Genomic DNA, 144,179 nt, shown 5'->3' on the forward strand with positions numbered 1-144,179 from the left:
GCAAAGCTAAACCCACTAGCTCAGTGAGAACTGAAAAGACAGAGCCTACAGGGGAGAAAATTATATGACTTGTGTCCAGCATGTTTACCAAAGACAAAAATGATGTAATTCTTCATAGACACGCGTCAGTTTATTCAGAAAAGTTTGTTGAAATGACAGGTGGGTTTTAATTCCTTGGATTTCCAGAGTCTTTACTGTTAACATCAATTAATAAAACTGCAGTAATATAAATGTGATAACATTTTTAGGTTGCCCTGAATTCTTGTTCGCCACTCATATACACAAAAAACATGTTTCATTGAACTCATTTATTACAGAAAGAAGAGTCAGAACATAACAATACAGCTGTTCAGACCTCCCACATGAATGCTGAGCACAAACAGTAAAAATTGCCACCAACACTATATGGAAGGATGTGGACCCTTTATATGCAGCTGGAAGCCTGATAAGGTGTTTTACACGATTTTTCTGAATACATAAGATGGCAAAGAGTATCAAGAGTATAGAAATATTACCTACTATACCCACCCACAGGGCATTATCCTTCATGAATGACAAAGTTCTCCAAAGTGTGTCCATATGCAAAAGTCAGTGTATCATTGCTACAGATGATCACATACGCCTTATGTCTGAGTGGCATAACAGAATTCCCAATACATTTAGATCCTGGTGTGCTGTAAATACTGTTATTAATAGTAATGATTTTAAGGGCCCAATGTCCATGTATTGGTAAAGAAAATAAAGTGTCCTCCATTTTTCTTTTACTGATTTTGATACATACATGGACAGCAAGATAACCAATACAAATTCTCCAATAAACACCCAGAAATGTGCAGACATGGAGCAAATCAATCAGAAACAAAGTCAAGAGGAACCTCCAAGTCATATCCAAAAGATGTGGTGATCCCAGAATTGCAAGAAATATGTGACAGTATCTCTTAGGCAGTACTATGAACCCACAGAAATCCTCGTCCTGGGTGTGTAATACTGACGTATCTCATCACAATCCCAGCGATTTCTGCACAGTCTGCCGGGCTATCTTGTTAAATTGCTCTCTGTCTTCTCGCCACATCTTTGAGGCATCCACATTAGCACCACTTTCATCATTGGGTTCTGCAAAATAAAGATAAATAATATTTTCTATAACTTCAACATGGTCAAACTAGCATGTAACAGCCATATTATCCAACCGTATCTATGGCCTCTGTACCCCTAGTGTAACGAGTCCCATGTCCACCATTGTGTGAAAGAAAGCACATACATGCTACACCAGACCCACATGACAATTATCTAATGAGTGATCTGGGTACATTTTTGGAGAAGCTGAGGAAGAAGACAATCCTCTATCAGGGGAAAATTAACTTTATTCCTCCTGCTGGCTTTCTGTCATACAGGTGCGCACTAAGCGGAAACATTCAATTAAAATGTGAATGTATTTTGATATCTTTCACAATAACAATGATCTGACTGAAAAAAAAAAATCACAGCTGCCATCAAGCCCTGGGATTAGTAATGGGGAGATGTCAGGCAGACACCCCCATTACTATCCATGTAGCTAAAAGAAACACACACACATCTTGTAAAAAAAAAAAAAAAAAAAAGCACTCCCCGACAAATTTCCTCTTACTTATTACAAAAATAAATCCACAGTTGTCAGCCATAAATCCATAATATAGATGTCCCACGACAATCCCCAACTCTGTTACATCCGGAGGCTGTGCTGAACGGTGACATCAGTAATGTAACCAGTCACCGCAGCCGCCGGAACACACAGAGTAGCGCGAGAACCCAGCTGCTGTGATGAGCGGTGACATCATTAAGGTTACTGCAGATCACAGATAGCGGTTCTCACAGTTACCTCTAAGTGAGCCACCAGCTGTGAACTGCCATGAACTCTGTAAGGTTAACGTAGTTCATACATGGCCGGGAGTTAGTAATGGGGGTGTTTGACAGACACCTCTCCCTTACTAACCCCTGGGCTTGATGTCAGCTGACATCAACCCCAAAAACATTACCTTCATTGCCAAAGCACAAGAGCAATCGAGAAGAGCTGAGGCTAGGCGCCAGAATTGGTGCATCTAATGGATGCACCATTTGTGGGGCGGCTGAGGGCTGATGTAATTAGTTTGGAAAGGGGCTAAATTCCATGACCCTTCCCTGCCTATTAATATCAGTGCACAGCTGTCTGCTTTCCTTAGCTTGTTACTAAAAATAGGAGGGATCCCACGTCATTTTTTATTTAGTGTCCAAACCATTTTTAATGACCAACAAAGGCAAATCAGACAGCTGTGAGTTGATATTAATAGGCTGGAAAGTGCCATAGATATTGTTCCCTTCTCACACTGACACCAGCTCCCAGCTGTCTGCTTTCCTTTAGCTGTTTATTAGACTAGGGGGACCCTACGCCATTTTGTTCTATATTGATTCCTAGAAAGCTGTAGGATAAGCTTCACAGAGCTTATAAAATATTTTGATGGCTCTCATTATCTATTGACATCTCATCTATCTATTGACATCAACAAACTGCAGCAAGTTCAGAGAAGAGCGACCAGAATGGTGATCGGTCTGCACACCATGTCCTATGAGGATTTGGGAATGTTTAACTTGCAAAAAAGAAGACTGAGAGGAGACTTAATAGCTGTCAACAAATATCTCAAGGGCTGTCACATTGTAGAAGGATCAACTTTATTCTCATTTGCACAAGGAAAGCCTAGAATCAATGGAATGAAACTGAATGGGAGGAGACACAGATTAGGCCGGGGTCACACTGCGTTATGGCAGTTCGTTAAACGGACTGTGTTACACCGCGATATAACGCGTTTTAACGCAGTCCGTTAACGCCACCATAGACCTCCATTATGTGGCGCATCGCGACGTATGCCGTAAAGCGGCATGCGTTCGCGACGTGCCGTTATTCACTGACAGTGCCTCGAACGCGGGCTGCAGCATCTGAGGCTCCGTCACCGCTAGCGCTGATGCTTCATAACGCATATCGCGTTGAGCGGGCTGTGTTAACGCTATGTGAACCTGGCCTTAGATATTAAAAAAAAACTTTTTGACAGTGAGGGTGATCAATGAGTGGAACAGGCTGCCACAACAGGTGGCGAGTTCTTCCATGGAAGTCTTCAAACAGAGGCTGGACAGACATCTGTCTGGGATGATTTAGTGAATCCTTCTTTGAGCAGGGGGTTGGACCAGATGACCCAAGAGGTCCCTTACAACTCTTCCATTCTATGATTCTATCTATATTTCTATCTATTTTTCCATCATCTATGTTCCTCTCCGCTATCTATCTTTATCTTAGAACATCTTTAATACATAACACTCTTTAATTTCTATGTTGTATTTCATTCCATACACGTTACACGACAGCACACGGACAGCACATATGTACACACAGATGAGACACAGACCACGGATCTCACTATTACGTCTTTTTTTACCAGATCAGGAAACACCAGGACGTGTAAAGGGAACTTTAGGCTGTTTTTTTAATTGGATCTAAGGTCTATAGAGTTAAATCTACAGAAATAACTTTTAATGGAAGCTGAAACAAAATTGCCGTACCTGCCAACATGCTTACAACTGAAAGTAGGATTTTCTCAACACTTTGCACAGGACTCCACCTCTCAGCACTGCTCTCATAGCCCATGGGGTCATCTCCTGGAGCATGTAGAATTGAGATGCACACCCTGCCATCTGGGTATACTGCAAGGAAAAAGCAGAGTTCATAAGTATCAGCATGGAAAATAACTATTTTGACCAATGAAAGCGTCTTTATATTGTAATTATATTTTTTACCGCAGTCAACCAAAATGGATGACATATTTAGTGGTAACTAGTGTTAGTGCAATGAGCTGAGGATAATGAAGTGATTTTCTGAGTATGTATAAATAAAACTTAAATGAACCTTTGTCAGTTCTCCCAAAAAATATGACATAGTTGTCATGGGAGATTTCAACTATCCAGATATTTGTTGGGAATCTCTCTCAGGCAAAACTAATAGGTCAAGGAAATTCTTATCCTCTCTTGCTGACAACTTTATCTTCCAAAAGGTAAGGGAGAAAACAAGGGGAACTGCTACCTTGGATCTAATCCTTATAAACAGGGAGGAAATGGTTGAGGAGGTAAAAGTGGCTGGGACCCTAGGAGGTAGCGACCATGCTATTTTAGAATTTTGGATAACTAGAGGCGGAAGACCTGTGAAGACTCAGACGTCAAGGTTAGATTTCAGAAAGGCAGATTTTAAGGGATTCAGAAAGAGAATTGGAGGGATCCAATGGCTGGATATCCTTAAAGACAAAAATGTCCAGGAAGGATGGGAAATCTTGAAAAATGAAATTCTCAAAGCACAGTTGTTAACAATTCCGAAAAGAGGGAAGAATAGGAAGCAGTTAAGGAAACCAGGATGGATGAACACAGAACTTAAGCACATGCTAAAAAGGAAGAAAAAAATGTTTATAAAATGGAAACAGGGAGGCATATCTAAAGAAGAATATAATGCTGTCAGCAGAACCTGCAGGGCACAAATCAGATTATCTAAAGCTGAAAATGAATTGAGACTTGCAAGAGATGTCAAAAGCAATAATAAAGGATTTTGGGGATATGTCAAAAGTAAAAGAAAAGTCAAAGATGCTATAGGCTTTTTACAGGATGAAAATGATGAAATGGTAAGACAGGATGTTGAGAAGGCTGAACTTTTAAATTCCTATTTTGCATCTGTTTTCTCTCAGAAAGGAAATGTAACATCAACTGTTATTCACTGTGCTATTAAGGGAATAGAAGAATCCAGGATATCTATAAACAGAAAGATAGTGAGGAAACACTTAGCTAACCTAAATGAATTCAAGTCTCCAGGTCCAGATGAATTACACCCCAGAGTACTGAAAGAGATAGCAGAAGAAATTTTTGAACCCCTCTCCATAATCTTTGAAAATTCTTGGAGAACAGAAGAAGTGCCAGAAGACTGGAGAAGAGCAAATGTTGTTCCTATCTTCAAAAAGGGGAAGAAGGTGGACCCAGGCAACTATAGGCCGGTGAGTCTGACTTCTATACCAGGAAAGATCTTTGAACAAATTATTAAACAACATGTATGTCAATACCTGGATAAGAATGAAGTGATTAAACAGAGTCAGCATGGGTTTGTAACTAATAAGTCATGTAAGACTAACTTAATTTCCTTCTATGACGGTATCACTGATTGGGTGGATCAAGGAAATGCTGTAGATATAGTATATCTTGACTTCAGCAAAGCATTTGACAAAGTCTCTCATACAATCCTTATTGAAAAAATGACTAAGTATGGAATGGACAAGGCAACTGTTAGGTGGATTCATAACTGGCTTAGTGATCGGACCCAAAGAGTGGTCGTAAATGGCTGCACATCCAGTTGGAAGAATGTCTCAAGTGGGGTACCACAGGGTTCTGTCCTGGGCCCTGTATTGTTCAACATCTTTATCAACGATTTAGATGAAGGAATTGAGGGTAAACTGATTAAATTTGCTGATGACACAAAGCTAGGAGGGATAGCTAATACTAGAGAAGAGAGAGAGAGGATTCAAAAAGATTTAAATAAACTGGAGAAGTGGGCAGCAACTAACAGAATGGTTTTTAACAGGGAGAAATGCAAAGTACTACATCTGGGCAATAAAAATGAAAAAAGCATATATAGAATGGGAGGAATAGGGCTAAGTGACAGCACATGTGAAAAAGACTTGGGTATACTAATAGATCACAGACTGAATATGAGTCAACAGTGTAATGCAGCAGCAAAAAAGGCAAATGCAATTCTAGGATGTATTAACAGAAGCATACAGTCTAGATCACGTGAAGTCATTATTTCCCTCTACTCCTCTTTGGTCAGACCTCATCTGGAATATTGTGTCCAGTTTTGGGCACCACATTTTAAAAAAGACATCAACAAACTGGAGCAAGTTCAGAAAAGAGCGACCAGAATGGTGACCGGTCTGCAAACCCTGTCTTATGAGGAAAGGTTGCAGGATTTGGGAATGTTTAGTTTGCAAAAGAGAAGACTGAGAGGAGACTTAATAGCTGTCTACAAATATCTAAAGAGCTGTCACATTGTAGAAGGATCAACTTTATTCTCATTTGCACAAGGAAAGACTAGAAGCAATGGGATGAAACTGAATGGGAGGAGACACAGATTAGATATTAGAAAAAACTTTTTGACAGTTAGAGTGATCAATGAGTGGAACAGGCTGCCACGAGAAGTGGTGAGTTCTCCTTCAATGGAAGTCTTCAAACAGAGGCTGGACAGACATCTGACTGGGATGATTTAGCGAATCCTGCTTTGAGCAGGGGGTTGGACCAGATGGCCCAGGAGGTCCCTTCCAACTCTACGATTCTATGATTCTATGATTCATTTCCACCAATCACATCCATAACGTGGATTATCAAGTGACTTACTAACGCTGCAGTGTCTGAAGAATCAACTTTTTATTTGCAGGATGAAGCAGGACCTGTCTGGGGGCACCTGTTACCCCACACTAGTCAGGCCATGGATCTTATAATCTCATCTCCATGGATGTGATTGACATAGGAGTGTCTTCAGGCTGTCAATCACACCTAAGGAGGAAAATCATGATTAGGAGATACCCTGGACTAGTCCTGGCTTGTAAGAGACCACTCTCGTTGGACTAGTCATGCTACCTTAGCATATGTAATGCTTCGGAATAAAAGTTGATTCTTCAAACACTGCAGTGTTAGTGACATAAAAGAAATGATCAGATTGAAGATGTCTGCTATTGTAGCAGCTGGGGAGCAGTTAGGGGACCTGCAAATTTCAGTTTAAAGGGGGTATTCCCCCTGAGATGCAGTCTGCCCAGTCTGCATTATGCCTCTAGTTTCATACTTTGCTATTGCGATTGAGATCCTCCCAGTAACATATATTGAATGTGAAGTCTCTGTGTCCGGGATGCTGCTATCTTCATAAGAGATCATGTATCAGCACAGCTTCATTCCTATACTGTTTTCTCCTTCTACAGCTCAAGTATCATCTATTCTTCCTTGTGCTGACACACACAATACTGGAGGAGTGTGTGATCCCTGCGGAGTCTGCCATGGATTTTGTCTTCTACACATGCACAATGTGTGTGATTCATGCTTCCCCTCCAAACTTGCCTTCTGTATGCTTTTCTTCCAATCTACACCATACCGTACAGATTAGGTGTTCTGCCTCCCTAAAAAATTTAAATAATGCCCCCTTCTCTCCAGTCTCTGACCTTCTGTAGACAACTATAACCCCCCCTCTGCTTCTACCTTTGACACTGTGATAAAGGATAGTTGAGCAGAGAGACCCGACACATCCAGAAGCAGAGTTCTGTTGCACCCATGTGAGAGGTATCCAGGTTGCAAAGCATGATGATTGCATGTCCACAACACCAGGAAATGTTTTACAGAAATCTATTTAGAAATTTGCAATTATGAAGCAAAGTAACAAAAATAAAAACTAGTGCGAAGGAAACTATATCCTTAAAGGGACCCTGTCACAAGGATAGTCCCATATGAGGTAAGGCCAGTATCTGTAAACCTATGCTGTATATATCCTAATATGTTGTATATCTGCCCCCAATATGGCCTGCAAGACAAGAAAAAGAGCTTTTATTATATTTAACTACAGAGCGGTCAGATGGGCGTCGCTGGTCTTGATCCAGTGCCTCCTCTCTTCTTGCGATCACTGTTCTCCTCCTCTGCTTTGCGTGGATGACGCGTCCTTCATCATCCACACAGTGTCCAGCATCGCGCTCCTGCTTCTCTGTGCCTTGTCAAGGGCAGAGTAAAGTACTTCAGTGTGCATGCGTTGGTGCTCTGTGGATATTTCCTGTGCATGCGCACTCTAGTGCTTTGTTCTGCCCTCGATAGGGCAGAAATACGCCTGCGCAGGACTGCAATGCTGGACACTATAGGCCCCTTTACATTTAGCGATGCACCAGTGATCCCGACCACGATATGACCCGGTCAGGATCGCTGGTGCATCGCTAAATGGTCGCTAGTGAGCTGCCAAACAGGCAGATCTCACCAGCGATGCAGCAGCGGTCGTTACTTACCTTTCAGACGCGGCGAAGAAGACGTCCTCTGCCCACGTCCACGCGTCGAAATGGACCTGGACAATCTCGCACGATCAGCGATAGCCAGCGGGGGAGCCGGTCAGAGGTAAGTATCACACATAGCGATATCGCTAGCAATATCGCTGCTGCGTCACAAAATCGGTGACGCTTTAGCGATATTGCTAGCGATATCGCTATGTGTAAAGCCCCCTAATGGATGACACAGGATGCGTCATCAACGCGAAGCAGAGAAGGAGGACAGAAATCGCAAGGAGAGGAGGCGCCGAATGAAGACCAGCGACTCCCATAGAACTGGACCGCCTCATAGGGGAGTATAATAAAAGCTCTTTTTCTCGTCTTGGAGGTCAGTTTGGGGGCAGATATACAGCATATTAGAATGCTCCATATGAGGGCTTTCAGGTACTGGCCCTACCACATAAGGGATAAACCTGGTGACAGGTTCCCTTTGAAGCTGGTATTGCCATTACTTTATGGCTGGTGGAGGTCTGGTCTCTACTACTCCCACAGTGCAACAGTTCCCTGTACAGTTAAATAGGCCAACGTGTCTGACTTTGCAAGGAAACGCTAATGCATCATTCTTTATATAGTAAGATGTAAAAGATAGAAGGTTTGTAATGTACTTACTGTTTGGATGAAACATCTCACAGGTAAACCTCATTTTAGGAGGACTCAGAGGATAATCTAGAGGGAAGCTGAGAATTGCTGGAAATACTCCACACTCAAAACATGTGTCTTCTGGGCCCCTGTGCAGAGATGATAAATATCATACTTAATATCTATGCAGAAAACCTTCACAGTTAGGGAATCGCTGCAGATCCGCAAGTGTTTGACAATACAATGTTAAGCAATGGAAAAAAAATGCTGTATACATGCTGCAGAAAATTCCGCACGGAATCCGCAGTGGTTTATTTTCCGCAGCATGTCAATTCTTTGTGTGGATTCCGCTGCATTTCTACACCCATTTCATTATAGGAATCCACAGCCCAAAAACCGCATGACAATCCGCACAAAATCCGCATTTAAAAACGCAAGAAAAACGGGCGGATTTAGACCTGTGGACTCTGCCAAGAGATGCAGAATTTGCTCAGGAAATTCCTGAGCCCACTCCGCAACGTGTGCACATACCCTTATTGTATAATTAAAGGCAAGTAAAAAAGTACAGCTAAAAGGATTCAAAATCCAATACAAAGCTAAAAGACAATGTGAAATTATAAAACTTCCACATTACTTTTCGATTTATCATCAAAGTATAATGTAGGTTGGATCAGCTGTAGATGCAAATATCCACAAACTACTGTAGAAGAAATTTTCTGTTCGATGGTGAATCATAAGAAACTCAGTATTTTATTTTTTTTAGATATCCAGATTCTAAGAAATTCTATTGTAAAACGTACTTAAAGGGAATCTGTCAGCGTGTTTTTTCTACCTCATCTGAGAGCAGTGTAATGTAGGCAAAGAGAAGCTGAATCCAATGATGGATCACTTAGTTTACTAGGTGCAGTGGTTCTGACAGAATCAGAGCTTTTAGATTTAACCCCTTTACCCCCACGGGTGGTTTGCACGTTCATGACCGGGCCATTTTTTACAATTCTGACCACTGTCCATTTATGAGGTAATAACTCTGAAAAGCTTCCATGGATCCCAGTGATTCTGACATTGTTTTCTCGTGACATATTGTACTTCATGTTAGTGGTAACATTTCATTCAAATAACTTGCGTTTATTTGTGAAAAAAAACGGAAATTTGGCGAAAATTTCGCAATTTTCCAACTTTGAATATTTATGCCCTTAAATCACAGAGATATAGCACACAAAAAACTTAATAAATAACATTTTCCACATGTTTACATTACATCACAATTTTGTAACCAAAATTTTTTAGTTAGGAAGTTATAAGGGTTAAAAGTTGACCAGCGATTTCTCATTTTTGCAACACCATTTTATTTTTACGGACCACATCACATTTAAAGTCACTTTGAGGGGTCTATATGATAGAAAATACCCAAAAGTGACACCATTCTAAAAACTGCACCCCTCAAGGTGTTCAAAACCACATTCAAGAAGGTTATTAACCCTTCAGGTGCTTCACAGGAATTTTCTGAATGTTTAAAAAAAAAAATGAACATTTAAACTTTTTTTCACAAAAAAATTAATTCAGGTCCAATTTTTTTTATTTTACCAAAGGTAAAAGGAGAAATTGGACTGCAAAAGTTATTGTGCAATTTCTCCTGAGTACACTGATACCTGATATGTGGGGGGGAACCACTGTTTCGGTGCATGGCAGAGCTCAGAAAAGAAGGAGCGTCGTTTGACTTTTTCAATGCAAAATTGGCTGGAATTCAGATTTGACGCCATGTCACGTTTGGAGAGCCCCTGATGTGCCTAAACTGTGGAAACCCCCCACAAGTGACCCCATTTTGGAAACTAGACCCCCCAAGGAACTTATCTAGATATGTGGTGAGAACTTTGAACCCACAAGGGCTTCACAGAAGTTTATAACGTACAGCCATACAATTAAAAAATAATATTTTTTCCACAAAAATGATCTTTTCACCCCCAATTTTTATTTTCCCAAGGGTAACAGGACCCTAAAAGTTATTGTGCAATTTGTCCTGAGTACGCTGATACCCCATATGTGGGTGTAAACGACTATTTGGACGCATGGCAGAGCTCGGAAGGGAAGCAGCGCCATTTCACTTTTTTGGCTGGAATTGCGATCGGACACCATGTCGCATTTGGATAGCCCCTGATGTGCCAAAACAGTGGAAACCCCCCACAAATGACAACATTTTGGAAACTAGACCCTCCAAGGAACTTAACTAGATGTGTGGTGTATACACTCCGTATATACAGTATTTCAGGAGTCACCCTCAGACGCTCACTCAGTCAGTATGGATTTAACCGTAATCCAAAATGTTGAAAAAAGGTACTGTATCAGCAGATACCAGGTGTATCCAGTCTAGGGGTAATTGTAAATCTCCGTCTATATTTCCGTAGTCAGACAAAGACACTCACAGGCTCAGTATGGATTAGACAAGAATATAAAATGTCGAAAAAGGGTAATGTATTACAAGCGTACAGCTGCATACAGTGTTGGGGTCATTTTAAATCTTATATTTTACCAGAGTCAGACACAAACTCTCACAGGCTCAGTATGGATTACACCAGAATATAAAAAGTAGAAAAAGGGAAATGTATTTGAAGCATACACCAGTATACAGTGTTGGGGTACTTTTAAATCTTCGTGTATATTTCAGTCTCAGTATGCCAGTCCAGACTCTCCGCTACAGGAAACTAGATGGATACAAGTACAGACGGAAAGTTGAGTGATTGCAGAAATTTGGGAATTACTAATCATGGGAAAACCTCCAGGGAGAATTTGCAGAGGCGATGCTGACCCTCAATTAATTTGTCTGTGGAGACAGCAAAAACGGTTCTTTGTGAAGAAAGTTTTGCTGTATCGCAGTAGCGTGGATCCCATCACCGTTACTCGTCTCAATCAAATTCTGATCACAGGGAGAGATGTAGACATGGTCCTCACTGCCTATCATGATCTGTCTGGTCACTTTGGAGTGCAAAAGACAGAAGCCACAGGCCATAGGCGATTCTATTGGATTGGCATGAGAGGAGACATTGAAAAATGGTGGCAGGAATGTCACGTCTGTGACTAGGAAAACTGTGAAAGCTGATCATAAAGCACCACTGCATCCGATTGTGAGTCGACGTCCATTACAAATGGTAGCCATTGATAATCTGAAGGTAGAGCCCAGCAGGACAGGCCATAACTACGTCTTAATCATCATCGATCAGTTCACTAAATTTGTAGTGGCTGTCCCTGTGAAGGATTTAACTGCCCAGACTACACAGCGGTGGAGCAGGGAGAGGTAAGAATTGCAAGTGCTGGGGCCCTGAGCAAGCAGGGGGGCCCACTCATGGGCGCCGATACTGGCACAGGGCCTCTCATAGTACGCTGGTGTGTTTGACGGCGAGTGGGCCCCCTCCACCGTCAGAGACACTTTATTGTACTATGAGGGGCCTTGTGCCAGTGCCGTCGCCCAAGAGTGGGCCCACCCACCTGTTCAGGGCAACGGCACTTGCCCGGCTGCACCAAGTCGTGACCCCGGCCCTGGGGGGGGGAGGGCAGCCCAGTTAGGGAGGTTGAAAAAATAGCATATGTTGATGTGTAGGATGGACATTCAGCAGCTGCAAATGGAGGAATTGGAGAAGTTGGAGGAAGAGGAGGACAAAAGCGAGCCATTTTTCTGGCAACCTATGTGTCATTAGGGGAAGGTGGGACAAAATCCTTTGAAACCAATGCATGGTTCATTTTAATGAAGGTTAGATCATCAACATTTTGGGTCGACAGACGGGTCCGTTTTTCTGTCAGGATTGATCCAGCAGCACTGAAGACTCTTTCAGATAGCACACTACCAGCAGGGCAAGCGAGATCCTGTAAGGCATATTGTTCCAATTCAGGCCATGTGTCCAGTTTTGAGGCCCAATAATCAAAGGGGAATGACCTGTGAGGGAGAACATCGATATGGGAGGAGAAGTAGTTTGTAACCATAGTTGACAACTGCTGTCTCCTGTCACTTGCAATCGATTCAGTATTACCAGTTGTGTGAGCGGTACTTGAGAAATCAGTCCACAACATGGTCATGAAACCCCTGTCTCCAACGCCACTTCGGCTGTGTACCACGAACACCTCTTCCATTTTGCCCACTACGGCTCGTGGGAGAACGCGCACCGCTGCTGTGTGCTGGGAATGCCTCAAGCAAACGGTTTATCCGAGTTGCTTATTTGTTAGCCAATATTAGCTCTAGGTTCTCCTGTGGCATGATGTTCTGTAATTTGCCTTTATAGCGTGGATCGAGGATGCTGGCCAACCAGTAGTCGTCATCCTTCATCATTTTGGCAATGCGGGGGTCCCTTTTTAGGATCCGCAGGGCATAATCACACATGTGGGCCAATGTTTCAGGTGTCAATGATGCACTGCCAGTGGTGGGTGGAGGAGCACTTTCTGGCAAATCCACATCCCTCCAGTCACGCACAAACCCTGTACCTGACCTTGGCACGCCAACATTTTTTCTTGCCCCCTGAGAAGCATCCTCCTCCCCATTGTGTTTCCCTGACTGCTTTGGCCTTGCGATGACACCTCAATATTTCTTGCTGGTGGTGTGCTTACCGGTGGGCTTACAGTGGGGGGAAGCGATAGAGCATTGCTGGCTACCTTCAGTCGGAGCAGGTGTACATGTGCTACCTGAGGTTTTGTAGTCTTTCCACGCTTGCAAGTGCATGGTGGTTAAATGTCTAAGCATGCAACTGGTATTCAAATTTTGGAGATTTTTCCCTCGGCTAAAGGTCCTTCCGCACTTCTTACAGATAACCTTTGCCTCATCAATAGAATTTTGGACAAAAAAGTGCCACACTGCACTCTTCCTACTATGGTATAAATTTTCAGGGCTTGCACGCTGTACTAATTTGACCGTCTGGCCAAGCTGTCCTGCAACTCTTGTTTTTTTTGCCAGGTTTTTGGACAGCTATGGGCCTGCCAGATAACCGCTGCTGCGATGTCGAAGCCTACTGCGGATCCTTCTCCTCTTCTGAGCTATTGCCAACGGCACCCTCTTCCTCCAATGGATGCCAATCCGGGTCAACAACTGGGTCATCCATCACCTCCTCTTCAATTTCATCTGCACCTTCCTCTGTGTCACCATGGAAGGTGGTATAGTATGCGGGAAGAGGCACCTGAGTTTCATCAGGGTCTGATTCTGACTCAGTAGACTGCGAGGGAAATGTAGTGCTCTGGGTCAATGTACCAGCAGAATCATCTAGCAGTGGCTGTGCATCAGTGCACTCCATGTCAGATTCATCTTGGACTGGGGAACTCAGGATTTGACTTGATAACACAGGCATGGTATGTGAAAAGAGCTCCATGGAGTAATCTGAAGTGTTGCCTGCCGCATCCTTCACATTTGGTGTGGGTGAAGGACACAAGGAAAGGTGTTGTTCCTGACCAGAAGCCTGCACTGACGACTCAGTGCTTGCAGTTTTTGAAACTTTAGAAGAGGAGGCAATAGAGCTGGAGGCTGTATCGGCAATGTAAGCCAAAACCTGTTCCTGATGCTCCGGCTTTAAAAGCGGTTTACCTACTCCCAGAAAAGGGAACCTTACAGCCCTTCTGGTGCCAGACGATGCCGCAGGCTCAACACCTCCTGCCTTAGCTGCTATTGTGCTTTAGGCATAATCAGCAGATGCACCACCACCATCAGTACCAGCTGTCCCGCCCACATCCGCGGCCTCATCCACCATACTTCCTCATGTTTGGGAAAATGTACCAATAATACCAGCAGATATATGGTACTGTATGATGAACGTACAGCTATATAAGGTGTAGGGAAAAATTTAAATCTCCGTATATATTTCCTTAGTCACAGACGCCCTCCCAGTATGTATTTGACCGTAATCCAACAAGCAAATATACGGTACTGTATGAGAAGTGTACATCTGTATACGTTTTTGCGGAAAATGTCAATCTCTGTATATTTTTGTCCGTAGTCACACACAGACGCTGTTTCAGTATGGGTTTTACCATAATCTAAACAGCAGATATACGGTACTGTATCAGAAGCGGACAGCTCTATACGGTGTATGTATGGAAAAATGAAAATCTCTGTCTATTTTTTTACGGAGTCACTCACTAATAGCATGTATTTGTCCGTGATACCAGCCGGTACACGGTAGTGTGTGAGGAGCGTACAGCTCTATACGGTGTATGTATGGCAAAATGAAAATCTACGTATATTTTTTTCTGTAGTCACACACAGACGCTGTCTCAGTATGGATTTTACCGTAATCTAAACAGCAGATATACGGTACTGTATCAGAAACGGACAGCTCTATACGGTGTATGTATGGAAAAATGGAAATGTACGTATGTGTATTTACGGACTCACACACACACACATGCTGTCTCTGTATAGATTTGACCGTAATCCGAACAGCAGGTATACGATACTGTTTGAGAAGTGGACAGCTCTATACGGTATATGGAAAAATGGAAATGTCCAGATATATATTTTCGTAGACTCACAGTTGTCTCTGTATAGATTTGACCGTAATTCAAACGGCAGATATACAATACTATTTTAGAAGCGAACAGCTCTATATGGTGTATGTATGGAAAATTTTAAATCTCCATCTATTTTTTTCTGGAGTCAACAGCAGATATACGATACTGTTTGAGAAGCGGGCAGCTCTATACGGTGTATGGAAAATGGAAAATGTCCATATATGTATTTACGGACTCACACACACACACACATTCTCTCTGTATAGATTTCACCGTAATCCAAACAGCAGCTATACGGTACTGTATCAGAAGCGGACAGCTCTATACGGTGTATGTATGGAAAAATGTAAATCTCCATCTGTTTTTTTCCGGAGTCACACACACAAAGCATGTATTTGTCAGTGATACCAGTCGGTACACGGTAGTGTGTGAGGAACGTACACCTCTATACGGTGTGTGACAAAAATGAACGCTCGGTAACTGTGCAGAAAAAAAAGAATAAAAGTAGGAGTGCTTTGAAAAAAGCAGTCTGCACAGCAGTGTGCACACAGCAATGCAGCTATCAGGTATCCTAATAAGGCAGCCTAATCACCATCAGCGCTGCTGCACACAAAAAAATCCTCCCGTCACTGCACACTGAGGCTATGTGCACACGTAGCGATTTTTAAGCGTTTTTGCCGTGATTTTCAGCGCGAAAACGCTTTTAAAAATCGTGTACAGAACGCACCCCATACATTCCTATGGTATTCCGCACATACTGTGCTAATGCTGCGCTTTTTTCCACGGCGGAATCGCATCGCGGAAAAAATCGCAGCATGGTCATTCTTTTGTGCGGAATCGCAAAGAATTGCCGCGATTCCGCACCCATAGGAATGCATGAGAATCGCTTACTTCCCGCATGTGGCTATGCCCACCATGCGGGAAGTTAAGCGTCTCATGTGCGGTTGGTACCCACGGTGTGGAGGAGAGGAGACTGTCCTCCAGGCCCTGGGTACCATACCCCTGTAAAAAAAAGAATAAAAAATCAGGGTATATTTACCTTCCGATGTCCCGCGATGCATTCCCGGCCTAGCGTTCCCAGTAATGCCTTGCGGCAAGGCCCTGTAATGACGTAGTCTCGCGTGACTCTAGCGGTCTCGCGAGATCGCCATAGCAACGCGAGACTACGTCATCACAGGTCTCGCAAGGCATTACTGGGAACGCTGAGGCCCGGGAATGCATCGCGGGACGCCGGAAGGTAAATATACCCCGATTTTTATTTTTTTTTAGCATTTTTAACATTCTATCTTTCACTATTGATGCCGCATAGGCGGCCTCAATAGTAAAAAGCTGCTCACACTTGTCAAACACTATGTTTGACGAGTGTGACCAACCTGTCAATCACTTTCCAAGCGATGCTTCAAATCGCTTGGAAAGTGCTTGAATATCGCACGCGAAAATCGTGGCAAAATCGCGATCATAATCGCGGTAAAATCGTGGTGAAATCGCGTGGAAAAAAACGCGAGATTTCTGGGAAGGAGTCCGGTTTTTAGTGAGCGTTTTAAAACGCTACGTGTGCCCACAGCCTAACTGTACAGTGAAAATCGCTATCAGCAGAAGCACAGATTTTTTTTTTCTTTTCTGCCTAACACTCTCCTTATTGAGAACGAGCGGCAGCAACCTCTCCCTATGCTAACATCGGCAGAAGTAAAATGGCGGTCAGCGGTCAGGGCTATTATAGCCACTGTGATGCCACACAAAGCAAGCCAATCACATTAATGCCCTTCTCTAAGATGATGTGGCCGCTGCCCATGTCATTGCATTGCCCACAGTGTGCGTCCTTGCTCATTGGCTGAGAAAAGGCGCTGGAAGCATTATGGGAAACGCGACTTTGGCGCTCGGGTCGGCGACCCAATGGCTGACCTCACGCTATGGTCGGGTTTCGATCGACAAAACCCGACTTTAGCGAAAGTCGGCGACTTTTGAATTTGACCGACCTGTTTCGCTCAACTCTATTTAGTGCAAATCTACAGAATCGGGTCTTGGCACAAAAAAAAAAAGCAGCAGAACCTGATACCTGCGTTTTTGCCTCAGATTTTGACATTTAATGACACGTATGTTTTTAACTTTTTACAAGCTATGGATTAAATAAAAAGTCAAAATTAGATTTTTTTTTTTTTTTATGGAAATCACCTGATGCAGTTTTTTTTCCTCTTTGCCTAAAAAAACCACGCTGTGTGCATGACATTTCTGAAATCTCATAGACATAGCTGGCACTGTAAAATGCTGCTGAAAATTTGCATAAAAAAAACGCTGAAATGAAGCCTAGTCTGAACTTAACCTTAAGGCCTCTTTCACACTTCAGTTTTTTGTGTCAGTTAAAATCCGCCAAAAAGGCTGAAAGCGGATCCGTTCCTGACTGATGTGAACGGATGCCACCGGATCCGTTTTTTTGACGGATCCGCAGAATGAAGAATTTTAAAGGAACCGCTGTCCGAGAGAATTTTTTTTTCTCTGTCCGCCAGAAATGATTTCAGGGTTAAATTTCCTCCTGACTTCATTCCTCCGGGCATGCGCTCTATAAAAATGTGGATCCTGCAGTAGAAAAAACGTTAAAAACATGGTCCGTCCAGGTATTTCGGCGGACGCCAAAAAATTGACGGATCCGCAGAAAACGGATCCAACGGATGGCCATCCGTCAAGATCCGCCGGTAATGCAAGTCAATGGGGAAAAAAAACGGATCCGCAAAAAAATGGTGGATCCGTTTTTTTGCAAAAACGGCAGATTTTGACTGATGGCCAAAAACGGAAGTGTGAAAGAGGCCTAAGAAGGATCTGGTAGGATGAGACAAACACTTGAAGAATGTATGATGAATGTTCATTTATACAGCAGCAATATACCTGAATATTAGCCGCTCACCATTAAGTCAGTAAATACACACAATATAGAGCGATGTATTCCGTCTGACCCTCCTTGTACATCAATCATCAACCGTGGCTCCTGAAATGAGAGGCTCAGATGGAAGTTGTGCAGCATTTACTTGTCTATCAGACTCTCTGTGCACAGTCAGACATGTATATAAGGTTGGAGGTCAGGTAACAGGGCTGTCCCCTGCAGCTTCTGTCTGACATGACTAATTCCTTACTGTTTATAGGTTATATTTTCACTTTTTGGGTGGATGGTTGCACTGTCTATTATGCAAGTTACAGGTTATGTAATGATCACGTGTGACCGCTACCTTACAGATGAATACCAAGGCTGACAATCACTTCCTCATTTTACCTTAAATGGGTTTTCCAAGTATTTGGGGCTTAAAAAATCATTTTTGCAGTTGGTTTTCATTAAAGGTTCTGCACTGCTTTGCTATTTCAGTTAATTTGTTTCCCTGCACATTCAACTTTGATGTAGTCCTAAATCAGCAGAGAGGAGAAAGACAGATAATAGTTAAAAACTCCTGGTCAGCCATTCACAGTTGACTGAGAAGCTCCCAGTTAACTCATTTGCTGCCAGCAAAAGATATTGTAACGTATGGCTTTACAGTTCAAATGATGCCAAATTTTTAATGAAACCCAATTGTAAAATTTATTTTTAGCCCCAATTACTTGCATTTAAGTGAAGAAAAAATAAATCCACAAAGATGGACAACCTGAAAAAAGGTTGTGAAAAAAATACCATATTTCTTGCATTTGATATAAGAGTAAAAAAAACAGAAAACATTAAATACAAAGAATTTTGGAAAAGTTTCTGTATTTATATGTATATCATAATGTTTAATCCTACATTCATTTTTAATATCAAAGGGGTTATCTGGGACTAGTTTATTTTTTTTTACTGTGAGCATAAGAACTAACAGGCAGGTAGGTGTTAACTAATTGCATGTAACAACTAGTAGTAAAAAAGTTCCCTTAAAGGGAATCTGTCACCCTATTTTTCGCCTATCAGCTGCCGGCACCGACATCAGGGGCTTATCTACAGCAATCTGTAATGCTGTACAGTAGATAAGCCCCCCATGTAACCTGAAAGAGAAAAAAAGCTAGTTAGATTATACTCACCCTGGCGTTCGGTCCGGTGCCTCCCATCTTCTAACAGTGACTTCCTCTTTGCTGCCTGTCGTGGCTCCTGCGCAGGCGCACTGCTCTGCCCTTTTGAGGTCAGAGCAGAAACTGCAGTGCGCAGGTGCCGGACCTCTCCTGGCGTCTGCGCACTGCGGAATTCTTCTGTGCCCTCAACTGGGCAGAGCAGTGCACCTGCGCAGGAGCCACAACAGGCAGCAAAGAAGAAGACATCACCGTTAGAAGAAGGGAGGCGCCAGACCGCAATACCCATCCGACCAAGAACCGACCGCCCCCCCGGTGAGTATAATCTAACATGTTTTTCTTATCTTTCAGGTTACATCAGGGGCTTATCTACAGCATTACAGAATGCTGTAGATAAGCCCCTGATGTTGGTGCCGGCAGCTGACAGGCGAAAAATAGGGTGACAGATTCCCTTTGACTGGAACTAAGTGACACATCCCTGGAATCAGGGTCTCTGCCACTACAGTATTCTGCTCTCAGACAATGTCGCAAAAATCTGGTAACAGATTCCCTTTAATAAATGTAAATATATTATACTGCTTTTTTGTCTGAAGGTTCGTATGTTGTCGCATTATCCTGGTACCTACAGTTGTGGCCAAAAGTATTGACACCCCTGCAATTTTGTCATATAATACTCAGTTTCTTCCTGAAAATGATTGCAAACACAAATTCTTTGGTATTATTATCTTCATTTAATTTGTCTTAAATGAAAAAACACAAAAAGAATTGTCCTAAAGCCAAATTGGATATAATTCCACACCAAACATTAAAAAGAGGGTGGACAAAAGTATTGGCACTGTTCGAAAAATCATGTGATGCTTCTCTAATTTGTGTAATTAACAGCACCTGTAACTTACCTGTGGCACCTAACAGGTGTTGGCAATAACTAAATCACACTTGCAGCCAGTTGACATGGATTAAAGTTGACTCAACCTCTGTCCTGTGTCCTTGTGTGTACCACATTGAGCATGGAGAAAAGAAAGAAGACCAAAGAACTGTCTGAGGACAACTCTCGGGGGAGAGAGAGAGAGAGAGAGAGAGATTTTTGTCCAGCACCCAGAAAGAATTTGGGGTTAAAACAGTGTATGGCGGATCCGCCAGAAAAAAAAACGTTGCAAGCTCCGTTTTGAAATCTTTGAGGATGGTAACGGACAGCAACTTTTGGCGGATCCGCCCAAAAAAACGATGCAACGGACGGCAATCCGTCACAATCCGCCCATAATGCAAGTCAATGGGGAAAAAAACGGATCCTCAAAAAAAAATTGCAGATCCGTTTTTTTAAAAACCTGGCGGATTGTGACTGATTGTAAAAAACTGAAGTGTGAAAGAGGCCTTAGTTGGACTTCCGATTTTTCCCTATGGTCGGCCGATTTCGTTCGACTCGACTTTTGAGAAAGTCGGGTTTCATAAAACCCGACTGGACCCTAAAAAAGGCAAAGGCGCTCATCTCTAGCACTAAACTTTATCAGCATGCACAAGAGACAAATCTTGCATGCCAAAAGCACATAAAAAACATAGAAAAAAAAAAACAAAAGAAAAACCAAGCAAAACATGCTTTTTTATGCAGCTTCTTTCCTGCCAAGAGATCAGGTTTTGCTGAAGAAAAAAAGGTGAAAAAACGCCTAGTGTGAACTTAACAGAAAAATGCATACTGTGTGAAAATGTCAAAACGTAAAAAACTTTTTAATAACTGCTGGTTTGTAAATGTTTGCAGTTAGGCTTCGTTCACACTAGTACAGTGCTCTGCACTTAATACTCCAACGGGGGTGGGGGTCACATCATTGTCCCCGAAACGTAGTCAAGATGGGCCCCCTCATGTTTGCATTGACCGTAATGAGACAAGGTCCATTTGTTGGACACAAAAGCGTAAAGAAGTGGCTCCTCTGTCCCTATGACAACACTTCCTGCTTACCTAGCAGCAAGTCCAATGTTAGCTGCAGCTTGGCTCTCATAGAGTCCCCTTATGAGTGGTTACATGCAGCCATTGACAGATTTTGGCTAATTCAATTATTATTGACATCAACATACTAACTTTTGATAAGGAACAGAGGAGCTAAATGCGTCATACGTAGATAAGCACAATGGGACTTGTATACAGCACACAGGGGAGTTCTCGCCACGTGTGACTTAACCCCAAGAGAAAAGACGTAGGAACAAATGTCAGGCATTCGTAGTGTCGCCACCTATGGACGCTGCGTCACCTTACAGGCATGTTATGTTTGCAGTGTGTCCTAGCGGGCAGCCAATCCTGGATCTGGAGACCGCTGATTCATACACTACCAGCAGCGAGACGTCTTCCATGTCAGTGATAGTCTTAGTACACGTGCTGGGGCCCTGCGGATGGTTTCTGTACCACTGGGGTTATTACTCTCTTAAAATCAGTATAAAAATGGAGATATATTCTGATGTAATAAATACAGTGAACTGATTTATAGTTTATACTTGTTTACATATATGGCAAGTTGTCATGTTTGCACGTCTGTTTCTTCTCTATATTATAGGTGGTACCTCTGCCCCCTCAGGGGTTATCATTTTTTTATTTAATCAATAAATGTCAATTTTGTCTCATAAAATTGTCACGCATCTGCATCAGTGCCATGCGACAGACTAAGAGCTCATTCAGACAAGCGTATTATGCGGACATGTGTTGTCAAAGTGATCGGCCGGCACTCTGACCAATATAATTCTATAGGGCTGCTCAGAGGTTTTTTTTTCCATACAGACACTTAGTGTGTTTGATGATTAAAAAAAAAACTAATAAAGCAGCAGGTACTATTTTGTTCTGTATTGCCCATTCAAAAGAAATAAAAACTGGATCTTATACGGATCATCTGTATTGCATTCAACTTTTACAGATACACTGCCATTATTAATCTAGGAAACGCCATCATTTTAAAATGGTGATCTATAAATACGGACATAAATTACACACACACGGATGACAATATGGATGAAAATCAGACGATTTCTCATAGACTCGTATGACTCAAGCCTTGGGTCAAGTTCACATTTGCACATCCGTCTGCATGCAAAGCTTTCTCTGCTCTAAAAGTGACCCACAACAGAAACCAGACAGGCCCACGTAATAAATCAGTGAGACTCGCCTGCTCCCGTTCGTATTACTTGTGCAACAGATCCGTTTTATACATGAACTTAGTTTATTCCTAAAATAAACATAAAAACAAATGTTAAAAAGGTGCACTTAGCCTTACCATTCAGAACCCAAGAAAAGCTGGGTGATCAACCATGTTGAAACCATAATGGGCATCCAACCACCACTACCCAGACAGAGCTACAACAAACGCATGGTTGGTAGAGATGGTTACCATGCTGTTACTATTCTCCTAGTAATCCTCCCATCCTCCAGATGCGGATCCACTGTGCATTACAGGATGTCATTGAAAACACGAGCCAAATGAAAGGGAGAAAAATAAAACAGTTTCTGTTAAAAACCCTCACACTTCAAAGTGCTTTCTTGTTAGTTTGTGCCTTAACGGAGGGATAAAAAAAACCCTCACACATACAAAACAACGCATCATAGGAAATCAAAGCATGCTCTAATGGCAAGGTCACGGCGCTCCTCTTAATAGGCAGGGTGTGTGAGGCTATAATTGTACGATCTGCCCGCCAGGCATGTCTTCAAGGATACGCGGCATGTTACACAGAGGCAGCTACTTGGAAAAGCTGGCACACTCCTTTCAAGTGGACAGATGTGCCACATCAGAAACCGCCAAAGATTAACACCTCTCACAACGATACTGGTCTACAGAGGGATAAGGGAATGGAAGGAGACTGATTCTCCAAAGAATATATAAAATTATGGCAAAATATGAGAAAATGAGGCCTAAAAGAAGGAAAAGGCCTCATTTCAACCGACATGTTATCCATGTGTTACACTGAAAGGGAAATGTGAAGAGCACCATAGACTATCTTTTTGCTGATTATGATATACTAGATTAAGGCCCGATGCTATCGCATCGAGAGGATAGTGACACACCTCTTGCCATGTTAACCCTCAATACACACACACCTCCTCAACACACACTCCTCTCACCTTTCACCATCTCCACTCACATCCACTCACTCTTTCACTCCACATACGACCCTTTCTCTCACTCCGTCTCTCATACTCACACTGTCATCGTCGCTGCTCCATGATCCCCGACATCTTCCGCCGGCGCCATCCTGGATCCCGACGTTGTCCACGCCGGCGACATGTTCTTGCGGCCATGCCATCTTGAGTATTCTGAAATCCTGCGAGTGGACATTAGTGGAGATAGTGAAAGGTGAGAGGAGTGTATGTTGAGGAGTGGTGTGTTGAGGGTTAACATGGCAAGAGGTGTGCTGTGACGTCACCAGTTACAACTGGACGGAAGTTGTTACAACCCGGAAGCTGCTTAGCGCATTTATTATAGTAGATTAAGGCCCGATGCTATCGCATCGAGAGGATAGTGACACACCTCTTGCCATGTTAACCCTCAATACACACACCTCCTCAACACACCACACCGCCTCAACTCACACTCCTCTCACCTTTCACCATCTCCACTCACGTCCATTCACTCTTTCACTCCACATACGAACCTTTCTCTCACTCCGTCTCTCATACTCACACCGTCATCGTCGCTGCTCCACGATCCCCGACATCTTCTTCCGCCGGCGCCATCCTGGATCCCGACATTGTCCACGCCGGCGACATGTTCTTGCGGCCATGCCATCTTGAGTATTCTGAAATCCTGCGAGTGGACATTAGTGGCTCACCATTGTCATTTTGAAACACGACTGCTACTTCACTGACAGTGGGATTATTGTAGCGTCGAGGGTCTTGAGTACGATCTTGTTTAATAGCCATAGTGATGTTTGGCATGACAGTTCCGTTTTGTAGAGATTTAATTTTTTCTTGTTCTTCCACATCACGTAACATTTGATAAGCTTCCACAAAAGGATTAATAGTTTGGATTTGAAGGGCAATAATGTTCATCAATGTAGGATGACATTTTTGATTTTCTTTACATCGTAAGCGTTGTTCGTTTGCGGTAGTGGTATCGAGAATGTAAAGTTGGGCAAATGCGCGTTGCTGGTCATCTGAGGGATGTAGTGTTCCAGTTCTATGATAGATCTGGCCATGTATGCGGAAACAGTATGGGCCATATCCAGGAGGTGGTGAAATATTTGCACCCATGGAGGCAAAAGCAAAGGAACTGTTAATACTTCGAATATTATCCATGAAATTTTTGCTAAATTCACTTTGCCCTTTCAGCAAACGTGTAAAGACATCAGGATATTGTAGTATGGGTACATGGACTTTACCCTTCTGACAGCAGAGCGTAAAGTTGTTATCAGAAGGTATCTCTGCTACAAAATGCAAAGCTTAGCAATGCTCACATACATGGGTCATGTCACCACAGCTGTGTTCGGTAATACTATTTTCATCATTAGTGAAAATGTGAGGTTGTAGTAGAAGTGCATGTCCAACCGATGGGGTGCGCCTAGTTTTGAGACCAACGTATATTTGTCTTGGTTGCACTTTCTGCGGGCTAACTGCAGCTTGTATGTGAAGAAACTGTGCGTTGGTATTGACTAATGGTGGTATTGATAGGGAAGAAACAGATTGCTGATTAGTTATGTCAGTGAACGGCATATAGGATGAAGTGTGGTAGTAACTTGTTCCACATGCTGATGTGGAAGCATCCTGTTGTGAGTCTACTAATAATGGTGAGGAAGAAGCCGTCTGTTGTTGGCGGTGATGGCGTGTAGAGGCTTCTTTAGCCAATGTAATAGATTTAGAGTTAGGGGATTCGTGTGTGAGACGACGGCGTTTATAAGCCTTAATCTTGTCAAGTCGACGCTGTTTTTCCTCAGGAGTCTCATTAGCACGGCGTTGTTTTTGTCGTAGTGCTAAAGCTGCTTTCCTTTCACTGGCATTGGCATACTGTGCATCGGTATTGAATGGTGGTATTGATAGGGCAGAAACAGATTGCTGATTAGTTATGTCAGTGAACGGCATATGGGATGAAGTGTAGCAGTAAATTGTTCCACATGCTGATGTGGAAGCATCCTGTTGTGAGTCTAATAATAATGATGAGGAAGAGGCCATCTGTTGTCGGCGGTGACGGCGTGCAGAGGCTTCTTCAGCCAATCTTATGGATTTAGAGTTAGGGGATTCGTGTGTGAGGCGACGGCGTTTATAAGCCTTAATCTTCTCAAGGCGATGGTGTTTTTCCTCAGGAGTCTCATTAGCACGGCGTTGTTTTTGTCGTAGTGCTAAAGCTGCTTTCCTTTCACTGGCATTGGCATACTTTTTGTTATGACTCATGTTGGCACAGGTAAAGGAGTCTATTTGGCAGTTATCTGGCAGTGAAGAAGGCGTCCTGGAGTATTGTAGAGTAAACAGATACTAATTGACCCTGTAATTGCCCAGCAGTAGTTATGAAGTGGTAGTGGCAAATTGGCCCTGTAGTTAGACACCGGCAGAGGAGCAAGGCAGCAGTAGTTATGGCGGTAGAGGCAAATTGGCCCTGTAATTAGACACAGGCAGTGAACAGTCAGAGGAGCAAGGCAGCAGTACTTATGGCGGTAGAGGCAAATTGGCCCTGTAATTAGACACCGGCAGAGGAACAAGGCAGCAGTAGTTATGGCGGTAGAGGCAAATTGGCCCAGTAATTAGACACCGGCAGAGGAGCAAGGCAGCAGTAGTTATGGCGGTAGAGGCAAATTGGCCCTGTAATTAGACACCGGCAGAGGAGCAAGGCAGCAGTAGTTATGGCGGTAGAGGCAAATTGGCCCTGTAATTAGACACCGGCAGAGGAGCAATGCAGCAGTAGTTATGGCGGTAGAGGCAAATTGGCCCTGTAATTAGACACAGGCAGTGAACAGTCAGAGGAGCAAGGCAGCAGTACTTATGGCGGTAGAGGCAAATTGGCCCTGTAATTAGACACCGGCAGAGGAGCAAGGCAGCAGTAGTTATGGCGGTATTGGCAAATTGGCCCTGTAATTAGACACCAGCAGAGGAGCAATGCAGCAGTAGTTATGGCGGTAGAGGCAAATTGGCCCTGTAATTAGACACCGGCAGAGGAGCAAGGCAGCAGTAGTTATGGCGGTAGAGGCAAATTGGCCTTGTAATTAGACACAGGCAGTAAACAGGCAGATGACCAAAGCAGCAGTAGTTATGGCGATAGAGGCAAATTGGCCCTGTAATTAGACACTGGCAGAGGACAAAGGCAGCAGTAGTTATGGCGGTATAGGCAAATTGGTCCTGTAATTAGACACCGGCAGAGGAGCAAGGCAGCAGTAGTTATGGCGGTACAGGCAAATTGGTCCAGTAATTAGACACCGGCAGTAAACAGGCATAGGACCAAGGCAGCAGTAGTTATGGTGGTACAGGCAATGCCAAGCGTCCGCACAGCAAGTCGGCGTGAGGTAAATGACGCAATTTCACGAATGCAAGATGGCGTCGGCGAAATCTCGCGAGATTTCGCCGACGTCATTAACACCTCTTGCCATGTTAACCCTCAACACACCACACCGCCTCAACACACACTCCTCTCACCTTTCACCTCCACTCATGTCCACTCACTCTTTCACTCCACATACGTTCCTTTCTCTCACTCCGTTTCTCATACTCACACCGTCATCGTCGCTGCCCCGACATCTTCCTCCGCCGCCGCGATCCAGGATCCAGACGTTCTCCAGGCCGCCGACATGTTCTTGCGGGACGCCATCTTGGATTTCGTGAAATCCCGCGATATTCAAGATAGCGTCGCCGCAACAACATGTCGCTGGCGTGGACGACATCGGGATCCAAAAAGATGGCGTCGGCGAAATCTCGCGAGATTACGCCGACGCCATTTTGGATCCCGATGTCGCCCACGCCAACGACATATTCTTGCGGGACGCCATCTTGGATGTCGTGAAGTCCCGCGATATTCAAGATGGCGTCGCCGCAACAACATGTCGCTGGCATGGGCGACATCGGGATCCAAAATGGCGATCTTTTTGGATCACAATGTCGTCCACGCCAGCGACATATTGTTGCGGCGACGCCATCTTGAATCTCGCGGGATTTCACGACATCCAAGATGGCATCCCGCAAGAACATGTCGGCGGCCTGGAGAACGTCTGGATCCTGGATCGCGGCGGCGGAGGAAGATGTCGGGGCAGCGACGATGACGGTGTGAGTATGAGAAACGGAGTGAGAGAAAGGAACGTATGTGGAGTGAAAGAGTGAGTGGACATGAGTGGAGGTGAAAGGTGAGAGGAGTGTGTGTTGAGGCGGTGTGGTGTGTTGAGGGTTAACATGTGCGTGTGTGTGTGGTGATGTCACCGGTTACAACTGGACGGAAGTTGTTACAACTGGAAGCTGGTTAGGGCATTTATTATTATAGATTTATTTTTGGGGGTTTATTGTGGACACACAGACATGTCCATTTTTGATTTGAGTAATAGATCAAAATCACCCATACAAGTCTTTGAGTCAGTGCTGTCCATTTTTAATATAATATATGTGTAGGAGAAGTTTTACAATTTTGTACCTTTTTTTGCAGAATCCATCTCCCATCCTGGGCCAAGATGTCACAGGGGGCAACACTGGTGTCACTCACCGCCCCCCACTGACAAAATATTAGAGGGTGGTGCTAGAAGCAGTGAGTGACAGCAGTGCCGCCCCTGATGACGATTTGTTTGAGTGTGGTGCTAGAAGCTGTGGGATGACGCTGGCGTCACTCAATGTTTCTCTCTCCACCCCTGCTGATGTCTTTCACAGTTAGAAGTTACGGTGTTGGTGGTGGCGCGATAGAAGAATTGTGCTGGTGCTGCACTCAGCTCTCCCACAGCATTAATGAAACAGGAGGTCCTAAAAGAGGGTGGCAATGCAAGAAACTAGTGAGTAACTGAAGTTCTGCCCCGTGACATCCTGTTCCAGGAGGGGTAGCTGACTATGCCGGCAGTGAGTGCAACCCCAGCTTTCTGTGATGTCATGTTTGAGACTCCGCTCAACCGAAACATCCCAGTACAGTAAAAAACACATTTAGGGATTAAATATAGAAAAGTGTAGGGCATTGTGTAATAAAGCAAATTACAAAAGAGGTTAGAGTATAAGGATAGATAGTTGGAAAAATACATTTTAGGTGCCGGACCAGCCCAATTAGCTTCATTACTCTACAGTGGAAGGCTGCAATTTCAGACACAATCAGTGAACAAGAGTAGCACCACTACTCGTTGGACAACCTTAATGCATACCCATTGTTTTTATTTTTATTTCATAAAGTAATAGAACTCATGAAAATAAGCAACTTTGTAATATATCTTGTCAGAGATTTGCTTCTATCTCTGCCAAAATTGATCAACCATTATCGAAATTCTCAGTTCTGAGGTAAAATCAATATTCAGTGAAGACAGATTCTTCCACTACTGAGAGGAGAGTTGGCAGATGCTACTGATAGAAAAGGATTAACCAGCTCACCCCATTTAGGCACGGATCTGCAAGGAACCACTCGTGGAAATGACAAGAGGAACTGATCCAGCTTCCATGCTTGCAAAAATTTATTGGATTAAAAAATATTGACAGATTCCATCATGAGTGTAGACACAGCTACATGTCTCGAACATCCATTGCGCTCCAGGAGCCAAATCCCACCAGTTGGTATAGATTTGGAAGCCATGGAGTGTTCCATAATGAAGTAAATTGTGAAACACCTTCTATTCCTTGTAATTTTTACACCGTCCTCCAAAGTTTATGACATAACAGCATCGTTGGTATTTTGCCTCCAAGTGTCCCAAACGTATGCGCCTCCAAGATCTCATAGTATATCTGATTGGAAATAGTGCTGTAGCAATATATGCTGAGCTCCACCTCCCCCAGAGTCGTCTCATCCCCAAATATGTTGAAGCTGAGATGCCACATAATATACACATGGGTCAGGAACCGCAAGCCCTCCCATTGTTTTGTTTCTTTGCAATGTTTCCAGTTTAATTCTAGGAGTCTGTTTGCCCCACATTAATTTTCTAAATTCCTGACTGACTTTAACCCCTTAAGCCCCAAGGGTGGTTTGCACGTTAATGACCAGGCCAATTTTTACAATTCTGACCACTGTCCCTTTATGAGGTAATAACTCTGGAACGCTTCCATGGATCCTGGTAATTCTGACATTGTTTTCTCGTGACATATTGTACTTCATGTTAGTGGTAAAATTTCATTCAAATAACTTGCGTTTATTTGTGAAAAAAAACGGAAATTTGGTGAAAATTTCGCAATTTTCCAACTTTGAATTTTTATGCCCTTAAATCACAGAGATATAGCACACAAAAAATTGAATAAGTAACATTTCCCACATGTTTACTTTACATCAGCACAATTTTGAAACCAAAATTTTTTTTTGTTAGGAAGTTATAAGGGTTAAAAGTTGACCAGCGATTTCTCATTTTTGCAACACCATTTTATTTTTACGGATCACATCACATTTGAAGCCACTTTGAGGGGTCTATATGATTGAAAATACCCAAAAGTGACACCATTCTAAAAACTGCACCCCTTAAGGTGCTCAAAACCACATTCAAGAAGTTTATTAACCCTTTAGGTGCGTCACAGGAATTTTTTGAATATTTAAAAAAAAAAAATGAACATTTAACTTTTTTTCACTAAAAAAATACTTCAGGTTCAATTTTTTTTAATTTACCAAGGGTAACAGGGGAAATTGGACTGCAAAAGTTATTGTGCAATTTGTCCTGAGTAAGCCGATACCTGATATGTGGGGGGGAACCACTGTTTCGGCACATGGCAGACCTCAGCAGGGAAAGAGCGCCATTTGACTTTTTCAATGCAAAATTGGCTGGAATTCAGATCGAACGCCATGTCGTGTTTGGAGAGCCCCTGATGTACCTAAACAGTGGAAACCCCCCCCCAAGTGACCCCATTTTGGAAACTAGACCCCCCAAGGAACTTATCTAGATATGTGGTGAGAACTTTGAACCCACAAGGGCTTCACAGAGGTTTATAACGTACAGCGGTACAATTAAAAAATCATATTTTTTCCACAAAAATGATCTTTTCACCCCCAATTTTTATTTTTCCAAGGGTAATAGGTCCCTAAAAGTTATTGTGCAATTTGTCCTGAGTACACTGATACCCCATATGTGGGTGTAAATGACTATTTGGGCGCATGGCAGAGCTTGGAAGGGAAGCAGCGCCATTTGACTTTTTTGGCTGGAATTGAGATCGGACACCATGTGGCGTTTGGAAAGCCCCTGATGTACCAAAACAGTAGAAACCCCCCACAAATGACACCATTTTGGAAACTAGACCCCCCCAAGGAACTTATCTAGATGTGTGGTGAGAACTTTGAACCCACAAGGGCTTCACAGAAGTTTATAACATACAGCCGTACAATTAAAAAATCATATTTTTTCCACAAAAATGATCTTTTCACCCTCAATTCTTATTTTTCCAAGGGTAACAGGACCCTAAAAGATATTGTGCAATTTGTCCTGAGTGCGCTGATACCCCACATGTCGGGGTAAACCACTATTTGGGCGCATGGCAGAGCTCGGAAGGGAAGCAGCGCCATTTGACGCTTTTGGCTGGAATTGAGGTCGGACACCATGTCGCGTTTGGAAAGCCCCTGATGTACCAAAACAGTAGAAACCCCCCACAAATGACACCATTTTGGAAACTAGACCCCCCAAGGAACTTATCTAGATGTGTGGTGAGCACTTTGAACCCCCCAGTGCTTCACAGAAGTTTATAACGCCCGTGCGTGAAAATACAAAAATCGTATTTTTTCCACAAACATGATCTTTTAGTCACCAATTTTTTTCATTTTCCCAAGTGTACAAGGAGAAATTGGACCCCAAAAGTTGTTGTCCAATTTGTCCTGAGTACGCTGATACCTTATATGTGGGAGAAAACTACTGTATGGACACACGTCGGGGCTCGGAAGGGAAGTAGTGACGTTTTGGAATGCAGACTTTGATGGAATGGTCTGCGGGTGTCATGTTGCTTTTGGAGAGCCCCTGATGTACCTAAACAGTGGAAACCCCCCACAAGTGACCCCATTTTGGACACTAGACCCCCTAAGGAACTTATCTAGATGTGTGGTGAGAACTTTGAACCCCCAAGGGCTTCACAGAAGTATATAATGCCCAGGCATGAAAATAAAAAAATCGTATTTTTTCCACAAACATGATCAATTAGTCTCCAATTTTTTTATTTTCCCAAGGGTAACAGGAGAAATTGGACCCCAAAAGTTGTTGTCCAATTTGTCCTGAGTAAGCGGATACCTCATATGTGGGAGAAAACAACTGTATGGGCACACGTCGGGGCCCGGAAGGGAAGTAGTGGCGTTTTGGAATGCAGACTTTGATGGATTGGTCTGCGGGTGTCATGTGCGTTTGGAGAGCCCCTGATGTACCTAAACTATTGAAACTCCCCACAAGTGACCCCATTTTGGAAACTAGACCCCCCACGGAACTTATCTAGATGTGTGGTGAGCACTTTGAACCCCCAAGTGCTTCATAGAAGTTTATAACGCCTGGGCGTGAAAATAAAAAAATCATTTTTTTCCACAAAAATGATATTTTTGCCCCCAGTTTTTTATTTTCCTAAGGGTAACAGGAGAAATTGGACCCCAAAAGTTGTTTTGCAATTTGTCCTGAGTATGCTGATACCCTATATGTGGGGGTAAAACACTGTTTGGGCGCATGGCAGAGCTTGGAAGGGAAGGAGCACCATTTGACTTTTTCAACGCAGAATTGGCTGGAATTGAGATCAGACACCATGTTGCATTTGGAGAGCACCTGATGTGCCCAAACAGTGGAAACCCCCCAATTATAACTCCAACCCTAACCCCAACACACCCCTAACCCTAACCCTAGCCCTAACCCTAACGGGAAAATGGAAATAAATACTTTTTTTTAATTTTATTATTTTTCCCTAACTAAGGGGGTGGTAACAGGGTGTTTGATTTACTATTTATGGCGGTTTTTATTTTTGGCAGCTGTCGCATGCTAAAAGACGCTTTTTATTGTAAAAATAGTTTTTGCATCACCACATATTGAGAGCTATAATTTTTCCGTATTTTGACCCACCGAGTCATGTGAGGTCTTATTCTTTGCGGGACGAGTTGACGTTTTTATCGGTACCATTTTTGGGCACGTGACATTTTTTGATCGCTTTTTATTCCGATTTTTGGGACGCAGAATGAACAAAAACCAGCGTTTCATGAATTTCTTTTGGGGGGGTGCGTTTACACCGTTCCGCGTGCGGTAAAATTGATAAAGCGGTTTTATTTTTCGCGTCGGTACGGTTACAGCGATACCTCATTTAGGTCTTTTTTTATGTTTTGTCGGTTTTTTGCAATGAAAACAATTTTATATAAAAATTAATTATTTTTGCATCGCTTTATTCTGCGAGCTATAACTTTTTTATTTTTTTGTGGATGATGCTGTTTGGCGGCTCTTTTTTGCGGGACAAGATGACGTTTTCAGCGGTACCATGGATATTTATATGCGTCTTTTTGATCGCGCGTTATTGCACTTTTTGTTCGGTGGTATGATAATAAATCATTATTTTTTGCTTCGTTTTTTATTTTTATTTTTTAAGGGGTTCGCTAAAGGGGTTAACTAATGGGACAGTTTTATAGTGCGGGTCGCTACGGACGCGGCGATACCAAATATGTGTACTTTTATTGTTTTTTTTTTTTATTTTCAAAAAATGAATTTATTGGGGAATATATTTTTTTTTTTTTTTTTTTTACTAATTTATTTAGCTATTTTTTTAAAATTATTTTTACACTTTTTTTTAATTTTTTTTTTTACTTTATTACCTTGTCCCAGGTGGGACATCACTGTCCTGTGACAGATCGCTGATCTGTCACATCACAGATCACTGTGACAGATCAGCAATCTGTCACAGGCAGTTCTGCAGACTTCCTCATGCCTGCGCTTTGCAGGCAGTGAGGAAGTCAGCTCCCTACAGGCCCCCGTCGCCATCTTGGATCCGGGGGCCTGTAGGGAAAGAGTCCCCCGCAGCAGCGCTGCACATTGCGCTGCCGTGGGGGGCTCAGGGAAGCACGGAGGGAGCCCCCTCCCTGCCGAAGCTTCCCTTTAATTCCCGGTACACCGCGATCGTGTTTGAACGCGGTGTACAAGGGGTTAACGTGTCGGGGGCCGCCCCTGACACATTGTGCCGGGTGTCAGCTGTGATAATCAGCTGACACCCGGCCGCGATCAGCGGCGCTCACCACGTGGGCGCCGCTGATCGCATTAGACGTACTATCCCGTCCTTGGGAATTAAGTCCCAGGGCACATGGACGGGATAGTACGTCTAATGGCAGAAAGGTGTTAAATAAAAATCTCTGATTTATCCATACTGGGGAGTTGTGTAGAACATACAGCAATTGTGGCATCCAGATCATTTTGACCAGGTTAGCACGGCCCACAACCGACAACGGTAACTTAGAACAGGCGCCTAGTTTACCTCTAAATTTAATTAAGACTGGATCAAGATTCAACCTCTCAGTCATTTATTTTGCCGAAATATTTAAACTGATACCACTTGTAGACCCGAGTTAATGTAATGGGAAGCATTCTCATCTGTATTATCCAATGGAAGTATAACTGATTTGCTGCAATTTATCTTCAGACCAGAGTATTTTCCAAATGTTTCTATCGTTTTTATTGCTATAAGAAGGGACTCAGAAGTTTTAGCCAGAAATAATAAAAGTGTCATCAGCGTATAACGAGACCTTCTCTTCACTATTCCCGCTACGAAACCCAACTTTTCCTGGATGCTCCCTGATAAGCAATGCCAGGGGTTCAATGGCCAGTGCAAAGAGCAGGGGGGACAACGGGCACCCCTGCCTCGCACCTCTACTCAGTCCAAAAGCCAGGGAGAGGTGTCCATTTACCCGTATTCTAGCCATCAGCCTACCATACTGCAATTCAACCCATGAAATAAACCTAGGTCCTATACCAAATTTTTCCAACACCGCCCTAAATATTCCCAGTCAACAGAATCGAACGCCTTAGCGGCGTCCAGAGAACATACAGCTCTATCTCCATCACCATCCACCGACAATTGAAGATTAAGAAACAATCTCCGGATATTAACAGCTGTGGATCTAGCAGGCATAAAGCCTGACTGGTCAGTCTGGATATAGGTAGAAATTACTGTATTCAATCTAGACACCAGAACCTTCGCAATAATTTAGTGATGACTTCCTCTTGATGCTCGATTTGTCCAAAGGCGGGGACAGCGATGCGAGTGCTGAATGGGCGTCAGGTTCATGAGTCATAACAACCACACGAGAACTCCGGGAAGAAAGAGCGAGTGCCGACACCGCTGGAATGGCGCCGGTACAAGTGTAAGTGTTTTTTATTTTCACAGATTCATACATTCAGATCAAGAAGGGTTGTCCTAGTAGTGGATAATGCCTTTAACAGGGTTTGTCTGGAATCTGTTCATGCTTGTCTATGCGATGACCACACTAATAATGTATTTATTGTGAGCTATCAAGATTACTGGCAACTCCTTTAAATGTATGCGTAAAATCTTTACCAATCAGACACAAGAGCACACTGATATAGTAATAAAGCAGTGGCTGCAATTTCCAAGCAGCAGACAGGGGAAACCGACAGGGATAAAAGAAACCGACAATCATACAAACACTCTCACAAAACAACCCAGAGGAAATTAAGGGAACAGCAGGAGGGACAAACCAAATGGGAAAGAGGATTAGGATAAACAGACAATACCAAATCCATACAGATATCTACTGTAAACTACTCCAACCGACTGCTAGTAAAACAGACTACTCCACCACCAAACCAGGAAGTTGAAAGCCTACACTAGCAATTCTTCAGTGCCCGTGGTGAGCATATACAGTTGTGTGAAAAAGTGTATGCCCCCTTACTGGTTTTCTATTCTTTTGCATGTTTATCACACTTAAATGTTTCAGATCATTAAACGAATGTAAATATTAGACAAAGATAACACAAGTAAACATAAAATGCAGTTTTTAAATGTAGATCTTTATTATTAAGGGAAAAAGAAATATAAAACCTACAGGGCCCTGTGTGAAAAGGTGATTGCCCCTTGAATCTAATAACTGGTTGTACCACCTTTAGCAGCAACAACTGCAATCAAGTGTTTATGGTAACTGGCAATGAGTCTTTACAACGCTCTGGAGGAATTTTGGCCCACTCATCTTTGCAGAATTATTGTAATTCAGCCAAACTGGAGGATTTCCGATCATGAACTGCCTTTTTAAGGTCATGCCATAGCATCTCAAATCGCATTAAGTTCAGGACTTTGATTAGGCCACTCCAAAGTCTTCATTTTGTTTTTCTTAAGCCATTCAGAGGTGGACTTGCTGGTGTGTTTTGGATCATTGTCCTGCTGCATAACCCAAGTGCACTTCTGCTTGAGGTCACAAACAGATGGCCGGACATTTTCCTTCAGAATTTTTTGGTAGGCAGCAGAATTCATGATTCCATTTACCACAGCAAGTCTTCCAGGGCCTGAAGCAGCAAAACAGCCCCTGACCATCAAACTACCACCACCATGTTTTACTGTTGGTATAATGTTTCTTTACTGAAATGCTGTGTTACTTCTACACCAGATGTAATGGGACATACACCTTCCAAAAATTTCAACTTCTGTTTCATCAATCCACAGGGTATACTCCCAAAAGTCTTGGGGATCATCAAGATGTTTTCGGACAAAACGAGCATTTATGTTCTTATTGCTCAGCAGTGGTTTTCGTCTTAGAACTCTGCCATGCATGTCATTTTTGCCCAGTCTCTTTCTTATGGTGGAGTCATGAACACTGACCTTAACTGAGGTAGTGATGCCTGCAGTTTTGGGATGTTGTTGTGGGTTCTTTTGTGATCTCTTGGATGAGTTGGCACTGCGTTCTTGGTGCATGTTTGGTCAGCCGGCCACTCCTGGGAAGATTCACCACTGTTCATTGTTTTTGCCATATGTGGATAAAGGCACTCATTGTGGTTCACTGGAGTCCCAAAGCTTTAGAAATGTCTTTAAATCCTTTTCCAGACTGATAGATCTTAATTACTTTGGTTCTCATTTGTTCCAGAATTTATTTGGATAGCAGCATGATGTCTAGCCTTTGAGGAACTTTTGTTCAACCTAACTTTACCAGGCAGGTCCTATTCCAGTGATTTCTTGATTGAAAACAGGTGTGGCATGAATGAGGCCTGACTGTGGCTAGGGAATTTGAAGTCAGCTTCCCAAAGATGTGATAAACCACAGTTAATTTTTGTTTTAAGGGTGGGGGCAATCACTTTTTCACACAGGGCCCTGTAGGTTTGGATTTCTTTTTCCCTTAATAATAAAAAACTTAATTTAAAAACTGCATTTTGTGTTTGCTTGTGTTATCTTTTTCAATATTTAAATTTGTTTGGTGATCTGAAACATTTATGTGTGACAAGCATGCAAAAGAATAGGAAATCAGGAAGGGGGCAAACACTTTTTCACGCAACTGTATACCTGGGAGGAGTAGCAAACACAGAGCAGCTGAAGCAATTCAGGAATTCAGGACAGAGAGCTCCAGGAGATACTCAGACTTGACTAACCCTTGCAATAACAGAATAAGGAAGACCTGCACTGCTAAAAGGAAAGTGAAGCAGATCTAATACATGCAAGGGTTTGGGTAACTAAATGCCGCAAACTTCTGACCCCTCTTTTTTTGTGGTATCCCCGTGACAGCCATATTTTGGGTCTTCTGGCCAGGAAGGGGAAATTTTACATTTCTGGCTGTAAGTTCTGGTCAGTATTATACTGCACCCACCTTTATTATTTATTTTGTTATGGTGTTCCCTTTTTCACAAGTATCTTCTCACTAGGACTTTTCAGGATGCAAATCCCTTTAGGGTTCCCTCTGGACCCAGTCTGGGGGTGGCTATTAGTTTCCTCACTCGCCGATAACACACTGGTTCTCCTTTTATGGAGAACAGACTATCTATACTGGTTCTTAGTTCCACTGGGGAGACAGCCCAATGGATGCTGGGAGCAAGACAGGTTTTCCCCAAGTATTGGTGAGGAGCCGAAATTGAGGCAGCAGGGAATACTGGAACATGTCTGTTCAGTAGCATGCAGAATTGTGGATGAGATTATACCATAAGATGTTCTCTTGTCTTCCACAGCTGAGTATACATGTGGGGCCCCTGCAGTCTGATCATTCTAATTCATAAAAGTCATTTATATTCTTCAAGTGGAAGCTTAAAAGAACTGAAACAAATTAAAAACATACTAAAAAGGTTGTAATGCGCATTAACACTCCCGTGTATAAATCTATTTATGTGCAAAAGTTAAGTTGCAGAAACAGATGGTGAAATATTATTGATGATGCACGGAACATAATGATTGTTTTAAAGATATTAAAGCTGTTTTTATTTCCCCTCCCAAGAGTTTCGAAAAGATTTTGGAGAATTACCAGCAGCAATCGGAATATACAATTGCAGCAAACAGGATTTCCTAAGTGAGAAAGAAAAACATGAAAATAATTATTCCAACCTCCAGAAGAGCAGATGAGAAGGGCACATACCCGCCGATCCCACAGTGCTGAAACGCTCCCTATTAGGTTCACATGCATGGTGATTGACTCAGGGGACGAAGGTCTGTTTCCACCTTCATTTTATCTATTCTATAGCCTTGATCTGCTTAAAAAAAAACAATAAAATATTACAATTTGTCACTGCTGTGTGTTTATATTGGTGCAGCGGTGATGACTGCTGCAGTTAATCACTGGGCTCAGAATTCTAGTACTGTCTCTAGCAGCATCGCTGCTAAGCACAGTCACCGGTTGCAGTGGTCACCTGTTGTAGTGTAGTCAAGTTGTTAATGCAATAGCTAAAGTACCACTCCAACGTTTTCTTCATTTCATACTCGCCTTCTGACATTTTCATTCGTTTTCGCAGCCGCTCCCTGGCAAGAAGTGACCTGCTTGCAGCTCCAGTGTTTCATGGAGCATTACGAAGGTCACTTTACAATACAAGTCTATGAGAGTCTCGTTCTGGCCTTGTTCTGGCTAAGAGACTTGCATTGCGCTCTATGCCAATTTTACACTTTGTAATGCAGAGAGTGAACTATATAAGGTCATGTTCACACGTTCAGTATTTGATCAGTATCTGTAAGCCAAGAATGGGTGAAAAATGCAGAAGTGGTGACATATTTCTATTATACCTTTACTCTAATTGTTCCTCTCCTGTATTTGGCTTACAAATACTGATGTGAAATACTGACCAAATACTGCGGTGTGAACTTGGCCTTAGGAAAATCCACAGCGTTTCCGCAACTTAATCCACAGTTGTTTTTCCTACCTGAAGAAGACCTGTCTGGACATACCTCAATGCTCCAGCCTTGATCCCCTTAATGACCAGAGCTTTTTTCGGTTTTGCGTTTTTCGCTCCCCTTCTTCCCAGAGCCATAACTTTTTTTTATTTTTCTGTCAATAAAGCCATGTGAGGGCTTATTTTTTGCGGGACGAGTTTTACTTTTGAATGATACCATTGGTTTTACCATGTTGTGTACCAGAAAACAGGGGAAAAAAATCAAAGTGCGTTGAAATTGCAAAAAAAAGTGCAATCCCACACTTGTTTTTGGTTTGGCTTTTTTGCTAGGCTCACTAAATGCTAAAACGGACTTTCCATTATGATTCTCCAAGTCATTACGAGTTCACAGAAACCAAACATGACTAGGTTCTTTTTTATCTAAGTGGTGAAAAAAATTCCAAAGTTTGTTTTAAGAAAAAAAAGAATTGCCCCAATTTCCGAGACCCGTAGCGTCTCCATTTTTCATGACCTCGGGTTGGGTGGGGGCTTATTTTTTGCATGCCAATCTGACGTTTTTAATGATACCACTTTTGTGCAGATACGATCTTTTGATTGCCAGTTATTGCATTTTAATGCAATGTCGTGGCGACAAAAAAAACGTAATTCAGGCGTTTTGACTTTTTTTCGCCACACCGTTTAGCGATCGGGTTAATCCTTTTTTTATTGATCGGGCGATTCTGAACACGGCGATACCAAATATGTGTATGTTTGATTTTTTTTTTTGTTTTATTTTGAATGGGGCGAAAGGGAGGTGATTTAAACTTTAATTTTTTTACATTTTTTAACCCCTTCCTTACCAATGACGAAACAGTCATCGGTAAGGATCCCCTGCTTTGGGGTGGGCTCCGGCGGTGAGCCCACCTCAAAGCCACGACATGTCAGCTGTTATGAACAGCTGACATGTGCCCGCAATAGGCCGGGGTCAGCGACGCGTTGCCTGGACAACCAGAGACCTCTATGGTTGTTGCAGGCACATTGCTGTGAGCGCCGCCCAGTGGTCGGCACTCATAGCAATGCAGTAAATCTGCTACATATAGGCGATCTGCTCATCACCCATATGTAGCAGAGCCGATCGAGTTGTGCATACTTCTAGCCTCCTATTGAAGCATGCCAAAAGTAAAAATAAAAAACCCCTAAAAGTTCAAATCACCCCCCTTTCGCCCCAATCAAACTAAAACAATAAAAAAAAAAAAAAAAAAATCACACATGCACATATATCGCCGCAATCAGAATTGCCCTATCTATCAATAAAAAAGCATTAACCCGATCGCTAAACGGCGTAGCGAGAAACAAAATTAAAAACGCCAGAATTACGTTTTTTTGGTCGCCGCAACATTGCATTAAAATGCATTAACGGGCAATCAAAAGAAGTATTTGCACAAAAGTGGTAACAATAAAAACGTCAACCCAGCACGCAAAAAATAAGCCCTCACTCGACCCCAGATCACGAAAAACGGAGACACTACGGGTCTCAGAAAAATTGCGCACTTTTTTTTTTTTTTAGCAAATTTTGGAATTTTTTTTCACCACTTAGATAAAAGGGAACCTAGACATGTTTGGTGTCTATGAACTCATAATGACCTGGAGAATAATAATGGCAGGTTAGATTTAGCATCTAGTGAACCTAGCAAAAAAGTCAAATAAAAAACAAGTGTGGGATTGCATTTTTTTTTTTTTGCAATTTCCTGGGCTGTGGAGTCGGTAAGCCAAACCTGCGACTCCGACTCCTCAATTTCCCTTACACTGACTCCGACTCCAACTCTGACATATATTGCTTATATTTAAGTGAAAAATGTATTGTAGTACAATGTGAACATCAGACATTTAATCATTTTTATGATACAATAATCAAGATATTTAGATAGAACATAATATATATTTATTGGAATACAACTTTAGAACACAAAAAACTATAATAAATTGTAAATATGTAATACACTATGTAATATCGATTACATATATACAGTACAGACCAAAAGTTTGGACACACCTCATTCAAAGACTTTTCTTTACTTTCATGACTATGAAAATCGTAGATTCACTCTGAAGGCATCAAAACTATGAATTAACACATGTGGAATTATATAATTAACAAAAAAGTGTGAAGCAACTGAAAATATGTCTTATATTCTAGGTTCTTCAAAGTAGCCACCTTTTGCTTTGATTACTGCTTTGCACACTCTTGGCATTTTCTTGATGAGCTTCAAGAGGTAGTCACCGGAAATGGTCTTCCAACAGTCTTGAAGGAGTTCCCAGAGATGCTTAGCACTTGTTGGCCCTTTTGCCTTCACTCTGCGGTCCAACTCACCCAAAACCATCTCGACTGGGTTCAGGTCTGGTGACTGTGGATTCCAGGTCATTTGGCGTAGCACCCCATCACTCTCCTTCTTGGTCAAATAGCCCTTACACAGCCTGGAGGTGTGTTTGGGGTCATTGTCCTGTTGAAAAATAAATGATGGTCCAACTAAACGCAAACCGGATGGAATAGCATGCCGCTGTAAGATGCTGTGGTAGCCATGCTGGTTCAGAATACCTTCAATTTTGAATAAATCGCCAACAGTGTCACCAGCAAAGCACCATCACACCTCCTCCTCCATGCTTCACCGTGGGAACCAGGCATGTAGAGTCCATCCGTTCACCTTTTCTGCGTTGCACAAAGACACGGTGGTTGGAACCAAAGATCTCAAATTTGGACTCATCAGACCAAAGCACAGATTTCCACTGGTCTCATGTCCATTCCTTGTGTTCTTTAGCCCAAACAAGTCTCTTCTGCTTGTTGCCTGTCCTTAGCAGTGGTTTCCTAGCACCTATTTTACCATGAAGGCCTGCTGCACAAAGTCTCCTCTTAACAGTTGTGGTAGAGATGTGTCTGCTGCTAGAACTCTGTGTGGCACTGACCTGGTCTCTAATCTGAGCTGCGATTAACCTGCGATTTCTGAGGCTGGTGACTCGGATGAACTTATCCTCCGCAGCAGAGGTGACTCTTGGTCTTCCTTTCCTGGGGCAGTCCTCATGTGAGCCAGTTTAATTGTAGTGCTTGATGGTTTTTGCCACTGCACTTGGGGACACTTTTTATTATTATTATTATTATTATTATTATAGCGCCATTTATTCCATGGCGCTTTACATGTAAGGAGGGGTATACATAATACATACAAGTACAGTAATCTTAAATAATACAAGTCACGACTGGTACAGGATGAGAGAGGACCCTGCCCGCGAGGGCTCACAATCTACAACGGGATGGGTGAGGATACAGTAGGCGAGGGTAGAGCTGGTCGTGCAGCGGTTTGGTGGATCGGTGGTTACTGCAAGTTGTAGGCTTGTCGGAAGAGGTAGGTCTTCAAGTTCTTTTTGAAGGTTTCCATGGTAGGCGAGAGTCTGATATGTCGTGGTAGAGAGTTCCAGAGTAGAGGGGATGCGCGGGAGAAATCTTGTATGCGATTGTGGGAAGAGGAGATAAGAGGGGAGTACAGAAGGAGATCTTGTGCGGATCGGAGGTTTCGTGCAGGTAAGTACCGGGAGACTAGGTCACAGATGTACGGAGGACTCAGGTTGTGGATGGCTTTGTATGTCATGGTTAGGGTTTTGAACTGGAGTCTTTGGGTAATGGGGAGCCAGTGCAGGGATTGACAGAGGGGAGAGGCCGGGGAATAGCGGGGGGACAGGTGGATTAGTCAGGCAGCAGAGTTAAGAATAGATTGGAGGGGTGCTAGAGTGTTAGAGGGGAGGCCACAGAGCAGGAGGATGCAGTAGTCAAGGCGGGAGATGATGAGGGCATGGACTAGGGTTTTTGCAGATTCTTGGTTGAGGAATGTACGGATCCGTTAAATATTTTTGAGTTGAAGTCGGCAGGAAGCAGAAAGGGCTTGGATATGTGGTTTGAAAGAGAGATCAGTGTCAAGGATAACCCCGAGGCAGCGAGTTTGTGGGACTGGAGAGAGTGGGCAGCCGTTTACTTTAATGGATAGGTCCGTTGGGGGGGGTCACGTGAGATGGGCGAAAGATGATTAATTCTGTTTTGTCCATATTAAGTTTTAGAAATCTAGCGGAGAAGAAGGATGAAATAGCAGACAGACATTGAGGGATTCTGTTTAGTAAGGAGGTGATATCTGGTCCAGAGATGTAGATCTGTGTGTCATCAGCATAGAGTTTCAAAGTTTTCCCAATTTTTCGGACTGACTGACCTTCATTTCTTAAAGTAATGATGGCCACTCGTTTTTCTTTACTTTGCTGCTTTTTTCTTGCCATAATAGAAATTCTAACAGTTTATTCAGTAGGACTATCAGCTGTGTATCCACCAGACTTCTGCACAACACAATTGATGGTCCCAACCCCATTTATAAGGCAAGAAATCCCACTTATTAAACCTGACAGAGCACACCTGTGAAGTGAAACCCATTTCCGGTGACTACCTCTTGAAGCTCATCAAGAGAATGGCAAGAGTGTGCAAAACAGTAATCAAAGCAAAAGGTGGCTACTTTGAAGAACCTAGAATATAAGACACACAGTATTTTCAGTTGTTTCACACTTTTTTGTTAATTATATAATTCCACATGTGTTAATTCATAGTTTTGATGCCTTCAGAGTGAACCGACAATTTTCATAGTCATGAAAATAAAGAAAACTCTTTGAATGAGAAGGTGTGTCCAAACTTTTGGTCTGTACTGCGTGTGTGTATAAATATATATATATATATATATATATATATATATATATATATATACAGTGCCTACAAGTAGTATTCAACCCCCTGCAGATTTAGCAGGTTTGATAAGATGCAAATAAGTTAGAGCCTTCAAACTTCACACAAGAGCAGGATTTATTAACAGATGCATAAATCTTACAAACCAAAAAGTTATGTTGCTCAGTTAAATTTTAATAAATTTTAAACATAAAAGTGTGGGTCAATTATTATTCAACCCCTAGGTTTAATATTTTGTGGAATAACCCTTGTTTGCAATTACAGCTAATAATCGTCTTTTATAAGACCTGATCAGGCCGGCACAGGTCTCTGGAGTTATCTTGGCACACTCCTCCATGCAGATCTTTTCCAAGTTATCTAGGTTCTTTGGGTGTCTCATGTGGACTTTAATCTTGAGCTCCTTCCACAAGTTTTCAATTGGGGTAAGGTCAGGAGACTGACTAGGCCACTCCAACACCTTGATTTTTTGCCTCTTGAACCAGGCCTTGGTTTTGTTGGCTGTGTGCTTTGTGTCGTTGTCTTGTTGGAAGATGAAATGACGACCCATCTTAAGATCCTTGATGGAGGAGCGGAGGTTCTTGGCCAAAATCTCCAGGTAGGCCGTGCTATCCATCTTCCCATGGATGCGGACCAGATGGCCAGGCCCCTTGGCTGAGAAACAGCCCCACAGCATGATGCTGCCACCACCATGCTTGACTGTAGGGATGGTATTCTTGGGGTCGTATGCAGTGCCATCCAGTCTCCAAACGTCACGTGTGTGGTTGGCACCAAAGATCTCGATCTTGGTCTCATCAGACCAGAGAACCTTGAACCAGTCTGTCTCAGAGTCCTCCAAGTGATCATGAGCAAACTGTAGACGAGCCTTGACATGACACTTTGAAAGTAAAGGTACCTTACGGGCTCGTCTGAAACGGAGACCTTTGCGGTGTAGTACGTTACTTATGGTATTGACTGAAACCAATGTCCCCACTGTCATGAGATCTTCCCGGAGCTCCTTCCTTGTTGTCCTTGGGTTAGCCTTGACTCTTCGGACAAGCCTGGCCTCGGCACGAGAGGAAACTTTCAAAGGCTGTCCAGGCCGTGGAAGGCTAACAGTAGTTCCATAAGCCTTCCACTTCCGGATGATGCTCCCAACAGTGGAGACAGGTAGGCCCAACTCCTTGGAAAGGGTTTTGTACCCCTTGCCAGCCTTGTGACCCTCCACGATCTTGTCTCTGATGGCCTTGGAATGCTCCTTTGTCTTTCCCATGTTGACCATGTATGAGTGCTGTTCACAAGTTTGGGGAGGGTCTTAAATAGTCAGAAAAGGCTGGAAAAAGAGATAATTAATCCAAACATGTGAAGCTCATTGTTCTTTGTGCCTGAAATACTTCTTAATACTTTAGGGGAACCAAACAGAATTCTGGTGGCTTGAGGGGTTGAATAATAAATGACCCTCTGAATAAACTTTTCACAATTTAAAAAAAAAATAAACAAAGAAATAACATTCTTTTTTGCTGCAGTGCATTTCACACTTCCAGGCTGATCTACAGTCCAAATGTCACAATGCCAAGTTAATTCCGAATGTGTAAACCTGCTAAATCTGCAGGGGGTTGAATACTACTTGTAGGCACTGTATATATACACACAGTCATATGATAAAGTTTGGGCACCCCTATTAATGTTAACCTTTTTTCTTTATAACAATTTTGGTTTTTGCAACAGCTATTTCAGTTTCATATATCTAATAACTGATGGACTCAGTTATATTTCTGGATTCAAATGAGGTTTATTGTACTAACAGAAAATGTGCAATCTGCATTTAAACAAAATTTGACCGGTGCAAAAGTATGGGCACCCTTATCAGTTTCTTGATTTGAACACTCCTAACTACTTTTTACTGACTTCCTGAAGCACTAAATTGGTTTTGTAACCTCATTGAGCTTTGAACTTCATAGCCAGGTGTATCAAATCATGAGAAAAGGTATTTAAGGTGGCCACTTGCAAGTAGTTCTCCTATTTGATTCTCCTATGAAGAGTGGCATCATGGGCTCCTCAAAACAACTCTCAAATGCTCTGAAAACAAAGATTATTCAACATAGCTTTTCAGGGGAAGGATCCAAAAAGTTGTCTCAGAGATTTAACCTGTCAGTTTCCACTGTGAGGAACATAGAAAGGAAATGGAAGAACACAGGTACAGTTCTGGTTAAGCCCAGAAGTGGCAGGCCAAGAAAAATATCAGAAAGGCATAGAAGAAGAATGGTGAGAACAGTCAAGGACAATCCACAAGACCACCTCCAAAGACCTACAGCATCATCTTGCTGCAGATGGTGTCACTGTGTATCGGTCAACAATACAGCGCACTTTGCACAAGGAGAAGCTGTATGGGAGAGTGATGCGAAAGAAGCCGTTTCTGCAAGCACGCCACAAACAGAGTCGCCTGAGGTATGCAAAAGCACATTTGGACAAGCCAGTTACATTTTGGAAGAAGGTCCTGTGGACTGATTAAACAAAGATTGAGTTGTTTGGTCATACAAAAAGGCGTTATGCATGGAGGCTAAAAAACACAGCATTCCAAGAAAAACACTTGCTACCCACAGTAAAATTTGGTGGAGGTTCCATCATGCTTTGGGGCTGTGTGGCCAATGCCGGCACCGGGAATCTTGTTAAAGTTGAGGGTCGCATGGATTCAACTCAGTATCAGCAGATTCTTGACAATAATGTGCAAGAATCAGTGACAAAGTTGAAGTTACGCAGGGGATGGATATTTCAGCAAGACAATGATCCAAAACACCGCTCCAAATCTACTCAGGCATTCATGCAGAGGAACAATTACAATGTTCTGGAATGGCCATCCCAGTCCCCAGACCTGAATATCATTGAACATCTGTGGGATAATTTGAAGTGGGCTGTCCATGCTCGGCGACCATCAAACTTAACTGAACTGGAATTGTTTTGTAAACAGGAATGGTCACAAATACCTTCATCCAGGATCCAGGAACTCATTAATAGCTACAGGAAGCGACTAGAGACTGTTATTTTTGCAAAAGGAGGATCTACAAAATATTAATGTCACTTAAGTTGAGGTGCCCATACTTTTGCACCGGTCAAATTTTGTTTAAATGCAGATTGCACATTTTCTGTTGGTACAATAAACCTCATTTGAATCCAGAAATATAACTGAGTCCATCAGTTATTAGATATATGAAACTGAAATAGCTGTTGCAAAAACCAAAATTGTTATAAAGAAAAAAGGTTAACATTAATAGGGGTGCCCAAACTTTAACATATATATATATATATATATATATATATATATATATATATATATATATATATATATATATAGAACACTATGACTTATCTCAGCTAAGACAAAGCCTAGATCCTCAGGCTACATTCACACCATGGGCGTAGCCAGGCTCAAACCTAGGGGGGGGGGCAGAACCTCATACTGTTCCGCAGAACCTCATACTGCACACCTCAGCTGCTGCAGAACCACATACTGCACACCCCTACACTTGAAAATAAAGCCTGCACCTTAAGAAGATGTGGTGATGAATGCAGTCTATTTATTCCAACTATCAATCGATGCTGATGTGTTACTGAAGACGAGCAATGCCTGTCCTGGGCGTCCTTTTGGGCAGCTATGAGGTGTACCTGACTGGTGCTAAAAAAAAAAAAAAGTGTTAGTCTGTGTGCTACCCAGCTTTCATTCTTTTTGGTACAGATAAGATATGGATAGACAGATATGGATAAATGGATAGATAGAGCAGATTTCTAATCTGCTTTTGCTATTGAAATTATCTATGAGCTCAAAAACCTTTCAGGTGATGCAGTTTTTAAAAAGCTGATCTGCTTTTGCAGCTGAAAAACGCATCCTCAAAAAACGCAGGAAAAACGCTGTGTGTGAATGTAGCCTTAGATCAGGAATAGAACAGCCATTTATAGGACATTTCATAACTTTCCCAAATTCCTATGAAAAAAATATTCAGCACATTCTGCATTGAATTACTGTACCCAATTTATTATATATTTTAGGAGTCGGAGTCGGTCCATTTTATACAGACTCCAACTCCACCAAAATGAGCTCGGACTCCACGACTCCGACTCCACAGCCCTGGCAATTTCACAGCACTTGGAATTTTTTTCCCATTTTCGAGTACACGACATGGTAAAGCCAATGGTGTCATTCAAAAGTACAACTCGTCCCGCAAAAAATAAGCCCTCACATAGCCATATTAACGGAAAAATAAAAAAAGTTATGGTTTTGGAAAGAAGGGGAGCGAAAAACGAAACCAGCTCCGGGAGTTAAGGGGTTAAAACTATTTTTTCTTTTACTTTTGGCATGCTTCAATAGCCTCTATGGGAGGCTAGAAGCTGCCACAACATGATCGGCTCTGCTACATAGAGGCGATGCTCAGATCGCCTCTATGTAGCAGATTTACTGCATTGCTATGAGCGCCGACCACAGGGTGGTGCTCACAGCAATCCGGCATCAACAACCATAGAGTTCTCCAGAAGACCTCTCGTTGCTATGCTGACGAATCGATGACCCCCGATCATGTGATGGGGATCACCGGTGACTGCATTTCCGGCCGGATGGCCGGGAGCACTAGTTAAATGTCGCTGTCAGAGTTTGACAGCGGCATTTAACTAGTTAATAGCCGCGGGCGAATTGCAATTCCACCCGTGGCTATTTCGGGCACATGTGAGCTGTTCAAAACAGCTGATATGTCCCGGCTTTGATGCGGGCTCACGGCCGGAGCCCACATCAAAGCGGGGGTGCTGCCATCGAACATACTATTCCGTCCAATTGCAGAAAGGGGATAAGGTCATGTTCACAAGTTCAGTATTTGATCAGTATTTGTAAGCCAAGAGTGGGTGAAAAATACATAAGTGGTGACATATTTCTATTATACATTTTCTTTAATTGTTCCTCTCCTCTATTTGGCTTACAAATACTGATGTGAAATACTGACCAAATACTGCAGTGTGAAAGTGGCCTTAGGAAAATCCACAGCGTTTCCACAACTTAATCCATAGTTGTTTTTCACACCTGAAGAAGACCCGTCTGGACATACCTCAATGCTCCAGCCTTGTTTTTCACCTACAAACACTGTTGTCCTAAAGCGTCCTTACTCACGTCACTATTGCAGCAATTTTTACCAAATCGAAAGAAAGCCACAGTGGTTTCCTATGATTATGTACGAACTGTGGCAGAAGCCGTGACATGTGATTAAACCTTAGGAAATCATTTGAAAAATGTGATCCTTAATATAGCATGTGAAAGTGAACATATTCATTTCACAAAGCCATAAACAGATGAGTGGCCAGAGAAAACCATGCAAGGAAGCACTTTTTTTCGGACTATCTTCATGAAAGTCTAAACTTGTAAGACATTTTATAAAGTGTTCAATAATCCAGAAGGTCAGAAGATCCTTAAACTTTTAGGTATTGGTGCTTGACATAAAAAAGCTTGTGGTATATTGACAGATGTGCTTTACTCACATGATCAGGGCTTCCCATTCAAAGAAATTTTCTTCATTTATGGGGCCTGCAAAATAAAAAAACAAAAATGTTTTGGAATCAAAGTACAAATATATAGAGAATTATATTACTTCTTCATAAATTACAATCAATAAATGCATCAAAAGTGTTACTTGCAAAAATACATCATAAACCCCTTGATTATATATATTTTGCATTTTTCCACTTCATCATCAGTCAGGTATAACCTAAAATTTCTTAATATATTCTTAAAATCCCAATACACATTAGGTACATTTTGGCTAAAATTTACAATTATGGCAGGAAAAACAGAGCATCTAGGTTGTAGGAGGCTGAAACGATTCTTCTATTGTGAAAGAAGTGTCAGGAAAAAAGGCCAAACAGCTATTAGCGCCCTGGGATTGCGGCGCGGGGAGCAGATAGTGTGACAGAGGAAGAAATCTCCATCTGCTGAATTTAACCATACCTATCATTTGCCTGGAATCTAGCTATAGAACTTTCTATATAAAGGGAAAAAAGTGATGTGTCTGGCTGCTGGTGATTTCAAGTCTGTAACCTCCACTGTTCATGAGAACGGATCTAATGCCTTACTTGGATGAACACACATGCTCAATCACCACCCAGTCCAAATAGGGAACACTGTACCCCAGTGCTCATGAAGAGTGGGGCCCAATACTGGGAAGCCCATCTATCAGACTAGCATTCTCTAGCCAATGGGTTTTGATAAGTGTCCAATTGCTGGCGGCCTCAATGTTGTGACCTCCACCATTCACACGTACAAGGGTCCCTTGCCCCGTTTGAATGGAGCGCTTGTCAAGTGTGAATGCTGCTGTTTTACTTCAAGTACTGGAGTTTAAGAAAATAGACAGGTACATCGCCTGGCTATCTCCTGCAGTCACATAGATTTTGAATGTTTGAACTCCACTCTATTCAAACACGGTGCACGGACCTCAGTGCTTTTGATCGGCGAGGTCCCAGTGCTGGAAACCCCATTGATTAATCATCTACTCAATACCCAATAGATATGTTTTCAGTCTGGGAGTATCCCTTTATACTAATAGCTGAGTAGCCATTGTAACATCAGTAAATTCACTTTATAAAAAGTTGTGAGGAGGTGTTCAGATTACCCAGGAATTACTGCCACAAGGATATCTCAGGAGAACATACCTGCCACAATCCCTTCTGGTGGATTAAGTGTTAGCTCTGAAATAAAAACAAAAAAACAAAATGAGACCAGAATAGAAACAAAAATAGTAAAAAAAATAAAAAAAGAGGAGTCAGCATTTTAATATGAAGGTTCTGAATGTGCTCCATGGACAGGCTTAACTGGCATCCAAACATTACACTATTGTGTCCAAATTTTCTCTTAAGAGAGAAAGACCAGAACGCTAGCGCCACCTATAGGAAGAAGCAATCCTAAAAGTCAATAGCGACCCTCTAACGAGCCTTGTCACATGGCTAAAGATAAAAGCCAAAACCAAAAACTCAATTTGCAGACACTGTCTTTCAGGGTACCACCCCATACCAATGAAAAGTGTGAAATCTGGTTTGGCTGGGTGAGAGACGTCTGACCGGGATCCATGGGGTAACGTTTCTCCTTGCGGAGAGTGACATGTCAAGCCTGATATGCCAAGGTGAGGAGACTTTTGAGCAGGTCTGTGAAGTTGGAGTCGGTGCTCATTTTGGTGGAGTCGGAGTTGGTATAAAACGGACCGACTCCTAAAATATATAATAAATTGGGTACAGTAGTTCAATGTAAAATGTGCTGAATATTTTTTTCATAGGAATTTGGGAAAGTTATGAAATGTCCTATAAATGGCTGTTCTATTCCTGATCTAAGGCTACATTCACACAAGAACAGGTTCTTGTTATTGTAACGGACAATGCTTCTAACATAAGTACAATTACACTGATGAATGAGAGTAATGAACAACAGCTAGAAGAAAATTTAGGCTTCAGTATGTTTGAGATGGAAGGCCACAGTGCTGTTCATGTAACTGAGGAACAAACAGATATTACAACCGAAGAACAGCAAAATTATACTGTAGAAATAGATGATTTTGTTGAATCTGCTTCAAAACACTTTCCTATTCATCACATGCGCTGTGTTGTGCACACGCTGCAGCTGGCAATAAGAGATAGTCTGCAAGAGGGACATGCTGGAAATCTGATTGGGAAATTGGTTATTGCCACCAGAACGCCTAAAATTGATTCCATCTTGAAGAGACGTGCTGGGAAAGGGGCAATTGTCGATCAAGCCACTCGGTGGGGCAGCACTTATTTAATGATTGAGTGATTGCTTGAACTAAGGGTCCCATCACACACAGCGATCTCGCTAGCGAGATCGCTGATTTTGTGACACGCCAGCGAGATCGCTGTGTGAGACAGGGATCAGCGACCGGCCCCTCTGCCGGTTATCGCTGATCATGCCGAGCGGCATGGGCCGTTTTTCGATCGCTGGTCTCCCGCTGCCCAGCACGCATCGCTGTGTGTGGCGAGAGACCAGCGATCAGCGACCCCCGGCAGGCCCGCACAGACCCCCGCCAGGCCCGCACAGACCCCCCCGCACACACAGACATGCATAGTCTCCACCCACACACCGCCCACACTCTTCCCCCCTCCCGAACTGGATGTGCAAGGAAAGAAAGGGTTTATTTTTATTCCGATATTTGTGCCCCATTGACTTGCATGGGTTTCTGGTATAGGAATCAGCGATACCCGATATTTTTGGGGTATCGGTCCGATCCAATATTTCCCGATATCGGAAGGTATCGCTCAACACTAACGTTTACTTTACATCAGCACAATTTTGGAACCAAATTTATTTTTTTGTTAGGAAGTTATAAGGGTTAAAAGTTGACCACGATTTCTCATTTTTGCAACACCATTTTATTTTTACGGACCACATCACATTTGAAGTTACTTTGAGGGGTCTATATGATAGAAAATACCCAAAAGTGACACCATTCTAAAAACTGCACCCCTCAAGGTGCTCAAAACCAGATTTAAGAAGTTTATTAACCCTTCAGGTGCTTCACAGGAATTTTTTGTATGTTTAAAAAAAAAATGAACATTTAACTTTTTTTCACAAAAAAATTACTTCAGTCAAATTTTTTTTATTTTACCAAGGGTAAGAGGAGAAATTGGACTGCAAAAGTTATTGTGCAATTTGTCCTGAGTATGCTGATACCTGATATGTGGGGGGAACCACTGTTTCGGCGCATGGCAGAGCTCAGAAGGGAAGGAGCACCGTTTGACTTTTTAAATGCAAAATTGTCTGGAATTCAGATCGGACGCCATGTCACGTTTGGAGAGCCCCTGATGTACCTAAACAGTGGAAACCCCCCACAAATGACCCCTTTTTGGAAAATAGACCCCCCGAGGAACTTATCTAGATATGTGGTGAGAACTTTGAACCCACAAGGGCTTCACAGAAGTTTATAACGTACAGTCGTATAATTAAAAAATAATATTTCCATAAAAACTATCTATTCACCCCCAATTTTTATTTTCCCAAGGGTAACAGGACCCTAAAAGTTATTGTGCAATTTGTCCTGAGTACGCTGATACCCCATATGTGGGTGTAAACGACTATTTGGGGACATGGCAGAGCTCGGAAGGGAAGCAGCGCCATTTTACTTTTTTGGCTGGAATTGAGATCGGACACCATGTCACGTTTGGAAAGACCCTGATGTACCAAAACAGTGGAAACCCCCCACAAATGACACCATTTTGGAAACTAGACCCCCCCAAGGAACTTATCTAGATGTGTGGTGAGAACTTTGAACCTCCAAGGGCTTCACCGAAGTTTATAACGTATAGCCGTACAATTAAAAAATCATATTTTTTCCACAAAAATGATCTTTTCACCCTCAATTTTTATTTTTCCAAGGGTAACAGGACCCCAAAAGTTATTGTGCAATTTGTCCTGAGTACGCTGATGCCCCATATGTGGGGGTAGACCACTATTTGGGCGCATGGCAGAGCTCGGAAGGGAAGCAGCGCCATTTGACTTTTTTGGCTGGAATTGGGATTGGACGCCATGCCGCATTTGGAAAGCCCCTGATGTGCTTAAACAGTGGAAACCCCCACAAATGACACCATTTTGGAAACTAGACCCCCCCAAGGAACTTATCTAGATGTGTGGTGAGCACGTTGAACCCCCAAGGGCTTCACAGAAGTTTATAATGCCTGGGTGTGAAAATAAAAAAATCATATTTTTTCCACAAACATGATCTTTTAGTCCCCAATTTTTTATTTTCCCAAGGGTAACAGGAGAAATTGGACCACAAAAGTTGTTGTCAAATTTGTCTTGAGTACGCTGGTACCCCATATGTGGGAGAAAACTACTGTATGGGCACACGTCGGGGCTCGGAAGGGAAATAGTGACGTTTTGGAATGCAGACTTTGATGGAATGGTCTGCGGGTGTCATGTCGCGTTTGGAGAGCCTCTGATGTGCCTAAACTGTTGAAACACCCCACAAGTGACCCCATTTTGGAAACTAGACCCCCCACGAAACTTATCTAGATGTGTGGTAAGCACTTTGAACTCCCAAGTGCTTCACAGAAGTTTATAACGCCCGGGCGTGAAAATAAAAAAATCATTTTTTTTCCACAAAAATGATATTTTTGCCCCCAATTTTTTATTTTCCTAAGGGTAACAGGAGAAATTGGACCCCAAAAGTTGTTTTGCAATTTGTCCTTAGTAGGCCGATACCCCATATGTGGGGGTAAAACACTGTTTGGGCGCATGGCAGAGCTTGGAAGGGAAGGAGCACCATTTGACTTTTTCAGCGCAGAATTGGCTGGAATGGAGATCAGGCACCATGTTGCATTTGGAGAGCACCTGATGTGCCCAAACCGTGGAAACCCCCAATTCTAACTCCATCCCTAACCCCAACACACCCCAAACCCTAATGGGAAAATGGAAATAAATACATTTTTTTAATTTTATTATTTTTCCCTAACTAAGGGGGTGAGAACGGGGGGTTTGATTTACTATTTATGGCGGTTTTTGTTTGGCAGCTGTCACACGCTAAAAGACGCTTTTTATTGTAAAAATAGTTTTTGCATCACCACATTTTGAGAGCTATTTTTCCATATTTTGACCCACCGAGTCATGTGAGGTCTTATTTTTTGCAGGACGAGTTGATGTTTTTATTGGTACCATTTTTGGGCACGTGACATTTTTTGATCACTTTTTATTCTGATTTTTGGGACGCAGAATTTAGAAAAACCAGCATTTCATGAATTTCTTTTGGGTGGTGCGTTTACACCGTTCCGCGTGTGGTAAAATTGATAAGGCGGTTTTATTCCTCGGGTCAGTACAGTTACAGCGATACCTCATTTATGTCTTTTTTTATGTTTTGGCGCTTTTTATGCAATGAAAACAATTTTATATAAAAGATAATTATTTTTGCATCGCTTTATTCTGCGAGCTATAACTTTTTTATTTTTTCGCTGATGATGCTGTGTGGTGGCTCGTTTTTTGTGGGACAAGATGACGTTTTCAGCGGTACCATGGATATTTATATGCGTCTTGTTTTGTTTTTTATTTTTTAAAGGGTACGCTAAGGGGGTTAACTAATGGGACAGTTTTATAGGGCAGGTCGTTACGGACGCGGCGATACCAAATATGTGTACTTTTATTGTTTTTTTTTATTATTATTTCCAAAAACTGAATTAGGGAATATTTTTTTTTTTTAATTTATTTAGCGATTTTTTTATAAATTATTTTTACACTTTTTTTTTAAACTTTATTACAATGTCCCAGGGGGGACATAACTGTCACGTGACAGATCGCTGATCTGTGACATCAAAGATCGCTGTGACAGATCAGCGATCTGCCACAGGCAGTGCAGAAGCGCAGGCACGAGGAAGCCAGCTCCCTGCAGGCCACTGAAGGTCCCCGCCGCCATTTTGGAAGGGAAGGAGACCCCCGAAGCAGCGCTGCACATTGCGCTGCTGTGGGGGTCTCAGGGAAGCACGGAGAGAGCCCCCTCCCTCCCGATGCTTCCCTAAACCACCGGTACACTGCGATCGTGTTTGATCGCAGTGTGCCAGGGGTTAACGTGTTGGGGGTGATCCGTGACCGCCCCTGACACATAGTGCCGGGTGTCAGCTGTGATAATCAGATGACACCCAGCGCGATCAGCGGCGCTCGCCACGTGGGCGCCGCTGATCACTATGATGTACTATCCCGTCCCTGGGAATTAAGTCCCAGGGCACATGGACGGGATAGTACATCATATGGCAGAAAGTGGTTAATGATCAACAGCTTACTAAAGGAAAAGAAGTTCTGACTGAGGTAACAGTTAGGATGAGTGGCCTACAGGAGGACTGCCAGGCGCAAGAGGACTTGGGTCCTGACAGTGCTACTGCTGCCATATCTTCATCCTCATCAGATGAGGAGTTTGACTTTGACAATTATTTGGATGACATGGAGCAGGCAAAGTGTTGCCGCAAGGAAAAAGATTTCACTCCGTCTCCTATATCAAGCAGATTGACCATATTTCAGCAAAATGTTTCACTTGCTCTCAAAGAAATAGAAAAATTCAACCGTTCATCAAAACTGACTGTGCATGAGGCAATTCCTTTATACCCGGAAATTGTTAGAGATGTTGCCCATGTGGTTACGGCTTTGCCTCCAACCCAAGTTAGTGTAGATAGGTTGTTCTCTAGCTTTAAAATTATTAGGTCAGATTTGAGGTCATCTATGAAGGAGGATCTGATGGAGGCAATTCTATTTCTTAGAACAAATTTATAGACTGCACAAATGTTATTTAGTATGTTTTTGTTGAAAACTGTTTTTTTGCCACTTACATAGTTTATTACATAGTGTTATGTATATATATATATATATATATATATATATATATATATATATACACACACACAGTGGGGAAAAAAAGTATTTAGTCAGTCAGCAATAGTGCAAGTTCCACCACTTAAAAAGATGAGAGGCGTCTGTAATTTACATCATAGGTAGACCTCAACTATGGGAGACAAACTGAGAAAAAAAAAATCCAGAAAATCACATTGTCTGTTTTTTTTTCATTTTATTTGCATATTATGGTGGAAAATAAGTATTTGGTCAGAAACAAGCAATCAAGATTTCTGGCTCTCACAGACCTGTAACTTCTTCTTTAAGAGTCTCCTCTTTCCTCCACTCATTACCTGTAGTAATGGCACCTGTTTAAACTTGTTATCAGTATAAAAAGACACCTGTGCACACCCTCAAACAGTCTGACTCCAAACTCCACTATGGTGAAGACCAAAGAGCTGTCAAAGGACACCAGAAACAAAATTGTAGCCCTGCACCAGGCTGGGAAGACTGAATCTGCAATAGCCAACCAGTTTGGAGTGAAGAAATCAAATGTGGGAGCAATAATTAGAAAATGGAAGACATACAAGACCACTAATAATCTCCCTCGATCTGGTGCTCCACGCAAAATCCCGCCCCGTGGGGTCAGAATGATCACAAGAACGGTGAGCAAAAATCCCAGAACCACGCGGGGGGACCTAGTGAATGAACTGCAGAGAGCTGGGACCAATGTAACAAGGCCTACCGTAAGTAACACACTACGCCACCATGGACTCAGATCCTGCAGTGCCAGACGTGTCCCACTGCTTAAGCCTGTACATGTCCGGGCCCGTCTGAAGTTTGCTAGAGAGCATTTGGATGATCCAGAGGAGTTTTGGGAGAATGTCCTATGGTCTGATGAAACCAAACTGGAACTGTTTGGTAGAAACACAACTTGTCGTGTTTGGAGGAAAAAGAATACTGAGTTGCATCCATCAAACACCATACCTACTGTAAAGCATGGTGGTGGAAACATCATGCTTTGGGACTGTTTCTCTGCAAAGGGGCCAGGACGACTGATCCGGGTACATGAAAGAATGAATGGGGCCATGTATCGTGAGATTTTGAGTGCAAACCTCCTTCCATCAGCAAGGGCATTGAAGATGAAACGTGGCTGGGTCTTTCAACATGACAATGATCCAAAGCACCGCCAGGGCAATGAAGGAGTGGCTTCGTAAGAAGCATTTCAAGGTCCTGGAGTGGCCTAGCCAGTCTCCAGATCTCAACCCTATAGAAAACCTTTGGAGGGAGTTGAAAGTCCGTGTTGCCAAGCGAAAAGCCAAAAACATCACTGCTCTAGAGGAGATCTGCATGGAGGAATGGGCCAACATACCAACAACAGTGTGTGGCAACCTTGTGAAGACTTACAGAAAACGTTTGACCTCTGTCATTGCCAACAAAGGATATATCACAAAGTATTGAGATGAAATTTTGTTTCTGACCAAATACTTATTTTCCACCATAATATGCAAATAAAATGAAAAAAAAAACCAGACAATGTGATTTTCTGGATTTTTTTTTCTCAGTTTGTCTCCCATAGTTGAGGTCTACCTATGATGTAAATTACAGACGCCTCTCATCTTTTTAAGTGGTGGAACTTGCACTATTGCTGACTGACTAAATACTTTTTTTCCCCACTGTGTATATATATATATATATAATCGATATTACATAGTGTATTACATATTTACAATTTATTATAGTTTTTTGTGTTCTAAAGTTGTATTCCAATAAATAGATATTATGTTCTATCTAAATGTCTTGATTATTGTATCATAGAAATGATTAAATGTCTGATGTTCACATTGTACTACAATACATTTTTCACTTAAATATAAGCAATATATGTGGGAGTCTGAGTCGTGGAGTCGGAGTAAGGGAAATGGAGGAATCGGAGTCGCAGGTTTGGCGCCTTACCGACTCCACAGCCCTGCTTTTAAGCCTTGCAATGCTCCTATGAGAAATATGCAAATTGTCTCTTCAGAGAGGAAGAGAACTGGAACTCTAGCTCCACCTATAGGAAGTAGCAATCCTAAACTTCAATATCAACCCTATAACGAGCCTTGTCACATGACTTAGGATGAAAGCCAAAACCAAATCTCAATTTGCAGCACACTATTACTATCCTTGCTTGTATGTAGTTCATGCCAATAATCTATACAAAAACAACTTTAAGGTCATGCATAAAGCAGATGGAAACTGGGAACCCTTGGCACACAGATAGTCCATCAATTGCTCGTCTTACATGGGAATTCCAAGCAGGTCCCACTGACCGCGACGTGCATCACTGTCCCGTTCTCATGATAGGATCATGGTAGGATCCGCATACATGTCCCATATATTTATGGCATAGCTTGTCCCTATATGTGCAGTTAGGGTGATCACCACTTTATGGAGCAGATCGCTGGACTCTGCAATCACACCTGAACTGGATGTCCACAATTCAGTCTCTTAGGGTGGGAGAAAGTAACATTTCTTTCCTATGAAGAAATGTCAGACCACAGTCACCAATGTGCATATTACAGTGAGGCATCAGGTTCAGCACCCCATAGAGGTTATGTCCTCCTCAAAGCAAGCGGCTCCGGACCAGTTCCCTGCCAAACTTCAGAAATAGGACTGAAGATAAAGAAGGGAGTTCTCTGCCCATGTATAATATGGGTATTGAATTATGAATATTTGGACGGGATAAAATTAAGGACAATTTTCGATTCATACTGCAGTACGTACTCCTTTATAGAAGTGCAGGTACGGGACTGCTGTCATACAATGTCTATGGGTCACGAGCTGGGAGAGAATGGACAGATTTCAAAGCCTTGCGTCTACCCTTCCAAACCACATCCCATTTCTAATTACTAGCCTGAAGTGCCTTGTTTACATCCATTATTAGCAGCGAGCTCTTTGTGTTTCTGTGGTTTCTTACGTTCAGACCTTTAGCCGGCATCTTTGAAGTTCAGCTTTTCGTGACCAAGGAGCTGAGCAGGGAATGGAGAAGCAGGCAGGGCGAGCCGTACAGTCAGCTGTTTGTCACCCAGCTGCAGGACATGAGTGCCAGACCGCTGACTCAGAGGTGCACAATAACAAGGCTGGACACTTCAGATATGGAGCAGCGGTCCATAACAGACCACCGACATGAGTCAGCCTCTTAATCAGAATCCTGTCCCATACTGCACCCTCCACACTACTGACACACGCAAAAACACAAGAACACTGCAGATTTTTCAAAGCAGGCTGTAAAAAAAAAATTACATTTATTTTCCCACTTAAAAGTGTAAAGCCGACTATATATGAAGATGTATAAACTCTATAGTTAGTTACATAGTTCTGCCATAGCCTTATATTAAAAAAAAAGAAAACTTTAAAAAATGAGTTTAAAAAGAAGTGGGGGTGGAAATGTGAGCTCACTGACCAAATGTAATCATCATAAGGACGACCTTTGCTCACTACATGTATGGGCATAGTCATACATATGTCATTGTACATCGCTTTATCTGTTAATTCTCACAAATGAGAGAATTCCCAATAATCCATTGCGAGCAAATAATAATCTGCAACTTGTCCATAACTCCTGTCACCTGATACATACATTTAGGGCATGTTTTTGCTACATTTTGGTCATTTATGTATTTTATAGACAGATGTCACATAGTTGGGTATGATATATGAATTAATGGAGCTTTCAGTGGATTTTATGTGCTGCTTAACATGACACACAATCACTCGTACATCAAAAAGATCGCTGCTTTATTCGTATTCCCAACGCGTTTCAAAGTGAAAATCACTTTTTCCTCAGGGGATGATATCCCTGAGGAAAAAGTGATTTTCACTTTGAAACGCGTTGGGAATACGAATAAAGCAGCGATCTTTTTGATGTACGAGTGATTGTGTGTCATGTTGAGCAGCGCATAAAATCCACTGAAAGCTCCATTAATTCATGTTTCTGCGGTCACTGGTTTGACCTGTGGATGTGCGGCAGCTGACTGACAATTCCATGCGCTATACCTCTCCTATACCAGGTGAGTAGAATTTTAGTACTGTTAGTACCCTGTTTATCAGATAAGACCCTATTTGAGCTTTCACCATTCCTACAGTGTGAATCAGTGATAGTTGGGTATGAGACACAATAAAGGCCCCGTTACATTTAGCGATGCACCAGCGATCCCGACCATGATATGACCCGGTGAGGATCGCTGGTGCATCGCTAAAAGGTTGTTGCTAGTGAGCTGCCAAACAGGCAGATCTCACTAGCGATGCAGCAGCGGTCGGCGGTCGCACTCACCTGTCAGACGCGGCGAGGGTAACCGTCTTCCGCCTGCGTCCATTGGTCACTTGTTGGCGCCAGCAGGAAGCCGACGATGAGAAATGGACCAGGCCGATCTCGCGCGATCAGCGATAACCAGCGGGGGAGCCGGTCGGAGGTGAGTATCACATGTAGAGATATCGCTCGTGATATCGCTGCTGCGTCACAAAATCGGTGACGCGCTAGCGATATCGCTATGTGTAAAGGGCCCTTAAGTCTCTGTAAACCATACTTCTGGCATTCTGTGCCAATGGCATGCACCGCAACACAGCTGTCCATAGGCGCTGGAGTCCCATGTAGAGTGATGTGCACATGTAAAGTGCGTCCGCAGTGCAGCTGCCACGTAGTCGCTACATACGACAGGGACTTTCTGCTGCATCTTGACACAGTCTACAACGGTATGAAGTTTTCGGCAAGAAGCCTAGTTCTGAGAATAGGTCTCCGTACTACAAGTTATTTAGTAAGTCTACCGCCATATGTTCCATAATCATTAAATAGACAGCCTATTAAATTTAGGTCATGCAGTCAAAAAATTAAATGTCCAAAGCAGGGGTCTTCTTTCCTGTGGCACGGGAGCCACATGTGACTCAGGGGTCCATGATGTGTGACTCGTGGCTGTGTGCCAGCTCAGTGCATTAGCACCAAGTCTAGGAAACAGCTATGAAGATGAGGTCTCCCTCCAGGTGGTGACTTTTGTAAGTGGCCCCACACAGAAGAGCAGATCTGAATGTGTGTACACTGGCACAGGGTAAGGGGGCAAGGATATATATATGGCACGCTGGAAATAGGAGGATACTGCCAGTTAGAGGGGTGCATAAAACTCGATGCAAGAGTGCTGCAAGTGTGAATGCCAAAGATGAAACCCCTTGATGTATATATACCGCCTATAAGGCCCTCCTGCTCCTATATAGGCAGTATAAGGACATTAAGGGGTTCTAAGTTCACGAGGTGCCTTTAGCTATTATAACGATAATGGGAGGACTCTGAGTGTCATTACTGGGGGCAGGAAGATGGGGGTGGGCACTGGACATGGCTCATGACCCTCTCTCAGAGCATAATGTGGCTCTCAAGGTAAGGAAGGTTGGGGAACAGTGGTCTAATGCATGTCTGATCATTCAACAAGTGCATGAAGTCAACTGGACTGATCAAATGTGTTTCACAGATGTACTAAGTGGGTTAATCAGACCCTCAGGACAGGTTCGAACAAGAAAATGCAAAATTGTCCATTTTTCATTCAGAAAAAAAACAAATGATATTTCATCCTCATTTGTATGACGTACAGTCTTTACATGAACAATTTAATAAATAGGCCACATACTATTTCCTATGTTATTAACTGCAATGGATCCGTGAAAAACTCATGACACAGGGATGGTGATGACCCATATGTGATCTGCTTTATTTGTGCTCCTATTGACATATAATGAGCGAGTGCGATATAAAGGTCTAAGTAGTACATGCTGTGATTTTCTCCATGCAAACCATCATCCTGCATGTAGAAACGTTCATGTAATCTCAGGGAGGAACACCGACAAAAGAGGTCCTATAAGCAAGACCAATATATGGGCCCTTTGCTGGCCAATAGCTTGTCATTATACACAATCCCACCCACTCTGGAGGTGGGCCCTGTTACCTCTTGGGCCCTTGTGCAGTTACACAATCGCACCAATGGTCAGTCCGCCACCGTGTGAGCTACCACAATGACTTGCGCCGGTTAATTGTAGGCTGCCTGTTTTGCATACGGATAATAAATGGACTGATTATAAGCTCGTCTGAACGAACGCTTCGAATGATACGTGGAGATCAGACTTATTAAAAGTTCTGATATAGAAAACAGCAATTTCAGAGGTTCTACTTCCAAAGCTGACATGTCCTAAGCTCCAAGGCTTCAAACATCTGCTTACAGTCTGCTAATCCGGCGACAGGAAGGTTCTTTGTGACTGTAAGCCCCCCAATACCATGATTCTTTCCAACCACCCCCACCATTCTACAGTCAAACTTTCACCCTAGGCAGAAGTTAAAAAAAACAAAAACAAAAAAAAACAATTATCACAGCAATGAAATATTCAGAATAAGACATCTAACACATCGCTGCGCATCTAATATACTGAGCTGCCATTTTATGTCGTCACAAACCATTTTTAACATACATCTGCTTTTTGACAAGAGGGGTGACCAATACAACACCCCTCAAGTGTACATCATCTCGAGTCTGCTAAAGTAGCAAAATTCTCATGTGGGGGATATACTGCTACATAACCATGCGGATTTGTCATCCATCACCCTGGAAGACAAGGGTGCACATTGCTGATGGCACCGTAATGATTGCTGTATGGTTACCAGGCTACTCTCAAAACATTTTAAGCCAAGAAAATAACCACCTACACGGGGTGTCCTGTTTACAAAAATGTCCCAGAGGCTGAATCGGGAATAAAATGACACAAGTGCTGCCTCTCCGCCAGGGATTCTGCGGTGGTGACATCCTAAACATGACAGGTACAGCACATGACCAATACAGCCATTCACTAGGCTCAGTGCTGAAGCTGCGGTGGTCAGCAGAAGACCGCTGAGCTCAATGACTGGCTGCACTGGTCACGTGTTGTAGATTAGATATCCCTGCCTCAGCCATGTCCATAAAGACAGTAGCGTAAAGGTGGTGTGTGCAGAAGACCGCTGAGCTCAGTGATTGGCTGCACTGGTCACGAGTTGTAGACAAGACATCACTGCCTCAGCCATGTCCATAAAGACAGTAGCGTAAAGGTGGTGTGTGCAGAAGACCGCTGAGCTCAGTGATTGGCTGCACTGGTCACGAGTTGTAGACAAGATATCACTGCCTCAGCCATGTCCATAAAGACAGTAGCGTAATGATGGTGTGTGCAGAAGACCCCTGAGCTCAGTGATTGGCTGCACTGGTCACAAGTTGTAGACAAAACATCACTGCCTCAGCCATGTCCATAAAGACAGTAGCGTGAAGGTGGTGTGTGCAGAAGACCGCTGAGCTCAGTGATTGGCTGCACTAGTCAAGAGTTGTAGACACGACACCACTGCCTGAGCCATGTCCATAAAGACAGTAGCGTAAAGGTGGTGTGTGCAGAAGACCGCTGAGCTCAGTGATTGGCTGCACTGGTCACGTGTTGTAGATTAGACATCACTGCTTCAGCCATGTCCATAAAGACAGTAGCGTAATGGTGGTGTGTGCAGAAGACCGCTGAGCTCAGTGATTGGCTGCACTGGTCACGAGTTGTAGACAAGACATCACTGCCTCAGCCAAGTCCATAAAGACAGTAGCGTAAAGGTGGTGTTGGAGAGGTAGGTTCTGCAGTACACAAGCAACAAGTGTCATTTTAAAGCAGATCCAGCTGGTGAGACATTTTTTAGCCCTTTAAATAGTAATTTTCTTGGATATGTCTGTTTATAGGACAACATTTGACCTCCTGGACAGAATAGCACAGTAGACTAAGCTATTATGTCCCAAAAATCCAAAGTTTTGTGTTAGGACTCCATTTGCCTCACTGCAGTTAATGGACATGTATGATCATAGCCTGATCATTATAAGCTTAAGTGTACTAATATTCTACTGCAAGAAACACTTCTAGAATGTATAGGTCAAAATCAATGCTGACCTGAAGATATGTCAACATGGTGACCTTCAGTGGAATTCATAAATCAGAATCTGTTCGTTCTGGTGTTGAGTGACGGTGACATTTATTAAGAGGTGTAATGCTGAGCGTACGGTATGGTATATAGAGATGCACAGATAGAGCACCATTCATCGTTAGCAGGTTTTTCTATTTTTATAAAGTTAATTTCTAGTTTTATCTACAGGTATGCATTGATTATTATTTTTGTGCCAATTCTGCAAAACGGAGCATGTCGTTCATGAATTTTGTGCAAAATTAAAAAAATGTTATCTTAATAATCTTTATTTTTATATAGCGCTAACATATTCCACAGCGCTTTAGTTTGCACACATTATCATCGCTGTCCCAGATGGGGCTCACAATCTCAATTTCCTATCAGTATGTCTTTAGAATGTGGGAGGAAACCCACGCAAACACAGGGAGAACATGCAATCTCCTTGCAGATGTTGTCCTTGGTGGATTTGCCACTGTGCTGCCCAAATCTTTATCATTAACCCTTTTTTGGTGACTTTTTGCAGCAAAAAGTCACATGTTCTGTTAAAGCGTTAAAAATTTGAGCAAAAATTTAAAACACAAAATCACTCAGCGAGAAGACGAGAAGATTTCTGCAAACACTGAGGTTTTTCGAAAACATATGGAAATCAAAATAAAGAACAATTAACAAAACAAAAAGGTGAATACATAAAACAGAGTTTAAAAAAGGTTCAAAGTAAAAGAATAGGAAAACAGAAGAAAGACACCAAAAACTAGACAAGACAAAAAAAAAGTGGCACAAATGCGTTAATTAATTGGGCCCATAGATTTACAGGAAATAGTCATGTACAGATCTATTTGAACAAAGTAAATGTCATTATTTAGCATCTAAAAATTAGAGGGATTATGCAAAAAATGGGCCAAACTGCTAATGCGACTGTTTTGTAAAACCCATGAATGAAAGCAGAATGTCTACAATTTGGATTTTCATGGATTTGAGTCAAATCTTTTGTACAGGTACAGTCATATGTTAAAGTTTGGGCACCCCTATTAATGTTAACCTTTTTTCTTTATAACAATTTTGGTTTTTGCAACAGCTATTTCAGTTTCATATATCTAATAACTGATGGACTCAGTTATATTTCTGGATTTAAATGAGGTTTATTGTACTAACAGAAAATGTGCAATCTGCATTTAAATAAAATTTGACAGGTGCAAAAGTATGGGCACCCTTATCATTTTCTTGATTTGAACACTCCTAACTACTTTTTACTGACTTCCTGAAGGACTAAATTGGTTTTGTAACCTCATTGAGCTTTGAACTTCATAGCCAGGTGTATCAAATCATGAGAAAAGGTATTTAAGGTGGCCACTTGCAAGTAGTTCTCCTATTTGATTCTCCTACGAAGAGTGGCATCATGGGCTCCTCAAAACAACTCTCAAATGATCTGAAAACAAAGATTATTCAACATAGCTTTTAAGGGGAAGGATACAAAAAGTTGTCTCAGAGATTTAACCTGTCAGTTTCCACTGAGAGGAACATAGTAAGGAAATGGAAGAACACAGGTACAGTTCTTGTTAAGCCCAGAAGTGGCAGGCCAAGAAAAATATCAGAAAGGCAGAGAAGAAGAATGGTGAGAACAGTCAAGGACAATCCACAGACCACCTCCAAAGACCTACAGCATCATCTTGCTGCAGATGGTGTCACTGTGCATCGGTCAACAATACAGCGCACTTTGCACAAGGAGAAGCTATATGGGAGAGTGATGCGAAAGATGATGTTTCTGCAAGCACGCCACAAACAGAGTCGCCTGAGGTATGCAAAAGCACATTTGGACAAGCCAGTTACATTTTGGAAGAAGGTCCTGTGGACTGATGAAACAAAGATTGAGTTGTTTGGTCATACAAAAAGGCGTTATGCATGGAGGCTAAAAAACACAGCATTCCAAGAAAAACACTTGCTACCCACAGTAAAATTTGGTGGAGGTTCCATCATGCTTTGGGGCTGTGTGGCCAATGCCGGCACTGGGAATCTTTTTAAAGTTGAGGGTCGCATGGATTCAACTCAGTATCAGCAGATTCTTGACAATAATGTGCAAGAATCAGTGACGAAATTGAAGTTACGCAAGGGATGGATATTTCAGCAAGACAATGATCCAAAACACCGCTCCAAATCTACTCAGGCATTCATGCAGAGGAACAATTACAATGTTCTGGAATGGCCATCCCAGTCCCCAGACCTGAATATCATTGAACATCTGTGGGATGATTTGAAGCGGGCTGTCCATGCTCGGCGACCATCAAACTTAACTGAAATGGAATTGTTTTGTAAACAGGAATGGTCACAAATACCTTCATCCAGGAACTCATTAATAGCTACAGGAAGCGACTAGAGGCTGTTATTTTTGCAAAAGGAGGATCTACGAAATATTAATGTCACTTTTATGTTGAGGTGCCCATACTTTTGCACCGGTCAAATTTTGTTTAAATGCAGATTGCACATTTTCTGTTAGTACAATAAACCTCATTTGAATCCAGAAATATGACTGAGTCCATCAGTTATTAGATATATGAAACTGAAATATCTGTTGCAAAAACCAAAATTGTTATAAAGAAAAAAGGTTAACATTAATAGGGGTGCCCAAACTTTAACATATGACTGTATATAAAGGTGAAATTCTGAAGATATGGTCCTAATACTTCTGGACCCACCTATAAGTCAGTAGGGCTGGAGGTCTGAGCAGCCTTCTCTAGAACAAGCTGTGGAGGGTAACGGAAACTGGTGACTCACAACACAGTGATAATCAATACCACGCGGCCTACTTAGCACTTGTTTTTCCTTTGAGGTTTATATTAAACTTGTGACCCAGGAAACATGGGGCGAGACACTGCGTTATATCACATTACGCAGGAATAGGAATGAATGGGTCTGGGACTCGGGAACATAGCAAAACAATGCAAGAGTGAGCATTTATGGGAAGTCAGATAAAAGGAAAACAGGCAGCTTCACAGCACGCACTATGACAAGATTGTAACTGTGTTATGGCGCCCCCTTTAGGTGATACATATACGTCAAGGATATACAGCATTTAAAGGGTGAAAATTGTATTCTTGAGCAAGTAATACCAACATATGTGGCAGCCCTTGAAAGAATTTCCAAATTCTTCTGCAGCTTCAAGATTTCGTAAGATTTTAGGCCATGTTCACACATTCAGTATTGGGTCAGTATTTTGCATCAGTATTTGTAAGACAGCACCAATAGGAAAAGCAGTCAAAAATCCATAAAATAGATCATTTTTATTAAGAATTCATATATAATTGGACAATACAGTACATGGAATGGGGGGATATCCAAACAGACGTGCACAATGGTACGAAGGATCAAGCACACCGCGTCCACAGTCCCAAGATTAATCATAGAATGTGCAAGATAATCCCTACATATCCCTGATAAAGGGTTAAGACAACCCATTATAGATACATTGATACATAGGCAAAAAGCTCAACCATTATTACTGCGTATAACTAGATTGTCATAGTTCCCCAACAAGGTACAGTCATGGCCAAAAGTTTTGAGAATGACACAAATATTATATTTTCACATGATCTGCTGGCCTCTGATTTTTATGTGTGTTTGTCAGATGTTTTTATCACATACAGAAATATAATTGCAATCATATTATGAGTAACAAAAGGTTATATTGACAGTTAGAATGAGTTAATGCAGCAAGTCAATATTTGCAGTGTTGACCCTTCTTCTTCAGCACCTCAGCAATTCTCCCTGGCATGCTCTCAATCAACTTCTGGATCAAATCCTGACTGATAGCAGTCCATTCTTGCAAAATCAATGCTTTTATTTTGTCTGAATTTGAAGGTTTTTGTTTGTCCACCCGTCTCTTGATGATTGACCACAAGTTCTCAATGGGATTAAGATCTGGGGAGTTTCCAGGCCATGGTCCCAAAATCTCTATGTTTTGTTCCCTGAGCCAATTAGTTATCACCTTTGCTTTATGGCAAGGTGCTCCATCATGTTGAAAAAGGCATTGTTGATCGCCAAACTGCTCTTGGACGGTTGGGAGAAGTTGCTCTCGGAGGACATTCTGGTACCATTCTTTATTCATGGCTGTGTTTTTAGGCAAGACTGAGAGAGAGCCCATTCCCTTGGCTGAGAAGCAACCCCACACATGAATGGTTTCAGGATGCTTGACAGTTGGCATGAGACAAGACTGGTGGTAGCGCTCACCTGGTCTTCTCCGAATAAGCCGTTTTCCAGATGTCCCAAACAATCGAAAAGGGGATTCATCAGAGAAAATGACTTTACCCCAGTCCTCAGCAGTCCACTCCCTGTACCTCTTGCAGAATATCAGTCTGTCCATGATGTTTTTTCTGTAGAGAGGTGGCTTCTTTGCTGCCCTCCTTGAGACCAGGCCTTGCTCCAAGAGTCTCCGCCTCACAGTGCGTGCAGATGCACTCACACCTGCCTGCTGCCATTCCTGAGCAAGCTCTGCACTGCTGGTAGCCCGATCCCGCAGCTGAAACACTTTTAAGAGACGTCCTGGCGCTTGCTGGTCTTTCTTGGGCGCCCTGGAGCCTTTTTGGCAACAAGGGAACCTCTCTCCTTGAAGTTCTTGATGATGCGATAGATTGTTGACTGAGGTACAATCTTTCTAGCTGCGATACTCTTCCCTGTTAGGTCATTTTTGTGCAGTGCAATGACGACTGCACGTGTTTCTTTAGAGATAACCATGGATAACAGAAGAGAAACAATGATGCCAAGCACCAGCCTCCTTTTAAAGTGTCCAGTGGTGTCATTCTTACTTAATCATGACAGATTGATCTCCAGCCCTGTCCTCATCAACACCCACACCTGTGTTAATGGAGCAATCACTGAAACGATGTTAGCTGGTCCTTTTAAGGCAGGGCTGCAATGATGTTGAAATGTGTTTTGGGGGATAAAGTTCATTTTCTAGGCAAATATTGACTTTGAAAGTAATTGCTGTTAAGCTGATCACTCTTTATAACATTCTGGAGTATATGCAAATTGCCATTAGAAAAAATGAAGCAGTAGACTTTGTAAAAATTAATATTTGTGTCATTCTCAAAACTTTTGGCCATGACTGTATAGAGGGATTAATACAGAGCAAATGCTCAAGGAAAGCACCATCACAACAGAATCATTGCCAAAGCAGCATCATTACCTAGAAATCTATTGTGGAAGCACTAATACAAAGCAAGTGCTCAAAGCAGGCGTCACATCAATAGATTCATTGCTGCAGTAGCGTCATTACCTGGGTGCAGTGAGGGCGGTGCGATAGATCCTGTCCCCAACGTGCGTTTCGGAGCCGCAGCTCCTTCCTCAGGATTAATCCCTCTATACTTTGTTGGGGAACTATGACAATCTAGTTATAGGCAGTAATAATGGTTGAGCTTTTTGCCTATGTATCAATGTATCTATAATGGGTTGTCTTAACCCTTTATCAGGGATATGTAGTGATCATCTTGCACACTCTATGATTAATCTTGGGACTGTGGACGCGGTGTGCTTGATCCTTCGTACCATTGTGCACATCTATTTGGATATCCCCCCCATTCCATGTACTGTATTGTCCAAATATATATGAATTCTTAATAAAAAATGATCTATTTTATGGATTTTTGACTGCTTTTCCTATTGGTGCTATCTTAGTATTTTGCAGTTTTCCTGCTTTGTCCTATATTTACATTTATATATATGTGGGAATATATTTGTTCAATTGATTTTTTAATCCATTGGGCCAGTTATTTGTGGCCTCCACATATATTATGTCTTTTACCTGCTTACTCTATCAGTATTTGTAAGCCAAAACCAGGAGTGAGGCAATCAGAGGACACGTACACGTCACCCACTCCTGTTTTTGGATTACAAAGACTGATGCAAAATACTGACCCGATACTGAACATGTGAATGTAGCCTTAAGGAAATTACATCCAGATGCATTTTTATTTCTGACAACCCAACATTATTGTCCATTCTTCCCACCTCCTTGGTCTGGCGCTACCTGAACACTGACTGCATCACAATGCAGCTGGGGAGAGCGTCTGCAATCTGCTCATCATACCGCAGTTGGGACATCACAGATGATACTCCTCAGCCAATATTTTGCATGGTTTTGGAATGGATTACATTACTCTTAGCTTTAGGGTAGCCAATACTTCTTAAACTTCTTCTGTGGCTTTCTTTTTTTTGGGTTGCTTTCTGTTCTCCCTACCTGGATAACTGAGCGATCTAATGAACAATTAAAGTATATAATAATGGGTCTACACCGTGCTCAGGATAAAGGTAGGACTTAGGCTTTGTTCACATATATAAGGCTTCCATCACAGATTCTGGCATATTTGAAAGGACAGATAGTGCAGTATTTATTCTTCCTGTCAAAACCACCCAACAGAACCCAAACGTGATGGATTCAGCTCCGCATCATGGCTTCTATTTGTAATACAACATTGAACAGAGTCCCAACAATCTTAGTCTAATTCTGGCCTGAAAGCAACAGTATCCCTTACAACTGCCTGCTACTGATCTAATTACAAGCATATGAAAAATCAGAATAAAAGAACCTCAGCACTGATCGACAAAAGATAATTAAGGTGCTGCAGGTAGGTTCCCGCTGCCGTATATAACCTACCATGCAACGCTCTGCAGACATGGTGCAATTTGATCACTATTTGTTTACTCAGAATCAGCACATCAGATTTGGTCACATGGGGAACAGTCTGAGACCCCTGTGAGAAAGCGAACGTGAAACGCGCGTCGGCGGTCCCCGGGAAACATGGATTTGCACTTGAACTTTAACATGGGTAAGTTGTTTCCTCAGTGGAAATATATTGATCTAACAAGCATTTTAGATATACCTGTATGAATCGCCTACGTACATCATTTCTCTAAAGAAGCGTATATCACTAGGATATGGATGTACCTGATATATATATATATATATATATATAACTTTTTCTCCTTTGGGGATACCTCTTCATTGCTGTTGTATTTACATGATATACTGTTAGAGACTCATATATGCTTGACTTATGATAGCATTTTTATATATGCAAGAATAATTCTTCTGTATTGTGACAGCCCAATTATTCTGACTGTTCCCCATTTGACATTTGTTTCCTTCTTGATGTAAACCTCTTGTATATTTTTTTATGATTGAATTTGCCTAATAAAATGTATTTGTTCATATTTATGAAGTCGGCACTCCATTTTTTCTAGTCTCAGCACATAGGACTAGTCTGGAACAGCTAAGTGTACAGTCATGTAACTGCAAATGGTAAAGCAACCTAAATCTAAAGCACTATATGGCCAAACACTGGGCTGTCCCAATCTAGTCCTACATTCTGAAAGCTTGGCCATCAGATTGTAATGAATTCTGAAGACAGTAGCTAGACCGAACATGTGCACGGAAACGCTGATGTGCGGCTTGTAAATAAAAGACTGATCAAATTCAACTGTGCACAGAGCATTACATAGAAAATATGAGAAATCAATTACATACAATTGGGAGTTTTTCTACACTCTGTGACAAAGTCACTTGCAAAGAATTGGAGGGGAGATATGCATCACCGAGGCTAATAGCTTCAGTGATATGAATGTAGAAAAATGCTCCAGCACACTAAGGGGTTAATCAGCCTTGTTTACAGCTAGGTTTAGTGAACAGCTGTAGAACGGGTGGGAGGCTGTTCACCATATCTCTGCCTCAGGGTGGAGTCCAAGGTAAATACACTGCCTTCTGGCTCATTCAGTGTTCAGTGTGCCTGGAGATGGGAGCTCCAGAGCTGTGTTTGAGGATAAGGAGCGCGGAACCTTTTTTCCCTATGTTTGTTTCTGGAGTAGATGGATCGCTGCAGCTTCGTGGACTATGTCATTTGTTTCTGTTTTCCTGTTAGGCCAGAAAGGCTCTGTTTATGTTGCTAACCCTGCCCTGGCTTATGCTGTGCCTCAATAAACCAGTGTAAAATTTAAAGAGACAGCTTTCCTGTATCAACCTCTATGAACAGCAGAGTAAGCCAATCGACCACAATTCTTAGATGAATGTAGCCGGACAACTTAATATTTGATCTACGATCAATCAGAAAATAACAGATTGGGCTTCATATCCAGGGCAGCCAGGTAATAGCTTACAATGTGACACTGACCCACTGATGGGACTACCAAGTGACTGGTACTTTCAATTGTGCCACATATATGCTCCTTATGTAAGATGCACGTCAAACCTCCATATTTCACAGTGCCCCCTGACGATATGAGATTTGGCCCTTCCCTGATCCCTCTCCTATTGTTATGGAAGCCCTCCTTCATCATGAGATTGATCCTGTTCCATCACCATACTTTTGTGGCAGGGTTACGCTGTGCGTGGGTCTGTGTAAACTCTGCTGTACCTCTTTATATCAACTCTCCCATCTTGAGGCATTGCAACCTTTGCTAATGCCATTAGAGAGAGGTTTCACAAAGAACATTTACACAAGAATGTGACTGAGCTGCAGTACCAAACACAGCCCAGGGAGAAGAGGGGAAATGCTTCTCGAACAAAAAGAAGATGCCTTTTCCTGGGATGATGAAAATTGGCTACGTATTTACTGAAAGTCTCGCTATCATAGAGGATAATATTCTGACCGTGGCAGCTTTGTGTCTTGTTACCAATGTTCAGATGTAGTTATCAGTAACTTGTCCAGTTCCTTCCATTCTACATATCTCTGTATAGCATGAGTCCCTAAAATACTAAACTACCATTGTATTGAATTTTGCTTTAACACTGAATTATCTTTGAAGTCTCTTCTTTCACACAAGATGGTCCTTTTGAGATTGCCCTCTAAGCAGCTCATGATTCTTGGCACATGGGAAAGGATATGACGGCAGACATTGAATTCATAGTTGGGTGAGGCCTCCATCTAGTGGCAAAACACTGGAGAATTGTTTTATTTCAATTTCTGATGTTTCTGTGTTGCAGACTCAATTGAGTGGAGAGCAAAGGTGCGCAAATGTGAATTATTGAGCAAGTCAAATAGCTAAGATGACCGTCTTAAAGAAGCTCTCCCAGTGAAACGCTTTAACCCTAAACCTTACTAAATACAGTGGGTGAAATATGTATTGAACATGTCGTCAGTTTTCTAAATAAATATATTTCTATTAATTTTTAACACATCAGTAACATCCCATCCAATCCACACAGGAAACGAAATCAAACCATAGATGTGCCTAAATTAAGATGCCTGAGGTTTTTCCGGAAGAAGAAGCTATACAATTTCATTAATTATAGAAGGATAGGGAAAATGAAGGGAGGTCAGCTCACCAGTCTCGGTTGCGATCCATAATCCTCCTGCGCACGGAGTCACCTTGATCAGGGGTGTTGACTGAAGCAAAATAAAGGATGGAATCTCCAGCGCTGGACTTCAGTTAAAAATACATCATTTATTGTAAATTCTTAAAATCGAACAGAAAAAAGTGTGGATAAGGACATACAGGCAGATGGGGTCTCTGGTGGTCTCCAACCAACGCGTTTCGACCTAGAGGGTCTTACTCATGGTTACAATGAACCATGAGTAAGACCCTCTAGGTCGAAACGCGTTGGTTGGAGACCACCAGAGACCCCATCTGCCTGTATGTCCTTATCCACACTTTTTTCTGTTCGATTTTAAGAATTTACAATAAATGATGTATTTTTAACTGAAGTCCAGCGCTGGAGATTCCATCCTTTATTTTGATACAATTTCATTGAAATAAACCACCACCTTACTGTTCTGGGATGTACGTCTCCATTCTGTTGGAATTTATCCACTAACTCCCTTTACAGTCTGATGTCTGTGGTCGCTTGCTGACCCGTGGATCCGCTGCGGCCGATTTACTACATTATATATCTTTAACAGATTGATCAGGTGAGTTTAATCTGACTGAACTAACTGTATTTCTCGGATAAGACCCTATTTGCGCTGATCTCTCCTACAATTTCATGGTTATCAAACACTGTTTAGGCACATCAGGGGCTCTCCAAATGCGACATGGCGTCCACTCTCGATTCCAGCCAATTTTGCATTCAAAAAGTCAAGTAGCTCTCCTTCCCTGCCAAGCCCTGCCATCCGTCCAAACAGTGCATTTCCCCCACTTATGAAGTACTGGTGTGCTCAGGAGAAATTGCACAACAATTGTTAAGGTCCATTTTCTCCTGTTACACTTGTGAGAATAAAAAAAACTGGGCCTAAAGTAAAATTTTGGTGAAAAAAGTTAAAAAGGTTCATTTTTTCCTTACACATTGTTTAGTTCTCGTGAAGCACCTGAAGGGTTAATAAACTTCTTGAATGTGGCTTTGAGTACTTTGAGGGGTGCAGTTTTAAAAATGGTGCCACTTCAATATAATGTGGTCCCTAAGGCTACTTTCACATTAGCGTCGTGCGAGTCGCAATGCATCGTTTTGGGGAAAAAACGCATCCTGCAAAGTTGCCCGCAGGATGCGTTTTTTCTCCATTGACTTACATTAGCGACGCATTGCCACACGTCGCATCCGTCGTGCGACGGATGCGTCGTGTTTTGGCGGCCGCGACGCACAAAAAAAGTTACATGTAACTTTTTTTGTGTGTCGTCTCCGCAATTTTCGACCGCGCATGCACGGCCGAAACTCCGCCCCCTCCTCCCCGGACATGACAATGGGGCAGCGGATGCGTTGTAAAACTGCATCCGCTGCCCCCGTTGTGCACGCCTTTCACAGCGTGCGACGGTACGTTGCCCCGAAGCAGGGCGACGGCCGTCGCACGACGCTAATGTGAAAGTAGCCTAAAATAAATGGTTTTGTAAATTTTATTGAAAAAATTAGAAATTGCTGGTCAACTTTTAACCCTTATAACTTCCTAACAAAAAAAAAAAAAGTTTCCAAAATTGTGCTGATGTAAAGTAGACATGTGGGGGATGCTATTTCTTAACTATTTTGTGTGACAAAACTCTCTGGTTTAAAGGGAATCTGTCACCCCATTTTAGCCCTATAAGATGCGGCCACAGCCATCAGGGGCTTATCTACAGCATTCTGTAATGCTGTAGATAAGCCCCCGATGAAACCTGAAAGATAAGAAAAACACGTTATATTATACTCACCGGGGGGTGGAGTCGGGGGGCGGTGGGTGTCGCGGTCCTGTCCGGCGCCTCCCATCATCTGGCGATGATGTTCCTCCTTGCTTCTCCCTCGGCTCCTGCGCAGGCGTACGTTATCTGCCCTGTTGAGGGCAGAGCAGAGTACTGCAGTGCGCAGGCACTGGGAAAGGTCAGTGAGGCACAACGCCTGCGCACTGCAGTACTTTACTCTACCCTCAACAGGACAGATAAAGTACGCGTGCACAGGAGCCGAGGGAGAAGCAAGGAGGAGGACATCATCGTACGAAGATGGGAGGCGCCGGACGGGACGGCGACACCCATCGGACCGGACCGAACGCCAGGGTGAGTATAAGCTAACTCTTTTTTCTTATCTTTCAGGTTACATCGGGGGCTTATCTACAGCATTACAGAATGCTGTAGATAAGCCGCTGATGGCGGTGTCGGCAGCTGATAGGGGAAAAATGGGGTGACAGATTCCCTTTAAGAGCATAAAAATTAAAATGTTAAAATTTGCTAAATTTTCGGTAAATTTCCGATATGTTCACAAATAAACGCAAGTCATATCGCAATACATTTTACCACTATCATGAAGTACAATATGTCATGAAAAAAAATAATCGCAGAATTAGTCGGATCTATTGAAACGTTCCAGAGTTAGTACCTCATAAAATGGTCACAATTGAAAAAAACTGAAAAAGTTGGCCTGGTCAGGAAGGTGAAAACAGGCTCAGGGATGAAGGGGTTACAGGAAATCTTTGTTCAGGATTTGGCTATGTAATCTGAGTGCAGCATGACGTAGGGGAAGAGACCCTGATTCTAGGGATGTGTCACTTAATGGTCTGCATGCTATCATTTTGATACAATCTCTAATTTCTCTGCTGCAGAACTCTGAATGCTCAGCCCTGCCTAACTCCGCCCACACCACTAATTGGTAGCTGTCTGGATACACTGTGTATATACACAGAAAGCTGCCAATTAATTGTAGGGGTGGAGATGCACAGAGCAGGATAACTACATGGCACAAGGGAGCTTGTCCTGTAGTGATAACATCCTGCTGATAAAACATTGATTGGATTGAAAAAGCAAAACACAGCCCAGTAAGTGGCACATCACTGGATCGCAGCCCCTACATCATGCTGCTCTCAGATAACATAGCAAAAAACTGCTGCCAGTCCCTTTATTTTTATTTATTGATTTTAGTCACTTATATAGCCCATTAATTATACAGCGCTTTACAGACATTATCATCGCTGCCCCCGACGGGGCTCACAATCTAAATTCCCTATCAGTATGTCTTTGGAGTGTAGGAGGAAACTGGAGAACCTGGAGGAAACCTACGCAAACATGGGAAGTACATACTAACTCCGTGCATACGTTATTCTTGGATTTAAACCCAGCGCTGCAAACTGCAGTGATAACTACTGAGCCACCGTGCTGCCCTTTAAGCATCATTCACATGAAGTCAAGTGAGATTGTGGCCAATGATGGGCCCGTACTATATTTTGGCCTCATTATAAGAATGCACTAATACAGAAGGACCCACATTGTGCAGAGCTGTATCAGATGAGGCCTTAGATCATGGTACAGAAGTACTCTTACAAAACAAAGTGGGAGAAGCACTGGACACCAGGGATTTTGTAATCACCGAGTATATTACTGCACTTACATTACACTACAGATACACTCACACAGGTTCAGGCAATACAACTATTGGTGGGGGTGTTTCTCTAATAAGGTAAAGATGACTCTACCCTGCAATCAGCAGTGTCTGCGGCTTGTGGCTGGACTGTAAAATAGCATGCAAAGAAGAAAGAAAAGTGAAACATCGCTGATGACAAAATATCTGAATCCAATCTCCACATGCAACTGTAATGATCTACTCATCACATCTGGTCGCTGTTGCCCACAAGAACAGCTATTCAGCAGGAATATCGGTGTCGCACCCCCACCAGTCTGATATTAATTACCTATCCTAAAGATAAAACAATGTAAAAGTACTGGACAACCCCTTTAATTATTTGAAAAGACTAATATGTTCCAAACAAAGCTCTGAAGCTCTTACTACAGTGAACTTCCTAAGGGCTGACATGGTAAGCAGAGGAAAATCTCCAATGTGGCAGATCTTCCAGAGATGTCAAAGTCTAATCTATCCACAGACCAGAATGCAGCAGCACACTGAGTGTGCCCACATATATGCAAATAATGGAAATGTCAAATCCAAATGGCATTACTGCTATAAAGAAAATATTTACAAAAGGAAAGTACTTAGCACACAAATTCGTTCATTTGTGTGTGCCCACCAGCTTTAACAAGGCGAATTTTCTCTGGAGGAACCCCAAGCATTTCTCAAAGGCCAAGAGCCAGTCTGTGCATCACGGCGGGGCCAATCATTTACATACACCTTCCCACCTGCTTGGTTTCCTTCTACCTTCACCCTTCCCTGGCTCAATAAAGTCAGGAGCTGTCAATCAAAGAAGAGGGGGAGTGGAGATAGAGGGAAAGCAAGCCAGTGGGAAGATGTATGTAAAGGATTGGCCCCGCCGTGAAGAACCGAGCGGAGAGACTGTAACGTTGGCGGCAGTTCCCGCCGCCGTTCCACCAGCACCGGGCCCCGCCGCTGCGTCCTCTTACCCGGCCGCATCCTGTCGCACTGCTTCCTGCTCACACGCGCTCCCACCTCCTCCTTCCTACCGATCAGCTGCAGCCCCGCACATGGGCCTTAGGCCGCAGGTGCGCACCCTTCAGATTTCTTAACCCTGCAGTGGGCGGCTTCTGGATCACGGTCAGCCAATCACCTGCTGGCAGGGGATATATCAGGCGTCTCCCATATTGGGAGGACGCCTGGTTATCGTGTGCTTTACCCTGCGCTAACCTGGCCGCCTATAGCTAGTCTATAGTCTTTTCCTCAGTCTCGTGATTCGTCCTGTCCCTGCCTTCGTTGTCTCTGCCACTGTGTTCTATTACCTGCCTTCCTGCCTGTCATCTGTTCTGCCTGGTCCCTGTTCCTCAGCCTATGTCCCCTCTGGTCTCCGTCTCAGTTCCATCCTCCAGTGACTGCCCCGTTCCCTGTCCAGTTCTCCTGTCTGCCTGTCGTCATAGTTGTTCCTGGTGCTAGTGCACAGAGTCCTGTACCTTGGTCCCTGTCTGGTATCCCGGTCCTGCCTGTAGCCACTTCGGTCCTTCGAGCCGCCCCTCTTGGTTCCAGCTGTCGCGGTGTCTGACCCTCGCGGGCCTGCCCCTAATGATCCCTGTATAGGGGTCGGTTCCACCTGGCGTGCTCGCCCCAGGGGCCTCAATTCCGCGACCCAGAGGGTCCACTCTCGGACGCTGCCAATCCCTGAAGCGTCACAGGGACTTTGTTTGAACAGTCATTCTGTGCTGACAGAGTCACTTTAACTGCGTCAAAGTTCGGCAAACATGAAGTGGTTAAAAGAAGCAGCAGGTCAACTCTCTGGGCGGCTCGTGGTAGGAAGCTGCATGCTAATCATAGCTTACATAACAGAGAAAAGATGCTGGTGGTGGAGCCACTGCAAAAACATAGGCAAAATCTCCAGCAAATGTAGGCTTTGCCTTGAAAGACCCATCAGCATCTTAGAGATGTGTGCACATACCCTTTGGTTATATTCACACATCCGTGTGACACGCCCTAGTGCTGTCCCATTTTCAACTGCAACTACCTGCCTGTTAGTGTTTAGGCACTTTTTTTTTTTTTTTTTTTTTAACAAAGTCCTGGAAATCCCCTTTAAAAAAAAAAAAAAAAAACTATGCATGTTTGGTATCGCCGTAATAGTACTGACTTGGAGAATCATATTTCTAGGGCATTTTTTACTGTATAATGAATGCATTACATTAAAAAAAAACATTTGCAGCTTGGCGGCGCTCCCTTTGCTACTTTGCCACGCTTTAATATTTTTTTCCCGCTTTCCAGTACATCACCTGGTAAAATGGATGTGTAATTATAAAGTACAACTTGCCCTGCAAAAATCAAGTCCTCACATGGCATTATTGACAAAAAAAAGGTATGCCTCTTAGACGAACAAGAGGGAAAAAACAAAAGAGCAAAAATGAAAAATCTAATAGTAAGAAAGGGGTTAATGAGTCGGGCCCTTAGTGCAGACGACTGTACTGTCAGCCTGAGTGTCATCCGATAAAACATTGGATTGTATTCGGACCAATGTTATTCTATGGGGCAGTGCAAAAGTCTGATTTTTGCCTTGGACCAAGTCAATCCAAGAAAAAAATGGCAGCATGCATGAATTGAATCCAATATTCTTATTGGACTTGACCCCATGCAAGTCAAAGAGTCCATGGAAAAAAACCATTTAAAAAAAAAAAATCAGACCACACTTCGATGACATCCAACTGTGGTCCACTCTTCACAGACTGACAGAATGGAGAAATGTTTTTTTCCATCTTCTCCTCATCAGATAAAATCTGATCAGAGTGTGATTAGCATAATCAAACCGACTTGCCCGGAGGAGAGAATCTACAGTCGTGCGGCCTTAGCCAAGAGGTGGCAATTCACATGCTGCCTCACATTCTACAGCTTCTCGGAGACATCACTTAGAGGCTTGCTGTGCCATCTAGTGGGGAAACTGTGCTTCCCCCATATATTATTTTCTGGATAGCCAATAAAGGTATCACTCCAAGAATACTTATGTCATCATTGGGCAGAAAAGTATTCACATCCATCCCCCAGATAAGAACTTTTATGTTTAGGTAGTTAGTTTTTTTTTACTATTTTAACACAATAATGGTACATTCTATAGGAAAAAAAATAAGTTTTTATGTCCAAAATGAACAATAACTTATTTGTCCTCTAGTTTATATAGCCAAAAGTAGTTTGTTCTTTTTTGGGGGGATTATGTTATTTTTTTAGAGAACCTTTTCAGAGTAGATACAGGTGCTTCTTACAAAATTATAATATCATCAAAAAGTTAATTTCAGTCCTTCAATACAAAAAGTGAAACTCATTATATAAAGTCATTACAGAGTGATTTCACTTGTTTATTCCTGTTAATGTTGATGATTATGTTTTACAGCCAATGAAAACCCAAAAGTCATTATCTCAGTAAATTAGAATAATTAACAAAAAACATCTGCAAAGGCTTCCTAAGCGTTTGAAAAGGTCCCTTAGTCTGTATCAGTAGGCTCCACAATCATGGGGAAGACTGCTGACTTGACAGATGTCCATATGGCAGTCACTGACACACTCCACAAGGAGGGTAAGCCACAAAAGGTCATTGCTAAAGAAGCTGGCTGTTCAGAGTGCTGTATCCAAGCATACTAATGGAAAGTTGGATGGAAGATAAAGTGTGGTAGAAAAAGGTGCACAAGCAACCGGGATAACCGCAGCCTTCAAAGGATTGTTAACAAAAGGCCATTCAAAAATTTGGTGGAAATTCACAAGGAGTGGACTGCTGCTGGAGTCATTGCTTCTAGAGCCACCACACACAGACATATCCAGGACATGGTCTACAATTCCTTGTGTCAAGCCACTGATGACCAATAGACAACGCCAGAAGCGTCTTACCTGGGCCAGGGAGAAAAAGAACTGGACTGTTGCTCAGTGGCCAGTGATGTTGTTTTCAGATGAAAGTAAATTTTGCATTTCATTTTGGAAATCAAGGTCTCAGAGTCTGGAGGAAGAGTGGAGAGACCACAATCCAAGCTGCTGGAGGTGTAGTGTGAAGTTTCCACAATCAGTGATGGTTTGGGGAGCCATGTCATCTGTTGGTGTAGGTCCACTGTGTTTTATCAAGACCAAAGTCAGCACAGCCGTCTACCAGGAAATTTTAGAGCCCTTCATGCTTTCCTCTGCCGACAAGCTTTTTGGAGATGGAAATTTCATTCTCCAGCAGGACTTGGCACCTGTCCACTCTGCCAAATGTACCAATACCTGGTGTAAAAACAACAGTATCACTGTGCTGATTGGTCAGCAACCTCGCCTGACCTTAACCCCATAGAGAATCTATGGGGTATTGTCAAGAGGAAGATGAGAGACACCACACCCAATAATGCAGACGAGCTGAAGGCTGCTATCAAAGCAACCTGGGCTTCCATAACCCCTCAGCAGTGCCACAGGCTGATCGCCTCCATGCCACACCGGATTGATGCAGTAATTGATGCAAAAGGAGCCCCGACCAAGTATTGAGTGCATTTACTGAGCATACATTTCAGTAAGCCAACACTTCAGATTTTAAAATTGTTTTACAAGCTGGTGTTATATAGTATTCTAATTTACTGAGATAATGACTTTTGGGTTTTCATTGGCTGTCAGCCATAATCATCAACATTAACAGAAATAAACACTTGAAATTGATCACTATCTGTAATGACTCTATATAATATGAGTTTCACTTTTTGTGTTTAAGAACTGAAATGATATTAACTTTTTGATGATATTCTAATTTTGTGCTAAGCACCTATATGTGATCAGCATACATGTGGTCCTGTGCCGACTAGACATGCGTGGCCTCATTCAAAGCAAGTGTTATGAGTGAGGCAGGACACGTCTAGTTAGAACGTGGCTGGCAGTATGCAAATCACATAATTGTGGTCTCATGACCGTCTGTTCCCAATGCTGGCAGCAGAGAATCCAGAAAGCACAAAGTAACTCTAGACATCTATCCCAACGCCGGACAACCCTTAACTATTACTTTTGAGGGGGAAGGTGTAGTAAAAAAGCCTTTTGCTATGGTTTGCTATTTTTAACAAAGTTTTGATGCAGTTTAAAAACTAAGTTACCTTTATTATATAGATTGCGACCACTGCAGTAGTAGGATACATAACTATTTTGGATTTACATTTTTGCAAAACAAAACGTTTTACAGAAAAAGTACAATGAACACTTTTTAGTTAAAGGGGTTACTCTATTCCAGCAACAACGCTACCCCTGACTGAGGACAGTGTCTGGTATTGCAACTCAGCCCTACAGTAGTACCGAATGGAGGTTCCTCCAGGTTCTTCAGTTTCACCCCACACTCCAAAGACATACTGATAGAGAATATAGAATTTGAGTCCCAATGGGGACAGAGATGATGTCTGTAAAGCGTTGCGGAAAGGCGCTATATAATGGGATAAACTAGGTGTGGTATGCTGGGGGCATTTGTTAGACCACTGGTTCCCATGGCACCCATCAGCACTCCAAGTTCATTCTGATGTTTGTGTGACAGTGGCATTTAGGTGGTTATCAGTAACAATGCTTGTTCCCGGCAGGAAGGAGCATAACCGTCATCATGGGCAAAGATTCTGAGTGTGTGTGATCGCCAGGATGTAATAAAAGGTACATCATGGTGCACACACTACCGCTGAGACATGCTGCTATGTGAAGATGCAGGAAAGGGTTAATGATGGCAGAACACAGTAGGAGCAGAGGAAACCTGCAGAGAGGACAGGGGAGGAGTGGGGGCCAGGAGAAGAGTGGAAGCTGGGACAGAAGTGGGAGCCAAGGGAGGAGACCATGAGAGGAGTGGGGGCCAGGAGAGGAGGCCAAGGGATGAGTGGGGGGCCAGGGGAGGAGACCAATAGAGGAGTAGGGTGCAGTGGAGGAGGAGTGGGGGGCATGATTTGGGGAGCCAGGGGAGGAGAGGGGAGTAGGGGGGCAAGAGGGGAGTAGGGGGGCAAGAGGGGAGAGGAGAAGGGGGGGCAGGAGAGGAGTAGGGGGACAGGAGAGAAGAGGAGTAGCGGGGCAGGAGAGAAGAGGAGTAGCGGGGCAGGAGAGGAGAGGAGTAGGGGGGCAGGAGAGGAGGAGAGGAGTAGGGGGGCAGGAGAGGAGTAGGGGGGCAGGAGAGAAGAGGAGTAGGGGACAGGAGAGAAGAGGAGTAGGGGGGCAGGAGAGGAGAGGAGTAGGGGGGCAGGAGAGGAGAGGAGTAGGGGGGCAGGAGAGGAGAGGAGTAGGGGGGCAGGAGAGGAGAGGAGTAGGGGGGCAGGAGAGAAGAGGAGTAGGGGGGCAGGAGAGAAGAGGAGTAGTGGGCAGGAGAGAAGAAGAGTAGGGGGGCAGGAGAGAAGAAGAGTAGGGGGGCAGGAGAGGAGGAGTAGGGGGGCAGGAGAGGAGAGTAGTAGGGGGGCAGGAGAGGAGGAGTAGGGGGGCAGGAGAGGAGAGTAGTAGGGGGGCAGGAGAGAAGAGGAGTAGGGGGGCAGGAGAGAAGAGGAGTAGGGGGGCAGGAGAGAAGAGGAGTAGGGGGGCAGGAGAGAAGAGGAGTAGGGGGGCAGGAGAGAAGAGGAGTAGGGGGGCAGGAGAGAAGAGGAGTAGGGGGGCAGGAGAGAAGAGGAGTAGGAGGGCAGGAGAGAAGAGGAGTAGGGGGGCAGGAGAGAAGAGGAGTAGGGGGGCAGGAGAGAAGAGGAGTAGGAGGGCAGGAGAGAAGAGGAGTAGGAGGGCAGGAGAGAAGAGGAGTAGGGGGGCAGGAGAGAAGAGGAGTAGGGGGGCAGGAGAGAAGAGGAGTAGGGGGGCAGGAGAGAAGAGGAGTAGGGGGGCAGGAGAGAAGAGGAGTAGGGGGGCAGGAGAGGAGAGGAGTAGGGGGAGAGGAGAGGAGTAGGGGGGCAGGAGAGGAGTAGGGGGGCAGGAGAGGAGAGGAGTAGGGGGGCAGGAGAGGAGTAGGGGGGCAGGAGAGGAGTAGGGGGGCAGGAGAGGAGTAGGGGGGCAGGAGAGGAGAGGAGTAGGGGGGCAGGAGAGGAGAGGAGGCCAATGGATGAGTGGGGGGACAGGAGAGGAGTGGGGGCCGAGGGTCGCCATACTGCTGTCAGGTTATTCTCCGCATGGAATGGCAGGTAACAGGCTGCAGTAACTGCGCAGTACATGTATAGCCCAATGCTATATAGTATATGTACCAGGATCATGGCCGTGCTTCCCACCTATGTACATAGAGCTCTGGCTTGCACCTAGTTTTCCTACACGACTCACGTTTATACTCGGCCATCAGCCGTTTCAGAGCCGTCCCAGCCATCATCGGAACCAGGCCGTCTCCGCTGTTTGTTTACGGAAATCCTTAGAACCACTTCCGGGACACGTCAAACAACTGTGGTCTACGCGCTTGCGCTTTAGAGACTGAACTGCGCTGGCGCCGCGGCTCCAGCTCAGTGGCTCGCAGGGATGTAGCGCTGACTGCGCATGCGGCAAATGTGAGTTCGGGATTCAGGTTTCAGCGTTCCCGGGATGTGTCCTGGCCCCGCTCAGTGCTGCTGTGCGCTGTAGTGAGGACGCCAGAGAAGGCCTGTATACAACACAGCCATCAGGTCTCCTCTGCCAGGGTGCTATCACTGTTATCTCAGAGCCAGGCTCCACTGGCATACGGGGGAACAGGTAAATCCACCGGTAGGCCCCCATCCCGTATATGGGCAGCAATTGGCACAATTCACTTGATTCACTATGTACAGACAAAAGCAGCAACTAATCGTATATTTTACAAACTGCTCATCTTGCTAATATATAGAAATGTATATAAATTAGTGAATGAGGGTCAGGTAATATTTGCATGTTGCAGAACAGTAGGGCCCACCAGGATTAATGTTAGTGGGCCCTTGGCATTCCTGTCCAACATTGCTCAGAGCTAATGAGAAAGCTGCGTGTATCCCAGCGTGACTTCTGACGGTATCCCTGCAGGGCGGCTGACTGTATTCTGACGTGGCAGCTGACTGTGGCGTGGCAGCTGATCGTATTCAGCGTGGCGACTGACTGTGGCGTGGCAGCTGATTGTACCCCAACGTGGCAACTGACTGTGGCGTGGCAGCTGATTGTACCCCAGCGTGGCGACTGACTGTGGCATGGCAGCTGACTATATCCCAGTGTGGCGGCTGACTGTGGCGTGGCAGCTGATTGTACCCCAGTGTGGCGGCTGACTGTGGCGTGTGGCGTGGCAGGTGACTATCCCGGCGTGGATGCTGTGGCCTGGTAGCTGACTGTATCCCGGCGTGGATGCTGTGGCCTGGTAGCTGACTGTATCCCAGTGTGGCGACTGTGGCCTGGCAGCTGACGTTATCCCGGCGTGCTGACTGGCGTGGCAGTGGACTGTATCCCGGCGTGCTGACTGGCGTGGCCTGGTAGCTGACTGTATCCCAGTGTGGCGACTGTGGCCTGGCAGCTGACGTTATCCCGGCGTGCTGACTGGCGTGGCAGTGGACTGTATCCCGGCGTGCTGACTGGCGTGGCCTGGTAGCTGACTGTATCCCAGTGTGGCGACTGTGGCCTGGCAGCTGACTGTATCCCGGCATGCTGGCTGACTGGCGTGGCAGTGGACTGTATCCCGGCGTGGATGCTGACTGTGGCTACAATTGCCCCTCACTGTGCTTCCTGCACAGAATGTCTCCCCACACTGCACCTCTCTCTAATATGCCCCACACTCTGCCCTTCTCTGTAATTTCCCCTCACACTGCGTCTCTCTATAACCCCCCACACACTGCCCCTCGCTGTACTGTATCTCCTTTCACATTCTTCCCCCAATTGCCCCTTAATGTGACCATGCAGTAACAAAATGCCCCAAACCCTCTTATCTCCCCTCCAATCTACAGTAAGTGTCAGGACCTGTAATCGTCGACCCCTCCATGGCTCGCTCACCATTTCCCACCGTGTCTTTGCCACCTCTACGCTGCGCTACGTTGACAGCAGCAGTGCCATGTCGAGCATCACATTGCTGCGTGTCAGGGTGGGGGCTGATGAGCGCTTCCCTTCCGCTCATGTATTCAAATATCTTTGCATATCAAAAACGCAAATACATTTAGATGTAGGAAGATGAGAACAGGAGTCTCCGGTGCCTCTGGGAAACTATGGCTGCATGCGGCCCATGTGTTGTGCGGCCCTGATGTAATCTCATCTTTATAGTTACCTGTTCTATTCAGGCTGTATGCACACGGGGCGGATTCTGCTGTGGATCCGACCCTGCGGATCCGCAGCAGAACTGCAGGTGATGTACAGTACCATTATTGGCTATGTAAAAAAAAAACGCTGTGCACATGCTGCGGATATTTCCGCACAGATTTTGTGCGGAATAAAAAAAAGCAGCATGTCCCTTCTTTTGTGCAGTTTTGCTGCAGTTTTCCACCTGCTCCATTCTACAAATCCGCAGGTGGAAAACTGCTCAAAAACAGCAGTAAAACCGCACAAAAAAGGCACTAAATCCGCAGGAAGAATGCAGGTCTTTTGACCTGCGGATTTAGTAAAATCCGCGGGAGGATCCGCACCGTGTGCACATAGCCTAAATCCCATTCTATCTATCTAATATCATCCACCATATCGATCTGTGATTGCATAGCTGATTCCAGGGCCTAGGATGTGAAGCAAAAAGACATGAAACTTGGCAAAAAGGTATACGGGGCTCATTAGGGGCATTATCCTTAAGCATTTATTCCTAAAACAGTGTAGTGGACAGCTTCTTTAATTATCTTTTATGAAATAGGAGTGCAAAGATAGTGACGTCAGAGTCCTATAGTAGGCCCCTAACTGCCATTGCAACCCATTGGCAAAACGTCCTGTCAGCAACCACCACTAAAATGCCACTGTCAAAGATTAACCACATCAGTGCCTCAGTCAAACAGTAACAATCAGAGCTAGCACTGGTCTTTGGTGTTAGGACAAGGTGCTGGCTGTATAGCACAGACGCCACCTGTCTTGTATGATGGGAACTTTGGCTAGTTTCACATTTGCGGTTGAATCCTCAGCGTATCTTCCGCAACCTCAAACGCACGAAAAACCGCGTACAAACGCAGTGGTTTTTAGACGCATTAGCTTACACATGCTGACAAAAAAACGCAGTGTTTGCATGCTTTTGCTTGCGTTTTGCATGCGTTTGCGTTTTTTGTGCACATGGTGGAAAATTTTACATGAGAAAAATCTAGATAATCAGACACCACCAATGGGACAGCAGTGGGTGTGTCTTATGGGATATCTTTATATAGACCCTTCGACAGCTGAAAACTTCACATTTTGCTCCTGTATTCTGATGCACGATGGATCTTCGCATGGAGAGCTTTTATTTCAACCTGGATTTGGATATAAAGATGTTTCTTGCTTTTGTTTTTGCTTGTGTTCAACAAAGAAACAGAGAAAGACGGAGAAGACGGTATCGGCGTTATTGGAGACACCCCATTATTGAAGTCCGGGAGAGCCGTGGAGCCTACCACACTCTATACAGCGAGCTCCATGCTTACCCGGAGAAATTTGCAGAGTATACCAGGATGTCTCAAGAGACCTTCCGGGATTTGCTTGGTCGTGTCCAAGGAGCCATCCGGAGACAGGACACCCAGCTCCGTGGAGCGATTCCTGCTGAGGAACGTCTCCTGGTCACATTTAGGTACGTAATATTTAAAAAAAATGCCTGTTATAATTATTATTGTTCTGCCTTGTATTATGTTTTTTTTCCTTTCAGTGTTTTGCTAAACCCCGTCATATTATAGTTCTTAATTTTTTTCTTTCTCTGGCAGATTCCTGGCTACCGGAGAGAGCTTATCATCGCTCCATTTTCAGTACCGGATAGGAATTTCCACCCTGTCTGGAATAGTTGCGGATACCTGCCAGGCTTTGTGTAATGTTCTCCGGGATGAATTTATCCCCCTACCCAACTTGGAAATGTGGCTTGAAATTGCTGAAAATTTCTGGCGAGTGTGTAATTTCCCCAACTGTTTGGGATCTGTGGATGGAAAGCACATTTGGATTACCAAAACCGCCAGAACTGGATCTGAGTACTTCAACTACAAGAAATATTTTTCTGTAGTGCTCATGGCAATAGCAGCTGAGGACTGTCGCTTTATCGCCGTGGACATTGGAGCTTTTGGCCGTGGCAATGACTCCCAGACTTTTAAAAACTCTGATATGGGCCAACGCTTGTATGGAAAATTTAATTTCCCCCTGCCACGACCTCTTCCAAACACTCAAGGCCCGCCCATGCCATTTGTTGTGGTAGGGGATGAGCCCTTTCAGATGTGTGAAAACCTACTGAAACCATATTCCAGTCGGGACTTAAACCACTGTGGTGTAGTGACCACTGTGTCCGCTAGGGGGCGCTGTGTGGATGTCCCAGGACGAGAATATAAGCATTTCCAGTGTCCTGATAGGTGTAGAATACTGAATGACCGTTATGTATCCCAAGGTGGGTGGCCTTGAGATGGAGACGTGTGTGTGGATCAGCAGTGATGCTGCTGAGGTGCTATTTCAATGTGTCAGGGATCAGTTACCTACAACTTCACCCAGGTGTGTGGTTAAGAACGCTATTGTAAAATGTGTATAAGTGGTTCAAGGACCTGTGATGAGGTCATAGCCATTTGACCCGGTGGGCGTGGCTACGGACCATATAAGGTGGCCAGGGTAGGTCACATGAAGTGAATGCTGGGACCTGGTTGGTCTGTTTTGGAAGGCCCCATCTGGGAGAGATGGGGACTGTCTTCCTGACAGCAAGGAACGCTGTGTTGAATTGCTGCTCGTGCCTGATGATTCCCTGGAGGGAATGGATATCTGCAGCGTGATGAAGGAACTATGAGGAAACCCTGACGTGGGTGAGATAACTGAGGCTGAAGAGCCTGTGTATGCCTTACCTGTGTGACCACAGGGGTTACAGAGCTGAACTCTGTCATGGACGCTATGCTGATGTGATGAAGTTTATGTTGCTGCTATGGACTTATGATGCTAAATAAACCGCATGGACTATGATTTTTTATGGAAAATCCATGCCGGATTTGGTTTTGTGGCTGCTAAGCGAGTGTCCCCTACTTGAATAACAGCGCTACCTTACACCACACAAAAAGGATATTTAACTACAGACTGACCAGGGCCCGAAGAACAGTTGAGTGTACCTTTGGCGCATTCTTGGAACCGCCATTAATCTAAAAATGGAGACAGTCAATGAGGTGGTCAAAGCCTGTGTGGTTCTCCACAATTACATAATGGCTAAGGAGCGACCCAACATTGAACTTGATGAACCCGTTTCAAACCCATTGCCAGATTACTACCATCATCACCCTCTGCGATCAACAGTTGAAGTTGACCAATTTGCTGCCTTCTTTGTTTCTGATATTGGACGTGTTGCCTGGCAAGATAAAATTGTTTAATAAAATGTTCTGTTGTGTTTGTGTCTGTACCTGTAATGTTAAAATGTTCCTAATGTTTGGTGTAAATAAAAAACCTGTATTGAGACCTTTACCGCGTCTCCTATATCGTTCCTCTCAAATCCACTTATGATGTCAGTGCTATAGTAGGTGACGTCATTCAATCCATTGTCTCTTCAGTCTGCATAATCTATTGGACGCAGACTGAAGAAACGATGGAGGTAATACAAGGTATATCTATACTCACCTGTCCAGGTGTCAGAAATAGTGAATTCAGGATGCACAAAACCCAGCATCCTGAATTCACTATTTCTGACACCTGGCCTGGTGAGTATAGATATGGGTTTTATTACCTCCATTGTCTCTTCATTCTGCGTTCAATAGATACGCAGACTGAATAGACGATGGAGGTAATACAAGGCATATCTATACTCACCAGGCTAGGTGTCAGAAATAGTTAATTCAGGATGCTGGGTTTTGTGCATCCTGAATTAACTATTTCTGACTCCTGGCCTGGTGAGTATAGATTTGCCTTGTATGACCTCACTCGTCTTTTCAGTCTGCGTAAGGATTACGCAGACTGAAGAGATGCTGGAGAAAATACTAGTCATATTTGTTTTTGACAACTCATAGCTCCATGACAAACACAAGAAGCAAAGCTGCAGTGTTCTAGTTGTCTCTTGGAGCTATGAGGTGTCAAATACACAAAGTGTACAGCGCAGTGTGTTTAGTCGGCGCACGGTGTGTTGCCGGCGGCGAAATACACAAATAACCAAACCGTAGTAGGGGCCAAAAAACACAAATTTAAAAAAAAAAACAAAAAAAATGTAACTTCGGCGACTTGGGGTAAAGTGACGTAACTGGGGGGTGTTGATTTGGGACGACTGACTTAAAGACGACGCTGGGGTTGCAGGGGAAAGGGCGCTGAAACTAGTGGGGTCAGGGATGGGATTGGAGGCATGGGACAGGAGAGACACACTGGAAGGTTGAGACAAACCTGGACATCACAGACACATTGGGAGGTGAGGGGGGAGGGAGTGTGACAGTCTGTTGTTTCTTTCTCTTGCCGTCTCTGTCCTGTGTTCTGGGGAACATTGGCATTGTTTCTTCTGGCGCCATGGTGCTGGACGACGGCCTGGCAGTATCCTGGTGCTGCTGCGGTGGCCTGGTGATGGTGGACATCCTGGCAGGATCCTGGTGCTGCTGCGGCCTGGTGATGGTGGACGGCCTGTCAAGGTCCAGTTGCTGCTGCTGCATGCTGGTGGATGTCCTGCCAAGGTCCTGTTGCTGCGGCACTTCGGTGGTGGTGGTGGAGGAGGTCCAAGCAGGAGCAGCACTCTGCATGGTGGTGGCGATGGACTGTGCAGCAGCACTTGGCATGGTGTTGGCACTGTACTGGTGTCCGGCAGGGCTTGGAATGGTGGTGGCCGTGCAGTGGTATGTAGCAGAACTCTGCATTGAGGACAAGCGTGTCAGTGTTGGCACAGGTGGAAATGCCACCACTGACTGCTGCAAGTACAGAGTCTGCTGCATAGCCTGCACAGAATAACAAATGTGCAAAAATACCCTGCAGTAAAAAATGACAATAATCAGCAAGTGCTGGTAAAAAGATGACAACAAATACAGGGTATTTAGTTGATACTTTTTTTGCAAAAAAGTGTATACCAAGCAACTCCACCTCGTCAAGGTAACCCTTAATGGAGCAGTCCCGATCTAATGTATTTAAAACCTGAACATATGAACAGGATTAAGACAGGTGCTTCCTAGTATGGGCACGTGGTGTAAGACGGCTCTTTATGTGCATGTCACACAAGAGAGGGGTGGGGTCTCTCAAACCATGCAAAAGCAAGGAAAAAAAATGGATTAAAAACACATGTGACATGCACAAATGTGAACAAGTCGGTCGGACAGTGTTCACACCACCCACTGACAAACACAAAAAGAAAGCACAGAATAACAAATGTGCAAAAATACCCTGCAGTAAAAAATCTGACAATAATCAGCAAGTGCTGGTAAAAAGATAACAAATACAGGGTATTTAGTCGATACGTTTTTTTGCAAAAATGTGTATACCAAGCCACTCCACCTCGTCAAGGTAACCCTTAATGGAGCAGTCCCTATCTAATGTATTTAAAACCTGAACATATGAACAGTGTCCAAATGAACAGGATTAAGACAGGCGCTTCCTAGTATGGGCACGTGGTGTAAGACGGCTCTTTATGTGCATGTCACACAAGAGAGGGGTGGGGTCTCTCAAACCATGCAAAAGCAAGAAAAAAAATGGATTAAAAACACATGTGACATGCACAAATGTGAACAAGTCGGTCGGACAGTGTTCACACCACCCACTGGCTGAAACACAAAAAGAAAGCACAGAATAACAAATGGGCAAAAATACCCTGCAGTAAAAAATATGACAATAATCAGCAAGTGCTGGTAAAAAGATGACAACAAATATTTGTTGTCATCTTTTTACCAGCACTTGCTGATTATTGTCATATTTTTTACTGCAGGGTATTTTTGCACATTTGTTATTCTGTGCTTTCTTTTTGTGTTTCAGTCGGTGGTGTGAACACTGTCCGACCGACTTGTTCACATTTGTGCATGTCACATGTGTTTATAGCCTGCACATAAGCAGCATTGGAGGCCTGCATAACATTGAACTGGAGATCAGGAGTAAGATGTTCCGACATGCCCTGTTTTATCTGATTAAAAAAATGATGTGTTGGCCTCTAGAGGTCAGCTTTCAGATGGTTAAGGCTTTGGTTGACATCCTGGATAAGTGTCTTCATAAGGTTGAAACCACTTTCCAGTCTGTCTCCCAGCGCCTTGAGGCCATCATGGAAGATCGAGCTCAAGTGCATGAACTCGGGCATGAGTGTCCTGTCCGAGGCCTTCTGCCCCTGTCGGGAAGACCCAACATAAAAAGAGGCGGAGGAGGCCTGGGCCAGGGGAACACCTGATGGACCAGCTTCATGGTCTTCAGTCTGTGTTGCCGGCCCACTTGCTGCTTCGCTGGTGGATGACTGGGAAGGGTCCGTGGCTGTTCGATGAAAGACCGCTCCAAAACCAGGCTCAAGGGTGCTGCTCCAGGTGCTGTGAAAAGAAAAACATTAGTACCAAACATTTACAATAGTAAAGGCGCCAACTCCTGTGGAATAGAAAAATACAGAATAGGCAATACAACAATCCATTACACCACAAAATACATACGTTTTCTGGGCAAGGACCGGTCTAAAAAACGACAGCATGTGGTGGTATTTGTATTTCCGCATCCTTGCTCCAGAACTACTTTTAGCCTGGCTCTCAAGATGAAGGTCCTTGTAGAAGCGATCCTTCATCGAACGCCAACGTGTTCTGACTTTGTGCACTGTGAAAAAAAGACATTTTTAGACGATGCACTTTCGACCGGGATCACACAACTGTGTGTGATCCCGGCCAAGGTCACTGCCACAGTACACAACATTAGAAATACTTACGAAAGGACCCCTGGTGGGGCATTGTCCCATCCATCCAGCATCGTTTTGGCCACATCATTCCACAGACGCCAGATAACCAGGTTGTCCGAGTGCTGCTGAATCCGGGTGTCCCACAATGGGACTTGCTCCTGGACCAGTGAAATAAGGAGGTCGTTGTCGATGACGTCTTCCTCCCGTTCTGAAACCTAGAAAAGAAAGAAAGACATTAATGTTGTAAATATAAGAAAAAGAAAGAAAACAAGAGGTACAGAAAGCAGGCAAGAATAAGTAAAGTCAAGAACACAAAAAAAAAAAAAAGATTAGTAGCAAAGACAAAAAAGGGAAGAAAGAAGCAAAGTGAAGAAATAAAGAACAGGCAAGAATAGTACAATCAGTCAAGTATACTTACATGACGTCTTCCCACCCGACCTTGTGCTGACTGCTCCTGCTCTGCCTCCGCTCCAGATGAAGAACGGTTCTGAAAAAGGAGAAAAAAAAGATTTTGCCACATGTGTATATGTGAAAGAGAATTCTTACCAATCAGTAGGGAATGTACTCACTTTACTTTCCTGTCCAGCATGTTCTGGGCCAGGGCGCTCCTCAGAAGATGCTGAAGACATTATGAATGCTGCAAGAAAAAAGACAAATTAGTACATACTAAAGAGAGAAAGAAGGACAGACATTCACTTTTATACTCACATTGTCCAAAGTTGTGATTATTCACCGCTGCACAGCTTCTAGTCTGGTTGGTTCCCAGTCTGTAGAGTAGTGGATTGGCAGTGCCCACTCACTCTTTTTATCTATCTTTGTGTGGGGGTGGCTAATCAGTGTCTAGACAGGTTTACTCTGGAAAAACACATGCATAAGAAAACGCTAGCAATCGCGTGTGCTTGCGAACGCATGCGTTCTCATAGACTAATGCATTGTTTCGACACATTCCTTCCACAATAGGCCGCATGCAGAAGGCGGCGGCGGCAAATTGCCACCTCCAAAATTGCAACATGTTGCATTAGCCGCGCCCAGACGCACAAGCCGAAATGACGAATGCGTAATCAAACGAGCAAAAAACATAATCGCATGAACCTGCGTCCACAATGTTAAAGATAAGAAAACACGACGCATGCAGAAGTATGCGGCAGATACGCTGCGGACACAACTGCAAATGTGACACCAGCCTTATTGCAGCTTACAGAAGTACCTCGTGTATCGGAGTGGAATGAGATATCCTTCAAACATCACATATCTACTTACTAACTTTTTCAGGTCATAATATGTGGGACTAAAGCCCCCGTCACACACAGCAAGATCGCTGCTGAGTCACAAGTTTTGTGACGTAACAGCGACCTTACAAGCGATCTCGCAACGTGTGACATGTAGCAGCGACAGGGCCCCCGCTGTGAGATCGCTGGTCGGTTGTGAAAAGTCTGGACATTTTTTTGATCGTTGAGGCCCCGCTGGGTAGCATGCATCGTTCTGTTTGACACCAAGCCAACGACCTCGCTAGCGACTTGAAACGAGAAACAATAGGCGTGTTAAAGCGGTGCTTTTTCCGCGCCCTTCGGCTCGGATTGGTGGTTATAACGTTCTGATTGGTGCCCTTGTCCTAATAAAGTTCACACAGTGGTGCTTTTCTTCAGTGTTCCTGACCCCATGAAGAAAGCAGCATAGCAGCGTTCTACTTTCTTGCTGGTCACACATCGAGTACATTTCTCTGGGTGCGATGTAGCGACCACCAATCGGAGCTTAGGGGGCGTGGAAATGTCAACACTAATCCACGCCTGGGTGCCTGTAACGTCACGGAGTACCGCCCTCATCGGGTACTGCATCGTCAGAAGAAAGGTAGTGTGACAGGGTTTCAACGACCGCCGACATCGTTACAAAGGTCGCTGTATGTCGCCATGTCGTTGCTGCGTTGTTGGGAACATCGGTCTGTTTGACATCTCACCAGTGATCACACAGCGATGCATCAACGATCCTTATCTGATCGTATGGTCTGCTGGATCGCTATAGCGTCGTTGTGTGACGTGGCCTTAATACTATGCTTCAAAAATAATTTTAGCCATAGCTATACCTCTCATTACTTGATACCCACATTCCCAAATATGTGATTGGACAACAGGGCAGAAGAAAACTTCTTGATTTTCTGGTTTTGGGGTAGTTAAGGTGAGGTATGGGAGATGTTGACTATTCTAGGAAACACTTGGACAGTTTGTACACACAGACCAAATTGTTGGTACCCTTCTGTTAACCCCTTTACACCGCAAGGTGGTTTGTATCTTAATGACCAGGCCAATTTTTACCATTCTGATCACTGTCATTTTATGAGGTAATGGCTCTGGATCCCACTGATTCTGAGATTGTTTTTTTTTCATGACATATTTTAATTCATGAAAGTGATAAAATTTCTTCGTTATGACTTGAGTTTATTTGTGAAAAAAAAACGGAAATTTGACAAAAATGTAGCAATTTTCAAATTTTAAATTCTTAGGCCCTTAAATGTCACAAAAAATACTTAATAACATTTCTCACATGTCTACTTTACATCAGCACAAGTTTTGAAACAATTTTTTTTGTTAGGACGTTATAAGGGTTAAAAGTTGACCAGCAATTTTTTTTTCTTTCCTTTTTCCAACAGAATTTATTAAACCATTGTTTTAGGGACCACCTCACCTTTTAAAGGGAATCTGTCACCCCTTTTTTGAGATATCATATAATGATATCATTCAATTGTGTGTCACATAAGGATTCTCTTAGTACTTTTGCTTCCCCCTGACCCCGCACCTTTCATGCATAAATACCTTTTTTATATTGGTTCAGATGTATGTAAACTGCCACGGTCCGGTCCGATGGGCGGGGCTTATTCACCTGCTCCCCCCTCCCTGTCTTGCTCTACACAAGAAGAAATGTGTAGAGCAAGACAGGGAGGGGGGAGCAGTTGATTAAGCCCCGCCCAGTGGACCGGACAGCGGCAGTTTACATACCTTTTTTATATCGGTTCAGATGTATGTAAACTGCCGCTGTCCGGTCCACTGGGCGGGGTTTTTAGCCCAAAATTTTGCATTTTCATAAATGTAACCGGAGAAATTGCACCATACAATTTGTAATGCAATTTATCCTGAGTACGTCAATACCTTAAATGAAGGAGAAAACTTCTGTTTGGGCGCACGGCAGGGCTCAGAAGGGAAAGTGAGTCATTTGACTTTTTGAATGTAAAATTTGCTGGAATCATTAGTGGATGCCATGTCTCGTTTGGAGACCAAAAAAAAAGGGATCGTTCCAGCTACTAAAAAACTTGCTTTATTGAAGAAAATTTAAAATAACAGCATGTCGGCTTTCTCCTCTCCAGCAAAGGATACGCTGGGGGGCACTAGAGCCCCTGATGTGACGAAACAATGGAAATGACCCACAACTGACCCCATGTTGGAAGCTAGATTCCTCAAGGAATGGATTTAGATGTGTGCACTTTGAACCTCCAGGTGCTTCTCAGAAGTTTATAACGTTGAGATGTGAAAATAAAAAAAATCACATTTTCCCCACAAAAATGTTATTTTAGCCCCAATTTTTTAATTTTCACAAGGGTAACAGAAGTTGCATCATGCAATTTCTCCTGTGTACGCTGATACCCAAATGTGTGGGAATATTACTTCTGAGGCACAGTTCAAAGCTCAGAAAAGAAGAGGCGCCATATTGGAGTTCCGATTTTGCTGGAATGGTTTGAAGGTGCCATGTCACACTAGCAGAGCCCCTAAGGTGCCAGAACAGCAGAAACCCCCTATATGTGAACTCCTTTTACAAACTACACTCCCCAAAGAATTCATCTAGGGGGGCAGTGATCATATTGACTTCACTTGTATCTTACAGAATTTTATACCATTGCGCAGTGAAGAAAGAATAAATTACATTTTTATGACTAAAATGTTGTTTTAGCCTCAAGTTTTTAATTTTTCTAAGAGCTAATAGGATTTTTTTTTTTTTTGCAATAAACTGTTGTCCATTTTTTTCCTGTGGCAATATCCTACATGTAATCAGGAAATATTTTTCAGGCACAGTGCAAAGCTCAGTAGGGAAAGAGTGCCATACTATAGTGCAGATTTTACTGTTATGGTTTGCGGGTGCCATGACCCCACTGGGAGAGCCCCTGAGTTGGCAGAAGAGCAGAACCCCTCCATAAGTGACCCCATTTTACACAAATTCATGTAGGGGTACAGTAATCATATTGACACCACGGGTGGGTCACAGAATTTTATACCATTAGGCAGTGAAGAAAAAAAACATTTTTCCCACCATAATTTTATTTTAGCTACAGATGTGGGTAAAAATGGCCTCATAATTTATCCCACTATTTCTACTAAACGTGGCAATACCTTACTTGTGACAGTACAGTACTGCTTAGCCATACGAAGAGACTCGGGAGGGATGGCGCGCTATTTGCCTCCTGTAGTACAGATTTTCTTAGAATAGTTTGCGGACTCCATATACAGAACCCTTAATTGCTAGAAGAGCAGAATCCCCCCTCAAGTGACCCTATTTTGGAAATGTTATCCCTTTGAGAATTTATCTACAGATGTAGTGACAATTTGACTCCATGGTTATTTTCAAGAAACAAGCATCAATGAAGATTGAAGAGTGAAAATTGCAAACTGTCGTTGTAGTGACCAGTACGTTATGCCCATCCCATGCTTCTGGAGGCTTGCACCAGTAAGTTAGGCAGGCTCTCATTGCTTCAGAAATTCCAGACATGTGAATGCTATATGTGGTTTAAGTACAATGTGGGACTCAAAGGGAGGGGGGGGCATTTGGATTTGGGAGCACAGAATTTGCTGAATTTCTTTTGAGGGGTGAGGAGCCATTTTGCTTTTCAGTGCCTTTGTAGTACCAGTATTGTGGAAGTCTCCTATATTTCCATCAACAAATGACAGACCTGAGAGAGGGCTTGTTTTTTTGTGGATTGAGTTGAACATTTTATTGGAATATTTTACATAACATAGTAACATAGTATTTAAGGTTGAAGGGAGACTTTAAGCCTATCTAGTTCAACCCATAGCCTAAACATGAGAACCAGGAGAAAAAAATCGAGCATGCGATAAACAACATATAAAAAGGTCATATTTTATTAGAATAAAGTACTACAATTAATATATATGTAACAATGTGCTCATCAGACAAAAATAGACGGCATCAACCCAAATACCCTACTCCTCCATGTAGATGGAAAAAATGCCCCAGAAAAAAATCCCCATAAAAGCCATGAGCTATAAATAACAAAGTGAAGAAAGCGCGAAAAACAAGAGGTCCTGAATTAGACATCATGAAAGTGCAGTAAGCGAGGGCGCCAGCATGCCATAATGGCCCTGCCGCAAATTGCAGCAAAGTAACATCAAAAAAAGAGACCAGAGAGGAGCTTACCGGGACAAGAAGGAGAGGGAGAACCAGGCTGTGCCACCCCCGACGCGCGTTTCGTGGCGCCTCAGGCCGCTTTATCAAGAGGAATCCTCTTGATAAAGCGGACATCACATGTAACAAGTAGTGTGTCGGTCTCAACATGGAGGCCATCAATTTTTTTCAAAAATTCCATCATGTCTTTTGTAAAAGAAGAAAGACATTCAACCATAGGTTGTAATTTATGATCGATAAATTTACCCACATTCTCCAAAAAATTCCTATTGCCTGACACAATAGGTCTACCTGGTGGTAAATCAATGCTCTTATGTATTTTTGGCAAAAGGTAGAATGTGGGTATACAGGGTTCCTTCACAGTCAATGCTTGTTGAAGTTCCTTCGAGATGACCCCTTCAACGGTAGCCCTATTAAAATATCTTGTAATTTGGAGCAAAAAGATGTTAGAGGATTGAAGGTGAGTTTTTGATAACATACTTTATTCCTAAGTTGTTTAAAAACTTCTGTCTCATACATCTTGGATGGCCAAATGACGATGTTGCCCCCTTTATCTGAAGGTTTGATAACCACATCAGTCAAATTCCTAAGTTTGTCCAAACTTTTACGTTCTTCAAAATTTAAATTTCCATTACATATATGCCGTGGTATTTGTTTGAACTCTTCACTGACTATTTTAACAAATAGTTCAATGTTAGGACAAGTCATTCCATCATTCCCCATTGAGGATGAAGAATTCATTAAAAAATGGGAAGAGGTCTGTAATAATTCTTCAAAAACTTTTTTAGAATTATTAATTAACCTAAACACTAAAAATATCATGGATTTGGATCAACAACTCGAGGTCACGTTCAATTTAGCCAAAACCCAACTGACATCTGAGAATTTTCAATTAATTAATGTGACTATGGAAAAAGAACTGGACATCTGGGTTAAAGACATACAGGAAAGCCAAGCAAGTAAACTGGCTCATGATATGAAGGATTTCCAAACGAATAATGTATATCGTTGGAGAAGGACAATGACAACAGTAGATTTGAATCGAACCCCTTCTATTTCGTCCATAATATCTCAGAGTGATTATTCTGATGCTTCCACATCTTCCTCTGTATCACACAAAGATTCTTTTAAACGGAAAAGGAATCTGAGGAATTTACCATACAGACGTAATAATGATTACCCCGTTGACAACCAATTTAAGGTAATTAATTTGAGTACCCATCATCTTTCTAAAATTGATTTGGGGGTCCTTTATAAGGGGCTGTCCTTCTGTCCTGACTCTCATTTTGATACCTTTTCTGCTATTAAGGACCTGCACATTTTTGCAAGGTCCTTGATGTTTAAGAAATATTTTCATGATGAAATTACACATGATATGTTTCCCACAGACAAGGAGCAAGAGGCGTTACAGACCCTAGAGGAACTTGCTCAGGAGCACTCAGGAGAGGAAGGAGGTAAGATCCCTACCTGTATTTTGCCAATGTCAAAGAAGTTTCCCCCATTTTCAACTTGTCCTAACATTGAACTATTTGTTAAAATAGTCAGTGAAGAGTTCAAACAAATACCACGGCATATATGTAATGGAAATTTAAATTTTGAAGAACGTAAAAGTTTGGACAAACTTAGGAATTTGACTGATGTGGTTATCAAACCATCAGATAAAGGGGGGAACATCGTCATTTGGCCATCCAAGATGTATGAGACAGAAGTTTTTAAACAACTTAGGAATAAAGTATGTTATCAAAAACTCACCTTCAATCCTCTAACATCTTTTTGCTCCAAATTACAAGATATTTTTAATAGGGCTACCGTTGAAGGGGTCATCTCGAAGGAACTTCAACAAGCATTGACTGTGAAGGAACCCTGTATACCCACATTCTACCTTTTGCCAAAAATACATAAGAGCATTGATTTACCACCAGGTAGACCTATTGTGTCAGGCAATAGGAATTTTTTGGAGAATGTGGGTAAATTTATCGATCATAAATTACAACCTATGGTTGAATGTCTTCCTTCTTTTACAAAAGACACGATGGAATTTTTGAAAAAAATTGATGGCCTCCATGTTGAGACCGACACACTACTTGTTACATGTGATGTCGAGTCTCTATATTCAAATATCAGGCATGTGGATGGGATCAGAGCAATTAAATACTTTTTATCCATGTCAAATTTGTGTCCTAGCATGAGAGAATTTGTCACTGAGATTTTGGGATTTAGTTTAACCCACAATTTTTTCATTTTTAAAGGGTCCTTCTACCTGCAGCTCCAGGGAACAGCAATGGGTGCTTCTTACGCACCTGCGTATGCCAATCTGTTCCTGGGGCTGTGGGAGAGGGACCTTTTTCATTCTGATCATTTGCTATCAATGTACCGTGTCCTCTTTTGGACATGGTACATTGATGACATATTTTTTATTTGGCAAGGTTCAGCTGAGGCTCTTGATCTATTCATTGCTGAACTGAATTTGAACAAATTAAATATTCGGTTGACCTGTCGTTATGATAGAAATTCAATTGAATTTCTGGATGTTTTGATTAAACGTGACAGCAATAATATTCTACAAACCGATATTTTTAGAAAAAGTACGTCCACAAATTCAATATTGCATGCTTCATCGGCCCATCCTGCATCATTGATAAGATCTATTCCGGTGAGACAATTTTTGAGATTAAGACGCCTCTGTTCTACTGAAAAGGATTTTGAAATGAGAGCCGAAGAAATGAAATTGAGGTTTATTGAGAGGGGATACAGTCGGCGTAGTATTAAAAGGGCATATAATAGGGCGAAACACTCTGTTAGGAATGATCTATTATATTCACCCCCAAAATCAGAAAAAACATCAAAAGTTCGGTTCATTTCTACCTATCACACTGAAGATCAGAGAATGCGAGATGCTTTAGCTAAGGCATGGCCAATCCTTATGGTGGACAATACATTATCTAAATACCTTGCAAATGAACCCAGTATTACTTATCGTCGACCAAAAAATATACGTGATCAACTTGTTAGGAGTCATTATGAAAATGGACCTAAGACTTTCCTATCTAATTTTGAACAGAGAAAGGGATCTTTTCAATGTGGTCACTGTGTGGCCTGTTCTAATATTGATAGGGCTGACAAATTTACAGATTCCACAGGTCAGAGAACATTTTCAATAAACCATCATGTCAATTGTGAGACGAAGGCAGTAATTTACTATGCGGTATGCCCGTGCCCAAAAATTTATATAGGGTTGACAACCCGTCAATTGAAAATCAGGACACGGGAACATGTAAATGGTATTTTGGCCGCAAAGAATGAGGAGGAACTGATGTTTTTAAAAACAATCCCTAAGCATTTTAAGCAATATCACAATTGTGATCTCTCACTCTTGAGAATTAGAGGTATTGATAAAATTCCATCAAGTATACGGGGAGGTAACATTAGTCAGAGATTGGCCCAGATGGAAACCAGATGGATATGGACGTTAAATACCATCTATCCCCTTGGTTTAAATGAAAACATTAGCTTTGTTCCGTTCCTATGACCACCCCTGTCATCCGGTGTTATGTATGTTTGTTTATTTATATATTTGATTTTAATTGTTTTTATCTATAATTTTGTAGGTTTTTTGTGTTTGTGCATGGGCCTATATAAATGATACAGTATTTTTTTAATAATTTGTGTGTTTTGTTTATTTTTAGTTATCCCACCTTTGTCGGGTATATTTTTTTGTGTGTACAATCGTATCTTCGGTCTTCAGTGGAGTCTTTCCATCTTGGGTCCCTTTATTTTCATAATGCCTATATGGAAGAAGAGAGAAGAATGAAGAAGAGGAACTTGTTATGTTTAATAATTAACACTGTCCTATGTTTAGTATGAATGGTATATATATTCATACTTATATTTTTTTTAAAAAAAATTTTGTTTTTGCTATGGGCACTATATTTATTATTTATTTCATTTTTTTCAAATATATACACTTTCTATACTTGATACTGTATAGGTATTGTGTTTAATACTGTTTTTCTTTTCTTCCATTGTCACTTTATGTTCATTCAACATTTTTATGTGTCACTATTGCTTAACAGGGATGGCATATGTGCCTTGATATTTCTAGCACCTATCACGGTTATCTTTCCTTATCACTATAACATCTTAGGATGTGTGGATTTTGATAGAACTATTAGTGTTATTTATATCACTGTAACCGCATGGTTACTAAATTATCGGATACATCACAGTGTATTTGGTATTCATTATTTCTTATATTTTCTTTTATTTTGGGTCTTATTTTAAAAGGACCTTCTGGTCACATGACTCTTTTTCTACTTACAAAGGAGGGTCATCTTTGATATATAATATATTAATAACCTTTGTTTCGCACAAGTCACGCTCATATAATATAATGTGGGGCACCGTTTTTTTTTATTCATATTACATGTATAATTGTAGAGCACCGTGATTAATATATTCCCTCTTCTTTTATTCCGATCTCTATATTCCAAAGGACCTTTCAGTCACATGACTCCCCTCCACCAATGACAGGGCCGGACAGAACGCGCGCTGACGTCAGCGTCCCGGGGATCTCAGCCTATCGCATCCACGTCCCCTGTGTCTGCGATTTACATTCGCAGCCGCGGGGATCACGTGGGGCGGAGGGGCGGGATATCCCGGTGACGTCCGATGTTTGTGCGCGTCATATCCCCCGCTCCCTCTCTCATTGGCTCCATACCACATAAAAACCTACCCCTATGTGGATGACGCCACCCCCTGATGAAGGCAGACGCCGAAACGCGCGTCGGGGTCGGACGTGTACTGGGAACCTGGCATTAACAGACATTAGGTATTTACAGCTATTTTCTTAACATGTGTCCTTCATAATTGTATACAATATGGCACGGCTATTTTGCTTGCAGCACATTGGTGCATCCAGAGCGGCACTAGTTTATAGTATATAAAAGTGCATTGTGGTATTGTACACTTCATTGTTATCTTTTTAACATGTGTCTCTTTCAATTGTATACAATATGGCACGGCTATTTAGCTTGCAGCACATTGGTGCATATAGAGTGGCATTAGTTTACAGTATATACGGTAAATGTGCATTGTGTAATTGTGTACTTATTTTTATCATATTGGCACTAGTCTGCAGTGAAACATGGATGCTTATATTATTTAGTACTGGTATCTATTGCCCATTATTTGTTACTATACTATTTAAGCTAATCATATTAGGTTGTATACATTTTGTTAAACCATAGTATACATTTTGGAAAAATTTCATCATGATATGCGTTATTTTATACCAAAAAATTTCTATATTTGCATTTCGTTGAGGACACTTAATTACAATTATATTTATTGTGTAAATTTATTGATGCCTTATTGGTTTTCAGTATTCCTCCATTTTGGTATTGGGATTTTATCCTTCTTTTTATATATATACACGTATGCATATATATTTTTGTATATGTTTTAATAATAAAATTTTTGGATACTACTATAATGAGGCAGCAGGGTTACTCTGGACTCTGTCTGGTCTCTGTTCAGCGTTGTCCTTTTCAGAAGGCCACACAATTGTGGTCAGCGGCACTTTTATGCAATCCTAGAAAGATGGACACTGCCAGATCACAGGTCCTGTGGCATCCACAGTGCCTCCATCTGCCTCATTATAGGGAATCTTCCAACGGGGTTCCGTCTGAATCACGTCTTTCAGATATTTACACGGAAACCGATGTGTAAGTGCAGAGAGCGGGATAAATGTGCGCCGAGCCTTACTGTCATGGGAGGCAGCGTGAACAAAAGAGCAGATGAAGAATTGGTTTTATTTATTTTTAACCCCGTTTCTTGTGCGGTAAAAGTGATTAGGCGACTTTATTCTTCAGGTCGGTGCGATTACAGCGATACCACATTTATATCGGGCTTTTGTTTGACTGCTGTCACACACTAAGGCTATGTGAATATGATGCGTTTTCTCAGCATTTTTTTCTGCGCGGAAATGGTCCAAAAACCCAAAGGAATCCTTATGCAAGGTAATTCAATGACAAGCCTGAAGTGTTGTGCACATGATCAGTACATTTCCATGCGTATTTGCAGTGTGTTTTTTTTCTGCAGCATGTCAATTCTTCACCCATTGACTTAAATTGAATCCGTCAAATCCGCAGCAAAAACACAGGTTTAAAAATGTTTGCGGATTTGCTGATTTTTTTTTTTGCATTTTACCGTCTTTCTATGGTGTTTCCCACCCTGTCATCTGTGTGACAGCGTGGGAAACACCGACGCGGTGGTTCTTTTCGGCGGTAACGTTACCGCCAGTAAGACCGTCGGTCAGAGCATTGCGGGATCATGCTGGCTGATTTGTGCATTTGTTTTGAGCCCTAGGCAGGTAAACATATTTGCTTTTTGGAAGACTGCTGTATCCAAGCATATTAATGGAAAGTTGAGTGAAAGGAAAAAATATGGTAGAAAAAGGTGCAAAAGCAACCGGGATAACCGCAGCCTTGAAAGGATTGTTAAGAAAAGGCCATTCAAAAATTTTGGGGAGATTCACAGGGATTGGACTGCTGCTGGAGTCATTGCTTCAACAGCCACCACACACAGACGTATCCAGGACATGGGCTACAAGTGTCACATTCCTTGTGTCAAGCCACTCATGACAAATAGTCAACGCCAGAAGCGCCTTACCTGGACCAAGGAGAAAAAGAACTGGACTGTTGCTCAGTGATCCAAGGTGTTGCTTTCAGATGAAAGTAAATTTTGTGGTTCATTTAAAAATCAGGGTCCCAGAGCCTGGAGGAAGAGTGGAGAGGCCACAGTCCAAGCTGCTTGAAAGTCTAGTGTGACGTCTCCACAGTCAGCGATGGTTTGGGGAGCCATGTCTTTTGTTGGTGTAGGTCCACTGTGTTTTATCAAGACCAAAGTCAGTGCAGCCGTCTACCAGGAAAGTTTAGACCACTTCATGCTTCCCTCTCGCGACAAGCAATTGGAGATGGAAATTTCATTCTCCAGCAGGACTTGGCACCTGTCCACACTGCCAAAAGTACCAATACCTGGTTTAATTGACCAGCAAACTTGCCTGACCTTAACCCCATTGTGAATCTATGGGGTATTGTCAAGAGGAAGATGAGAGACACCAGACCCATCAATGCAGACGAGCTGAGGGCTGCTATCAAAGCAACCTGGGCTTCCATAACACCTCAGCAGTGCCACAGGCTGATCTCCTCTATGCCACACCACATTGATGCAGTAATTGATCCAAAAGGAGCCCCAACCAAACACTGAGTGCATTTACTGAACATACATTTCAGTAGGCCAACATTTCGGATTTTAAAATCATTTTATAAGCTGGTGTTATAAAGTATTCTAATTTACTGAGATAATGACTTTTGGGTTTTCATTGGCTGTAAGCCATAATCATCAACATTAACAGAAATAAACACTTGAAATAGATCACTCTGTTTGTAATGACTATATAATATGAGTTTCACTTTTTGTATTGAAGAAATGAAATAAATGTTTGATATTCAAATTTTGTGAGACGCACCTGTAGCTTTGCTCTGGGCTGCTGTGTGTGGAAGTGAGCTGTGTATAAATATATATACATATATACATTGTGGTGTAGTGACCACTATGTCCGCTAGGGGGCGCTGTGTGGGTGGTCCAGGACAGGTGTATAAGCATTTCCAGTGTCCTGATAGGAGTAGGATGTTTAATGATCATAATGTATCTCAAGGTGGGTGGCCTTGAGATGAAGACTTGTGTATGTGTTGATCAGCAGTGATACTGCTGGGGTTCCGTGTCAATGTCTTAAGGAAGTCTTCAGGTAGCTGGAGAGACGGGCGGAACCAGCTACATACAAATCCACCCAGGGGTGTGTCTGAAAACCCTGGTAGTAAAAGTCTATGTGAGTGTGAAGGACCTGTGATGAGGTCATAGCCATGTGACCCGGTGAGCGTGGCTACGGACCATATAAGGTGGCCAGGGTAGGTCACATGAGAGAATGCTGAGACCCGGTTGGTCCATTTGGAAGGTCTCGCTGGAAGATGTCTGCCTTCCTGAAGTGCCTGTGAATAATGGCTGCAAGTGTCTGACAGTTCCCAGGGAGAGTGGATGAACGTCTGAAGTATGAAGCATCTACGAGGTAACCCTGACGGGGTGAGAACTGTGAGGCTAGAAAGCCTGCGCAATGGACATTGCATAACCTGTGTGAGTACAGGCTTAACAGAGTGGAGCTCTGTCATGGACACTATGCTGTTGATATGAACTTTCTGTGGCTGTTTATGGTTTATGATGCCTGAATAAACCGCATGAACTGATGATGTTTTATGGAAAACCCATGCCGGATCTGGTTATTTGGCTGCCTAGCGAGTGTCCCCAACACGTATAACAAGGGCTACCTTACAACATATATACACACACACATATATATATATATATATATATATATATATATATATATATGAAATTATTTATTTCATATGTATTGGAGTGTCCTCCTTTCTTTGAGCCTGCATTAGGCCTTTGCACAGAGGTATGAGGCTTTTTAGGCAGGCAACAGTTATGCTTTCTGTTTTGGTATGTACTTTTCCCATATATTTATACAGTAGGAAAGTCTGGTAGGACAGGGTTAATACCTAGCACTGGAGTTCCTGATTACATTCACCTGGCTAGCTATGTCTAGAGTCAGGCCCTGTGTTCATTATTAGACAGCTGGGGAAACTGTGCAGCTTACTTGCGCTAAGTAAGTGCCTACTGCAGAGCGTGAATCCCTACAGTTTTTGTTTGAATGAGGGTCACAGTTCCAGAGAGCAAAGATGAATACAGTGTAAAGATTGCATGTCCTGGGTAAAGGCAGCTACTGCATTGTAAGCACAGTCTGAAAGCATGGAGGAGCTTGTTAAGCAATTAGTCCTGGTGCAGCAACAGTTTCAGTAGCTGTCTGGGCCGGGGTGGGGGGAGCACTTTCCACCAGCCAGATTGAAGGTAACCGGATGAGGCGAACAGTGCAGGAGTCCTTGCAGAAAGTGACTCTGGAGGAGGACGTCAAGGCTTTCCAGACTGTCTTTGAGATTTTGGCAGGTAGGGAAAATGCCACTAGACCAATAGGCAGAGGTCCTAGTTCCGTACCTTACTGGGGAACTACATAAAGCATACTATGACCTTGCTTTGCAGGATAAAAAAAAAATCTGGCCAGCTGAAGGCAGAGATTATGGCACGTTTGGGCATCGCCCTGGCCATCAGAGCGCAATGGGTTCAACGCTGGCATGACCAAAGGGACAAGCCTCCCAGGTCCCAAATGTTTGACCTGTTAAACCTGGTACAGAAATGGTTGCAGCCCGAGACAGATGGTGGAAAGAGTGATGGTGGACCACTTTATCCACTCGCTACCCAAATCTGTGCAAAACTGGTATGCCCAAGGAGATCTCTACTATGCAGAAGATCTTGGGAGCCTCGTGGAAGGATACTTTTCTGTAGAGAAATCCCTCACAAATCACGGAAGTCTTAGGTCACCTTTCCAGGAAACGCAAAAGGGGTCCCAAGACCACATCTGAGGGGCGACTACCCAGGTGTGATCAGAGCCAGGTTCAAGGGGTACATCTTGTATCATTATCTGTTGGAGGTGTCATGTCCCTGGTTATATACAGTGGGGCAAAAAAGTATTTAGTCAGTCAGCAATAGTGCAAGTTCCACCACTTAAAAAGATGAGAGGCGTCTGTAATTTACATCATAGGTAGACCTCAACTATGGGAGACAAACTGAGAAAAAAAAATCCAGAAAATCACATTGTCTGTTTTTTTTTCATTTTATTTGCATATTATGGTGGAAAATAAGTATTTGGTTAGAAACAAGCAATCAAGATTTCTGGCTCTCACAGACCTGTAACTTCTTCTTTAAGAGTCTCCTCTTTCCTCCACTCATTACCTGTAGTAATGGCACCTGTTTAAACTTGTTATCAGTATAAAAAGACACCTGTGCACACCCTCAAACAGTCTGACTCCAAACTCCACTATGGTGAAGACCAAAGAGCTGTCAAAGGACACCAGAAACAAAATTGTAGCCCTGCACCAGGCTGGGAAGACTGAATCTGCAATAGCCAACCAGCTTGGAGTGAAGAAATCAACTGTGGGAGCAATAATTAGAAAATGGAAGACATACAAGACCACTGATAATCTCCCTCGATCTGGTGCTCCACGCAAAATCCCACCCCGTGGGGTCAGAATGATCACAAGAACGGTGAGCAAAAATCCCAGAACCACGCGGGGGGACCTAGTGAATGAACTGCAGAGAGCTGGGACCAATGTAACAAGGCCTACCATAAGTAACACACTACACCACCATGGACTCAGATCCTGCAGTGCCAGACGTGTCCCACTGCTTAAGCCTGTACATGTCCGGGCCCGTCTGAAGTTTGCTAGAGAGCATTTGGATGATCCAGAGGAGTTTTGGGAGAATGTCCTATGGTCTGATGAAACCAAACTGGAACTGTTTGGTAGAAACACAACTTGTCGTGTTTGGAGGAAAAAGAATACTGAGTTGCATCCATCAAACACCATACCTACTGTAAAGCATGGTGGTGGAAACATCATGCTTTGGGGCTGTTTCTCTGCAAAGGGGCCAGGACGACTGATCCGGGTACATGAAAGAATGAATGGGGCCATGTATCGTGAGATTTTGAATGCAAACCTCCTTCCATCAGCAAGGGCATTGAAGATGAAACGTGGCTGAGTCTTTCAACATGACAATGATCCAAAGCACACCGCCAGGGCAACGAAGGAGTGGCTTTGTAAGAAGCATTTCAAGGTCCTGGAGTGGCCTAGCCAGTCTCCAGATCTCAACCCTATAGAAAACCTTTGGAGGGAGTTGAAAGTCCATGTTGCCAAGCGAAAAGCCAAAAACATCACTGCTCTAGAGGAGATCTGCATGGAGGAATGGGCCAACATACCAACAACAGTGTGTGGCAACCTTGTGAAGACTTACAGAAAACGTTTGACCTCTGTCATTGCCAACAAAGGATATATCACAAAGTATTGAGATGAAATTTTGTTTCTGACCAAATACTTATTTTCCACCATAATATGCAAATAAAATGAAAAAAAAACAGACAATGTGATTTTCTGGATTTTTTTTTCTCAGTTTGTCTCCCATAGTTGAGGTCTACCTATGATGTAAATTACAGACGCCTCTCATCTTTTTAAGTGGTGGAACTTGCACTATTGCTGACTGACTAAATACTTTTTTGCCCCACTGTATAAGCTATAAGCCCATTGTCAGTGTCAGAACCCAATGGACTGCGGCATAAGGCAGCGCTACTTTTACTTTGCCTATCCTACCTGCAGCACCTTTCCTCATCATGGTCTCAGGTTACTGTGAATGGTTTCAAAGTGATGGGACTCCTGGACTCAGGGAGTTTGGTGACCCTGGTAAGGGCTATACTTCCATGAGTGCTTGTCCCTGGGAAGGGGGTGAGGGTAAGACGTATCCATGGAGAAACCAAGTATTCTCCCATGCCCCAGGTCGACATCCGCATAGACATTGGTTTCATGTCCCACAAAGTAAGAGTGGCTAAAGACTTATTGCATGCTATTGGTATCAGACATGAGTTTCCATTGTTCTGGGACTTATGGGATAAAGCTGTAGACCCAAGTAGTCCAGTATGCCGCCAGGAGATGGCTATGGTAACAAGGTCACATGATTTAAATGGTGAATTTCCTTTCACTGTACTGGCTATGAAGGAGGATGAGGAAGCGCTTCCTAAAGCCAATGCGGATTTTGACTGATGGTCGTCCGTTGCATCCGTTTTTAGACAGATCCGTTAAAATTTTAGCGGCCGCAGACTGGAGTGGACAGAAAATGTAACCTTTTTTTGTAGCGGCGGACGGCTATTTTTAACTGCACATGCCCGGAAGATTTTCTCTGCCAAGCATTTTAACCCTCAATAGCGTTGTGTAAGCTTCTCTCTTTCTCTCTCTCTCTCTCTCCTGTTCCAGGGTCGTGCTACTTTAAATTTCATGCACTTACAGCTAAAGCGGATCCGTCCAAGAAACGGAATTCGGTGGCATCCGTTTGTGGAAAAACTGACGTCAAATAACTGAAGTGTGAAATAGGCCTTAATGATAAAAGGTACTGTGGTAAATGTGTGTTAAATGGTGTTTCCCAGGAGTAGATAATTGTTTTCCGCAATTGGCTAAGCATAATGATCTGTTGTGTTGAGGGACCAAAGGGAGGAGCCAGGTAAAAGAGCGCCTCCTCAAGACATAATCTAGGGGGTATAATCGGTTGAAACAATTTAAGCTTGGGGAGAGGGTGCTTGTGTTATTGCCCCCAATGGGGAGATTAAGTTCCTTACCATGTGGCAGAGGTAAACTATAAAATACACCAACCAGGGAAACGAAAGCCCTTCCTGATATATTATGGCACCTTTCTAAAACTCTGGAAGGATAGAGACCCGCTAGAAACCCTTGCTGGTTTGCCCAATCAAAAGCCAACATTATGGGTGTCTGTGACGACGAACGCACCCTGTGCCACCAATATGTGACGGTCCCACCACTGACACTGGTATGTCAGCGGATGGAGGGACGCGATGCACTGCCGGCACATGGCTATCACAGGCACAGTGGGGGCTTATCTTAGTTATCCCACCACCGGCACCATGTGACAAAAATATACAGCAAGCTAATCTTGCCCTAAGAATTTACCGCAGGGGGGTATTTTGGATGCCCCACCACTGCTAACAACCTTCCAAGAACTGTGGGGATTTATGTGTATCCCACTTTCTCTGTTCCACTTTGGAACTCGCAGCTCTCCGGCGCCCCCCTTACCCTCAGGTCAGTCAGGGAACTGCACCTAGGATAATTAGTCGCCGTATGGGCTGCTTGTTGTGCACGGGCAATTAGACTACTGCAGTAAGGGAATTATCAATGCCTTGGCCTCAGCCACTCATTCAGCAATTGAGACCCTTCCGTACTGCCAACTAGCCTAACCAACCGAACACGCCACGCTGCCACCAGCCACGATTCACTTAATCAAAGAGTTAAGAGGGTCTGTGGCAAACCCCCAAATTAGTAGCGATTATCTAAAAAAGGCGCATAGTTCAATTCTTAGAGCATGAAGGCAGACTGATAATTTTATCATTTATTCCCAAAATGTGGGCAGTGATTACACAGATAAAAGTTGTTAAAAAGTTGAGACATTAAATATGTACAATGCAAATATAACATAACAGGGATGAAAACAGAAATTACACTTACAGTTGCTTATTGTTCTTTAGGCAACCCATGTGGCTGGGGGGATGGGCAGCAGCCAGACATTCCAAGACATCGGGTAGGTCTTGTCAGCATGAAATCTGCAGCTCAAACTGAATGAAATTTGGGAGGGTATACCTTATCCCTTTGGGTTTGTGACCTCATGAAAGGGGCGGTCTGGAGAGGGTCTGCCCCCCTACTCTCTAGGTTGCAATTTAACTAAAAACTTATACTAACCATATCTAGACGAGAAAAGCTCATATAAACACGCCGAGGGCATCATTTTTCCCAGTTTATCGAATACTATAAAACAACATCAAACATGCCATAATTAAAACACTCCATTTGGGAGCAATCCATATCTCAGTTTCTGGAGGGGTTAGAGCCGTGAAAATTAGAGATTAGAAAGTTAGTTTCGTGCACTTCGCAGAAATGTAATTGTATCTCTGCCGCAAGGGAAGTGCACGCTAGAGCGTCTTTGATATCTCTCATTGTCTTATTTCAGCCGCATGTCTCAGAACAAAAGACATCCTTTCACTTAGCTGTGCAGGGAGGGGGAGGATAAAGGGGGAGAGAATTCTACACTGAAGTTTCAGGTTTCACAGTTGCAGGCAGATATCTGTGTGTGGAGGAAGGGAAGATTCTAGAAGTCATACCTTACAGACATTTTACATTACAGTGTCAAAGTAGCAGGAAATTTGTCACCTTCCCAAAATCAGCACTGCCAGAAATTGGTACACCAGAATAAGGGCAGATTATCAGAGTTACCAGGTCAGAGCATTCCGGAGAGAGCGTTTCAGGAGCTTAGCTAAGTATGCTTTTATCTAAACCATTCCATTATAGCTGTGGCAGTATGTTTAGGGTTGTTTTCCTGCTGAAAGGTGAACCTACTCCCCTGTCTCAAGACTTTTGCAGAATCGAACAGGTTTTTCTACAGGATTGACATGTATTTAACTCCACCCATTTTCCCATCAACTCTGATCAGCTTTCCAGTCCCTGCTTCCCTGGGGTAGAGAAGAATCCCCCCAGCATGATGCTACAACCACCTTTTTCCACATGCAAGCTGCGTCCCCTCGATGGCATGTGGAGGAAGGTACACTGCTCAGATGAGACCAACGTAGAACTTTTTGTGCTAAATACAAAGCGCTATGTGTGGGGAAAAACTTGTACTGCACAGCACCCTGAAAACACCATCCCCATCATCAAACACAGTGGTGGCATGATTCTGTCAGCATGCTTTTCTTCAGCAGGAACAGGAAAGCCGGTCAGAGTTGATGGGAAGATGGATGGAGCCAAATACAGGATAATTCTGATTCTGGAGGAAAACCTGTTAGAGGCTGCAAAAGACTTCCATCTGGTACATAGGTTCACCTTCCACCAGGACACCGACCCTAAACCGACTGTCAGAGCTTCAATGGATAGTTTAGATCAAAGCATATTCATGTATTGACAATCATTTGTTTGTGGGTGTAACGTGGCAAGATATAAAAAAGTTTACAGGATATGAATACTTTTGCAAGGCATGATGACAGATCGATATATACAGTGGTGGAAATAAGTATTGAACACGTCACCAATTTTCTAAATAAATATATTTTCCAAGGTGCTCTTGACATGAAATTCTCACTAGATGTCGGTAACAACCTATCCAATCCACTCAGGCAATCAAACCATAGATGTCCAGAAATTGTGTATGTATAATTATACAGTTATATATATATATATATATATATAATCTAGATAACTGTGCAGTTTTATATAAATTTATATGTATAACCTGGACTATGGAATTTTGTGTCCATTTTGGTGGAGTCAGTATAAAATGGACCGACTTCTAAAATATATAATAAATTGGGTACAGTAGTACAATGCAGGATGTGCTGTAAATGTTTTCATAATTTTGGAAAGTTGACATGTCCTATAAATGTCTGTTCTGTTCCTGATCTAAGGATCTAGGCTAAGTTGAGATGAATCTGTGCCGCACTTTATGTACATGATCAGTAGTGACCAGTGCTGTGGTGTCATAGATGAGATGAATCTGTGCTGCACTTTATGTACATGCTCAGTAGTGACCAGTGCTGTGGGGTCGTAGATGAGATGAATCTGTGCTGCACTTTATGTACATGATCAGTAGTGACCAGTGCTGTGGGGTCGTAGATGAGATGAATCTGTGCTGCACTTTATGTACATGATCAGTAGTGACCAGTGCTGTGGGGTCGTAGATGAGATGAATCTCTGCTGCACTTTATGTACATGATCAGTAGTGACCAGTGCTGTAGGGTCGTGGATGAGATGAATCTGTGCTGCACTTTATGTACATGCTCAGTAGTGACCAGTGCTGTGGGGTCGTAGATGAGATGAATCTGTGCTGCACTTTATGTACATGATCAGTAGTGACCAGTGCTGTGGGGTCGTAGATGAGATGAATCTGTGCTGCACTTTATGTACATGATCAGTAGTGACCAGTGCTGTGGGGTCGTAGATGAGATGAATCTCTGCTGCACTTTATGTACATGATCAGTAGTGACCAGTGCTGTAGGTTCGTGGATGAGATGAATCTGTGCTGCACTTTATGTACATGATCAGTAGTGACCAGTGCTGTGGGGTCAGAGTTGGAAGTCAGGGAAATAGAGGAGTCAGAGTCGGTGGTTTGGCTTACAGACTCCACAGCCCTGTGTATAACTATCCAACTCTTTCTATATTAAGACCTATATGGCCCAATCTATATGGTATATACAACCTCTTTTACACTGATAAAAGGGAAACAATGTTTTGAACTTTTGACTTTAAGGCTCCATATCTCACCATGCACTACTCGTTTGATCGTGAGACTACCATTATTTTATAGACAATTAATTATCTTGGCTATCTCATACATAAATTTGAAATGCAACTATTTAGCATATGATTAGTTATGCGGATTATTGTCATGTCACTGTTTTGCTCCTAGGTGTGGAAAAATCTTTTTCTTCCCGTACACTACAAAATGCAACCTGTTCTCACATTTCCTAATAGCGCAGAGTGTTATTTGATTGATTTTCAAGAGAAAGGCAACTGGTTTGAATTGAGGAGCAACCATGAAGATTTCTCAAGAAAAGAGAAACTGCATCATACAGCACATCGATAGCGGTCTGTTGGCTAAGAAAATTGCCAAACTGCATCATGTGAGTGTCATGACAGTTGGAAGATTATGAAATGAAGTCCGTCCATCCATTCAAAAGCCAAGAGGTGGACATCCAGGCAAAATATCGGAGTCAACAAGTCGGCTTATCACAAGGTCTATCAGTTCTGGCACGTTAAACACGGCAGTGGAGGTGACTTGTATGCTTCACAAATGGGGGAAAAAAGGGACTTACGGATCGACAATTGAAGGAATTGTCAAGTTTGATGGAGGAAGCCTAATGATATGGGGTTGTTTCACTGCCAAAGGCGTTGGATACTTGAGTAGGATCAATGGTAGTCTCTACTGTTTTTTTCAGTCAAGATGGGGTACAGAGTGTACATTGAGAAAAAAAATGAACTTTTGTGAATTTAAGAATTAATTTACCAAATGGCTGCAATGAAACAGAGTGAAGGATTTAAAGGGGTCTGAATACTTTCCGTACCCACTGTATGTACAACTCTGACTATTCGGCCTCCTGTGTGAACACTCAACATTGAAATTGCAACATCAAAAAGAAAAAGTTATGGAATTATGGGAATCACAGCATAGACAAGTTAATGATACAGTGCCTTGAGAAAGTATTCGGCCCCCTGGAACGTTTCAACCTTTTCCCACATATCATGCTTCAAACATAAAGATACCAAATGTCAATTTTTGGTGAAGAATCAACAAGTGGAACACAATTGTGAAGTTGAACAAAATTTATTGCTTATTTTAAGTTTTTGTGAAATTCAAAAACTGAAAAGGGGCGTGCAATATTATTCGGCCCCTTTAACTTAATGCTTTGTTGTGCCACCTTTTGCTGTGATTACAGCTGAAAGTCGCTTGGGGTATGTCTCTATCGGTTTTGTACATTGAGAGACTGAAATTCTTGCCCATTCTTCCTTGGCAAACAGCTCGAGCTCAGTGAGGTTTGATGAAGATCGTTTGTGAACAGCAGTTTTCAGCTCTTTCCACAGATTCTCGATTGGATTCAGGTCTGGACTTTGACTTGGCGATTCTATCACCTAGATATGTTTATTTGTGAACCATTCCATTGTAGATTATGCTTTATGTGTGGGATCATTGTCTTGTTGGAAAAGAAATCTCCGTCCCAGTCTCACGTCTTTTGCAGACTTCAACAGGTTTTCTTCAAGAATGGTCCTGTAATTGGCTCCATCCACCTTTCCATCAATTTTAACCATCTTCCCTGTCCCTGCTGAAGAAAAGCAGGTCCAAACCATGATGCTGCTACCACCATGTTTGACAGTGGGGATGGTGTGTTCAGGGTGATGAGCTGTGTTGCCTTTACGCCAAACATATCGTTTGACTTTGTTGCCAAAAAGTTTGATTTTGGTTTCATCTGACCAGAGCACCTTCTTCCACGTTTGGTGTGTCTCCCAGGTGGCTTGCTGCAAACTTTAAACGACACTTTTTATGGATATCTTTGAAAAATGGCTTTCTTCTTGCCACTCTTCCATAAAGGCCAGATTTGTGCAGTGTACAACTGATTGTTATCCTATGGACAGACTGTCCCACCTCAGCTGTAGATTTCTGCAGTTCATCCAGAGTGATCATGGGTCTCTTGGCTGCATCTCTGATCAGTTTTCTCCTTGTTTGAGATGAAAGTTTAGAGGGATGGCTGGATCTTGGTAGATTTGCAGTTGTATGATACTCATTCCATTTCAATATGATCGCTTGCACAGTGCTCCTTGGGATGTTTAAAGTTTTGGAAATCATTTTGTATCCAAATCTGGCTTTAAACTTCACCACAACAGTATCATGGACCTGCCTGTTGTGTTCCTTGGTCTCCATGATGCTCTCTGTGCTTCAAGCAGAACCCTGAGACTATCACAGAGCCAGGTGCCTTTATACGGAGAATTGATTACACACAGGTGGATTATATTTATCATTATTAGTCAATTAGGACAACATTGGATCATTCAGAGATCCACAATGAACTTCTGGAGTGAGTTTGCTGCACTGAAAGTAAAGGGGCCGAATAATATTGCACGCCCCACTTTTCAGTTTTTGAATTTCCACAAAAATTTAAAATAACCACTAAATTTCGTTCAACTTCTCAATTGTGTTCCCGTTGTTTTTGATTCTTCACCTAAAATTTACATTTAGTATCTTTATGTTTGAAGCATGATATGTGGGAAAAGGTTGAAAAGTTCCAGGGGGCCGAATACTTTCGCAAGGCGCTGTACACCCCCCCATGTATAGAGGGAGCTATACACCCCCCGTATATAGAGGGAAGTATACAACCCCCTCGTATATAGAGGGAACTATACACCCCTCTCATATATAGAGGGAACTATACACCCCCCCATACATAGAGGGAATTTTACGATTCAATTCAGAGCTTTATTGGCAGGACTAAATACACATTAGTTTTGCCAAAGCAAGTGTACAAAAGGGAATAGGGATAGGGACTGTAGGAAAGGTGGATGGGGGCAGATCCAGGATGGGGGCTATAGAAGTCTATGGCATAGGGAAGGTGGATGGGGGCAGATCCAGGGTGGGGGCTATAGAAGTCCACGGCTTAGGGAAGGTGGATGGGGCAGATCCAGGGTGGGGGCTATAGAAGTCCATGGCATATCATAGTTTTCTTTCTCGCAGTCTATGACATTCGCTCACATACCATGCTGCTATCTCCACTGCTCTCTCTTCTTCCCTCAGCAGGATGTTTTCTCTTCCTCCTTCATGGTGATGAAATCCGGGAAGAGATTGGATAGTCTCCTGAAGTGAGTGTCCCTCACTGCTGAGTATTTGGAGCAGTGTAGCAGGAAGTGGGTTTCGTCCTCCAGGGCCTCCTGGTCACAGTGTTGGCAGTCTTTCCTCCCTGGGCTTGTAGTTCTGCCTGTGTCGGACAGATTCGATGGCCAGACTGTCGGTACTGAATCTATATTGACTCAAGATCTTGCGGTCTCTGTGGTCCGGGAGTTTCTCCAGGTATGGGGCTAGTCTGTAGTCTCTCTGTAGACTCTGGTACATGGTCAGTTTCTGTGATCTGATTATGTCATAGTTTCCAGTCACTGACATACCTCTCCTGGCATTCGTCTACCATCTACCAGATTCTGACTTTTGTTAGGTTGTTGTGATTGGTGTTCTGGTCAGGTTGGGGTGGGCTGTTCCGAGGGTCCTGGTTTTTCTGTTTCATCTACATGTGTCAGGGCTTTATGGTGATGGGAGCTTGGATTGCTCCTATGTAGGTGAGCCCGGAATGACAGTGCCCTCTTTAGAACCGTTAGGTTTAGAGGGAATCTGCCCAGCTCGGCCCGGCAACCACTGTTGGAGGTGCTCCGATGGACTTGGAGAAGTTGCTTGCAGATTTCCAGGTGGAATATTTATGTTGGGCTGGAATCCCACCATGACCAGTCTGGGTAGGTGTGAGGACCCCAGACTTCGCTGCCATACAGGATTGGGGCGATGATAGAGTCGAAGATTTTTAACCAGACCCTCACTGGTGGCTTCAGATAGCAGAGTTTCCTTCGGATGCCATAGAAGGTTTTGCAGGCCTTGTCTTTCAGGGTCTTTATGGCTTGATTGAAGCTCGCTGACCGGTGAATCTCTAGGCCCAGGTAGGTATATTTGTTTCTGTAAGGGCGCAGTTGTTGAGGACAAATGAAGGGTGCTGGTCTGATTTTCTCTTTCTCTTCTGGAACACCATGATGTTGGTTTTCTTTCGGTTGACCGATAGAGAAATTCAGCTCCCACCTGGGCACTAAGATTTTCAGGTTGTCTTGGAGGCCTTTCTCAGTTGGTGACAGAAGCAGCAGGTCATCTGCATACAGCAGGAATTTCACCTGCGCGTCGTGGAGGGTGAGACCTGGTGCTATGGAAGATTCCAGAGCGGTAGCCAGTTCGTTGATGTAAATGTTGAAGAGCGTTGGAATTAGGCTGCAGCCTTGTCTGACTCTCCGGCTCTGCTGGAAATAAGCCGTTCTTTTACCGTTCACACTCACACTGCAGAGGTTCTCGGTGTAGGAGCTTTTGATATCATTGGTCTTTCCTCCTATTCCTTTCTCCAGCAGTTTCAGGAATAAGCGTGGGTGCCACACCAAATCAAAGGCCTTTTTAAATTCCACAAAACAGGCGTATATCTTCCCGTTCTTTGTATTGTGGATGTGTCTCTGAATGAGGCTGTGCAGGGTATAGATGTGGTCAGTGGTGCGGTGGTTCAGCATGAACCCTGCTTGGCTCTTGCTGAGGACGTTGTGCTCGGTGAGGAAACTGAGGATCCTCTTGTTCAGGATGCTGTTGAACAGTTTTCCCAGGTTGCTGCTGACACATATGCCTCTGTAGTTGGCTGGGTCATACCTGTCCTCATTTGAGGGAAGTAGCCGGCACTTAGCACAATACTGAAGAGTTTAACCATTGCAGCCTGTATTTCTGGTGGGCTGTACTTCAGCATTTCTGGTAGGATTCCATCCAGGCCACCGGCTTTTCTACATCTTATGAAAGAGATTCTCTGTGCTACTTCCTGTAATGTAATAAGTGTATCAACGGGGTTTTGGAAATTTTTTACTTTTTCCTCCATTGCTTTTAGTTTTGCCATTATGCTTTCCTGTTCTTGGCTTAGTTCTGCCTTTGGAATGTCTTTATAGAGGTCTCTGAAGTACTGGAGCCAGATGTTGCCATTTTGGATATGGATATTTTTTTTCGTCTTTTGTGCCCATGGGGTTCCATAGTTCCCAGAAGGAGTTGTCTTGGAGGGCATCTAGGAGTTGGTTAAGCTTGGCAGAGATGTAACTCTGCTTCTTCCTCCTGAGGATGGTTTTGTATTGCCTGTGTATGGTTTCATAGGCTTCCCTCAGACCCGGGTGGTTGGGGTCTCTGTGTTTCTTGTTGGAGGCTGTTCTCAGGGTCTTCCGTACGGCTTTACATTCTCTGTCAAACCATCCATTGATCTGTTTTTCTCTTAGTCTCTTGTAGTTTACTTTTTTAAGGTTGGACAGTCTGGTCATTGCATAGAATATATTGTTGAGGTCTTTTGCAGCTTGACTCACTCCCTTTGGGTTAGGCTGGTACTCGTACTTGTAGAAGTGGTGGAGCATCTGCTGTATTTCAGGACTGCTGGGAGCCTCTTTATACTTTAATGCCGACATTTTGTGCCATTTATAGGATGGAGGCCGGTTGAAGAGGCCGCTCTGCTGTGCTTTCTCTGTAGATTTCAGGTACAGAATTTGGCTGTGGTCTGACAGGTGCGTTTGTGGGGAGACTATGAAGGCGCTAATTGCCAGGTTCATATCTGTAATGGCATAATCTGCTACACTCCTCCCTACATGGGAGATTAGTGTACACCTCCTAAGGAGTCTCCTTTGGTTCGTCCATTAAGAATATGAAGTCCTAAACTTCTACATACGCTCAGGAGCCTTTTACCACTTTTGTTGACTGTACTGTTATAGCTGTTTCTCTCTGTGATCACTGAGTCTTGGCCGTCATTCTCTGCTCCAAATATGTAGACGTTCGCATCCATGGTCAGGAAGTAGTTTTCTCTCCCTGTTCTTGTATTGAGGAAATACACCCCCTCATATATAGAGGGAACTATACGCCCCCCCGTATATAGAGGGTCCTATACACCCCCCCTCATATATAGAGGGAACTATACAGCCCTCATATATAGAGGGAACTATACACACCCCCGTATACAAAGGGAACTAAACACCCCCCTCATATATAGAGGCAAGTATACACCCCCCACATATAAGGGGAAGTATACACCCCCCGTATATAGAGGGAAGTATACACACATACCTGGTATATAGAGGGAACTATACAACCCCCCCGGTATATAAAGGGAACTAAACACCCCCCCCCATATACAGAGGGAACTATATATATATATATATATATATATATATATATATATATATACACACACACCACCCCCCCCCCCCCGTATATAAAGGGAACTAAACACCCCCCTATATAGAGGGAACTATACACCCCCCATATAAAGAGGGAACTGTACACACACACTCACCCGGTATATAGAGCGAACTATACCCCCCCGTATATACAGGGAATTATACACCCTCCGTATATAGCGGGAACTATAAACACATACGTGGTATATAGAAGGAACTATACACCCCCCTGTATAAACAGGGAACTATACACACACACCCACTATATACAAGGCACTATACACCCCCCCCCGTATATAGAGGGAACTATACACCCTCCGTATATAGCGGGAACTATAAACACATACCTGGTATATAGAAGGAACTATACACACACCCGGTATATAGAGGGAACTATACACCCCCCTGTATAAACAGGGAACTATACACACACACCCACTATATACAAGGCACTATACACCCCCCTCCCCGTATATAGAGGGAACTATACACCCCCCTGTATAAAGAGGGAACTATACACCCTCCCCCCGTATATAGAGGGAACTATACACCCTCCCCCCGTATATAGAGGAAACTATACACCCCCCCATATATACAGGGAATTATACACCCCCCGTATATACAGGGAACTATACGCCACCCCTCGTATATACAGGCAACTATGCGCGCACATACCCCCAGTATATAAATGGAACTATACACCCTCCCCTGTATATAGAGGGAACTATACACCTCCCCCCCCCCGAATATAGAGGGAACTATACACCCCACCGCATATAGAGGGAACTATACACCCCCCTCCCCTGATTATAGAGGGAACTATACACCCCCCTCATATATGGAGGGAACTATACACCCCCCTCATATATGGAGGGAACTATACACCCCCCTCATATATAGAGGGAACTATACACCCCCCTCATATATAGAGGGAACTATACACCCCCCTCATATATAGAGGGAACTATACACCCCCTCATATATAGAGGGAACTATACACCCCACCGCATATAGAGGGAACTATACACCCCCCTCCCCTGATTATAGAGGGAACTATACACCCCCCTCATATATGGAGGGAACTATACACCCCCCTCATATATGGAGGGAACTATACACCCCCCTCATAGAGGGAACTATACACCCCCCTCATATATAGAGGGAACTATACACCCCCCTCATATATAGAGGGAACTATACACCCCCCTCATATATAGAGGGAACTATACACCCCCCTCATATATAGAGGGAACTATACACCCCCCTCATATATAGAGGGAACTATACACACCCCCGTATATAGAGGGAACTATACGCCACCCCTCGTATATACAGGCAACTATACGCGCACATACCCCTGGTATATAAAGGGAACTATACACCTCCCCCCCGTATATAGAGGAAACTATACACCTCCCCCCCGTATATAGAGGAAACTATACACCTCCCCCCCCGTATATAGAGGGAACTATACACCCCCCTCCCCTGCATATAGAGGGAACTATACACCCCCCTCCCCTGTGTATAGAGGGAACTATACACCCCCTCCCCTGTATATAGAGGGAACTATATACCCCCTCATATAGAGGGAACTATACACTCCCCTCATATATAGACGGAACTATACACCCCCCATATATAGAGGGAACTATACAGCCCCCCTCCCCTGTATATAGAGGGAACTATACACCCCCCTCATATATAGCGGGAAGTATTCACCCCCCATATATAGAGGGAACTATACACACATACCTGGTATATAGAGGAAACTATACACACACACCTGGTATAAAGAGGGAACTATACACCCCCGTATATAGAGGGAGCTATATATATATATATATACACACACACGGTATATAGAGGGAACTATGCACCCCCGTATAGAGGGAACTATACACCCCCCCGGTATATAAAGGGAACTAAACACCCCCCCGTATACAGAGGGAACTATACACCCCCTATAGAGGGAACTATACACCCCCCGGTATATAAAGGGAACTAAACACCCCCGTATACAGAGGGAACTATACACCCCCTATATATATAGAGGGAACTATGCACCCCCCCCCGTATACAGAGGGAACTATACAACCCCCCCGGTATATAAAGGGAACTAAACACCCCCCCCCATATACAGAGGGAACTATATATATATATATATACACACACACCCCCCCCCCTATATAAAGGGAACTAAACACCCCCCTATATAGAGGGAACTATATATATATACACACACCACCCCCCCCCTATATAAAGGGAACTAAACACCCCCCTATATAGAGGGAACTATACACCCTCCCCTAAGAGAGCTACATGCCCCCTGTACAAACATGACTGTGGATGGCGCCACCTGGCGGTAGAATATATACGTAGCTTTCTGAGGGCAGAACTACAAGTCTCAGCACGTCATTAATGAGAATACAGTGTAGCCCCCCACACAACACTAGCCCCTTCTCTAGTTATGGGGTAACTCTGCCCTGCCATTGTCCCAAGCCTCGCGTCACCACGAGGTGCCCGTCCGTCCTGCCCTTTCCCCACCTCATACGCCATCATCCATCTCCCTTCCCCCACCTCAGACATTAGCAGCCCTTCCCCCATCCCGCCGGGCGCGCCCCCGTGTGGTCTGTGCATATTAAAAAAGACGCACGAGGTTTCCGCTGAAAGCAATCAAGGGGGAGGGGTAGAACGACATGAACGCGCAGCGTGCACGCGCTTTTGTCGCCTGACTCCCCTGAACCAATAGCCTTACATGATAATGTGGGGGTGACGCGCGCGCCCGAGACAAGCGAGTTAGAAGTATAAACCCCGACAGAGAGAAAGAGCGGGAGAGCAGCCGCAGCCATGTCTGAGGAGAAGCCCAAGGTAAGGCCTGCGCACAGCACCCGGGCGGCCCGCAGCGTCCCGTGAGGAAAACCGGAGCCGCACGTTCTGGAGAAGCGCCGTGTATGAGCGGCGTCCTGGCGGGTGATAGGCCGCAGCAGGAGCACAGGCGGAAGAGCGGCGGCGCTGATCTCTTATACAGGGGAGGACCCGGCCACAGGGGAGGGAGGAGAGGGGGAGGAGGCGGCTGTGAGCGCATAAGCTGCAGTGTCCCGGGAGATTGCGCGCCAAACCGGCTTCTCCTGCACGTGTGCACAGCGCCCGCTCCTCTCCGGCCCAGGACCAGCGCCATGGTAATGTGTGACCCGGCCGCCATCTGCAGCCGTCCCGGGGGGATAGAGGGGATTACCGGGGGGCTGTGCGCTCAGGCCCCGCACATGGGAGGAGGCAGAGCCGTGCCTGGCCGGCCGGGGGCCCCTGAGGCGGGTGGTGCTGGGAGCCACACACTGGTTTCCGTGACTTATGGAATATTTCCGCCTTTCTTGAGGATATGAACACTTCTGTTTATAACTTGTTGCTTTGGAGGCCGACCTCTGCTGCTGCTGCTGGGCAGGAGCCGACCTCCGCTGCTGCTGCTGGGCAGGAGCCGACCTCCGCTGCTGCTGCTGGGCAGGAGCCGACCTCCGCTGCTGCTGCTGGGCAGGAGCCGACCTCCGCTGCTGCTGCTGGGCAGGAGCCGACCTCCGCTGCTGCTGCTGGGCAGGAGCCGACCTCCGCTGCTGCTGCTGGGCAGGAGCCGACCTCCGCTGCTGCTGCTGGGCAGGAGCCGACCTCCGCTGCTGCTGCTGGGCAGGGGCCGACCTCCGCTGCTGCTGCTGGGCAGGAGCCGACCTCTGCTGCTGCTGCTGGGCAGGAGCCGACCTCCGCTGCTGCTGCTGGGCAGGAGCCGACCTCCGCTGCTGCTGCTGGGCAGGAGCCGACCTCCGCTGCTGCTGCTGGGCAGGGGCCGACCTCCGCTGCTGCTGCTGGGCAGGGGCCGACCTCCGCTGCTGCTGCTGGGCAGGGGCCGACCTCCGCTGCTGCTGCTGGGCAGGGGCCGACCTCCGCTGCTGCTGCTGGGCAGGGGCCGACCTCCGCTGCTGCTGCTGGGCAGGGGCCGACCTCCGCTGCTGCTGCTGGGCAGGGGCCGACCTCCGCTGCTGCTGCTGGGCAGGGGCCGACCTCCGCTGCTGCTGCTGGGCAGGGGCCGACCTCCGCTGCTGCTGCTGGGCAGGGGCCGACCTCCGCTGCTGCTGCTGGGCAGGGGCCGACCTCCGCTGCTGCTGCTGGGCAGGGGCCGACCTCCGCTGCTGCTGCTGGGCAGGAGCCGACCTCTGCTGCTGGGCAGGGCATTTGTGCTGCTTGTAAGATATATATAAATATTGCACTCCTGTACACTATGGTGCTGATGCCTCCCTAATCCTGGCCAGCACAAGCTAAACAGCAGCGGTGGTCTGTGTCCTAGGCAACGAGCTGTAAGGAAAAGTATATGTCTCAAGCTGGAAAAGTGCTTGTTTCTACAGCATCTGCCTCTGAAGAGGAGAATAAGTAGCAGGTACTTTTAAGTGATGCCCACCATAGTCATGTAGACAGTAGCTGCATATTCTCCTTGGGCTCCGTTCATATGGTATCTGACCACATGGAATATATGTCTGTTGTATCACTGAGAGCCCTGTGATGATTGGGATAGCCAATTTTCAGAATGTGTGGGGACTTTTTCAAATTCTACAAAAAAAAGACCCCATATTAATCAGGGGGCCCCTGCAATAGACGTGAGCAGAGCCTTGCATAGCTGATGGCTGAGTGCTTGTTTGGGCCTCCAGCTCTTCCTGTATACCATATACATATGTGCATGTGACTGGAGAAAGCCCCTGCCACACTCCGCCAATGGTGGCTTACTCTCTTGAAGAACAAAAGGATCAGGTATTGAAATTCAACAGGTCTCATCCCTACACATTAGGTGGTCTGCAGGTTCCTCCAAAATCGGTGGCTAACTTCTTTGTGTATGGGATACTGGACAGGCCCCATTCACAGTTACTGTGCAGCAAAAAACTGGCCCTGATTCATTACTGCATTCATGCCTGCTTTCTTTTCTTTCTTTTTTTGTCTAGTTTTAGGTATTTTTCACCTGTTTCTCATTTACCCCATAGTCATCATTCCATTTGTGCACTTTTTTTTTTTTTGTCTATTTTGTATTTCTCCTGTTTTTTTTTCCTCACACCCATGTTTACCACTATGGGTGGCGTCAAGAGTTTTCAGCCAATTTCTCATTTTCAATCTTTTGAAAAGTTGCAAAATTTGTGATAAATGTTCGCACTCTTAGAAAGGAACAGCATACAGTACAGGTGATGTAAAAGGAAAAAGCCTTTATTACGCCATGATAAGACATTTCGACCACAATTGGTCTTTATCAACTGCTACTCAAGTAAATACTTGATAAAGACAATTTGTGGTCACAACGTTGCATCATGGCGGAATAAAGGCGCTTTTCTTTTTCATCACCTGCACTGGATGCTGTTCCTTTGTTTGTATCACTTGACTTCCAATTGTGTCATTGGGCTTGGAACATGCTTCCTGGGACTGACATCCATTCAGCTGATTTTATTTACGGTATTTTTTTTCTTTAGGCTGGGTTCACATTGCGTTAGGGGGCAATGCGCTGATGGATCCGTTGCATAGCGGCACTAACACTATGTAACGGATCCGTTGACGCCGCCATTGCCCGCAATGAATGTAGCGCTTTCTAACGCATGCCAAAATCGGCATGCGTTAGCAAGTATGAGTTAATTCATAGCAAGTATGAGTTAATTCATGACGCATCCCCGAACGCTGCATGCGGTATGTGTTAACGCATGGTAGCGCTAACGTACCACGCATGGTAGCGCTAACGTACCATGTGTTAGCCCATATAGTGCTATGTACAGCAAACGGGTCCGTTCGCTGTGCGTTACTGCCAACGCATCCATGCGTCATGCACACCTATGTTTAACATGGCGTCCACATGGTCTTGCGTTTGCATGCATTCGGCTGCGTTTTCATGCACATGTGTTTTTTGAAGGTGTGCATCTAGACGCACAAGACGCAACCTGTTGCATTTTTGGGTCCGTCCAATGGCGTTAAAGTGCATGTGTTCGCTTGCGCACAGAATGCGTCAAAAAAACGCATTAGTCTATGGGAACGCAGGCGTGCACATGAACATGCGTATGCCTGTGTTTGCGTGCGCAGGCGTTTTAAGAGTAAAAACATGTCTACACACTGGAATGCACGATGCGCTGCGCAAAAAAAGCTGATGTGAAATTAGCCTAACCCCTTACTGCCATTGGACAGGAGATAGTATGTCTAATGGCAGCACCTCCTTTGATATGGGCTTCGGCGGTGAGCTCACATCAAAGCCAGGACATGTCGGCTGTTTTGAACAGCTGACATGTGCCCGCAATAGGTGCGGGTGGAATCGCGATCCACCCTCGCCTATTAGCTAGTGAAATGCCGTTGTCAAACTGACAGCGGAATTTGGCTCGTTCTTCTGGCCATGGGGCCAGAAATACGTGCACCGCTGACCCCCCCCGTCACATGATCGTAGGTCATCTGTTCATCGACATAACAACCAGAGGTCTCCTTGAGACCTCTATGGTTGTTGATGCCGGATTGTTATGAGCGCCACCTTGTGGTCGGTGCTCATAGCAATGCAGTAATTCGGCTATATAGAGGCTACTAAGCTGTTCAAGTTGTGGCAGCTTCTAGCCTCCCATGCAGGCTATCGAAGCGCCAAAAGTGAAAGTAAAATAGTTTTTAAAAATATAAAAGTTTAAATCACCCCCCCCCTTTCACCCCATTAAAAATAAAACAATAAAAAAAATCAAACTTGCACATATTTGATATCGCTGCGTTCAGAATCGCCCGATCTATCAATAGAAGAAATGGATTAACCTGATTGCTAAATGGCGTAGAAAAAATATCGAAACGCCAGAATTATGTTTTTGGTCGCTGCGACATTGCACTAAAATGCAATAACGGGCGAGCAAAAGAACGTATATGCACAAAAGTGATATCATTAGAAACAGCTCAGTACGCAAAAAAATAAGCCCTCACCCGACCAGATATCACAAAAAATGGAGACTCTACGGGTCTCGTAAAATTGCGCAGTGTTTGGTGTCTATGAACTTGTAATGACCTGGAGAATCTTAATGACAGGTCAGCTTTATCATTTAGTGAAACTAACAAAAAATAAGCGTGGGATTGCACTTTTTTTGCAATTTCACCGCACTTGGAATTTTTTCCTGTTTTTGAGTACATGACATGTACTCGTCCCACAAAAAAGAAGCCCTCACATGGCCATATTGACGGAAAAATTAGTTATGGCTCTGGGGGAAAAAAGGGGAACGAAAACGCAAAACCGAAAAAGCTCCGATCATGAAGGGGTTAAAGGACCTCTGCCATCAGTCAGTTAATTTAAATCGGCCTGTCACAGGTTTATGACTTGTCAGAAGAGAGCTTCAGTACATTTTACGAGCAGTGCCACTTTTATTAGCACAAGTAGGTTTTCAGTCTCTAGAGATTGCCCACTGGTAGCAACTAGAGGTTCTGAAGACTGTTGAATTTGAGTTGCCGTCTCTGAATGGCAGCAGCGGTCAGGTGACTGAGCAGCATGGATCATTAAACACTTTACTGAACGGCTGCAGCATGCTGACTGCAAGTAGTCATCTGATGTAGTTTAAAGGGAGCCTCCCCTCCCCCCGTGCCCTCCAATCATTAGCATGACATGTCGATGGGGGTGTTAAGGTCCCGTCTCACTAAGCAATCTCGGTAGCGAGATCGCTGCTGAGTCACAACTTTTGTGACGTAACAGCGATCTCACCAGTGAGATTGCTGTTTGTGACAGCGATCAGCGAGCGGCCCCCCTGCCGGTATCGCTGATCGCTGCAAGAAATCTCTGGACATTTCTTTGGTCGCTGGTCTCCCGCTGGCCAGCACGCATCGCTGTGTGTGACAGCGGGAGACCAGCGATCAGGTGTAAAAAATAATAATAAAAAAATATAGTTATTCTCACCTTCCGACGTCCCGTTCAGCCATCCCGCCTCTCTCCACGCTCCGGTCCCAGTGATCCTTTGCACGAATGACCGCGAGACTTTGTTATCCCGCGAGACCGTGACATCTCGCGGTCATTCATGCAAAGGATCACTGGGACCGGAGCGTGGAGAGAGGCTGGAAGACTGCGCGGGACATCGGATGGTGAGAATAACTATATTTTTTATTTTGATTCTATTTTTTACAGGATGGCCAGCGATGCCGGATGCTCGGCATCGCTGTGCTGATCGCTGGTGAAGCTGTCTGTGTGACAGCTCACCAGCGATCACATAGCGACTTACTAGCGATCCTGACACCTTGATATCGGTGTCGGGATCGCTGGTAAGTCGCTTAATGAGACGGGGCCTTTAGTTGGCCCAGACTAGTCAATGCCCTCATTAGCATGTTAGCACATCCCTGTGGGTGTGATTAATGTAATTTTCACAAGCGGTGTCATCGCCAGTCATGCAAATCTGCGCATGCGCTCCGGTTATTACAGCAGAATCTCTGAAGCCAGGTGTGTGCTTCCCTGCTTTAGAGGAGTGTGACCTGAAACTATCTTCTGAACTTCAGGTCATGTACACCTGGCTTCAGAGGCGCTGCTTTAATGAGCGGCGCAGATTTGCATGAGTGGCGATGATGGTGCTCGTGCAAATTATCACATCCATAGGCTGTGATAACATGGAAAGAGGGCTGACTGGGACATAAACTATTCAAAGCCCTCATTAGCATAGGGAAAGCAAAGGTTTATAAATACTTTTTTAATGCATTTATTTAGCTGAATTATGTTACACAAGGCTGGACTTTAATCACACATAGCTGAGTGTTGATGGATGGAGGACATGGGGGGGACCTGACAAGTTCCCTTTATTGACTGGCCAGTTGTAAGCTAATGGCTGTTTTAGACATGCTGGCTAAGGCTGTGTGCACACGATGCAGATTTGCAGCGGATCCGCAGCAGATTTTACCGCGCAGAAACGTTGCATATCCGCATTGTGATGTACAGTAGCCATAAAATCAATGGGAAAAAAAAAACGCTGTGCAGACGCTGCGGATTTTTCCACGCAGTTTTCCTGCGGTACAAAATCCGCAGCATGTTACTACTCTTGTGCGAAAAATACGGTAACATTGTACTTTTTTTTTTTTTTTTTCTTTTTTCACAAAAGATTCGCTTTAGACCCAAACTTTTTTTTTTCCCTCAGGGGTAACAAGAGAAAATGGACCACAAAATTTGTTGTGCAATTTCCCCCGAGTATGCTGATACCTGGCTTGTGGGGGAAATCTAGTGTGTGGGCTCACAGAAGGGAAGGGGCACAGTTTAAATTTTTGAACGCAAAATTGGTTGGAATCGAGAGTGGACGCCACATCAAGTTTGTAAGCGCCCCTAATGTGCTGAAACAGCGCAACACTTCAAGGATTTTATCCAGGGGTATATTGAGCATTTTGAGCCCACAGTTACGACACAGAATTTGATAACATTAGGTCGTCATATTGAATGTCGTCATTACTCTTGAGTGCAAGTGCTCACTACTACATTTTGCATCTGGTGCTCAGGTATGCACCAAATATCGCAGGTGCTCAAGTCCCTGCCCCTCATGTTTTGCAGCTGTTAGGACACCCCAAAATAAAAAAAACATTCGAGGATCTGGAGTACTCCGTGAACACTAGCAGTCATATAGTCATTTGTTTCAAAAAGTTAAAAAATAAAAATTTGACTCCAACCCTAACTGCTAAAAATGGGAAAAAAAATTTAACATTTTTATTGAACTAAGGGGGTGACAAAGGGAATTTTTATTTACTATTTTTTATTTTGATCACTGTGGTGGGGTCAGTGAATAACAGCGATCACGTGACTGTGTGAACTGTAGAAACCAGCCCTGATCATGTTCTCCAGGGTCTCGGCTACCTTCGGTAGTGGAGACTCTGTAGATTTTCCAATGCTAGGGGGCGCTATACCCTTATTTCTCAGTGCTGCTTTTTAACTACCCTTACTTCTGCTTTTAAAAGGTGTATCGGCAGCGGTTAATAGAGTTTGCACTAGATGTAATCATTCCTATGATATGCTAAAATTATAAAAACGTAGAAAAATAGTTACTACTTTTGTCCCTAGAATTAGTTCCTATGGGAACCTCAAATTTTCAGTGGTGCCATAATTTTGCTGAGTCACTTGTTGTGTAACTGTGGCTTTAATCTGAGCCTGCCAGTAAGGAATAAATGTCAAAGCAGGACAGCACTGTTAGTCACACATTGTTGTATCATTATCAGTGTGGGGTTTTTTTTTGTTGAGAATTTTTTTTTCAAAATATTGAAAAGGTTGGCTGACAGATTTACCATCTGCTTTTGAGAAGCCAAGTCAAAACTGACAACCAATATTGTTCAAATGTACCAGAGAAAAGTTTGGTGTGGAGTGGGAGGGGGGAAAGTACGTTCAAAGGCTAATGTCAGATCTTGGCATATCGTTGACTGCTAGGAATTTTGCTGATCCTAAGACTGAAGGAACTGGACCAAGGAAAAGCATCGCAAAAGCCTTACTACGGCCCCTTTAGTACTTATGACGACTCCTTAGCTTTTGACTTGCCAATATGTGGGCAGTTTTGCTTTGCTGCTTCACTTCTGCCCAGACACGGGATATGTTTAGCATGTGTGCAGTTGTCATAATTTCCTGGCTCTACAAAACCGCTGAATGTGCAAAAGGCGCAAAAGTAGTCGCATTGGCGAAATGACATTCCCCTTATTTCTTTGTATGAGCATGGATATTATCTGTCTCGTTTTCAAGGCGCATGAATGCAGAGGTGCGTGGTATGCAGGTAGTTATAAAATTCTGATCACAATGCACCTTGGGAAGTGACCTTTGTTGCCTTAAAAGATATCATAATGGTCATTGTTACACATGTAAGAAAAAGCATTAAACAGACTTTCTTGAATTTCACCTGACAATCTTTCTTTTTTTTCTTTTTTTTTCTCCCCCTTAGGAAACTGTAAAGACAGAAAATGATCACATCAATCTTAAAGTGGCAGGACAGGATGGGTCAGTGGTCCAGTTCAAAATCAAGCGACACACTCCTCTAAGCAAGTTAATGAAGGCATACTGTGACAGACAGGTATAGCAAACCGGAAAGTCACCAAATAGCATTTTTTTAATATAATATGCAAATCGGTTATAGACTTAAAATGTTTTTAGTTGAAGGGGTTGTCTTGGATGAGAAAAGCGTTGTTGCATTCTTCCAAAAAAAAAGCACCATTGCTGTCTACATATTGTATGCAGTACTGCAGCATTGACTTGAATAATCTGCGATATCCCACTCAACCTGTAGACACATGAGGCATCTTATTTTGGAAGAAAGTAGTCAACCTGATTAAGTTGCATTAAATTTTAGGCTGCAAGCTTCATTTATTTTCAGAAGCTCTGATAATCATTTTTCAACCTGTTCCTAACTTCAGTCTTTTCAAATGTGGGGGTGTCCTTCCCATTAATATATATGCTTTATGTGGCTTTTGTATATTCTGGACCTTGCAGCCTTTCCTGTGTATTTCCCCTGCTGAAACATAGCTTCATTCCTGTACTAATTTATCCTCCTACAGCCCATCACCTCTTCCCATGTTTCCTTTTTGTACACTCAGTCTGTGATTCCCCCCCCCCACACACACACCTGTAGGCTGCGATGTATGTGCTTTCTGCCATCTGCATCCTCATATAGCTCAGATCATGTCCAAAAAGGATGCTTGCACTACCAGTCATCAAAAGACTAAGGACTAATGAAGACTTAATGGGTTGTCCACTACTTGGACAAACCCTTCTCAATTACTGTATTCCCCTCTGTAAAATAAAATTGACAACTACTCTCCACTGTAGCTGGAACTCAAGTGACGAGTTGTCATGAGCACTGCCACCAATCGGGTGATTCTGAACGCTGCGATACCAAATGTGCATGTGTTTTTTTTGTTTTTTTTTTTCATGCCATACTTGATTGGTTTTGCTACATATGGGCGCTCATAGCAATGTGCCTGCAACAACCATAGAGGTCTGAGACCTCTGGTTGTCAAGGCAACGCAGAGGCCGGAAGCAGCAGCTAATTGCCCGCTGTCAGCGTTTGACAGCGGGATTTAACTAGTTAATAGGCGCGGGCGGATCGCGATTACGCTTATAGCGGGCACATGTCAGCTGTTTATAACAGCTGACATGTTACGGTTTTGAGGTGGGCTCACCGCCGGAGCCCACTTCAAGGCAGGGGACTCTGACTGCTGACGTACTATCCCGTCAGCGGTCGGAAAGGGGTTAAAATTAGCTTGATCCTACCAGACTTGTAGATTTTGAGCTTTTGCTTTCAGGACAATTTCCAAATTTTTGTCCTACACAAATTAAAACCTGTTTTGTAAAATTAAAAAATCTTATTTTATCTCTTACCAATGTTATCTAAAAGTAGACACCTAATAGATTGTAAGAATACATGTCCATTTACACACCCCTGTGCATGAATTAGGAATGTCATGATTGTAGGAGTGTAGCGAGTAGTGGTGGGAGGCAGTGTTGGACCTGCATTGAGTATAGCCAAGTGTAATCTTTGTGTCTGCAAACCTAGAGAATAAGGAAAAATTATATATATCTTGGAAAAGGCTTAAATTCATGACTTTGTAGATACTTGGTTGGCAATGAAAGGGCTATTGGCTGTATTGGCAGTGTTTTGCTTCTTAAAGCTAAAATGAGGCAACTTATATCTGTCGTCTTCTTTTCTCTTAGGGTTTGTCGATGAGACACATACGGTTCAGGTTTGATGGTCAGCCTATTAATGAAACGGACACCCCGGCACAGGTATGGCCACTTGCTTTACAGGTGCTTCTAGTACATTAGGTCATAACTTTGCAGTGTTCTGTCTCTGAACACAGTGTATTTATGGAAGGGAAAAAACTTTTAACCCCCTTAATGGCTTTTATAACTGTAATTAAAGGGTATTATTCTGGAAGGGCCCCAGATGGTACTTAAAGGGTTGTTTCCATCATCAGAGGTTATCGTCTATTTAAAGGGAACTTTGAGACCCCATAGGTCCCAAGCATGGTCCTTTGATAATCACTAATCATTCTCTATGGGAGATGGTGAAGACTAGAACTTTCTCCAACAATCCCAGAAAATGAATGACTTTTTAGACCAATCTTCTTGGGACTGTTTTGGCTTCCAAAGGGACCTCGTTCGTCCCTAGAATGGTGTCCTAAAACACAACATTGAATCTGTGGTGCAAAACTGAGCGCTGGATTTTGCCAGCTTTGAAAAATGAATGGAGCATTTTAAAGCCATGCTTTTGCAGATTACTGGAGCTTCATCCCCTGGGACTTCCGAGCGGTCATTAACTTATTTTAAAGGGAACCTGTCACGACTTTTTTTTTTTTTTTGCCTACAAGCTAAAAACATCAGTTAATTTGGTGTCAGCTATGCATTCCATAACTACTTCTGAAACCCCCTGACACCCCATGTATCACCCATAAAAACCTTTATTTGTCCCACCCTGTATGGTAATCTGTCCAGTCCGATTGGCATTGCTGCTGTTCCCTCACTCCACCCCTCCTCAGCTTGCTTGTACGCAATCTTTGCCGTGAATATCGGAAATCGTGTATAGATTTCGCGCTTGCGAAAAGCAGTAGTGCGCATGCGTGTCCTACGCCTTCTGTGGTGCCTTGTGGTGGCAGTGTGCTTTAAATACCATATGAAGCTATACGCCGGATATGAGGGGGGAGGGAGAGCGACCTTGCGTAGTAAAGCAGCCAAAACGTGCAGAAATGCCTATGTAACTGGGGTTCCGGTGCATGCATCATGCAAGCGTTGATGGAGAGGCTAGGAACACAAAACCGAGGTGCATGCGCGCTACTGCTTTTCGGCTTTGCCCACAGTTGGGCAAAGCATACTGCACATGCGCTGAAATTACCATTTCAATGCGCACACGCGAAATCTGTACACGATCTCAGATATTCACAGCAAAGAATGCATACAGCACGCCGAGGAGAGGTGGAGTGAGGGAACAGAGGCAACGCCCATCGGACCAAACCAAACAGATTAACATACAGCGCGGGACAAATAAAAAAGGTTTTTATGGGTGATACATGGGGGGGGGGGTTGTTTTCGGAAGTAGTTGTGGAATGCATAGCTGAGACCGAATTAACTGATGGTTTTTAGCTGGTAGGCAAAAAAAAAGTGGTGAGTGGTGACAGTTTCCCTTTAATGCTGAGGATTCAAGTCATATGTCCTGGTGATAGGTGGAACCTGTACTGATCTAATGGTGATCACCTGTGCAATGTATTTGTGATGACTTGTTTAGGCTAAGATGTATTTACGTGAGGGAACTCTTGGCACACTTACTAATACAATTGTGGCCTTTTAATAGCCTATTTGGACAGGCTAGCTAACCTTTCATGCTGATAAGATTGTTAATATGATCACTCTGCGCACTTTGAAGATCAGTTGTTCGCTACTGCACATGTCCTGACTACATAGGATGTTGACTGATTATTTTTAAGCAAGCTTAAAGGGTATATTTGGTACTTTCTGAAAAATAAAATGTGCCTAAACACTAACAGGCAAGTAGTTGCTACTTAACCTGCCTGTTGTGCACAGTGCTGTTCTTCCCAGGTACAGAGCAATCACAAACCGCCCCTGCTGGCAATTCAGCTGATGTCACGTGGACAGATCTGTTGACAGGGCTGGACTTCTGACATCATTCTGATTGACAGCAGGATACCCGCAGCCTAACTGGGGAATCTGGCTGTCAATCAGAATGATGTCAGAAGTCCTGTCTCGTCGACAGTGTGGAAAAGAGGCTGCTGCTCTGTCAATGTGACGTCAGCAGAGGCAGTTGAATCGCCGGCATGAGCAGTCTGTGATCTCTCTTGGGGAAGAACGGTGCCTGAAACAAAAGGCAGATGGGTAGCAATTACCTGCCTGTTTGTGGAAAAACAAAAATTGTGCCTAAGCACCAAGTTCTGGATATCCCCTTTAAAGATAACCCGTGAAGTGATTTGCTCATTCGTCAGTTGTTTAGCAGTCTGTGTAGACTGGCAATCTGGAAATTAGTGTTTCTAGTAACACTAAGTCCCAATAAGTCTAAATTCCTCCTATAATTTTCATGAAACTAAAGTGAAGGTAGTGAATAACTGGTAACTGCATTGTGATATTGGTTTTGATTAAAGGCTGCATCCTGTAAGTCATACAATGTTAACGTCTCTTTTCCTCCTTGTGCTGCAGCTTGAGATGGAAGATGAGGATACTATTGACGTGTTTCAACAACAGACAGGTGGCATGTGCTAAGCCAGATACTACGTGGAAGGTGTCCAGTGAGCCTTTATGCACCTAACTTCCTACATCTGCCCTTCATGACAAAAAACATGCTGATCACACAACATTCTGGAAACATTAGCAGACTCTGGAAACATTTGATTTAACAAATTTTGCTTTGCCCTACATGCAAGAGGTGGAAGTTTTGTTGTAAAGAGGGCCAATATCAACAATTACTTTCCTAAAGTGGTTTTGTTTTCATGTATTGTGTGCCTCTGTTCATTTTTTTATTTACAGTAATCTTCAATTTTTGTTTTTTTTGTGTTTTTTTTCATGTAAATAGTTGGACAAGTTCCCACCTGAGTGTAGCTGACTGCCAGGACACTCCTGATTTGTTTGGTTATTAAGTCCTTACTCATAAAGCCACATTAAAAGTATCGTTGACATTAAGAGCCATCAGGGGGGTCGTGGGAGGAGGGACATGATTTTATTCACCAGGTTACACGCCTCTACATGACCTGAGGATGGATCACATTTCAATGAGTGTATGAAATGTAAATCCTTCACACTAATGCTGTTTTACAAATAGTTACGTTTGGGTACTGTATCTGATCTGACATGCCTGAAGTTAATTTTGCTGGTTACAAAACTCATACGAGGTCTGTATGAAGGATGTTTTATGCAAGGTCTATTTGGTTTGCCATTAAATTGGCCTTGTCGTATTTACACCATCCCTGGTTCCTTTTAATGCAGCAAGTTAAACATTCACAGATATCCATTCCTTTTAAAATGAAGATGCTGCTAAAGCAAACCAGTATGTTAGCAAAGTGGCCTTTTTGAGAACATACTAAAGTTGGTGTAAGTGACCTATTCAGGGCAAGAAATCTTGGTGTTGGCGATCATTTCCTAAGCAAGCTATGGTAAACAGAATGCTACAATTGGCTAGGACTCTTAGTAGCCCACTGTTTAAAAGTTGATCCCAATGCTTCATTTCAACACTGATGTCATTTTCTTAGCTAAAGTGGCATGTTTGCAATGGAAACTTAAGACATTAGCATGTTTGACCAAAAAAAACTAAATAGTCCCATATTTCGGATGTATTAGTTGTCCAGTACAAAGAACGTAATTCCAGCTGAGTAATAAAAAATACTCTTCCAAAAAATTTCTTATTTGTAACTCATTAGTCTTCTACAGTGTGGCCTCTGGTTTCTTTTAATCCTTATCTGCTGGATAAATGTATTATTTCAACTACAAAATAAAGAGAACTTTAAATCTGATTTTGGAACAGTTGTAATGTGTGCAATAAGTAAATGTGATTACCGTAAGTGGGTTGTATGGCGCTTGTATATTTTAGACCTATCCATGGTGAAGGACATCATTTCCAGATTGGTGAGGGCCTGACACCCAGCTGTGCCCATAAAGTACTGTATACAACACAGGCAGCAGCTGAATGTAAACAGTGTACAGTGCTGGAAAATCATGAGGACTGTCACTCTAGTGTACCGTCACATTCTGCAGCTTAGTTTAGGCCACGTGCACACGTTGAGTATTTGAGGGGAGGTTTTACCTCCAGTATATGTAAGCCAAAACCAGGAATGGGTGAAAAAATGCAGAAGTGGTGCATGTGTTTCTATTATACTTTTATCTTCACCCTGACAGCACTGTACTGTGATTGTATCTGCCCCCAGGAAAAGTGTAAACCTACAGATGTAAAAGGGCTGTACCTCTCCTCACCCCAGTGTGGTTCTGGTGAGAAGACCTACAGTCTGCTGGAGGAAAAGTGTACCTGGAGAGATTTCTCCAGGTTGATGTGCGCACACAGTGCCGAGTAGATGGCAGATCCTGGTGGCCAGAGGGCTGTCCTGAGGCTGGAGGTGCTACTATCCAGGGCTTCCTGTCTATATTCCCGGTGGGCCACTTCCGGGTTCGGAAGGCAGCGTATGGGCGAGTCTCTGTGGTTGGAGGTGAGGCTGGAGGCAACATGTTGGATGTTGATGTGGGCTGTGCATGTGCGCAATTTAACCTGCCACTACTGAAATCTGAATGTGTGACCAGGAAAAAAGGTGGCACAACCTGAGCACTGGAAGCCATATCCTCCTCCCACTATGCCTTAAGGATAGAAGGGAAGTAGATGTGGCTATCTTTGGCAGTGGATGTGCAGCATGGAGAATCTGGTTATGCCTGATGGTAATGAAGATTATCCAAAACCTAGCGTGGTAGTTTCCATGGCTTAGGATGGGGTGAGTACCTTCCTTTTAAGGGTATGCTGACTATTGTTACCTGTTTTTAGGATAGGCCCAAGAAAGTGGTTACAAATCATAACAAGTAATGTGACTTGTGCAGGGAAGTGTTGCCCAAATCTTTATGCAGCAAAGCCTTTTAAGCAAGAAGAAATGGTGATGTAAAAGTACCCTTCACTATTTCAAGACAAAAAATTAAATTGTTAATCAAAGGTGAAGTTAACTGTAGTTTTAAGAGAAATTTGTTATACCAGACCCACCTCCTCAATAATGCATTTTGTACCTTCAGATGTTAGCCCGGAGGAAGAAATAGGAGTATGGAGAATTAGTTGACTTGAATTGTTCAGATTCATCCTCATCTGATGATAGTCAGCCATGCTGTTCAGTAGAAGACAAGGTGAAATTAAGATCTGGTCTACTATGGGAGTAGAAACAAGGGAACGTATGTCTGTACAGGATTCCGTGTACCTGCAAAGAATGTAAGCATTGTGCGCTTCAGGTCCATAAATATTTGCTTTATCAAAAGGAATAGGAAGAAACCAGTTAAGGTTTCAGTCCCTAATGCACTCAAGCTTAAATACCCGTTTGAAGGAGTTTTATGTGAAGTATGGGAAAAATCTTAAAAAATTTCCTTTGCTAGAGTTTCCAAAATGTAACCCATCCTGCTCTTGAGGATTTAGGATATCTGAAAGATCTTTTAAATGGGAAGGCTGATACCTTCCGTAGGAGAGCATGGGAAGCTACAATTCAATTCAAATGAGCTTTATTGGCAGGACCAAGTACATGTTGGCATTGCCAAAGAAAATGGTAAAAAATTGGGGGGATAGGGAGTCATATTGGAGGTCCAGGATATATCTGGCTCCCTTTAAGAGGATGGGGGCATGTCCAGGGTGGGGTATAGGAGTCCATGACATCAGTTCAGTTCAAAGAAGCTTTATTGGCAGGACCAAATAAACATTAGTTTTGCCAAAGCACGAGTACAGTAGCGACTGTGGGGATAATGGAAGTATAACAACCACCTGTACGGCTAGGTACCTAGTTAAATGGCTTCAAGAGCTGGATTCACAGATAAGAAATAAATGTCCCAGAGCAGATTTTTGGAGATTTACCTACTATTCAAAAATTAGCTGTCTTCCTGGCAAATGCATCTGTGGATAGCGTTAGATTTTCCACTTGGGTCTATGGCCTTTAAAACTCGGGATGCAGAGCCCTCTGGCTTAATTTAATTGTTGATTGAAAATATGCTGACCAATTTTTGTGTGCCACTCCTTGCCCTGGTGACTATTTTGATGTCTTAGACAAGATCTTGAAAGCAGCTGATAAAAATATTTTTCCCCTTTCATAGCTATAGAAGGTCATTTCCACGTTCAGCAGGTAGAGGTCAGAGAGGACAGTGGAAGAGGTGGACGCTCTTGGGGAAGAGAGGACAAATCAGGGGATTCCTATTTAATAAGCTCAACACCTATAAAAAGGGACCCAAACAGCCATGATGCCAGACTTTGGGTGGGGTGAAGAAAACTTTTCTGTCATCAATGGGCCTCAGAGACAGCAACCCGACGGGTCGTGAATACTGTTTTCTCCAATCCCCACCATGACAGCACCACAGGAGATTGTCTCCCAATCCTAATTATGGACAGGAAACACAGGTTAAATGGCCCCTACCCACCATCTATCTTCAGTGTTTTGCTAAAGGAGCACACCGGTATGAATGTTTCAAATATTAGCACCAAGGAAAAAAATCAGGTACTGGGAAAAGTCAAAGAACCCTGGCGCTTGTGCACTGCAGTACTCTACTCTGACCAAGTCAGGATAAAGAAGTATGCCTGTGCAGGCGCGCAATGCCAGAGAACACTGTGGATGACATAGGGATGTGTCATGCACATGAAGGAGGACCAAGACCAGTGGCACCCCTTGGACTGGACTACCTGCAGCTGAGTATAATAAAAGGTCTTTTTCTTACAGGTTGAGTTGGGGCAGATATACAGCATTATACTGTGTGCAGAATTATTAGGCAAATGAGTATTTTGATCACATCATCCTTTTATACATGCTGTCCTACTCCAAGCTATATAGGCTTGAAAGACAGCTGCCAATTATGTAAATTGGGTATTTGCATCTCTGTAATGAGGAGGGGTGTGGTCTAATGACATCAGCACCCTATATAAGGTGTGCTTAATTATTAGGCAACTTCCTTTCCTTTGGCAAAATGGGTGAGGAAAGATTTAACGGAGTCTGAAAAGTCAGAAATTGTGAGATGTCTTGCAGAGGGATGCAGCAGTCTTGAAATTGCCAAACGTTTGAAGCGTGATCACCGAACAATCAAGCGTTTCATGGCAAATATCCAACAGGGTCGCAAGAAGCGTGTTGATAAAAAAAGGAGCAAAATAACTGCCCATGAATAGAGGAAAATCAAGCGTGAAGCTGCCAAGATGCCATTTGCCACCAGTTTTGCCATATTTCAGAGCTACAACGTTACTAGAGTATCAAAAAAGCACAAGGTGTGCCATACTCAGGGACATGGCCAAGGTAAGGAAGGCTGAAAAACGACCACCTTTGAACAAGAAACATAAGATAAAACGTCAAGACTGGGCCAAGAAATATCTTAAGACTGATTTTTCTAAGGTTTTATGGACTGATGAAATGAGAAGGACTATGGATGGGCCCGAGGCTGGATCAGTAAAGGGCAGAGAGCTCCACTCCGACTCAAACGCCAGCAAGGTGGTGGTGGGGTACTGGTATGGGCTGGTATCAAAGATAAGCTTGTGGGACCTTTTCGGGTTGAGGATGGAGTGAAGCTCAACTCCCAGACCTACTGCCAGTTTCTGGAAGACACCTTCAAGCAGTGGTAGAAGTCTGTATTGTTCAAGAAAAACATGATTTTCATGCAGGCCAATGCTCCATCACATGCATCCAAATACTCCACAGCGTGGCTAGCCTATAAAGGTCTAAAAGAAGAAAAAATAATATGGCCCCCTTGTTCACCTCATCTGAACCCCATAGAGAACCTGTGGTCGCTCATAAAATGTGAGATCTACAGGGAGAGAAAACTACACCTCTCGGACCAGTGTCTGGGAGGCTGTGGTGGCTGCTGCACGCAATGTTGATCGTAAACAGATCAAGCAACTGACAGAATGTATGGATGGAAGGCTTTTGAGTGTCATTGTAAAGAAAGGTGGCTCTGTTGGTCCCTTTTTTTTTTTTTTGGTTTTTTTTTTTTTTTTTTTTTTTTGGTTTTGACTGTCAGAAATGTGTATTTCTACATTGTGTTATATTGGTTTACCTGGTGAAAATAAACAAGTGAGATGGGTATATATTTGGTTTTTCTTAACCCCTTCACTACCAAGGGTGGTTTGCACGTTAACTCCCGGGCCAATTTTTACAATTCTGACCACTGTACCTTTATGAGGTCATAACTCTGGAACGCTTTCATGGATCCCGGTGATTCTGACATTGTTTTCTCGTGACATATTGTACTTCATGTTAGATGTAAAATTGCATTCAAATAACTTGTGTTTATTTGTGAAAAAAACGGAAATTTGGCAAAAATTTTGAAAATTTCGCAATTTTCCAACTTTGAATTTTTATGCCCTTAAATCACAGCGATACGGCACACAAAAAACTTAATACATAACATTTCCCACATGTTTACTTTACATCAGCACAATTTTGGAACCAACATTTTTTTTTGTTAGGAAGTTATAAGGGTTAAAAATTGACCAGCGATTTCTCATTTTTGCAACACCATTTTATTTTTAGGGACCACTTCACATTTGAAGCCACTTTGAGGGGTCTATATGATAGAAAATACCCAAAAGTGACACCATTCTAAAAACTGCACCCCTTAAGGTGCTTAAAACCACATTCAAGAAGTTTATTAACCCTTTAGGTGCGTCACAGGAATTTTTTGAATATTAAAAAAAAATGAACATTTAACTTTTTTTCACAAAATAAATACTTCAGGTTCAATTTTCTTTATTTTACCAAGTGTAACAGGAGAAATTGGACTGCAAAAGTTATTGTGCAATTTGTCCTGAGTACGCTGATACCTGATATGTGGGGGGGAACCACTGTTTCGGCGCATGGCAGAGCTCAGAATGGAAGGAGCGCCGTTTGACTTTTTCAATGCAAAATTGGCTGGAATTCAGATCGGACGCCATGTCACGTTTGGCGAGCCCCTGATGTACCTAAACAGTGGAAACCCCCCCAAGTGACCCCATTTTGGAAACTAGACCCCCCAAGGAACTTATCTAGATATGTGGTGAGAACTTTGAACCCCCAAGGGCTTCACAGAAGTTTATAACGTACAGCAGTACAATTAAAAAATCATATTTTTTCCACAAAAATGATCTTTTCACCCTCAATTCTTATTTTTACAAAAGTAACAGGACCCTAAAAGATATTGTGCAATTTATCCTGAGTACGCCGATACCCCACATGTGGGTGTAAACCACTATTTGGGCGTATGGCAGAGCTCGGAAGGGAAGCAGCGCCATTTGACGTTTTTGGCTGGAGTTGAGATCGGACACCATGCCGCGTTAGGAAAGCCCCTGATGTACCAAAACAGTAGAAACCCCCCACAAATGACACCATTTTGGAAACTAGACCCCCCAAGGAACTTATCTAGATGTGTGGTGAGCACTTTGAACCCCCCCAGTGCTTCACTGAAGTTTATAACGTCCGGGCGTGAAAATAAAAAAATCGTATTTTTTCCACAAACATGATCTTTTAGTCCCCATTTTTTTATTTTCCCAAGGGTAACAGGAGAAATTGGACCCCAAAAGTTGTTGTCCAATTTGTCCTGAGTACGCTGATACCTCATATGTGGGAGAAAACTACTGTATGGGCACACGTCGGGGCTCGGAAGGGAAGTAGTGACGTTTTGGAATGCAGACTTTGATGGATTGGTATGCGGGTGTCATGTGCGTTTGGAGAGCCCCTGATGTACCTAAACTATTGAAACTCCCCACAAGTGACCCCATTTTGGAAACTAGACCCCCCACGGAGCTTATCTAGATGTGTGGAGAGCACTTTGAACCCCCAAGTGCTTCACAGAAGTTTATAACGCCTGGGCGTGAAAATAAAAAAAAAACTTTTTTCCGCAAAATTATATTTTTGCCCCCAATTTTTTATTTTCCTAAGGGTAACAGGAGAAATTGGACCCCAAAAGTTGTTTTGTAATTTGTCCTGAGTAGGCTGATACCCTACATGTGGGGGTAAAACACTGTTTGGGCACATGGCAGAGCTTGGAAGGGAAGGAGCACCATTTGACTTTTTCAACGCAGAATTGGCTGGAATTGAGATCAGACGCCATGTTGCCTTTGGAGAGCACCTGATGTGCCCAAACAGTGGAAACCCCCAATTATAACTCCAACCCTAGCCCTAACCCTAGCGGGAAAATGGAAATAAATACATTTTCTTTTAGTTTTATTATTTTTCCCTAACTAAGGGGGTGATAACGGGGGGTTTGATTTACGATTTATGGCGGTTTTTATGTTTGGCGGCTGTCGCACGCTAAAAGACGCTTTTTATTGTAAAAATAGTTTTTGCATCACCACATATTGTGAGCTATAATTTTTCCGTATTTTGACCCACCGAGTCATGTGAGGTCTTATTTTTTGCGGGACCAGTTGACGTTTTTATTGGTACCATTTTCGGGCACGTGACATTTTTTGATCGCTTTTTATTCCGATTTTTGGGGCGCAGAATGAACAAAAACCAGCGTTTCATGAATTTCTTTTGGGGGGGTGCGTTTACACCGTTCCGCGTGCGGTAAAATTGATAACGCGTTTTTATTCTTCGGGTCAGTACAGTTACAGCAATACCTCATTTAGGTCGTTTTTTTATGTTTTGTCGGTTTTTTGCAATGAAGACAATTTTATATAAAAAATAATTATTTTTGTATCGCTTTATTCTGCGAGCTATAACTTTTTTATTTTTTTGCGGATGATGCTTTATGGCGGCTCGTTTTTTGAGGGACAAGATGACGTTTTCAGCGGTACCATGCATATTTATATGCGTCTTTTTGATCGCGCGTTATTGCACTTTTTGTTCGGTGGTATGATAATAAATCATTATTTTTTGCTTCGTTTTTTATTTTTTAAGGGGTTCGCTAAAGGGGTTAACTAATGGGACAGTTTTATAGGGCAGGTCATTACGGACGCGGCGATACCAAATATGTGTACTTTTGTTTGTTTTTTTTTATTTTGAAAAAATGGATTTATTGTGGAATTTTTTTTTTTTTTACTAATTTATTTAGCGATTTTTTTTTTTTTTTTTTTTTTTTTTTTTAACACTTTTTTTTTTTTTTTTTTCTTTATTACCTTGTCCCAGGTGGGACATCACTGTCCTGTGACAGATCGCTGATCTGTCACATCACAGATCACTGTGACAGATCAGCGATCTGACACAGGCACTGCAGAAGGCTTCCTCATGCCTGCGCTTTGCAGGCACTGAGGAAGCCAGCTTCCTCAGGCCCCCGAAGGCCCCCGTCGCCATCTTGGATTCGGGGGCCTGGAGGAAAGGAGCCCCCCGCAGCAGCGCTGCACATTGCGCTGCCGTGGGGGGGCTCAGGGAAGCACGGAGGGAGCCCCCTCCCTGCCGATGCTTCCCTTTAACCCCCGGTACACCGCGATCGCGTTTGATCGCGGTGTGCAAGGGGTTAACGTGTCGGGGGCGGTCCGTGACCGCCCCTGACACATTGTGCCGGGTGTCAGCTATGATAATTAGCTGACACTCGGCCGCGATCAGCGGCGCTCACCACGTGGGCGCCGTTGATCGCGATGACGTAATATTCCGTCCATGGTAATTAGGTCCATGGTCACATGGACGAAATATTACGTCAATTGTAGGTAAGGGGTTAAGTTGCCTAATAAATCGGCACAGTAATAGTTACCTGCACAAACGGAGATCCTCCTAAGACAGCCAAATCTAAAAAAAAAACCCACTCCAACTTCCAAAAATATTAAGCTTTGATATTTGAGTCTTTT

General features: G+C 43.4%; 2 protein-coding genes across 3 annotated transcripts; one reads left to right on the top strand and one right to left on the bottom strand.

Moving 5' to 3' along the window:
• Positions 1-293: 293 nt before the first annotated feature.
• Positions 294-83,684, bottom strand: UBE2G2 (ubiquitin conjugating enzyme E2 G2). Its single transcript, XM_073551569.1, has 6 exons — positions 83,545-83,684; positions 49,921-49,956; positions 48,754-48,799; positions 8,712-8,830; positions 3,568-3,708; positions 294-1,113 (listed from the first exon to the last, which is right to left on the bottom strand). The coding sequence occupies exons 1-6, from the start codon at positions 83,588-83,590 to the stop codon at positions 1,001-1,003; spliced, it is 501 nt and encodes a 166-aa protein (XP_073407670.1). The 5' UTR covers positions 83,591-83,684; the 3' UTR covers positions 294-1,000.
• A 38,795-nt stretch (positions 83,685-122,479) lies between these two features.
• On the top strand, positions 122,480-136,230 carry SUMO3 (small ubiquitin like modifier 3). 2 transcript variants are annotated; one of them, XM_073551571.1, is made up of 4 exons: positions 122,480-122,634; positions 130,668-130,796; positions 132,434-132,505; positions 134,924-136,230. In XM_073551571.1, the coding sequence occupies exons 1-4, from the start codon at positions 122,614-122,616 to the stop codon at positions 134,984-134,986; spliced, it is 285 nt and encodes a 94-aa protein (XP_073407672.1). In that variant the 5' UTR covers positions 122,480-122,613; the 3' UTR covers positions 134,987-136,230. The 2 variants fall into 2 exon arrangements, with proteins under 2 accessions (XP_073407672.1, XP_073407671.1); XM_073551570.1 differs by lacking the exon at positions 122,480-122,634 and adding an exon at positions 122,703-122,945.
• The last annotated feature ends 7,949 nt before the right edge of the window (positions 136,231-144,179 follow it).

The sequence above is a fragment of the Dendrobates tinctorius genome, unplaced genomic scaffold, assembly GCF_039654945.1.
Source record: "Dendrobates tinctorius isolate UK_male_01 unplaced genomic scaffold, ASM3965494v1 ptg000177l, whole genome shotgun sequence".
Classification (NCBI taxonomy): Eukaryota; Metazoa; Chordata; class Amphibia; order Anura; family Dendrobatidae; genus Dendrobates; species Dendrobates tinctorius.

Coding starts and splice junctions, on each gene's coding strand:
- UBE2G2 (XM_073551569.1), bottom strand. CDS start 83,590: ATGATGGCTGGGACGGCTCTGAAACGGCTGATGGCCGAGTATAAAC. Junction 8,831..48,753: donor GAATGGGAAGCCCTGATCAT/GTGAGTAAAGCA, acceptor ATCTCTGCACAG/GGGCCCAGAAGACACATGTT. Junction 3,709..8,711: donor TGAGATGTTTCATCCAAACA/GTAAGTACATTA, acceptor TTTTCCTTGCAG/TATACCCAGATGGCAGGGTG.
- SUMO3 (XM_073551570.1), top strand. CDS start 122,718: ATGAGCGGCGTCCTGGCGGGTGATAGGCCGCAGCAGGAGCACAGGCGG. Junction 130,797..132,433: donor AGGCATACTGTGACAGACAG/GTATAGCAAACC, acceptor CTTTTCTCTTAG/GGTTTGTCGATGAGACACAT. Junction 132,506..134,923: donor AAACGGACACCCCGGCACAG/GTATGGCCACTT, acceptor CTTGTGCTGCAG/CTTGAGATGGAAGATGAGGA.